The sequence below is a fragment of the Drosophila willistoni genome, assembly GCF_018902025.1.
Source record: "Drosophila willistoni isolate 14030-0811.24 chromosome 2R unlocalized genomic scaffold, UCI_dwil_1.1 Seg167, whole genome shotgun sequence".
NCBI classification, from domain to species: domain Eukaryota; kingdom Metazoa; phylum Arthropoda; class Insecta; order Diptera; family Drosophilidae; genus Drosophila; species Drosophila willistoni.
This window is the reverse complement of record NW_025814050.1, coordinates 8,215,893-8,322,791: the sequence shown is the minus strand read 5'-3', so window position 1 is coordinate 8,322,791 and position 106,899 is coordinate 8,215,893. Positions and strand designations below refer to the sequence as shown.

Here is a 106,899-nt window from a genome sequence, read left to right as displayed (position 1 = left end):
CTCCAACGGTCTAGGAGGAGTTTGCGTTGATCCAGACGGACGGACGGACGGACATGGCTATTTGAACTCGTCTCGTCGTGCTGATCAAGAATATAGATACTTTATATGGTCGGAAATGCTTCCTTCTATGCGTTGCACACTTCTGACCAAAATTAATATACCCTTTTTGCAAGGGTATAAAAATAGACTAAATAATAAAGGCAAAATGATTCTTCACATTTTGGCTTTGTCTGAATGTTATTTAGTATATCCCAAGCCTTTAATTTCATAAATTATTTTATGACTAATATTTCAATAAAAAATCAATCATTTGCTTAGGTAAATATACATTTATTTCATTTAATGATTTTCTTGCTTTTCAACAATGTAAATATTCATCTAACGTTCTCCCTTTTGTTTTATTGCATTTTATGGGTTTTAAATTTATAATTAGTTTACAATTGCATTCAATAATAGTTCGTGTTGTGGTTTTTTTTTTTTTTGCTCTTGTTTTGGGGGTGTACTACAAATATAGTAAATAGTTTTAGTACGACTAAATTGGATTACAACAATTAAATTATTCACTTTATTTCGTTATTTTGTTTTGTTGTTCAGTTAAAAAAGTAAAAAATTCAACTTAAAAAGAAGAAACACATTTCTGTCAATACTTGAATTAATGGAACTATCTTATGTTTATCATCTTGTTTATTTCCTTTTGCAAATAAGTATATATCTTATGTTTAGGTATATAGATATATATCCTTCATGAGTGTAGAATCACAGCCTTTTCATCGAACTAACATTAAAGTTCTGTTGTGTTTTAGAATTGTCAAGTATTATGGTGATATATATATATATAAATATATATTTATTACTAAATTTAAATAATTATTCATTAAACACTTTATACAATTAATATTGTATTTATCAGTTTTCAGTTATCTGATTTTCTTTGTTTTGTTAACAATAGTTATATTTGCAATTAATTAGGTTAGGTGTTGGTGGTCTGGCTACATACACACATCTATCATATATTGTAGGTATATTAGATATATATGAACTCTTTCTACTTATATACAAATAAATATCAGTATAAATTATTATAAATTATGACATAATGGGGTTTTTGCTTTAATTTCTCATTTCAATTTTAAGGCGAAGAGAATTCTAAGACTAAAACTAATTGTGATTAGCTAAGCAATTTGCATAATTTTCTTCTCGTTTTTTTTTTCTTTTTCAATTTGTTACTAAGTACATTGTGAAAACTAGTTGGGGGTCAGGGGAGCGGTTGGTGCGAGCAAAAATCAAGTCAACTAAATGGCTATATATATTAACTAAAATAATTAAATATTAATCGGTGTCGAAAGGCCACATATGAAATTGAAAGCACATTATATGTATGCATATTGTGGATAAAGAAATTGCATTTTGGCGCTGGATCAGGTAATGGTCGTTATAATTTGATTCTTAGACCCATAATCGGCGATTCTGCAATATAGAATTTCAAATTTAATGCTTAGATATTAAATCTAGACTTATGACATTTCAAAAATTTAAAATTTAAATCAAAATCTAAATAAAAAGACACAAAATTATATAAAAACGAAAACAAAATTACGCTACATGCTAAAAAATGGATGCATCAAACAAAATTTCAACTTAAACACGTGCAGCAAAATGGAAATTCGCAAAATATTTTTAGATTTTGTGCCTTTTTACCTATATATTGATGAGGCTGAGGTTGAGCGCGACCAAGTAACTAACAAACCCTCACCTCTGCTGCGCTCACGTTTGCTATTCAGTAAAACCTTTGTGCTATCATCAGGATATATTGAAGTCCGTATGGTAGTAAGAGCAAGACTGTTAAATAAATGAATGAATATAAATTAGATTTGGTAGAAATGTTTTTAGAATGTTTATCAAAGATTCTTACCGTGGCAAAACAGCCACCACTGTGGACAACAGTATGACCAACCAGTGGACAGCTGACTTGAAGCACATAAATATCACCCAATATGTCGAGGGTACTCCAAAGCAATTGACGCACATGGAATTGTAGACAATTGAGAAGAGGTAGAAGGAACCTAAGCTAAACAATATGGATATAACATGCAGCACCGTCTGAAATTAAAAAGAAAAACGTTGACATTAATTAAAAATACATTAAATTTATTTGTTAAACTTACCCATGAACGTATTTCAATGGCACAGTGCACTAAATTGGCAAATAAACAGGATGCTGTTATTGTTGTACCAAATTCCCAAAGGCCAACGTCACTTTCCGCATAGGCGCACAGCGCCACAAAGAATATGACCAGACTTTGATAGAGGGCATCCAGTAAGGTTATCCAAAAATCATGCGGTCTATAGGCAACATTTAAACGTCCCTAAAAAAAAATCGAAAATTATTGAATTTCCAACAATATGGTATGATATAGTGAGGTCATTTTAACTTACATTCTTATAGAGATGCGGATTTTTTAATAACAATTCCTCTGGCACACGTTTATCGTAGACACCAATTGCCAAAGGCGGCAGCGAAGTGAATATTAAATTATAGAGCATCAAATACATTTGATCAATCATTACAGCACCCGAAAAGCCGCAATACAATTGAAACCAGAATATCAGAAATACAAAGGCCTAGCAAAATAAATTTAAAAGGTTAATAAAAAAAGAACAACCCGATAAATAATTATAATCATCTTACAGCATTCTTGTAGAAGAAATACAAAATCATGCGAGCCAAACGATCATAGCACCAATAGCCATGTGAGAGTAATAAACGTTCCAAAAAACGAAACCGAGGAAGCGTGAAATCAGCTGCCATTACCGCCTGCATGCCCTCTTGACCTGAGATGCCCACACCGACATCGGCCATTTGTATCATGGAGACATCGTTGGCTCCATCGCCTATGGCAAGAGTGCGTAGATTTAGTTCTTCCTTTACAACTTTAACCAGGTAGGCCTTCTGTAGCGGAGTGGAGCGACAGCAAAGCACTGAAGCGCAACGTTTGGCCAATCGCAAGAATGGCAAAATTAATTTGGATCTGCAATGCAATAACAAATTAAAAGATATATAACGAATAAAGATTTGCAAGAATATTCCATACTCACTTGGGATCTAAAATAAAAGTCAACGTCTTGCCATCAACAACTAAAGCCCTCTGTTTCCGACGTGGCATCAAGCTATAACCTCCTGTTGTGGACGTTGTCTTGGCATTTTCAATATCAGTCAAATAGAAATTAATTGCCGTTTCAGCAGCATCTCGAGAACGAGCAGTCAACCTTAATTAATTAGAGAATTTTAATTAGTAACTTTCATAACTTATTTCTGCTAGTTGTTGTGCATACTTGATCAGCTCCATTTGCTGTGTAAACAATTTGGCCGAATAGGCAATATTAATGGCTGTTTCGGGCTTGTCACCCGTTAGCACCCACACTGAAACACCTGCAGAGATCAATGATGCTATAGTCTCTGGCACACCATCTTGTAGACGATCCTCAATTCCTGTAGCTCCCAATAGGGTTAGATTACTCTCCAATCTGGCAAATGAGTCGCGTAATCTGCGTTCACGATTCTCCAGTGACATTTCAATCTCCTGATGCCTTGCCCACCAATCGGTATAATCGGAGGCGTTTAGTGTACGCTTTGCCATTACCAGAATACGTAAGCCTTCACGTGCATAACGATCGAGTTGTTGTTGGGTCTGTTCACGCAAAATACCTGAAATGGATATAATTAGATTTATTATTAAAAACTTTATATATCTATCAAAAGCAAACAAACAATTCGAGACTGTTTTTTAGAATAAACTAAAGCTCTTATTAGGATTTATTCTCTATTTTCGTCTTTCTGTCATTTGTTGATTCTTTATTGACCGCTTTGGTTCTTAAGTAATTCCAACTTACCCTCAGGACTATTGCTGGCACATGGAGCCAATACGGGCATTATGGAACTATCCGCTCCCTTGGTATACAAAATAATCTCTTGGGTGCCCACACGTCGTACCACAATTGACATGCATTTGCGACTCGAATCGAAGGGCAATATTTTGAGTATCTCATATTCCACTGTTGCTCTAGCTGTTGGCATGCTGACCAGTATGTGATTGGGACTGCGATTTAAGAGGCAGCAATCATAGCCATAGGCAGCATTTACCAAGGCCAATTCATCGGGGCTTTCAGCCTCATACAAAGGCCGACCATCAGCAGTGCGATAAATGGTCTCCGTTTTGGTGTTACTGCAAATGACAAGAAGATTAACAGGATTAAATGAAATGCTTATTAAATTTTGTGAAAATTGTTAAACTTACTTCATTTTCAAACGTTTTCCCTGAGTCCTGGCATTCAAAAATGTTGCAATGCTTGTGATTTTTGAATTAATCACTGCCTTGGCTCGTCCTGTAGGGGAAATGCTATTGGACAAGGATTTGCTCTTCATCGGCGGAGATGGTGATTCCGATTCGGAATTGGGCGAAGATTCAGCTGAACTGCTTATGGGCGACAGTGTGGGCTGATGGTTTTGTGTGGGCATGGCAAATAGGAGATTAGGTGGGGGCGAAGGAGTCACCGAACGAGACTCGGCAAGTCGAGTATAGCGATCGGCTGGAATCGATGCAGGCTGAGGTGTTCCATTCAAAATTGTGGTCGTTGTTGTTGTGGTTGTTGTGGTGGCCAACAAATGATTGGGACCTCGTTTAATATGCTTTAAATTGCCAGGACTTGAGCCAGTCTGTTGGACTTCAATAATGCCACTGGCATTCATTAAATCTCTGTGCGGAGCAGCACTCACAATCACCGTATTGCATATGGCCAACACAACCAGAAACTCTTGAATTCTCTGGGCATTCGGCGTTAGATATGCACCCGTTAGCTGTGTCATGTCATCAATTAGATTCTCGTTGGGCACAATGGGTGGCGCTGGTGCCCCCGGCTTGGTATACATTTTCTCCAATTCCGATTCCGGGTGATTATAATCTGCTCCATTGACCACACATCGACGAAATATCATTTTATTCTCTGTCAGTGTTCCTGTCTTATCTGAGAAAATGTGCTGTATCTGACCCAATTCTTCGGTTATATTCATGGCACGACATTCGGTTTGCTTATTCGTATCCGGATCGTATAGTTCAATGTTGTTGTGAATGTGATACACCTGAAGTATCTTGCAGAGTTCAATTGTCACATAGAGTGAGAGCGGTATCATCACTTGCAGAATGACTATATTTGTCCAGAAAATCCACATCCCCTCAAGATGGGGTCTCACATCGGCTATCGTTATATAGGGTACGGGAATATTAACATAAGAGCTTAGCCACATGGTGCACCCGATGGCGCCAACAATGCAAAGTATCAACAATATTATCACACACCTGGGAAAAAGAAAATCAGAAAATTTATGAGGTTACTTAAGATTGAGATAAGTGAAAGAGTGGAATAACACTATGAGTAACTATTATCAAGATTGTTCAGGAAACGAAACTATTACAAACTGTAATAAAGCAACAGCCTTAGATTTCTATAAATTTCAAAACTGTTCCAAACAGCATTTGATTTTGCAACATTCTATTTTTGAACATAGTACACTCCGAATAATTGGGTGTGATGGTTAGTTGATTAAGGTGAAGCTCGTTACACTAAAAGCAGTGGCAAGCTTTCTTATTCTTTTTTCGCTTTATTTATTTTGAATTCCCAACTACTTTTAGGGTTAAAGATATGGTATGGCCAATATAAGTCTTGATTCAGCTGATGATAGAACTTGGCTGTGAACCTGCTCACCTTTTGAGCTGCCTGTGATTAAAAATCGTGAAAATTAATACGGTTTATTGTCCTCAGGTCGGCTAGAACCCAGTTTTGATTGTGAGAATATTGTCTACACATTTTTGTTGTATATATATTTTTAAGTTTTTAACAAAAGCCAAATTCTATTCGCTAAAAACATAACAAACTAATCTACTTTATGGATTCTTTTCAAATTTCTAATACAATTTCAGCCTTACAAAACCAAGCAGTAATCTAAGTTTTTAGCCCTGCCAATATTTTCCAAAAACTCTGTAAAGTTACATTGAAAAAAAATATCACCTCCTATATTCATTTCTCATTTATGATATTCACCGCAAACCATAATTTATAGGGTATATTCATGAATATTATTGAATGTAAAATAATGTGAAGTGAAAACGAATACGGAATTAATCGACATTTATTTATTCACTCAAATTGTGATTTTGGACTTGTTCATTAGTTTTTACTTCATTCATTACTTTTCTCTCTTTTTGTTTAAGGTCATCCATATAAATATACCTAATGGTAGGTGCAGGGTATCCTTTAGATATCTTATATTCCTATACACTTACCATATCACATCAATATTCATTTGCTGTTCCACCTGGGAGCGCTTATATCTTGGACCACTATTGTTTAGCATTGATTTCGTTTCATGTCCCGCATAGACGACAATTCCCTCAATATAATCCGTATTCTAAAAAACCAAAGCAACAATTATGATTAAAATGACATGTGTATATATTTGTAGTACTCACCTTCAGTCTGCTCTCTCTTAGCAAAAGGCACTCGGTCGATATGGGTACACGCTCACCAGTTGGATGTATTAAGGCCCCATGAAATCTATATAATTTTGTTGTTGGCGCATCCGCTTCAACTCGACTCACAAATTTGCTAGGTAAAAATATGCTCTGTAATTCCTCAAAGCCACGTACAACCTGTATGTGTGTGTGTGTGTGTGTGTGAGTGTGCGTGTGTTTATAAAACCAAGAACGAAAACAAGAGAAATGCCATTTTAAATAGTTCCATCATATCGCACTCACGTACAAACAAATAGGGTATAGGAGGAGGAGGAGGAGGGGTTTCACATACCTCGCGGCGTTTTAGATTCGTTTCACCATCCAAATCGCAGGTGTCTATGTAGCAGACCCCATGGGGGTCACTGGTTCGCAATAAAAGTATATCTGCTGGTACTGTCTCATTGTTTGACAAATGGACAATGTCACCAACACGCAAATCTTGCCATTTCGTTTTCTTATAACGCTCCGTCTCACTGCAAGAAAAAATGAAACGGAAATTGATATTAAACTTTAATGCTTTGCATTATCATGATTAATTATAAGTGGGCGATATATAAAAAAAATTGAATGTTTTTCAAGAATTTGTCAAATGGTACTCATTTAGTAGTACCATTGTACTAGTTAGAAATAGGCTAAGAAGATTTCTAACAAGCAATCTTGAAGCCAAAAATTTAAAAAAATTGATTGCATATATGGTATAAGACAGTTGATTATAAAGTATAATCATATGTATGTATGTATGTAAGTACTTCTAAAATTATATATTCTATAAAATTGAGTGTGTAGCTTTCTGTTCTAAAAGTAAGATTAAAGAGGAATAATAAATAATTCTTTCATAGAACTCGTTTTAAAAATATAATAAAATACCATGTCAGTATTGGCTTTACCCTCTAAGACTAAAGAGTGCACAAAATTCCCAAGTTTTCCAAAAACTATTAGCTTTCATTATTTGTTAAATTACATATATTTATAACAATTAATTAAAAACTCTCCAGGCTAAGAGGGGACATCAAAACTCAAACCCAAATACCAGCGATATATACGAAATTATTTATTTATGATTAACATGGCCTATTCGTTTTTAAAATTACAATATTTAATTTCAATATTTAAATATTCTTTTGATACAAATATTTAAAAAATTTTATAAAAACTTTCTAAAGTTAGTCAACGGTTTCGCCATCTTTTATTATTGAAAGAAATGAACTTATAATTGATTAAGGGGGGTTTCTACCTTGTGTTATAAAAAATTTCGATTTTTTTTATTGCCTTTTTGGATAGGTAAATGTTTCAAGAATACTGTGTAAAAATTTCAAGTTGAAATCTGTAAAATTACGAAAGTTGTCGGCCGTTAAGTTGAGTAGTGTCAAGCGCTCTGTGCCGGAGCGCAAATTTTCAAACGTATTTTTCTCAAAACTACATTTTTGGATCTCATGGAAGTCCTACAGGGCGCAAAAATTAACCAATCGCTATGAAATTTTTTACACATGTTCTTTAAAATATTGTTCAGCGCTGGTAGTAGAATTGGCCAAAAATATTGGAAATTGTTAATTTAAAAAATTAATTAGTAACGTAAAAAAGCTCATAACTTTTTCATTTTTGATACTTTTTTCAGACTTACTTTTTAGGGTTCAGACTTTATTTGCGAACGGTAGGACTTCCATAAGGACGAAATATGGAAAATTCCCCCCACCTCCCCCTTTTCACGGATCGCCGAAAAAAAATTTAATACATAGAATAAAGTTTTCTCAACAACTGTGGAAAATTTCATCCTTGATCTATTATACTTATCTCAAAAAAAAATTCTTACTTAACATCGCCTTTTCGACCCAACAAGGTAGAAACCCCCCTTAAGTTTAACTAAGGCTAGGTAATACAGCTTTTAATACAAACATTTATCTTTATTCAGAAAAAAATTTGTAATATGCATATGTTAGATTCAGTTCATTATATGAATAGACGTCTAAAAAACTACCACAAATGAACTTGCTCTTAAAAATATCAACCTGCACATCTATCTATGACTTTCTATAAGAATATGTACATATATAAGAAAAAGATATTTCTGTTATCCTCTAACTATCTATTGATGGTTTTATAAAAATGTTAGTTTCATTAAAACCAAGCCTAAATCAAAAGACATTTTTCTTTCTTCCTCCTTCATTTGTTTTGAGGTTTGAAGTTTTGAAAAGAAAATTAAATAAAATTCGATTACTTTGAGTCATTTAGATTCCTAAATGAAAGCAATCCAAATTATTATTTACTTTATTACTTTAATCAAATTTTCTTAAGTGTTTTCATTCGATTTCCTTTAGGTTTAATAAGAAAATATATTATTTATACCAAATAACCTACACAATATAAGCTTATCAAATTGAACATTATTATTGATTTCACATATTTAATAAGATAACTTATGTATGTGTGTATTGGTAGATGTCGGCCCACTTTCTTGAACCATTCACCTGCGAATTGCCATAAATCTTAAATAAATGTTGGCATAGTATATCAACATCAATGTCTTTATGTCGTCACAAGCAGGAATAAACCACTTATCAATATCTTATCTGGCAATTCCCTTTTTGATGATAATAAACTGAAACGTTGGATTACTTGGAAAAAAAAAATGAAAACATTAATTTGTTAAAACAATGAGGAAAGCGATTCAATTACAAATGCCAACGCATAACAGGAAGGGGAAAAAGACAACATCAATATCAGTTAGGAAATTGCATTCTATTCTACTACTTATTCTAGTGGCTCTTAACTCGGTCGACCAAATGACAAACCGACAGACCTACCGACCAACTAAACAAACAGGAATATAATTATATTGCATGTCATCGATGTTTGTTGTCTGTTCTCTGTGCTCTGTGTTATCGTTGTTGTGCACTGGTAAATTGTGTTACGTAGAGGAGAAATGTGCAATCTTGCTAATGACCCAATTAAAATTATGGCTAAAGGAAAGCTGCTTTTCCAACCCGGACCTGGTTGCGACCCGATTCTTTGCATTTAGTATTCATTCATTCATTCTGATAGTTTTTTCTAGTTCTTTTTTTTTTTGCCTTTTTTGTTCGTGCCTGTCATATGTCTGACGTTGACATAAAAGTCACGAGCATGTCACAACAACCATCAAGGAATCAAAGCAATGCAAGGACATGACACTGACAGATGGGTCGGGTCCACCACCACCAAACAAGGCAGACACGGCGGGAATGCCAGTAGGAGGAACTACACCCTAAGGAACACGCGAAGGGGCAGCAAAAATAAAAATTACATTTTCCAACCATAATAATTTGCAATGAACTTGAATTAAATGGAACCACTGACTGAATGACCAACCGACCCCCACCCCCGGTCGCAAGTCTGGAAACTCTTTCATAAATATCTAAGCAGACCCCCAGAATGACGCCATTACATGTGAATCCTGTGGACAAAACATGAAACCAAAAAAAAAATAAACACGCATACATTTTTACCTTGACGTTAACTCCCCATCTCATTCAAATACACCTCCTCCTCCTCATCTGCCGAACAAGGTCGAGGTCAAAAGATGCCATATTATTTTGCAATTTTCTTGTTACTTGTTAAATACAATAACAATAATATTATAATAATGACGATGATAATAACCGACCCACCCACATGCTAACTGTCCATCACATTTCAACGTGGGTGGATGAATGATGATGGAAAAACCAATTCAAACCAATCCAATCCACTTCAGTACTCAGTCCAATTTACTTAAATCGCATGTGAATTGTCTTTCATAGCTCAGGTCATCAAATATCCACACATTTCACAATAATTGACAGGCAAACTTGATGAATTCCTAAAGGGCAAGAGTCTCAACCATCAGGTAAATTTCATAATCCATTCTCATATGACCTAAAGATAAACCCAAAGGTCGATTGGAAACAGAATATTAACTAAAAGTAAATATTAATTTCCAAAACGCCAACTATTTTAACAGGCGAGAAAAATTAGTGGATCGAAAAGGAAACAAAAATTAATTTAATAATTTAATTCCATTAAAAATTTGCGTAAAGTTAATTTGATAAATAGTTTAAAAGCATTATCCAGTAAGTATATTACTTAAATGATATTTAACTGGAAAAAAATATTATGTTTAAACGCTTCACTTTAACAGCATTCATTAAAAATAATAATATTAATTGAAAATTGTTTATTTTGTTAAGTGCTAATAATTAATGTTATTTTGTGTAAAAAAAAATACATCTAAAATCGTAAAATAAAAACTTGACGTATTGAAATACAAACATTTTGGATGAAATCATATAACATACAAATATGACAAAATCCAAGCTGAATTGAATAACCTTTTAAGGCATATTATTTAGTAAAAAATGAGGCTGACCATCAGATCTGGATTAATAATTTATTAAAAGGTTTATTTTTTCTTAAGAATTGCAAAAGCTTTATTTATAAAATGAAGCTTGGCACATACATATATGTTGCTAATCTTTTCGATTAGAAATAAGAAACAATTTACTAAATTATTTTTGTTTAAGCTTTTCAGATAAAAACCACTCGCTAAAATTCAAAATACTACAGAAATTATAAAGAAACATATTTGACATTTTTAACAAACTGAATTAGTCATAAGTTAATTGAATTTCTTTGAATAAATGATATTCCCGCATATCAAACTCCCGCTTTTTTAATAAACTTGGGATTACAGAGAGCGAAGTATTTCTGAAAAGTCGTTTGTCAATTTTTTTTAAAATTTAATTCTTATTTTAATAAAACTACAAAAAAGATGTTAAATTAAGAGTATTCTCAAACATTTTTTATAAATATCTGCATTTTATGCGTTCCGGAAAATTTTATAACCATTTGAGATATTTCACGTAATTTTCAATATTTCATTGAAAGCTTTTTATAAGCTTGGAAGTAAATCAGTTAAAACTAATGTTGGCTTAAATTTATAATTTTAGCTCGATTAGAATAATAAAGAAATCGAATATTATAAAAATGAGCAGTTTATTCTAAAAGACTAAAACCTTTTGATTTCTATTAAGCCAAGTAGCTATTACTTAGCTAATATTAGGGATAAGTTAAAACCTTATCTACATTAGTTTTTTTTATCAACTTACTCGCTAGAATGATGAAATTGTATAAAAATATCATAAATATACAATATCCTAAATTTACAATAATCAGGTGATCTAATCTAATTGGTCGATATGGACGACAGTTATACAAAACAAAAAGTCAACACTTATCGTTTTATAGCCATTATATATAAGGCATAGTCCAGAAGAACTCGTCATGGTGAACAGGAGAATATATATTAATTGGTAAATTCGTTTTAAGTGCTCAAATTTGAACCAATAAAAAACAAAGTATTGGGGTGTGTCTTAATTCTGTATTTTGTAATTAAAAAATTGCTTTATTTTGCAGTTTTCGCCTTTCACTTTAAAACAGAAAAAATTCTTTGCCAATGAGTTGAGTTGGTTTTAAGTCTTCATTTGCATATGAGCGCATTTCACTTTCACTACAGATTTAGGTCAGCCATCTACATATATAGGAGGAGGTATACATATATACTTATAGTATATATATTTGTTGGCCATATATGACTTAGCCTCACGTTCATAAATCATATTTCCCTAAAACAAAAAAAAAAAAAAAGAAAAGAAAAAACACCTTGAATGAAGGTGACAGTTGGTGATTGTTGTTTTTATTGTTGCCATTCTCATTATCGTCTTCATCATGAACATTTTCATCATCTGGTGGCTCATGACTAACTGTTTACAACTGTCAAGTCCATTAACAAGGTAGCGTCGGATCCGGATCCATCCATCCAACCATCGCCTCACTCATCCGTACAACTATCTCTACCCATCCACCGGATACGTATACAGAGGCAACAACGACACCCAGAAAACTTGGTTCATTTTTATTGCATGTCACCTAATTGGACCCAGGAGCAGCAACCGGTGGCGCTCAATCCGAATTGCGGGGTTGTTCTCTGGCCTCCCCTTCAAAGGTAAATGTTAATATTTACTTCACAAGGCGTCGACCAAAATTGTTGAATCATTAATGATTCGCGGAGGGCGGCAATGGGAGAAGGGTTCGAAGGGGGTTGGGGGGGTTTGGGCCAATTACCCAGAGAGGGTTACGGGACGCGATTTATTAGGCGTTTTCGCAAAATGCAAAATTAATGCGAGTTTAACATAGTGTGTTGGGTGATGAGCTCGAGCAAAGGCATCAGAGCGCCAAGTTGATTGCTAAATTATTAACCCCTCCAATAGCAACAATAATAACAACAACAACAACAACAAATAAAAGTGAAACTCACGCAAACTCTGATTTTTCGTTTTTTGTTTGAGAAGGTGGGCTGACTGTTTGGTTGAATACCTGGGTTTTTCCTCCTCTTTATACTAAAAGTAGTTGTTTTGCATGGAGTTTTGTTTTGTGGAATGAAGTGGAACAAAAGCGTGTCAGTGGGCTTGCCCCAATCTATATATATATATATTTACCAACTGACTACGATGACTGTGATAATGAGTGATGCCCTCTAAAGTCGAGATGACTGGCAATGCGCCACTTCACTTTGCATTCCTTCTGAACAAAATTTGTTATTCATCAAAGGGAAAGCAATTATACATGGCACTAGGCTTGATTGATATTGGTAACGCTTTGACTAAACAGATCAGCTGAATCATGGCATGAACTATCAATTATATGTAGTTGTAATTAAAGTTATTCTAACAGACATACAGTAACATCATAACCAGGAGCTAGAAATATTTAAATTTTACTAAAATAAAAACTAAAGCTCAAGTCAATTATATTACTGACGTGTTGCATTCAATGATTTAACTTTAAACCAATTTATGCCAGGTTAAAATGATTGTTCATGCATTATATAAACACGATTTCTCCATTTCTTTGCATTATGTCACCTTTAATTTAGTCATGCTCAACTTAAAAGCAATTCTGACCTAATATACGGATCATCATCAGTCGACTTGATATTCTGATAAATTTCTTAGTTTTACCCTGTTAAAACCAATGAAATATAAGCGCTTGACATACCAATGAAAATCACATCACAAATGATTAGGTTTCAAAGATTTCGTAAATAAGTAATATTTACATCTAATTATTGTTAGTCATGTGCATAATTCAAATGTTGAATTTAATAGGATATGACAACTAAAGTGCACTGCTTGAAAATTCTACAAATTTTCAAATTCTTTCATTTTATTTTCTAGCAAATTATTTTTAACTGATTGTAATTTGTCATTGTAACTTTTTGTTACATTTTTTAAACCTTTTTTTGTGTATTTTCATTGCAGTTTTAGTGTTAAATTTATGGATTATTTGCAGTTTCATATTTCAACTCGTTAAAGGTTCTGAAATTTGTATATTAGATTTATATTTTGGGCTTTATTCTAGGTGACTTTTAATAAAGTAGACGAATCTCAATCGAAATCATATTACAAGTAATTTTGGAGCATAGATATTATATTTCGTTTACGACAACTTTATACACAATTGTGCTCAGTGTATTTAACGTTGCAGGGGCCATTCGATTATTTACGGCCTGACATTACTTCACTACACACTCCACGCCCCCCCTTGCCCATGCATGCCACATACGAACAACTTCGCTGCCGCCTCCTCCTCCTCCTCCGCATCGCTTTTGCATAGAAATTTATGTTGGTTAAAGTGGGTCATGCATGTTATAGAGGTTGTTATTACTCTGTACGCGGTGGCATCGAATAGAGGAAGGAGGTATGGGTAATTTACTTAAAGTTCATTAGACATGGCCAGAGTAAAAGCAGAGAGTAGAGTAAGAAGAAACATGCGCATACATATATGTATGTATGTTTCTCCCCCTCCCTTGAGCTAGAAGTCAATAAAATGCCCCAAAAGTATAGAATGGATACGCCCATTCCCTACAGCAACGGCTGGCAAGGTTATTATTTAAAAGGCATTTTACTCCTCCCCCCTCTGCCAACCAAATGATATTAAAGTCCCCAAGCAAACACAAAACATGCGTGCTGGGACCTAGTGGCTCGATTAGACCTAGGGTAATGCTACATTGGCTAGACAGCGGCAATCGACAACCGACAACAAATTAGGCGGGCTTAAGGCCAGGTTATGTAAACATTCTCCAGCCAACACCACCAACGCACCTAACTCCAGACCGAAACAGTTCTTTAACAGGACCCCCCAGATAGGTGTATACTATATAGGATAGGTCTAGAGGGTAGGCGCACAATAAATATTTTAGCATTTATTAAGTCTCCAGCTGAGGACCAACTAATTGTTAGTAGATGAAACGACTAGATAATGTTGGTAAACTAAAAGCCAACTCAGATATTATTCCCAGATTGTTGTTGTGTGTACTTCTATATGTATGTGTATATGGTACATGAACTTTCTATTTCGTGTTCTATTTTTTTTGGGGGAGAATAAATTAGCACATATTTAGTTGATATACGCAGTTTGCTAATTGAATTGATCGATTGATATATTTATGTATAATAAGTACATTTGAATGGCAATTTTTAGGAAATGCTTACAAAGTGAGAACCCATATCTAATGGAAAAATGTATTGTAAACTTGAAAACATCTGCCAAAGTACTCATGCAATGTGATCTTTGAATTTTAAATTTTCTGAATTACACTACAAAAAAACAAAAATCCCCTAAACTAATTTTATATTTTGCCGTTTTTATCACATAACAATTTAACGAAACTGTTCTTAATCTTTTATAGTGCAGTTATAAAAAACTTAACAGGTTTGAAAAAAATGAATAAAGTATCACTTTGACAACTATCTAATTATTTATTTAAAAACGTGTGTCTATTTAAAATAGTTGTGCTTAAATAATTAAAAAAGTCAACAGATATCGAATAGAGAAATTAATGTAAAAGGTTACTTTGAGTTATGAAGAATAGTCATAAAAAACTTAATCGAATAGACAAGAGAACGTAATCTTAATAGTTCTGAAATTTAGGTTAAATTTTATTTTTTAATAGTGTAATTATTTACTTCTAATACTTTACTTCGCTTCTAACTTGTGCAATAGTTTCATTGTGCAATGGAGCTATGTATCTAATAACGAATTGATAACGAATTAAGCCCAGATAGATTACTTATATTATTAAATAAAGTGGATAACTTGAAGAACAAAGAGCTTAAATTTTAAACACTGGATCTAAATAACAAATATGCATTTCTAACCGAGACTATGTATATTAAAATGTAATTTTAAAGAGTTTATTTTTGGACTTAATGCTTTTCGACAGCTTCTTGTGTTTAATTGTCAAACTTATTCAGTTTAATCTTTAATTTTCTCATGAATTGACTAAAAAACGAACTATATTTGCAGATTTTATTCATAAAATATATAACTTTCTATTATATGATAAGTTTTGTTGACCTTCTGTGAGAGCTACTTGGAACCACTTTCTATGAATATGTTGGAAAAAATATGCCAAAATTGAACCCAGCATTTAAAATATTTTCTTCAAAAGGTATATGAAATGTTCTATCGTCTTAAAAAAAGTTTTAAGTTTAAGTTTATTTTTTAAAAATCAAATGAAAATTTGAAAAAATACTCCAAAAAACATTTGATATACATATAATAAATACATCCGGTTTGATTACGACCCATTTGAAATTTAAGTCAAACCTCTCATTTAAGCCGATTCGAGGTCAACCTTCAAAAAGAAGATTATTTCAAAGGAAACATATAATAAATGTAAACGTTAGACAACCAATATTAACTAAAATGTAAGTTGCAGGTGCACTTTTTCAATGTAGTTTAAGCTATCAACCAGAAATCTTTAGTATATCCTGTTTAAGCATGAGAAAATAAAATGCCTTTTCAAGGTTATACTTTGATTAAATTTCAGGGCGTTCCTTTCATTGTTAATGCATGGAGATGGAAAGCCAACACACACCCAAATGGTAGAAAGGAAAATGACAAGCAATTTCCCTTTTTTTTTTAAGCACTCCCTCTATCTCTCTCTCTCTCTCTTAGCCATTTTACTCCAAACACATTAAAAATGTGTAACAACCCTGCAACAAGCAAGCAAACAAGCACGCAAAAGTGACTGCCTTTTGTTAATCAATTTTTTAAAATTCACCCACTCACCTAGAACCATCAGGTGAGTGCTTCAACTACCCACACACAGACACACACACACATACACACATGCACATGCACACACATATACGTGTACACACAAAGAGCTTACCTTCTTTGTTTGTGTCTTTCATTAACTTGGGTAAAAGCCAACGCGTATGAATCAATCATGTAAAAATTATCAAAACCTTCCTTCTTGTTACTTCTTTTTGGGGCGGCGTTGGTGGTTTTTTTTCTTTTTAGATAGGTGGGGATTTTGGTGCGGTTCGTTAGAGCACAAAACTGCCGTTAGTTGAAATGAAAAGACAGTTTTTGGTTTTGTGGCGGTCGCTCATGTAATTAGCTCGTTGCACGCAAACTTTTTGTGTGCAGTTGCGTCTCCCACTATTATCATCATCATCATCGTCATCATCATCGTCATGATGGTTAAAACAATAGGTTTTGTGTCTATTCAGTCGATTGCCTCGTCAAAATTAATAATTAATAATGAATTTTCCCAACGGTTGAATTCGAATGTTTTGGAATTTGGACAATAAGAAAGAACACAACAAACTGTGTATATGTACATATGTGCGTGTATGACAATTATTCGAGACTAAGTATGTAAGGTCAATTATTGGTAAAAGGCCAACAAAAAGACAGTTGAGCTATGCGTTGTCCATCTGTTCAATGAATGAACGAACGAATAAATAAATAGGCCATCAGAATTTTTTCTTATACTTCTTGTGTGTGTATAGGTCTCTGGAGCTGCCTTTGACCCCTGTGAGTGTGTGTGTATCTATGACGTATGTATTTAAGTGGGCGGAATTTTCTTTTAAAATAAATATTTTATAATTTATTTTGTGTGTAGATAGTTACCTACATATATCATCTTGAAGGTGCAGAGATTTCAATCTTGACATCAATTTGCACTTTGAAATTATTTGACAGTGGGTAGGTAGACGTAGGTTGGAAATGGAAATGCCTTTAGGCAAATTCCATTTGTTAGTAAGGCCCAAAAAACCCAATTGATTCTTAACCACTTTGGGAAATAAATATTTATAAAACAATATAAATTTGCTCTTCAACACAATTCTTAGTTAAACATAAAAAATATCGTATTTCACTTGAATACAATGAGCAGGCACTGTTCGAATCAACAATTATTCTCATTGAAATATGATCAGAGATCACAGACCAAGAAATGCCTTTGACCGACTGAATGGTCATAAGATAGAAGGTTAACCAAATATGTGTCCTAAGGGGCAAAAAGTATTTATTTATATACCTACATATGTAGATATACATATACTTGTGCACATTTTGCAAATATTATTACAAGTGTTTCTGATTATAGTTAGTACAATCAATTTATCTCAGAACCTCAAGTTGGCTTAACAAACTGAAAGCATAACGGCAAACAGAAAAAATTACTTATAAATAAACATTTATTATTTCGTTAGACATTCATATGTCTTATATATTTTGCTAATACATGTCTCTACATATAAAATGCCATAGTAAATAATTTAATATCGCAAGATATTGTTAAGCTTATTTGATATATATAACAAATGACGTATATGTCGGACGTCAAATATTTTTAATTAATTCAAATATGAAGACTAATCCTGGTGATAAATTAAGATGAAATTCTAATAATCGTTTTTATAGAACTAGTCTGGGAATATTGCTTAATTCTACGTTTAACATAATATAATAGCCCAAATTTAAAAAAATTTTTGCTAACCGGTAAAATTAGGTCTCCGTTTTGACCTGATTCAAAGAAAGAGACAGAACTGAGACTGATAAATTAAATTATATGTATGAATGAGATATCAAATTTAGAATATAAGCTTTAAACTCAAGAATATCACTAGAATCGAAACCTATAATGCCCTTAGATTAAAAAGAAGACTTAACAATTAATTTTTTTGTCTAAAAGATTGTTAATAAACAAATAATAAAATAAGCTACTAGATAAATTTGAAATAAGAAACAAATATACAACAAATCTTTTTTATTTAAACGAAATTGGTTCACTTTTAATTTAAGCATTTGAAGCCTTGAAGCTGAAAATTCGAAATAAGTTTGAACTTTTGAGGTTTAAAGCAAATACCTATTAATTATGATAATTTGTAACTAATTTGAAATCTGTTTACATACACGTCTCAATACATAATTTAATTGTATGTATAGTCAATTCAATTGCTTTAGATTGAAGTTAAATTATTGTCTGATGTTATAAATAAGAAATTACAAACATATATCAAATTAATCAAACCAATACTGTAGTATCTGTTCTTCAGTATTCTGTATATCTATTAGTTTTTGTGTCAATTTCTACTTTGTTTCGCAACATCTGCCTCAATGCAATGTAATTCTTTCTCAAGCTTGTTTCTCGTCTCTTGTGTTTAACTTGTCCCTGGGTTTTGGTTTAACTTGAACCCAAAGCCAAGCCAAGTAAGTCAGTGACTCTGCAAGATTTAAACAGAAAATAAGTGTACATACAACATCATCATTATAAAGAAAAACTTGGTCAACATCAGTAGCAGCAGCAGCAGCAACAGCAACGAAGAGCTTACAACTGCAGCAACTTGGTGTTAATGATCTCTTGGGTTTTATATTTCTGTTAACATGGCCATTAGAAGCTGCTTGGGGGGGATCAGTTTGAAGATCAGTCTTAGCCAACTACAGCCTGAGAGATCTGGCTAGAAGACAATGTTGTCACTGTGTCTCAGTCTCAGTCTCCGTCTCCGTCTCAGTCGCCGTCTGATTGTTAGTTTGTCTGACATGAGGCAAAAGCAGTTAGCGATGATTGCCAACCGGTTTTTCTGCTTCTACAATGAGAAAATAAAACCCGTTTACTCTGGTTGCCGCCGCTGCTGCTGTATTTTAGCATTTTCAATGTCATGAGTTCTGGGGGGCTTTTGTTTGAAAACCTTTCCGTCCCTTCTAGCATTAACCCAAAACCAAAAACTCCAAATTGTGGCAAAGAGAAGCGCTAAAGATAAAGCTAAAAACGTATACAATCAACAGTTTGTCATATTTACGAGCTTGATATACATATGTATCTATCTGCCACTAAACACCCTTTGCTAGAATGTAGTTTTGTGGGCATTTAAGTTTATTCAGTTTCAAGGTTAGACCTAACATTTTCTTCGTTAAAGTTTCATTCTCACAACCTTCGAAATGTCTAAGGTTAGGAAGATGTGACGGCTGTTGTGTCAATGTTTTAGAATATTAATGCACTTTCGGGGGAAAACGCACACTTGTCTGGGACAGAGAACAGCTGTCTGTCTCGCAGGCCTTAGGGTGGATTTTTTTTTTAACATTGTTAATTAAATATTTAAGCCAGATCAAAGTCAAGTTTAAAAGATTTTTGTAAAATGTTAACACACTCGGTCTCAGCCCAGACATTGGATGTGAAAAGTTAAGATGTCAAAGTTGAATTAAGTTTACAAATATGTAATGATATATGTCTCAAATGCGTCAGAAAGTAATATGAATTTTTCATGTGACAAAATCAGGCTAGAATTCTGAAATGATATTGACCTTCTATATAAAAGTTATAAAAACAATTTAATTTAGTTTCAACTTAATAAAATACAGCTTACATTTATATTAAATTGTTTAATTTCTGAAACACACGAAAAGTGTTTACTTAGTTTTCACATTATCGAATAAAATTAAAGTCAATTTAAGAACTTTACATTACCTACTTATATATGTATTAGTCAAAAGTTTTAAAAATCAAAAAAGCAATAAAAAAAAGAAATATTAAATATATTAAGAACAGAAGCCAAATTGTTTCTATGACAAATCAAGCTGATTGGTCGAAAATAAATACTTTCTGGCCATTTTATTTTCAAATTCAAACATTGAAAAGCAATTTTTGCGTTTTGTTAGAATAATATTCTTGGAAAAATGTTTGATTAAATTATTTGTTTAACAAATTTATTTGTTCAATGTACATACATATACCACATTACGTTGAGTGTGATTATTTCGCACAAAATCTGTATACCATTCATATTGCATTTGAGTATAAACCGAAGAGAATCAATTGTTAGGGCAGGGTGAGTGGCGATAAATGGATGAAATCGTTTGTTTACAAAATTTCCGCAATTTCCTTAATTCTGGCACGATTCAGAACATTACATAAAAGGCAATGAAAATGATTGTGTAAGAAATGCAATTCTTTGTTCCCATTCTCCTTCTTTTGTTGCTTCTTCTTCTTGATGATTGCGACACTCACTTCCATTTACACCATTCGACGGGTCCAGAACTCGTGTGACCTCGTTGCGCCCCTTTTAGTGGGTATTTTTCAGTAAAATCGGGATTTTCCTTATTCAAACATCTGTGTGTGTGTTGTGTGTAGAAAAAAGCAACCTCGAAGGGCGCGCCAATGCTAAAATGTTGATTATTTTTTTTATTGCTTTTTTTTCAATTTTGCTTTTCATTTTTCATAATTTGCACCAGGCAAACGATACCGAGCCGTCGATTCATGGTGCAACAATCAAAGCAGATTCAATGCATAGACACATGGGCACATGGGCACATGGACACATGGGCATGCAATTTGCACTCAACTTGAACTCTGCTTGTTGTTCAACTCAGTCGACCGGACGGACGGATGGACCGTCAGACGGTCGGATAGTTTATCAATAAATGCAAAACAAATATTTGCATTGTTGGCAAATTATTCCGATGAACTCAATTTGCATTTATGAAAAATGGATAACAAATTATAGGACCCAATAGAGTGAGTAATTGGAAGTTGCAAAGCCACAACAAGCAAAATAGTTTCTAACAGAAATTTAGTATAATACAAAGTCGATGAAATGTATCAGATAAACAATGCACTAAAGATAATAACAATTGAATAAAATGGCCAATCATTGTCAACTTTAAAAGCAAAATAATCATTTTTAGACTTACTAATCTTATTGTTGGAGATAGCTAAAAAACATTTTCAATTTAACGATTTTTCAGCTTATTGATTTTATGACCTTAAAAATTTGTTATTTGGAAAGTTTAAATAGACCAAATATAACTTAAGAAATATGTCTATAAGTATTAAACAATTTTAGTTTTCAATAATAAAACTTTCGCTCCAAATTGTGGGCGAGAAATTAGGAAATTTACTACAACTTTTGGACCAAATACGTGGCTTGTGTTTGCCAATAAACTGAGGTTCAAAATCGTGTTTGACTGTTTTTTTTCTGGCTTCCTGGTCTTGTGGATGACTAATTTGTATTTGATATATATATATTTTCACATTGGTTGTCGTTATTATATTTAACAGCAAATTCTCAGACAATTTCACATTAATTTGCATTGCCATTTGGATTTAAACGTTCAATTAGCACATCATATTAATTGAAATTAATACAAATTTCCTAAAGACAATTTGGAATTATTTTTCACAAAAATCATTCAATCTCAATACGTCACAGAGTTGAATTATTTACATACATACGAAAGCAAAAATATTAAAAATTTTAACCACAAGGAATTCAGAGCACTATACATACATATATGTATAATCGGTGTGTACATATGTATTCATGAATCATACATTTCGAAACATTGCAAATGGTCATGAGTTTCGAATTGTGAGTGTAAAAAAAAGTTGAATGAGCGTGAGATGGTCAGGGCCGTAAAACTGGAACTGGAATCGGCCGTCTCTCGAATAGCCACAAGGAGGGAGCGCGGTTATGGAGTTACGAAGTAAGAAAAGAGGTAGTAGGCCTCAGTTTTAAAAACTACGAAAAATACGTGGTAGCTGGACTCAATCTGCGTGTGTGTGAGTCAGTCAGTCAGTCAGCCAGTCGGTTCTCTTGGTTAGTTCGACTAACCATATTTGGTAGTCAGCCAGCCATATGCGCGCCATGCCATTTGCATGTTGCCTCTAAGTGAGTGGCACAAAATGGCACAGTGGTTCGAAAATTGATTTTCCATGACATAATAGTTGCAGTGAGAGGAATGGGAAAGGGATGGAAATTTCCCCCCACAAAAAAATAAAACACTTTTTATTTTCTAAACTATGAAATAGATGAACAATTTCCCCCTCTAAATTGACCATATCTAGATTCGCCCCTGCTTGAAAATATATATTTCTTTTTAAAATATGTTTTGTTTAGCCTCTGACAACAGTTTTAACTTTATTGCCTAAATGTATCCATCAAGTTTTTAAAAATATATATAAGCTATATGGAAAATGTTTAATTTAGACTTTTTTTTTATATTTTTACGTCGACTAATAAAGCAAAACAAGTTATAAACATAAGTGTCAGCATATGAAACATCAGAATGAGGTAAACTTTCAACTTTTGGGTAAAAAATTTATAATAAAATTTGTATTCCACTGTGCTGGCACTGTGGACATAAGAGACAAAACAGAAATCACTATGGTTTACGACAATTGTGCAAAGACCATAAAACAGAATAGGGAAATGCAAATATAATTAGCAACAACAGCAACAGCAACAATGGCTAAGTTCATTGGTCACGAGAAGACAACGAACATTTTGATACTCTTGAAAATCTAGTTTGGTTTGGGTATATTAGAATCATCCTAATGCAGAAAGTAAATAACTCAAAGAACTCTTAAGTTGAGTTGTTTTATTCATTTCAAGATTGAAGTTAAAGGAGTTAGAGAGAGTTTATTTCTCTTGGGATTAAAAATTTGTTTTGGTTTTCGCTAAAACTGAAAGCTAAATCTGCCCCACTTGTTACAAGGTAACAAAAAGTCGTTGACAATGCATAATAGAGTACGTAATTTCCTCTTTTGTTTTTTTTTTGGTCAAAACGGGAAGCCAGCAGCAGTTTAACAACAATTGAATAAGGTTGATCAAGGGGATGGATGGCATCGAGAACAGAGGAGGGGTTACGGGGAGACGAGGGGCAAACACGTGCATTGCAAGTAAATTTGTCACTTGGTTGGAAAGTCAGACAAGTCAGAGACACATAGACGACGACGACGACAAAAACGACAAACAAACGATACGGAATTGTTGAAGAAAACCAAGCTCAAATGTAGGACAAACCAACCACAAAGAGAGGGACTGAAAAAGAGAGATAGATAGAGAAAAACGAGAGGGAGAGAGAGACAGGTAAAGAAGGTAAATAAATATATATACATATGGAGAGCTAAGCTAACTGTGAGGGAAAGTTTACCCAGACGGTTTTTGGCTGCTTTATCGATTTCTAGATCACGTTTGTTTTATTTTTTTCTTCTTTTTTGTATTTTTTCAGTTTAAAATTTGTATACCCACAAATAATCTAAAGGGATTCACACAAATCACAGAGTCAGTGAGGTGATTTGTATGAGAGCAACCGGTGGCCGACCCTGAGGCAGAAACCGAAAACAAAACACAAACTCTTCCCAGCTGATTGAAGTATCGTTTGATGTATTTATTATTGTGGTTTATTCAGCTGAAGCGATTTGTTAATTTGGCAAACATTTCGTGAGACCAGCAAATCAATAGAAATGTCTCACACAAAACAAACTAAAGTGTCGAGCTAACTTCCTTCTATCGATGTATTATTTGATGTGGTCGCTTCCCATGCTACTTAAATTTTGTTTACATCACATTTAGAAGCGCAGAAAATCTATATATAAAAGCACAAAAAAACTATTGATAGGCATCAAATCAGCAATAAGAGACCTTGCCATTGAGCAATGTCATTTGAATATATTCATAGGACTTATAAATCACAACAAATACATGTAGTGTGGAGGCCATTTTTGAGCCTAAGGAGACATTTTGTCTGCTTTTGTCATAAATAAGTGTTTGGAGAGAGAAATGAACTTTAAGTTTAAGATCGTAACCATTTATATAAGAATAATTTAAAGGAACTGATGACTAAAATGTGAATGATATACCATATCAGATATAGTGCTTAAATAGAACTGGCAAAACTTGTTTTTAAAGGAAATCTGTCATCAAATTAAAAAAAGCTTTAAATTTTTAGCCATATTTGAAAGAATGGTCAAAAAACAAGAAAAAGGATAACTTTCTTGCATACTAAATATTTGTTCCTGAATATATTTTCTGTAAATGTTTAATATAAATGTGTGATATTAAGAAAATATCATAAGCAATACATATTCAAGATTTTTATTCTTTGGCTGTGCTAAAATCTTGTCTGTGAAAAAATTTTTTAGCTTAAATTAATCCTTGGAGTATTGAGAATCTCGTCTTGAAAAGGTTTCTTGAAATTCCAGATACTTCAGTTCATATGACTTTTTTTGTGAAACTACGTTTCTTAGACGTGCAATTTTCAAATTTCATATACCAAGTTCTGAATGCCGTCAGAAGGAGAAGTACATCTAAGCTTAATCTAAAGGCGGCTTATACTTTAATTTCAGAAGATCCTAGTTATCCTCAAGTCAGGTTATCCTGTCCTTCGCAATGCTACAATGTATAAACATCCTTTTTACGAAGGGGAACAAGGGTATCACCTTTTGATGTATAACGTTTTTAAAGAGTAATACCTTTCATCTCAAAAACATGCAGATCTAGAATTGTTCGTTGTATAAAAAAGTTCCAAATTGTCAGATTCCGTTGGCTGAATCTTTGAAACTAGTAAAGAGTACAGAAATATATTCGATCCTCCTAAATTAGAGGCTGTCTGCGTCTATGCCTATATCCATGTATTTTCTCTAATTTGATCTAATTGGTCTCAGTATAATTCTTTACATAATTTTGTTTTGAAAGCTTGAAATGTGTTGCACTTCAAGCAAATATTGATGACGTTTGTTCATAAAAAGAATTGTACATATGTACATACAGATATGTATACATATAGTAGTTTGTTATTGTTTACATATTGCTAAATCATTTAGAAATAGAAAAAATCTGCAATCACTAACTCTTTTGTTTATACTTCTAAACCATTTGCACTAAGATAATGATACGTAAATTTAATGGGATGTTCCATATGAATATATTAAGGAAATAAGAAATTTTTGACTTACCCATCGTATACTCTGCATGTTGTGTTATTAATCCGTTTATCTGATGCTCTTCGTCGTCGATCTTCAAACAAATCTTTGACCGCTGTCACACCCAGCACAAATATGACTGGAATCATAGCAATTTCCTTGCCAAAGGCATTAATCTCTGGCACAAAATTAAGCAGCACAATGAATATGAAGTATAGATTAGCCACACGATGGAATTGCTCTAGTAGATTTTTCGGTATAAACGAGAGTAGAGTATATTTGGTTGTCCGTATCTTATTGCCCACAAATTGTCCATTCGGATGCTCATTTTTGGGAGTTTTTGGTGGTACTGTATGATTGGGAACAACCATGCGATAGCTACGCTCCTCAAATTTATCATTTGCATTGTAATTGCAGAGTGTGAAACGTTTCCACCATGGTGGGGCCTCGGTGCGACGCAGTGTATAGATCGATTCCGAGCGGGATGCCTGCCGCGAGTGGCCACGACCTGCGCCGGTGGCGGATGTTTGTGCCGAGGGACCGAATTCCCGTTCCCTGGCCGGTTCATCCTTATGGCCGGGGGGTAGAATGAAATCGGTTTTCGAACCAACTCGACTATGTCCACGTCCGCTGGGTGCAGAACTTCCTGGCGGCGAATCGGTGATCTGACCCTGCGAGAAGGCACGCTGATGACCCTTCATGGCGGACTTGATGGGTCTACCACCAGCTCCGACAATGGCGCCACCACCATGACTAACAGATCGCGCATGACCACGCTGACCTGCAGACAATGAGGGATTTGGTAGAATGGCCACACCAGGAATACCATTTCCACCGGGTGCGCTACCTATAACAGGATTCACACTTCCCGGAAATATATAGGTGCGTTCCGGTTCGTTGCTTCCTGGCGATCCCGCTGCTGCTGCCGCTGATCCCCCCGCGCCGCTGGTTGTCATCATCATCGTCGTGTTGGTGGAATCGCTGGCCAAATTGGGTGGTGCCGAGCGTTGTTGTTGGACAACTAGAAACTTTCGCCTCAAATCTTCGGTGTTCGCTGAAGGCATTTTCACAAACCACAAACATTAGGAGTGAATTTCGGATATGTGTTATGTGTTGTACGTATTGTGATAGAGTTCTCTAGCTTTAAAAAGTTAGATAAAGTTCTCTTTCTTTTAGGGTAATTGTTTCTCTTTTTTGTTATATGTATTTTCTTTTTGCTTGTTTCACTCAAAAATCCGGCCAAGTGTGCGTCACTATTGACGCCTCGACTTTAGTCGCCATATCCAATCTGCAAAAGAGAGAGAGAAAGAGCAGAACAAATTGTAAGTTTTCAATCAGATAATATATTTCAATGCAGTCAAAAATAGGTTTGACGAACCCTCGACACCACAACAACAACAACAACAAAAAGCCCAACCAGACACAGACGTGTGTGTGCTTCAAAATGGTGCGCCCTTGATTTCAAGCTTCCGATAAACTAAAACATCACGAACCAACAAAATTTCAACGCAGACCCCGCGACACAAGGTCAAGCGTAACGCTCTTAAGTGTCGAGGCCCCATCCCTCTCTCCCTCACGCCTCCACCACATAAAAATAATAATAATATCAAAGTGGAAAATACTGAAATATGTAGGTGCCCTAAAGAGAAAGAGAGTGCGAGGAGATTAGTGTGGGTATATGTTTTGAGTACTCTACTACTCCAATTCCATGTGGGTTGCCTACTTTTACTCTTGAATATTTTGTTTTAATTTTATATTTCTTTTTTGGAGTCAATCGATTGACAACTAAGTTCAAGGGTACTTCTCTCACTCTCTGTCTGACTATCTATCTCTTTCTTTCAGCGTGTGTGTGAACTTTGATTTTTGAGCTGTCAAAAAAACAAAATAACTGTCAGGCGAGGTGCTTTGTTTATATATAATAATAATAATAATAATAATAATAATAATAGAATATTGATTACGTCCACCACAACTTCCTATTTGACTGCGATTATAAGTTAAACGGAAATAGTAAATTTGGTTATATAATGTTTAAGAATTTAGAAAGGAAACTTTATAGTTTCTTTTTTTATTTAGTTTTCGTTTCGTTATCTCAAGGTTAGCTCGGTTTTGTATGGTTTCTAAAACTTCTTTAAAACGATCTATGATACTGTGAGTTGCTTCAAATTAAAGATTTTTTTAGTAATTTTATTAGAGATTCGTAAGTTTTGCTTTGTGATATAACAAATATTACTAAGATTAATGAGCTCATCTCTCGTTCACAAGCACATAAAGTTTACAAATAAAAAAATCAACTAGCTAGAGATATGAGTTGACAAGTTCTTATCTTAGCTTAGTCTTAACACTCATCCAAAGGGGTTTCCCTTACCATCGAAACATTAAACTAAATTAATTAATCGAAAATATTATTCAGCGACCTCGAATCAGCTAACAAAAAGGTTTGTTATCAATCAAAAAGGTGGCCAAAAACAACCAAGTTGTCCAAAGTAAATAGCAATGCTATATACCTAATATGTATAACTAATATGTTCAAGCTCTACATATAAATGCTAAACTTTGACATAATAATTAAATTATATAATTATATGATTTGATAATAAAAAAATAGAGAACAGTTTAAACATTGATTGATACACATCTTGGGTGGATAATAATAATGGTTGATACATTCAGATAAATGGTGTATATCTTTACACCAAAACTTTCATATTTCAACTACTACAGGTTTGACCATATATTACGACTGTAATTATATGTCATTAATAATAACTAAAGTACAATTTGGGGATAGTGTTTAAAAACACATAACATTATTAAATACGATTACTTCAAATGTTTACAAAGAAATAGTGGTGGAATAATTTTATTTTAAGCTTTCTGAAATATTTTATTGAAGGTAGTGAATATTATTATACGTTTAAGGTCTAGTAGCTATAGCTAGTAAGAAGATTGGCTGTAATTAACAATCACATTATAAATAAATAATATTGGTTTTGTTTTCTCCTTTGAAATACTACCTACCAAAACCTGCAATACATCTATTTATCTATCCGATTTTTATGAACAATATCTCATTCGACTCAATAATTCACTATATTTCCTAGGTTAAGTGTAGTAATACTTTATAACTAATGAGTGCGTTAAAATGACGCCAAGCAGGGAGACCATAAAAATACATACAATTTCCAGTTGGCTCCAAATTGGATCCTAGGGCCAAATTGAAAATTTATAGTATACAGTTTAGCTTATTTTTAATAGATTTAAAACCTTTTCTTAGGGTCCGAAGATGTACAATAAATTTTAAAATGTGTTTTTTTTTTGTCGGGTTCAAATTTTGGGGCTTTTTATCGAAATTCATTTTAAAAAAAAGCTTAATATACGCCCACAAAATTTAAGATATATCATCTCAATAGAATGACCAGCTCAACGCTATAAATTAACACATCAAAACTTTTTAGTAACATTTTAGAAAAATCGCTAATAATCAGAATTTAAGGTCAAAAAATGTATGTCTCAAATTTTTTGCAGCCACTGTAATTCAATGGATAAACAAATTGTTGATATTTTTTGGTTTTTATATTTTACTATGTTGTATGTAGTTCCTGTGTACAGTTTTCTATGATTCTAAAGAAATAAATGGCATTTTCTGATATGCCATGAAATTAGATACAGCATTGAACTAGGATGAAAAGTAATACAAAATGTAAAAGTATGTGGGTAGTTCTAGATTATGTTCTTTCCAATCACTCTCTTTAGACAAAATATTAAGAACATAAAATTCACCCATATATAGAAATTTAATTGGCTTTATAAATTTTTATAAGCTTTTCTGTGGGGCTTCTGTTAATTATCTTTTAAACGTTCGTTTAAAAATTAAAATCTCTTATTACTAATGACATATGACTATATGAAACTGTTATATCAAATCGTTATACATTTATTCAAGAGAATAAAAAATGAGGATAGTTTTGTATAAGCGATATCGAACTGAATAAATCTCATAAATATTCATAGTAATTAGAATAATTATTCGACTATGAAAATAATATATTTCTAATTACTTTGTGTAGGTTTGTTTTTTGTGTTTGAAACATTTTGCGCTATGGCCATAAATAGCTACTTGTATATTTTATTTATTTTGTTTTTTTAATTCAAGGTTGGAGATTGCATTGAACTCAAACAAGCGAAGCATTCAAATTCAAAAACACAAATTACTAAAATTACTTACTGAACCGATTTATTGTTTAAACTTGAGCGAGTTTTTCCACCTCGAAATGAGATTGATCGAAATGTATAACTTTTCGATACTTTCATCATAATGTTGCGAATGATTTGACCATCTGCTGTTTATTGTAAATGCAATGAACTTTACCCAAAAAAAAAAAATATATATATGTATATATGTATATACACACACGCCCAATAAAAACTCAACCAAAAACCAACAACAAAAATATACAATTTTTATTTTTATAACTTTTCTCATCTTGTGTTTTTGTTGTTGTTGTTGTTGCTTTTGGGCTTGGCCCTGTTATTTGGGCTTATTGTGTTTATCTCTTAACTTCATTTCGCATGTGCGTGGCTAAAAATAATTTCAATTTCGCTTCGAATTTGCCGCAATAGCCACAAGAACATATTTTTTTGCGTTTAGAATTAAGCTGAGAGACGACTTTTAGATACCCTGTAGAGTTGGAATTATCTCTGCTACATTTTTTGGCAACTTTGAAATCATATTATTATTATTATTATTATTTATTATTAATTATTATACAAAATAATATATAATAACTAACGGGTTAAGACTGCTAGCTGCTAAGGCCATCGACTCGCTTTTTTTAATCATAAAATTCTTTGTTAACTCTGTTTGAATATCTATTACTTTGGGTAGATTCCACTTTTGTTTGTATCTAATATACCCTTGCTTTCTATGTGATATACTGGGTAAAAAACCACACGAATACGAATTGACTTTGAAGTGCTATTTCACTAATTACTCGGGCAGACGCCCTTAAGTTATCAGAAGAACAAAAAACACAACTTCAGCACTTGAAAGTTTTTATTCTTTTCTTTTTACTTTTTCTAGTTTTTTTTTTTCTTGGTTTTTTGTCCATTTAAGAAAATCAAAAGTCGCTGACAGAATGCTTTTTATGGACTTCCTTATATTGTATTTAACTGCGCTTTTTTTATTCTCTTTCTTTCGATTTGTTGTTTCCACTCGTTTTGCTTTGCTTTTCTTTTCTTAGGTTTTTTTATTTGATGTCATGTCTAGCCAAAAGTTTTTAAGTCTCTTCTTATGGCTGTTGGTCATGACAATGCCAAATTGCGATGGAAAACTATAAAAGTTTAGATTGTTTGCTTATTGTATTAACGAGCATAACCTTCGCCTTCCTCCCCTTCTGGCCAGAATTGCTAATAGATTGACAAGGAGGGTTAAGTTCAAATGATATTGAACTTACTTCGAGAGGTTTGATGACCAAAGTGAAAAAAAGAAATGAACTTTCATATACTTTATAAGCGCCCTTTGCAAATTTCATTCATAGAAGAATGAACTCAGTTGGTTCTTATTGAAGCTTTAAATTTTAAGCTATATAAATATATATTGTCCCATTTTGATTAATATTTAATGGATATACACATAATTACTACTTGAAGTCATGGACATTCAAGAAATCAAAATAAATAGAACCCTCTAGTGTTGGGTTACTCATGAGTGAGTGAACAAAAAAGAGTCGTTCATTAAACTGAGCATATTGGAATTTGGAAGCGTTCAAGTGTCCTTTTTGGCTCAGGTTTTTTTTATTCAGTTGATCTCTTTTGCTCACTAACTAAAAATTACAAAATTATTGTGAGTAATATAAAATAAATTAATGTAATCAACAATTTTAGAATACTTATGCTGAGCAACTGAACAAGTGAGTACTGAAGTGAGGAATTGAACAACTGAGCACAGTGAACAAAATAGAGTTGATTCACTTTGAAAGAACAAGTGAACATGTTCAGCACAATAAGCAATTTACCATTCAATGTTTTGTTTATATTTCTCTCTATATTATGATGCACTCCAATACAGAATACATGAATCACTTGAAGTCATGTGGAAGAGTGAGAAGGTCTCCCGACCGACAAAGGCTCACCTAAGGCTTCTCAATAGACAGAATTATCTACATGACCCCAGCACTTTCTCTCTCTCCCCCTGGTAAACACTTTGAACGAAAAACTAATGTTTCGATTATTTTGAAGAGGATTTAAAGGGAATTCGTTGTAGGCAATAACGCACGTCCGAACTTACCGCAGATGTCGCCTCGCCTCAACTTAAACTTACTCTTTTGGGTCCCCTAAAAAGTTTGAACTATTCTTCACTCCCTCTTTCCGCAAAATCTACTTCTACGACTATCCTGTTTGATCTTATTAAGTAAGTTTAATGTAAAACTCACTGAGGAAGTGGGTCCTAATGATACCAGCATTTCGCAATCTTCTTCTTCTGTTAGTTAGAAATATATATATGTACATATATTCGAATCTTTAGTGCATAAAAAATAGATGATTCAAAGCTATTGGCAAATATGGAAAACCCCTTTCAAAATGTAGAATAAATTTTTGGAATAGAAAGTTTCATTATAAAAATTTATGTTTCCAACAATACGATAAAAACAAATATATAAATCTATGCCAGAATGAAAAAACCAAAAAAAAAATAATAAAAAATAATAATAAAAAGTGGAAATTAACAAGGGGAAAAAACCACAGACGTGTGCCAAATTTATATTATTATGGCCATCAAGTTAAGTTGTGAACAAAATTAGTTCATCATTTAATGAAATTAAATTTTCAATTTGCCATATAAACGAAATTAACAAACATACATACATATGTATTTCGATACAGATATATGTATACATATGTATGTATGTATGTATATAATCTATATGAGTATATGAAATGAACAAATTATTTAATAAATTGCCAAAAACAAGACCAAAAAAACCAAACAGAGCTAAAGAAATGAAACATTTTTTATTTCATTGGCTGCGAATATTTTGTTTTTGTTTTTGTTTTTTTTTTTTTGTTCTTGTCATGTCTGATTGGTTGTGTAATTGAGGGGCGAAACAAAGAAAGTGTACAACATACAAAACAAAAACACACAAATGCAATAAATTAGAATGTCTAGATCGTTTTGTTATATACATATATTTGAAACGCGTGCCTTTTGTTTTATATGTCCGAAATAGATAAATTAACATATAAATCAAGACCATCTTTTGTCACCTAATTAAATTTGATATAAATCAATTCTCTTTATGTGGCTTCTTTCTTCTTTTGCTTGGTCAAAGAGTTTGTTAAACTCATCATTCAATTGATAAGCAATATCTCAATTATACTATATATAACATCTAAATACTCTTGACTTGTCATATCCCAAAGGTGGAGTCGAAAACACGTAAAGTCGCCATTACTCGTCAAGCAGCGCTAGTTAGCCAGACCAAATAGAAGCCATTTAAGCCAGCGACTAAGCTTAATAAGGATTCGGCTAAAAGTATGAAATTTGTTAAGCAATATTTCAATTGGCCAATTGAAAAGTGGAGGAACATTTTGTCAACAGACGAAAAGAAGATTGTCTTATATAAAGAGACAAATTTTCGTACTTTTGTTAGGAGACCATCAAATAAAGAGTACAGACCGATGTACACAAAAAATAACCATCAAGTTTTATAATATGAGCGTACTTTTCGTACTATGGAGTGGGTCCTCGTCATCGTAGATATCCTACAAAATGTAATGCTCCCACATGCAGAGGACGAAATGCTGTTTGTTTGCGTCTTCCAGCAGAACAAAAACACCATAAACTGGGACTGGGAGTGGATTCGCTTTACTAGATGCCAGGATTTAGCGGATAAAGGATTCTAAACAAAATATTTATACACTACAGTGGATACTCGGTTAACAAACATAATTCGTTCCAGCATCTTGTCGGTTTTTTTTTTATAATAAGTGAAATGGTCACACTAGACATCTCTATAAGGTATATTAGAGATTTAAGTAAGTTATCCGAGGCGTTCGTTAACCGAGGGTCCATATATATGAAATCAAAGTAGTTTTGCTTTACATTTTTAAGTAAACATGTACATTCTTTGTTTTTGTCATTTTGATTGGAATAAAGCTATTTTTGTTCCCACGTTTTTTGGATTTAACTAATACGATAAGTGAATATACATATTTTAATACTTATAAAAAATCATTTCTTTTTTCCAAGTATAGATTTATTAGATAAATAAAAGTATTTTATGTTCAAAAAATGTTGTAATTTTCTAACTTTGAATTTCGCAACAATCAATGGTGCTATTATTTTCACCGCAACTGTAGGTGTTTCTCCTAAAAAAGAACAATTTTTGATTTGCATAAAATTATTTCATTATTTTGGTATTTGTGCCACATTTTGTGTATATTTGTTTTTTTTTCGTAATTTATAAACAAAATATCAAAAACATCAAAACAAAAAATAAAGCAATGTTTTTTCCTCAATTTCAGTTTGTTTTTTATGCATTGCGCTCATTTCAGTTATCAGTTTAGAAACGAACAATTCCAATTAACATTTTTTAATAAACAAAAAATCTATAAAATTATTGTGGTTTCTTAGAATGTCTAAGAATTTTAATAGAACTTAGGGTGGTTCCCCACCCCTTAGGGGAACCCTGATAAGTAAAAAGTTATGGATGAACTAATCATATGAGGCGGAAGGTTTTAGTTTTCTAATCTTAGGCACATGTTATTAAAGCACTTTAGTTGTTGCTAAGTGTAACTTGTATTTTAAATTTTCAAGTGCAATTCATTTTCAGCTAAGAACTATTAAAACATTCCAAATAGGCCAATTTTAAAGAGTTTTAAAGGCAACCAATCAAACTTCAAATCATCTTAGAATAATACAATTAACGGCTTTAAGTTTAGTATTTAATCAATACTTAAGAAGAGAAATCGGTTCAATGGCGAGTTTTATTGAAATGAAAACTTTTGTAGTTACCACAAATATGTCAACTTTTGACTAATTGAAAACAAACCAAAAAAAAAATCTTGATGCTGGCAAATAATTTATTTTGTTTTGTTTCTAATTAACAATGGAAATGATTTTACCAAGATGGGCGTATGCATTTGACATGGGAAAACTTCCAAAGACGTGGACAAAAAAAAAAAAAAAAAAAACTTGCAAAACATGAGAAAACGTTCAAATTGTTGAATCAACTTTGTAGCTACCCTGTAACAAGTTAAGATGGAAAACGAATAATTAAAACCTTAATGAAAAAAATCAATTTTTAGTTTGATTTTTGAATTCTGTAGGTAAAACCCAAAATCTATAGCAAATTAGTTAAATATTTTTCAAGACATAGACAATTTTGTAAAGTTCAAGAGAACTTAAAATTTTGTTCTTGCGTAAAAAAGGTTGTAAAATTTGGATAAAATGTCCCTTATTGATAGGCAATAAAAACTATCTAATTGTTATCCAATTTTAATGAAAAATATGTATGTCATTCGACACGAAATTCAATTCACGTTCTTTCCTAGTTCAAGAAGGAAAAGTACTTTAGTAAATTAGTGTCGCCAAATTGAACTCGTCCAAAACACCAAAAAATTCCATACAAAATTCAGAATTTCAATTGGCTCCAAATCGAAAGTTGGGGCTAAATTAAATGAAATTTCCGGTATGCAATTTATCTTACAATTAGTTTTGCTAGATCTACAACTTCTTTAAAGAGTTCATACTTCTATCTGTAATATTAATGATTTTGCCAAAAAATTCTTAAAAATTTGCCCAAAAAAAAAAGAGTTTTCAGTGTTCAAATGCACAGCTGAGGCAAAAACGGATATACATATGTAAGTAAGAAGACAATATTTATTGAATACAATAACCAACAAATTACAGAAAAAATCTTTCATTAAGTTAAGTAGCCGAGAAAATCAGAACTAAAGTAAAAAAAAACGTCATAAATTTGTTATATCACTTATTTTGTTCTGGTTGAATGGATCTTTCTACAATATCTTTTATAATTTTTGGAATTTAAAATATACTCATGGAAATTTGTGCTCGTTAAAGTAAAGACAACCTGCTCACATTTGTTGTGCTGCCTTTGAAATAATCTTCTTTTAAATGCAAAGTTTGCCGTGATATAATATTATGTATTTATTTTTACATATAAGATAATGTAAATAAAGCATAAATTGTTTGTTTTTGGCTCTCTAAACTAAGTGGATATTTCCTGTTTTAATCGTCGTTAAAGACTGAAAAGTTCTCACTTTGGTATTGAGGAATATAACATTTCGGCCACCTTCTCTTTCCCCATTCCAAAAATTCATCCACTTGGGATAATCGTATTCGATTATACCCTATTGCCATTCGTTATTTCTTCAGTAGGTATCAGAGGTATGAAAAGAAACAATATGTAGATATTAACAATGTAGCAGAAAAAGTTTTACAACTAATTAGAAACTGTTGACGGGGGCGACAACTATGTGACGCGACCCAACACCATAAGTTTTGTAGTATCTATTCAATTATATCGGGGCGTTAGAAGTTGTGGGTTTTGACACAATGCCCAAAGATGATGCCGTGACACGAATTCCAAATAAAAAATCGTCAAATTGACCAAGCAAAGATTTGCTTAGGAAAATAAACAAATACGTGACACTCATCTCTAGGAGAATTGAACCAAGCTTGACCCTTTAGCAAGCTGAGCACCAACAATTTACATATTAATTAATTAAATTCTTTAACAAAAACAACAACAACAATTTACATACATTTCCAGTTCGTTTCAAGTGCTTATGAAATTGCTCAAAGAAACAAATGACCGATAAACACATACAAGGCAAATACAAGAAAAGGAAACTAAGACTAAAACGAAAATAATTATTCATATTGAAGCAAAACAAACTGTGATTGCCTAAAATTTTGCTCTGAAATTCGCCTTAATTTTGTTTAGATTAAAATGTAATACAAACATATAATATATTCATACAAATACACGATAAGACTCAAAAATATGAATCAAATGAAAAGACCATATTTTAAGTGAATTATGGTTACTTGGTTATAAAGTAAATCTAACTAAATTCGGAAGGGTTTGTAATCTGGGTTTTTGAAATTTCGAAAAAGAAGAAGCTAGTGCTGCAAAGTTTCTGACTGGAGTTTAGTTAAAACATCGTGAAATAAATGTTTTATGCATAAATTTTTGCTTAAGAATTATGTAGTTAAAAAATAAAGACTAATATTTCTGCAAGAAATAGTGATTTATTTGCAAAAGCAAACAATCTAACCAAAAGTCAATTAATTACACTTCAATATCAATCGGTCGGTCTGCAGATAGATGATAGCAATTATTTTACGGGGCACCACAATAAACTTTAACTAACTTACCGAATTAAATACAGAACAGCACAATATGCCAATAATAGTGTTGGGCCAGGGATTCCATAAAGGTTTTTGGGGGGAATATATATCTCTATTTCTCCCTCACGCTTATGAATTTTGATAGCAAATAGGAAAATATTATACTATAAAGTATTATTGCATTCATAATATAACGTGGCATACATTCCATATAATAGATGTATATTGTGTATTTTGTTGTTGGTATTCTGGCGTTGGCATTCTGAGAATCGAAACTGATAAGACTAGGCCAACTGTGACTGACAGCCACGTACGCTGAGATACAAGAAGCATTTTTTCCTCTGCTTGCTTATCAATCGGATGATTGACGACAAAATGCCACAACCTATTTCCCATTGAAATGAAAAGAGAGGCAATCGCATTGGAGAGATGACCAAGATATACCCTATACTAAGCATTTGCTCTGGAAATTTTTCAAGTCGTCTAAAGGGTCTTTAAGCAAGGTCCATTCTTCTCCCTATAGATCCAAGTATCTTAGGCTCTTTGTTGACTATATTAAATAAAAGTTAATATGTTTATACAAACGATTGTTTATTTAAAATTTAAGTCAAAGATTCAGTCTAAGGTTTATTGGCTTGTTTAGAGTAGAAATATACACATATACACCTAATATGTTCAAGGGGTTAATAGATCATGGAAGGAAATAGTTTTTTTTTTTGGGATTTCTGTTATCACAATTCCATTTTGCATATACCCTAAACTTTTACAGGGTAGATAAATTTGATGGAAATCGTAACACACCAAGCAACAGTAGCTAACAGATTGTAATTTGGGCGATAAGCCATAGGCAAATTGTGTTTAGTATGCCATAACGATTTGGACCATAAAGAAAAAAAAACACACACACACTCAATTATAATTGCAAGTGTTAAACTGTAAAAAACAAAAACAAACCAGAACTAGCTAAAGTAAACATAGACAAAGATAAATTTTGCGTCAATTTTGTCTGAGAGGCTCTTCTCTGCTTCCGTTTTTTTCTATTGAAGTCAATTGCTTACTAGACTAACTAACTTAACGGTACCTGGAGCAGCTGTCAAGACAGAACGAAAGCAAGAGAGAGACAAGAACGATTCGTCTAATAAATTACACGACGCATAAAAAAACAGTTAACAATCTGTTCTCCTTCTCGCTTACTCTTTCTTTTAACTTGTATGCAATTAGTGATGAACTCAATTGAGCCCAGACTTAAATACAGTGGGCCATAAATAGACAAACAAATGAATCTCTCAGATAAGAATTATTCTTAACTATTCATTTGGCATTCTATTATAACTAACAATATAGAAACTGTATTAATTCTAGTTTCTTTTAAAATCTATCTATAAATTCTAATTAAATATTTAGATTGAAGTAAATGAAATGAAATTACATTAAATATCATTTAAAGTCTTCTGGTTGGTCTTCTTATATTAAGGTTTATATAAATAGTCTGAGTCTGCAATAGTTATAAATAATACATTTTTGGTAAAATAAAAAAGTAGTAATAAACTACACAAGCTGTAAAAAAAAACAAACGCACACCCCTAAATAAGTTATTTATATTCAAAAAAAAAAAAAAAAAAGGAAAGGGAAAAGCGAGCAATAAACTCAAGGTGTGCGTTTTCTGCTCTATTTAATCATCAGGTAAATAAAATACATACATATAGGTATACAGGTACATAAAAACTACAAACAGCTGTCAAGTTTAAGGGTTGACATTTTCTTGAGTGAAAGGTAAAATTATTTTTTAATTAATTAATACTTTCTTAGTTTTGAAAGTGTTTTCTACTGAATAAAGAATGCTAGCTTCTATGGAAAATATTAAGTTTATAATGCAAATACATATATAATTCTCTTCAACTTTATGGTTAAGCAGTGGCAGATTTATTTTGATAAGTTATAGAAATATTTGAATTTTCGTTGAATTACACTGAATATTATTATTTAATTAAAAAATTTGTGACAAATAATACATTTATTCTGATATCTTGTAATTCTTTTTAATTGCTTTGTCTTTAAAAAAAATTGGTTTTAACAATTATTTTTCTAAACATTTTCTTTTCCAGAATTTGGCATTAAATTCAGCCCACTGTAGAGCAAAGAAGCAACAACTGCAGCAGCCATAGAAAAGAAGTTAAATATATACATATGTATTGCGGATTGTTAAAATGTTTGCCGGTAAGGGGAAAAACTCGCACAAACACACACACACATATAGAAAAACACAGACAGAGAGAGAGAGAGAGACATAAACAAACACGCATACAGAAGAGAGCGAAATGATCTCTCAGGTAAGAAGCTGCAACGCGGTGGCCCAGGTAAGAAAAAGAAAGAAAAAAACTAAAGAAAAAAACAACAACAAAAACTCGTTGCTTGTTAGGGGGAGTCGCGGTGGGGGTTGATTTTGGGTCTGCAACGCTTAACTGGTTCTTGCCAAGAAACTGGCAACTAACTTGTTTCATTTCGGTTGGTTTTTGTTTTTTTTTTGCGGTTGCAATAAAAGCAAAGCAATTTTTTATGGAAACTTGTTTTCAAATCAGCGAAAAAAACAAAAAAATAATAAATAAATCTAAACCAACTAAAGAATTAATTGAACGCTCTGATTTGATATTTTTGTGAATTTCAATATTTTTTTCTTCTTTTCAGCTATTTTTAAACAATTTTGAGAGGATGCTGCAGCATCTTAAAATCATAGACGCCGAGGTCAAAGAATAAGATAGATAGACAAACACAGATAGAAACAAGAACATAGACCATATGAAAATTGTGTGCAATTTTCCGTCACAAGAAAAAAAAATGTTGATTAACTCAAACAAATAGAAATAACAACAAAAGGAAATGCCGCTCACTTTTTTTTTGTTTGTTTGCTTCTTCCTCCTCTTAAGCGCCTCGTGGCTCACTTTTTTTGTGCTCTGTATTCTTATTTTCTTTTCTTTTACTTTTCTTTTTTGTTAAATACAAATTGCTTAATATTGCATATTTTCACTTTTCCACAAACGCAATCATACATACATACACACACAAACACAATTAACAACACAGAATTACATATATTAACCAAAACAATAAACAATAATTACATTATTATATGGTTTTCCTCTCTTTCACATTTCCTTTTCATTTATCAAATTTCTTTCACACCAAACAAAGAAGGAAAAGGAAAACAACAAACGACGTTCCAAGCAAAAAACGTAACAACCGAAAATATTAATTTTGCACTCGCGCGGACGCACTTTTCACCACCCGCACACGACTTTTCAGCTTGAAAACAAAAACAACAATAAAAAAAAACGGGAAAAAAAAACAACAACAACGCGAGTTCGCTATGAACCACCATCGAACTCCTTGCAACCACGTCTAGATCGAGCAATTGAGCAATTGATGCCAACGTCATACGAATGAGGCGAACTGCAACCGATGAGCCCAACTCCAACATGTTTTGCTCGCTTACGTTACTATTCGCCGTAACTTTTTTGGATAGATCAAAAAGATCACTAGGGCCAGCATGCAATCGAAATATCACTAACTTGCCGATACCGACTATTTATCGGCCAACAGTGTTTTTTAAACCCTTGCAGAGAGTATTATAAAATTGGTCAGATGTTTGTAACGCACAGAAGGAGACGTTTCCGACCTAAAGTATATCAGTTGATATGGCCATGTCCGTCGGTGCGTATGCCTTTTATTTAGCCATCTTCAGAGCTATCGGGATGACATTTTTTTTTGTGCTTTTAATTACCCGAGTAAGCTAAAGTTTGAAAATTATCAGGATCGGACTACTATATGGTAAATATTTACTTAAGCTACTCGAGATTTCAGTCTTGAAAAGTGAATGGGCTAAAGCTAGATTTCAGTATTCGCAAATGCTATTTTTCAATGATGACATCAGCAAAGAAGAAGCCATTTCCAGAACGAGCAAGATTCAGGTGTTGCTAATTGATTCCGAATTTATTATTGTTTTCACCACTTCTAACTTAATTTACATTATTTATTAATTATACATTTTTCAAACTGAATTTATGGATTTTGGGTTGAATTGAAATGGTTACAATTCTTGTGCCGAACATTGTGAGCATTCATGGTGTTATTCCAATAGTTTTTCTTTTTCCGGACATACTGAGAATTCATAACCTCATCTATCCACTGGCGATGGTATGGCACAAATTCATACACGGTTGGAAAATGTTCTAGGCCACAACCGTAGTTCATAAAAAAAACCCCCATAACTACTTGATTCACAACCAATCCGCCACCGGAATCTCCATCGCATGGATCGTCTCGTCCATCGTCTTCTCCTGCGCAAATCATGCCGTGTTTCGTTATGCTCATAAAATGGTCATCATTGCAAAGTTCTGGACCCCATATATGAATGTATACATATTTCAGACAATCTTGCCTAGTTTTAATTGGATCGATATCACCATATCCCATGGTAATTGCAAGTGTATCTTTTACATAGATGGCATCGCTAGGGGCCATAGGAATTATTTGCACATTGTCATTTAATATAGCTGGTTTGGTTAAGCGAATCAGTCCAATATCGTAATCAAACGTCTCAGGATCATGCTTCGGGTGACGGATGAATTCTTTAGGAAGCAATGTTTGAAAACCGGTGTCTTTTAAATCGATAGTGCCCGCACGAATCGTATAAATGTTTAAGTCGTGGATAATGCAGTGCGCACAGGTAAGGACAAAGGTTGCTGATACCAAGGAACCTCCAGCTATATAAGTGTTATATGCGTGCAAAGAGACATGATGCGGAAACATTCCTAAACGAGCATATCGCCCGCCAATGATGCCAATGACCTCGACAGCAGAACAGATAATGAGTAGGAGGCAAAGAGAAGGAACCACACTGTTAGACGACCACATGGTGAAAGTTGACTGTAAAAACCACACCCAAGACAATTCCTCTTATATAGGAGCGAAAATTTAAAGTTACCTAACTGTGTTAAATTACATTTAATTGGCAAATCTAAACCTCTTACAACCAGGAAACAAGAACTTTGTAATAATAATCGTTATTCTCATTAAGAATAGTTTTTTTTTTTATATAATTGGAGCCTTAAATATATATATATTATATATATATTATATTAAAATTTGTAAAGCCCAAAAAGAATATTTTTGGCCAAGCTGTGTGACAAATGAGTTAGAGCCAATACATTTGCCAGATAGATGATATGTTATGTACTCATATCAAATTTGTTACAATTTTTAGTTATGTAATCCGCATCAAAACTGTATTTCCCCTTTACTAATCGAATAAGTCACACGAAACATTTGTGTGCATAAAAATTGCACCAAAAATGGTTTTTTTCCCCCTTGCTCCTTAAAGAGATCGAGATACGTTGCTTACATATTAATGTGATCCTTTAGTCGTTTCAAATACTGATATTTATTTATTTAAGATTAAGAGTTGAAAATTATGAGTTGGTGTTCCTCGATGAAATAATAACAACATTGAATTTAATAAGTTGAATTTAGCTGTTTTTATTTTAGCTACTTTTTTTTAACAAACTTTAGTTAGAAATTTTAAAGTTTTACTTTTAGACCTAGGACCTTTAGAATCCGGATCATCATCTCAATATGTATGTATAATTGCATTTTATTAGTAGCTGACATGTCAATTTGAAGAGACGAGCAGCAATCGTAGCTTAGATAAACTATTTTAATAAATATAAATGTTAATTAAAGTTTGTATCCTGGATCAGGTCCTTAGATTTTAATTGTTTTTTGTTGTTCCATGGTAATTGGTTTAGAAACTGCTTTGACCCCGTAAATTCTATGATAAATAATGTACAATTATATTAATCTCATTTTTATCATTATGCTAAATTACTTTGACTAAGTAAGAGTATTATATGAAATATATCTTGAAATTCATAATCAAAAAACAGTTCTGTTTGTATAGCAAGTATAAGACAAAATATTCATTTTGCTATTTTTTCTATATTAATAGTATAATTTTCTGTTCTTGTTGCCTTATTTAAGAAACTTTTACGGTGGTGGCACTTTTATTGGAAGACAGCTCTTTTGTTTGTTTACAAAATTAGGATTTTTTTATCTATCTAGTTTGTTTTTATATTCGTTTTAAATGCTTTCAAATACTGAAAACCATTATTATTAATAGTGTTTTATCGAGCGGGTCATTTCAATGCAAATCATTTACTTTTGAATTAGTGGCAACAAACGAAAAGGACATCTTTCAGAGTAAGAGTGAGTTGAATCAGTTCAATAATAAAGCGGACCAATAAAAATGGTTTATTTTAATAAAGCTAAACAAATTGTGCAATTCTGATGATATCGATGATTTTGTTCACATCTCTAATACAAGCAGTGGCGGATCATTTGAAAACTAGTTCCATATTTTTCAGACTTTTAGCCGGTATGATTATTTTTTGTTTTTAACTTTTGTTCTTTTAATAAGCTGAGCTGAGCTGAGCTATTCGAACAGCTCCTGGAACAACAAAACCATTTCCTCTCATAGGTTCCACAAGTACCTGCCGCGTCAATGGATTATGCATTTAGAGATACCATTCTGCATGAAATGCCTGCACCAGCCATCAGCAATATTCAAGATCACTGTTTTACATCAAAATTATGAGAAACATGGAAAGTGTATAAACGATGATTTACACTTGAAACAAGAGAACATCAAAGACTAAAGCGATATCTATTTTTTCCATTCAATTGAAATAGTAATAGGTGTTTAACACATCGCTTACCACTAAATGTTCTAAACGAAGCAACAAGTTGTGATTTTGCGACAAATCTTTAGAGTCCCATTACTCCAACTTTAGGCTTATTTTATATAATTATCTTAGAAATAATACTAGTCAAAAGCCATCTGTCTCCATCGTCCCTCTCTTCCAGTGGGCAATCAAATTTCAACCTTTAACAAATAGTAATTTGCAATTTGAAAATCCAAGTAGTTTTTGATTTTGAACTGTATTAGTTTTTGGCCCTGTTTTAGTTTAGTTAAACTCTTTCATTTATGTGTGTGTTTTTTGTATTTGTCTAAAATCGGTCAAAATTTGTTGTAATTGTGAAATGTTGAAATTCCGCGCCACTTAGAGTTTCCACCCCCATTCAAGTCGACTCGCTGCTCCTCAACACTGCAACACAAACGAAACTTTGCACCAAAGATAACGAGCGAAGGCGTAGCAAAGAGGAAAGAGCAAGAACTGAAACGAGTAGAGAAAATTTATTGAACGCAATTCTAACAGCAGCCGCAACGTCGTCGCCAAGTGAAAAAATTTTTCGATTGTGCTTGTAATTTAATTTAATAATAAAAAAGAGGAAAACTTGCTGCCGTAGCCAAAATGAATGAGGAATACGACGCAATTGTGCTGGGCACTGGCCTGAAGGAGTGCATACTCAGTGGCATGCTGTCCGTTTCCGGCAAGAAAGTCTTGCATATTGATCGTAATAAATACTATGGCGGCGAATCAGCCTCGATAACGCCGCTGGAGGAGCTCTTCCAGCGCTATGGCTTGGAGGCGCCCGGTGAACGATTCGGGCGTGGCCGGGATTGGAATGTCGATTTGATACCCAAATTCCTGATGGCCAATGGACAATTGGTGAAACTGTTAATACACACGGGCGTGACCCGCTATCTGGAGTTCAAGTCGATTGAGGGCAGTTACGTTTACAAGGGTGGAAAAATTGCCAAAGTGCCGGTTGATCAAAAGGAGGCTCTGGCATCTGATCTCATGGGTAAATCTATTTCCTAAAAAATTCCATAGTGTTGAAAAAAAACTTCTTTTTTTCTTTTGCTGCATTTGTATGTATGTATTTGGTTACTTATCTCCTTACTTAGCCCACTCCGCTTTTTGCCCCCACAGACACACAAACACACACACACACATCCATACATTTTGCGTTTTCTCCATATTTCTTTGTCTCTCTGTCTAACTCGTTACACTCGCTGCTTGTTGTTGTTGTTGCTGTGACACGTATTTGCGTTTCGCCCCCTGCTGATTGGATGTATATATATATGTACCCATATATTTGCATTTAAATTATTTACATCAATTTTAAATTTATTTAATTGAATTTATTCCTAGTCATTTATTTTGTAGCGGTAAAGAGCTTTAGCCTAGCTTAGTAATAATTCCCCTCAGGTGGCAACTCTGACAGCTTTTAAGTAATTAACCCGCACCGGTGAATCATTTTTTGCCCAAATTGCTCCTCTTGTCTATAGCAGACATGAAAATGATTTTTTAATCATTTTTTCTCATTTTGTTGCAATTAGTTGTTGCTGCTGTACGCTCTATTTGAAATTGGGTTTGGGGTTTTCGCTTTTTTTTTTTTTGTTATTCGCAATGCAATTTTCTTTGCTAATAAATTATATTTTTTGTGTGTTTGCTGGCACATTGAACCCTTTCACTTATACAGTAGAACTCCCCTAATGTAGCCTTTTTGTAATTGTATTCTTTAAAGTGGTTACCATTACTTAAAATAGCTTTTTTTTTAAAGCTGGGTCAACGATTTTAACTATTCTTTTTTACACCTATCTTAGACACTATTTTTGCAAATTCTGTATAAAACTTACATTTATGAGCTTCATTTTAGAGGCCATTATATAGGCCAGATCTACTAAAACCTATTAAAAACTTTGATATTTTTAAAAATCATTACAAAACTGAGTGTTAAGTTTGTACAAATTATAAATTTCACGAACAAAAAAACTTATATATACAATATAAAAATTCAATTCTTGAAATTTAAAGCCCTCAAAAATTTTTACCCATACAATTCGTAAAAATAAATACTACTGTAATTTTCGAAAAGAAAATTTTTTAACTATGACATAAAAATTTATATTTTTATATTCATCTAATATATGGTTTATAATAATATATAGACAGAATTTTTATGATATATTTATATATTAAGTAAAAACATATGCATACGCTATTGTGGGTAATGACTGTAATAACTTTCAAAGTTAACCATTTTTTTTAGCATGCATTGCACATACAAATTTTATGTACATGTAGCTTATGTGGTCAAAATGACGTCATAGGTTAGCCAAATGGTGGTAGTGACAGGGCACAATGCCACACTAAATTAACGGTTTCAGTTTATGCGGCTCGGCCCTGTAGTTAGATACAAACTTACATTCATATATGGAAATTTGAAACCCAAACGCACCCTTATGTTTTTTCAATTTGCTGACTAATCAAATTTCTTTTTACTTCCTTTCCACACTTGCCAGGTATGTTCGAGAAGCGTCGCTTCCGCAACTTCCTCATCTATGTGCAGGACTTCAGGGAAGATGATCCAAAGACCTGGAAGGATTTCGATCCAACTAAAGCCAATATGCAGGGATTGTATGATAAGTTTGGATTGGATAAGAATACGCAGGATTTCACTGGCCATGCCCTGGCCTTGTTCCGTGATGATGAGTATTTGAATGAGCCGGCTGTTAATACCATAAGACGCATTAAGTTATATTCCGATTCATTGGCGAGATATGGCAAATCGCCATATCTGTATCCAATGTACGGTCTGGGTGAATTGCCTCAGGGATTCGCTCGTCTCTCGGCTATCTATGGCGGCACCTATATGCTGGACAAGCCCATCGATGAAATTGTTTTGGGTGAAGGCGGCAAGGTGGTGGGTGTGCGTTCTGGCGATGAAATTGCCAAATGCAAGCAGGTCTATTGCGATCCCAGTTATGTGCCCGATAAGGTAAGAAATGGTTTCTCGTTAATTTATGGTTTGATACTAGAAACAGGAAGGTTTCGATTATATATAAATAGAAAAGACTTTCCTTTGTTTAGACTATAAACTTTTGTATTCAATTGATTGATTGAATATCTCCAACTCGTTTAGTTTCTTTAAAAACTTTCAGCCAATTCGAATTTCAAAACAATATAGGTATTCTTAAATCTTTAAATTACAATTGCCTTTATCAGGAAATCACATTGAGTAAAAATTGTACAATAATCTGTAATTAAATATGTACATATCAGTCTGTCGGAATTTTGTTTATAGTTATCTCCAGACTAGAAATTTAATCGTCTTACTATTACTATGTGTTTTAACTCATAAAAACCAATCATTTCGTCAAAGGAAACGATTATAAATTTTTTGTAAGAAGTTTTTTGTAAAAAACAATAATGAAATATTTTACAACAATTTCAGAAACGAAAACAAAACCTGTTTTTTGGTCCATTAAGTTGGTTAAATTTAAAGAAGTTAATCAGGGACTATATGTTTATGGATTATTACTTTTTACTTGAATTCTTTTTCCAAATCGTATTTTGTAATATCTTGATCTCCTTATTTATTTTCAGGTTCGCAAGCGTGGCAAGGTTATACGTTGTATTTGCATCTTGGATCATCCGGTGGCCAGCACCAAGGATGGTCTTTCCACTCAAATTATCATTCCACAGAAGCAAGTTGGTCGCAAATCGGACATTTATGTATCATTGGTTAGCTCCACCCATCAGGTGGCTGCCAAGGGTTGGTTTGTCGGCATGGTATCCACAACTGTGGAAACTGATACTCCCGAGGTGGAGATTAAGCCTGGCCTCGATTTGCTCGAACCGATAGCACAAAAGTTCGTTACAATTTCCGATTATTTGGAGCCAATCGATGATGGTACCGATTCGCAAATATTCATCTCGGAATCCTATGATGCTACCACGCATTTTGAGACCACTTGTTTGGATGTTTTGAACATTTTCAAGCGCGGCACTGGAGAGATTTTCGATTTTTCGAAAATCAAGCATGAATTGGGCGATGAGGAGCAGTAAAGGATCGATTCAACAACATTTTTGGGATGAAGGCGGCGTGTTTTCAAAGGACGAGCAGATGCGTCCGGATTATCATGGTGCATTTTCTAAGCTCAACAACCGAACTATAAAAACTGAAACAACATTTCGCAAAACAAAAATAACCACCGCATTAACATCATTTTAGCGACGTGGCCAAAAAAAAATATATACACATATATAGACAAAAAACCGATTTGAAATAAATACAAAAAAACAAAACCCAAAAAAGTAAAAACAAATTGAAAACCAAATTTAAAAAATTGTATTACAACAGTTGCTTCTCCATCAAAAGAACTAAAGAAGATGTTTAGATGTATGTATAACAAATTGCTTGCTTCGCGCAATATTGGATATGCCTAGAAAATGAATATATATATAGTGTATGTATTGATAAAATCTATAAATTATACATGTGTGTGTGTATGTATATGTTAGGCAAACATAAAATGAAAACAAATTCAAATCGAATCCATTTTGAAATAACGAATTCAGCTTGTTGTGAAAACGTATATAACATAAGATGAGAATAAAAGGTAATCAAGAGAATTCTGTATCTGAAGTTTAGAACATTTTCTGAAAGAAATGAAAGTCTCCATCTGTGTGCAAAATACTTGATGTATGTATGTACCCAACTCCTTCTATATACAGCTCAGTTCACATTATTCCCATCTCAAGTCATTTAATCCCATCCCGTGAAATGGCTTCTTCATAGCTATGCTTTAAATTTTGTTTAGTTATCTGCATATCCACATATATGTATGTATACATATACATATATATACAATTGCCCATCCGCCTCCCAAATAGCTGCGCTTGATTCTGGTTTATATATATTTATCTTTAGTTGTGATCGACAAATTACATACCTATATATACATAAATATATGGATATATATTAAACATGATACACTCATAATACCATTGCATAATGCAACATAATAAATGTAATCCCAATGAATGATAATGATGAAAATGTGAGACAAGTCAACAACAAAAAATTTATTTGTGCATCCCAATATTACAAAATGAATGATAATAGTTAAAAACAAAAAAAAAATAATAAAAAAAAACAAAGAAAAAAAAAACAACTATGGTATTCCGCATTTTCAAAATTTACATTTTTAATAAAAATTACAAAACAAAATAAAACCATTTTTCTGTTTGGTTTTTAAAAGGTGGCAGACCAAAATTTTGTTCTTAAAGAAGTTTCCAAATCTGTCTTAAACTTATATTGAATTCATGCAATACCATTTAGTCCGAAGTCAATGGATTGTAGATTATGAATTAAGGTGAAATTATGATTACGTTTTGACTTAAACTTAAACCTCGAACTTGTGGTTAACCAAACTGAATCTCTGTCTGATCAAGCTACAAATTCCTCAATGCAATATGTTACAATATACCATATAAACGGATCTAAACATTATTTTAAGGCCGAAGCTGATCAAAAAACCAAAATTAATCAGTATGGTAAATATATTTTAAAAACCATTTTATCAGTATGATTATCAGGATGCTTTGAAGACTTACTAGTAAAAAAAGGCAAGAAGTTGGAAACGAGCGATGAACAACAATCCTGGTTTTAAGGCTCAAACACTTGACGAATATCAATAATTTTCAATAATACGTCATTGAACTCTATACATGCATGTATGAATGTATATTGAGAATTTTTGACACTGGAACACTGGAAAAATGGATGAAAATCAAGGAATTTTTGTGCATTTTCGGATGTGCGAAGCTCTAGGTCAAGGATGAGCGCGTAGAGTCTAGGTTTAAGTTCAGGCCCGCACGAAATTAGTTCATTCTCTATTTTTAAGCATGGGCCATGGTTTTTGGCTCAAACTATTATGGCCATCATAGTGCTTACTATAACATCAAAGACTATAAGATTTTTGACCCCATTTTCACTTAACTATGTAAATTACTATCATCTATGAATATCCAACTGAATACTACAGAGAATCTTTTCAAGACTTTTGAAATATCCTCATTGTTTAATATATCGTAATTGGAGTAAAATCAATTAGCTAAATTCAGGTTTTGATAACCTAAGAAACAACTTTTATTTCAAGAAATTTCTGAAGAAATTACAAAGTCTTATGAATTTTGATATAAATGAATTAGCACAAATTTAAATTCTCTCTTCTGATCCTGTTTATTTCTTTTACTTCCTTCTCTAATGAACAACACAAAAAAACAAGTGCAATCAGATTAACTCCAACCTTGTTGCTCGAGATCCCACTTCCAAACGATGCAAATTACTGAGACGTTGCAGAATAGATGGCCTCACTCGATGCCACATGAGATACCAATGATCAACCATGGGGAAGAGACGGTTGTCCGCAAATAATTTAAGTAGAGCCGATTTTAGGTCTTGACTATAGCCCAATTTCCAGGCGTATTTATCCGCCGAGTACTCAAAGTGACGTATAAAATAGAATATAATCCAATTGGTGATGGTCAGATATGGAGGCATTACATACTTGTAAACTAACCAATAGCCCACAATACGGGGATAGAATTCATATGAGAATCCAGCTGCTTCATACAATGTTTGCTGCCGATAGCAAGTGCCGAACAACAATAAATAGATAAGTAAACTAATGTGTACCATGGTGAAGGATTTAAACAAGTGATATCTACGCCAATGGGACAATAGATGGGCCAGAAACGCGGCCAATTGTTCGTCCTTAAGCCCCAATCCAACCTCATCCTCATGAAGTTCTTCGATTGGTTTGCCACGATTATAGATCAAATTGTCCAATATAATCAGACGCTTACAACAGCAACAGCCCCAGACATAAGCCGTAGCATTGCTAATGTGAAATGTTTGAACCACATAGACTCGATTAGATGGAAATTTAAAATCACTAAAAACTTTGGTTAGCTCCTTGCGGAGATTACCCTCGGGTAGTTTGGTACTCTTACCCAGGCAAGGAGCTCCAAACAGACTGAAGAACAACAGGCACACAATCGAAAGAACAAATAGGAAACCCCAAATCCATAGCACAAAATACCAACCTCCATTACCTTCGATGAACAGAAAAATGACAGTGATTGGTATCAGGGCAACCTGCACCAGGACAATAAGGAAGGCCGAGGCACATAAGAGACCCACCAGGGTGCGCACCTTTTCTGGATCGGCACCGTAATATGGTTCCAGTACTAGCTTATCATACAAAACCGATGGTATTGTCCGCATTACCATGTAGGTGGAAAATATTACCATAAAGACCAAATTCTGCCACACATCATCTCCGATTCGACGATACCACAACATAGTGAGTTTCCAAAGATATGGAAATACTCCACAATGCAATTCCAAGCAGCTTAGTATCGCATCAAAGATATAGCGAATAAGTTGAAGCTCCACTGTACGCATTTCCCTATCCTTTGATGAATCGAAAGTGGCTTGCGACATTATACCCAGCATTTGAGGTGGAGGTTCTTGAGATCTTTTGCATAAACGGAATTGGCGCCAACACAGATAGACATGAAAGCAATTTCGTATCACGATACTAAGACACAAAGTATATCTGAGCATTATCGGATCGGTCAAACTTATGCTCTTTGGTATCGGATCCAATGATTTAGGAGTAGGCAATTGAGCAAATGGTTCTCCCTGCAAGGGATCTTGATACAGTACATCTGACATAATAACCAAATAGTTTCTTGAAAATTTTTAGTCAATAAATGTGTAAAGTTGGATTTAATTACACATTTCTATATCATTGACAAGTAAATCCATACATATCAGTCTTTAGTCTTAGCCCGCATTCTATATTTTTATATTTTCATTTTTCCAATCAAATTTCTTCAAAGCTTGTTAGATTTAGTTTGGTTACAAGATTTTGTCATTACTTTTGTTCAATCGAATTTCTCAAAAAAAAATTTAGATAATTATATTGTAAATTTTCACACAAAACTGCTATGAATTGTTGTCTAATCTAATTAAATCTTAATTATTAATAAGCAAAATATAATCTGTTTTGATATTTCTAAATTCTTTGGTATTCTTATTTTATATTATTGATTTCCAACTGTTAATATCAATAATAATTTATGATGAAACTTATGTTTGTTATTCTTTATTTAAGTTTAATCCTTTTTAGCAGAATTAATAAATAATAATAATAATAATGGTGTAATTACATTAATACTAAGTGTGAAAATAACATAAAATTCAATATAATTTACAATAGGTAAAACAAATGGCAAGAAAATACATGAAATTTCCAGTGCATAAAGTTGAAGTAATTAAATAAATAAGTTAAACGCTTTTTTAAATTTATTAATTTTAAAATAATTCCAACTTTTAATTTTCCTGTCAGTAGTGTAAAAAAGTTTCGCGAGGGAGCGACACCAGGAATGGTCGAAATGGTTAGCAAAGGACGAAATCGTCCTCAAATTTTCGAGGCGCCATCTATTGCTCAATTTCTTCTGCCCACACTTTGAAAATTTAACTTTGGCGCCGTAAAGAACCTTTGAGGGTATTTAAAAGTATTCAACAAAAGACTTTTTGTAAAATTTGTGCATATTTACGGTTTGCAATCGTATTTGAAACACTTTTGTTCGAAAACATGATTATTCCAACTATCAATATTGTGAGAAAGATTAAAGTTACAATAATAATTGCCATTATTAAACAGATTGTACTTCCTTTACTCATCGTATCCTTTTTATGTATAGCAACTTTTTGATGACAATAATAATAGAAGCAAATCAGTCAAAAATCGTACAAATATCAAAAAACTAGTTTTATTTTTTGAACATTTTTTGCCTAACTCATTTCTTTCTAAACTAGCTATGATTTAAAATGTATTGGTTATTCGATCGACTTGAAAAACTGGTAAAATGTCAGACCTAGCTCATCTTTTTTTGAGGAGTACTAAAAATTTATTAAGAAAAAAACAACACTTCATTACACGGCACATTTTGCCAGATTGCGCCAGAAATGTAAATTGTATTGAGATTTTCGCGTAGTTGCCTGAAAATTCATACATTCATAAATTCATTGTGGCATCGAATCAAAAATTTTAGAAATGTTAAAGTGTGGGTCAACAAAAATTGAAATGACAAAGCAATTCTATACTGGTTTGTTGCTAAAATGCATGGAATTAAACTGAATTAAACCAACATTTGAGCTAGAATCTAAAAGAAAATATGAAATTTAGCCTAAAATTATGCAATAAGGCGAAATTTTTATGTTTTGAAGATATCCCATTGCAAAATTATAGAAACAAAAGTTATATTTTAGTCATACCTGATATTCTTTCAAAATTTCAGACCTCTAGCAAGGTCAGTTCTGTAATGTGATGATTTTTATACTAAAACATTTATTGGTGTCATTTTCAAATGAGTATATATACTAAATTATATGTGTTATAAAAATGTTCTATCTATTTATAGCTAGTTAAAAGTACTCAAGGCTTCTAGTAGTTGTTTTATTGAACATATATATGCTTTAACTCATTATAACTCAAGGGATATTACAATGTCAATCGGCAAAAACGATATCATCTTTTTCAAATTTTAAACTGTAATAAAGAAATCATTCATTTACTTTGGTCGTCATATTAAAGATTTATACTAACCGGATACAATTCGTGGATCTTCAGTCTTTGTCCGAACAAGTTGTTGTAGTAGGGACTTCATAATCCATGTAAAAACTAGTCTGTAGGGCAACGACTAGTATTAAAACGAAAGTAACGAATAGTAATAGCGAGCAATAAATAATGCAAACTACGTACATTTTCTCCATTTTAATATTTTTTTGTTTAATTGTTTTTTTGAAAAATGATACAAAAATCAAAAGCATATTAGTTAAGCATATTTTTAAAAAGTCGTCACAAACTTGACAAACCATTTCGTTTGAGTATTTACGTGGGATTCAACTGACTTATTGTTAGTTGTATACGAACCATAAACAAAATTGAAAGTGTTTATTCGCTGTTATTGGGATCTGTAGGCTTTCGCCCTAATCAACATCAAATTTGCTTTGTAAACACTCTAGTTGTTGAGGCTTATCAAGAAGTACTTCTGTATCACGTATCAGAGAAATGCATTTTAAAAACAACTTTCATACACTTGCTGATCGCCTGATACAAAAAGTTGCATTTAAAAAAAATAAAGAAAACAAAGTAAATGAGTAAACACAGTGAGCTAACAATTTTCGTCTTAAGGGGATATACTTATAAATCTGAAAGCCCTAAGAAATATGATTTTTGAAAGGATTTACAACGAGAACCGTTGAATATTGATCATTTATCTGAATATAGTTTATTTAAAGATTTGAAAATTTTCTGTATGATAAACAAAAAACAATTGTATAGGATAATGTTAGATCCTTGAGACTTCTTAAAGACAACCCTTTCATATTCAAAAAACAAGTCCTGTGACAAAAACTGCGTGTCGGTTAAGTAATTTTCGAGAAATTATGAGCACCGATTTGAAAAACATAACACACTTCGACATAACCCTACAAATTTATCCTTGAATTCCAAAAAGAATCAATATTGTTTTGAAGAATGGGCGTTCCAAATACTTTTCAGATAAATATTAATATTGCTCATAATGATAATGAAAAAAACCAAATGTAAGCGATTAACCTCTTTATTTAAATACATACCAACTTAAAAAAAAATGCTTTTTCTGACAAAATGCTGAGAAAATTTATAAAAAAAGGGGCAAAAAATTATATTTATCATGGTTGGGTTATTTTTGGTAAAAAGTGGTCAATTGATAAAGAAAATCATGTCCCTATTCAATTACTTGGAATTGTATATCCCATTAAAGAGGTGCTCCTAAAATTTTGTAAAGATTATCTTCCTGTTTCTTGATAAGTGTGACGGCTTTAACCAATATTTTCTGTTTTTTTTTTTAAATAATTCAAATTGTATAATCTGCAGTGTCGGCCTTGAGAACTCCATACTTGATTTGAATTCTTAAAATTGTATTCTTAAAAAAAAGTACAAATTTCTAGTGGGTATATTTCTAACCACACCTGGCTAAGCCCTTGAATCAGAAAGTTATAAAAATGGTTAAAATCTGTGTATATAGTATAGATGTATTATTATGGATTCTAAAATTAAAAAACTGATCGTATTGAATGAGCTGTAGACATTGCAAAGTGCTACAAAAAAGACTCAATCAAATTATATTCTTATTCTATTGCCCAGCCAAAGATTCTGTTTATTCTAAATCTATAAAATTTGAAATAAACTTGATCACTCTACATACTACACGAGTCTACATACCAAATTTGGTGGCTCTAGCTCTTACAGTCTCCGAGATCTAGGTGTTCATACGGCTAGAGCGACTTGGTTGTTGAACCTGATCAAGAATATATATACTTTGTGGGGTCGGAGATGCTTCCTTCTGCCTGTTACATACATTTTGGCGACTTTAATCTACCATTTCACCCTATATGGGTGTATGGTATAAAAACATAACACACTCCGGCATAACATTACAAGGTAAATATTCATCCTTGAATTTTAATAAGAATCAGTACAAATGTACTTAAGTAACTGTAATTATGATATTGTTCGAAGAATGGGCGTTCCAAATACTTTTCAAACAAATATTAATATTGCACATTAATGATAATAGCAAACCCAAATTTAAGCCATTAAACTATTTAAATACATACTAACTTAAAGATGCAGCAAACAAACAAAAATTTACTTCTATTTTTGACTTTCGAAACAAAAAAAAAAAGTGAACCTAAAATTATGTAAAGATTATCTTCCTGTTGAATTATGTGGCTCTGACCAGTATTTCGGTTTTTGTAAATAATTCAAATAGTATAATGATTATACTATAATCTGTAGTTGCCTTCGGAATTCCATTACTTTTAAAAGTATTTTGGATTCGAATTCTTAAAAAAAAAATTGTATTCTTAAAAAAAGGAAAAATTTCTAGGTGTATATTTCTAACCATACCTGGCTAAGCCCTTGAATATTGACCATAAAGTTATAAAGTTGGTTAACATCTGTGTATATATACATAGATATAATATTTCTAAAATTTAAAAAACTGATATTTTTACGAATGAGCTGGACACATTGCGAAGTGCTACATAAAGACCGAACTAAATTATAAATTCTTATTCTATTGTCATCCTTAAAAATCGGAAAGAGGAAAAATACAATCTTTTTATTGTATTTGATTTGAATTGTTAAAGAAGGCCAAGCCCTTTAATATTGTCCACTTATATAGATGTAAGAATGAATGAGCTGTAGACATTTGCAAAGTGCCAAATTATATATTCTTATTCTATTGTCAGCCTTAAAATTACATTACTTCGTGCCCAGCCAAAGTCCCTAGAAAAGCGGTTTATTCTAAACCTGTATACCAATTAAATTAAAACCAATGTATTTATGTTTTCAGAGAATTTATGTTTATTCCAAAGAGAAAAAAAAAATAAAGAAATGCAAGTCCAAATTTTGTATAACTAAAAATTTTGATAAAGGCCAAGAATTGAAAATCGAAATAGGAATTTAGCAATAGTTGAAGAATAGGCGTAAGCTAGTGATTCGCCAATGTTTCCAATATTTCTTGGGGATCACCAGGTGGTGAATGGCGATGCTACTACTATACACTTTCAGAATTCAACTTGCTTCAAATTTAGATCCCACCAAAAACAAATACTTTGTCAACACGTCCATTTTTCCCATTGGTTTCACTGCTTCCGATGTGTTTAACGATAGATGTGGCACTGATGGATCTCAGTTTCTCCTCTACCATATATTGGATAGACTGCTATGTATCGGCCACTCCTTAATTAGAAACCACCTAGAAGGACGAGGAATGGTAAGCATATGAATAAACCAGCTATAACACCTACTTACATGGGGACAAGGGAATAGAATTTAGAATTTAGGGTTAAAGAAAGAATGATTTGTGTTTTTACACTATTTTCCTCTTAAAAATTAACTTTCTATGTGAATTGGGTGGGAGTTCTTTAGCAACAGCATTTCGGTGGCGTATTATAGCAATGAGCTTTGCAAGGTGCACACCAAACACATGGCATGTTTTCCTCCTTTTTGCTCAGGAAATGACTAGGACCTTTGTTGGTTAAGTACAAAAAAAGTTATAGAAACAACTTGAACTAAGATAATGCTGTGGCTAACTCAGTCGTAGACATACGGTGCCCCATGATACACCCAAGGGAAGTAGGATCAGAAGGAATCGTGTGGTTGGTTGGGTCACTTACATGGATACGTGGGTGGCGTATTACAAAAGTTCCATACACGTGGATCGGGTATACCGCCCTCTGGTAATGGCGGAGCGCACATACCAGGAACGGGTGAGCACGGTATCGGTGCCGGGGCACCGCATGGCGGACTGTGAGGGCCACAGCAAGGTGTGTCATTACATGGAGCACAGCATCCTCCACCGTTTCCGCTTCCACCGCCGCAGGCACGTCCTCCATTGCTGCCGCCTCCACCAGACGAAGCCCCTGATGCTGCGCAACGCATGCGCTTATTGTTGGCTCCCATTGTCATGTTGGCATAACGCAATGGGAATGCAGCCGGTCCGCAAGTTGGCACCGGGAAGCACATGCATGCGGGTCGTCCTTGGCACGCCGATCGTGGGCATTTATCCTGCAGTCCATTACGCTTGATACAATCACAAGTGGTGTACATAATACCACAACGCAATTCACGACTACGGCATCCACGGGGCTGCAAAATAAAGTAGAATGCAATTAGCGGCGCTTTAAGGATTGCCATCCTGCAGCAGGATATGTGTCTTGATACGTGTGACGGGAAGGAAAGGAAATTGGACTGGCACAAGTGAATATCAAGGCGAGCCAACAATACGTTTGCGTCGCCTTGATAAACGCCGATTGAACGTATCAAGACAATAGCAAAGCATGTTGTGCTCACCTTGATAGACAGTGTCGACAATTGTCTCCCAGGCTCCTATCTCGAGTTGATTTCGGTGTACAAAAAGGACTACATTTAGATGTGTTATGAAGAGGACCACAATAAAAACACAAGGTTAACAAAACGCTCCACAGGGTCCACAAGAAAGATCAAACGGTCCACACGAGTTACAAGGTGCAGACGAAGGTCCACAAGGACTACAAGGATCTTTAGGGCCACACGGTCTACAGGGTCCGCAACCTCCTTCAGCGATCGGATATTGATTTGTTCCGAAACATGGCAAGGGGCAACAAGGCGCTTTTGAAGCACACGAACCCATCGGGCATGGCGGGCAGGCTGCACTCGGCTTAAAGTTTATCGGTCCAGCTGGATAGCAACAATATTCCCGTGGTGGTGGTATATCGATAGTCTGAGGTTTCGGTTGACACAATAACGATTGGCAAACTTCGCGTGGCTCGCACACACGTTTGGGGAAACACACCACATAGGGATCTGGTATCATGGACGGATAATAAATGACTCTAGGCTCGCGTACCATCTGCGAGACCCAGATAAGTTTCGGTACTTTGATCACCCTCGTGGTATCGACCACTTTGGGTACGGTTATCTGTCGACAACGATTGACAACCATGGGCTCGGGTACGATTTTCTCCGTGAAAACCACACGCTTTTTGCATATTATGCGCGGTGGCTGTTGCACTGTTATGCATTTGGGGAATGGTGGCGGAGCCCTTGGACCACATTGTGGCAATGCCTCCAATTGTGCTGCATTTAAACATTTGGGAGAGCACTACGAACGAGTGTTAGGAATATATAATGTCTGCTATGTGTGTGTGTGTGTATTTAGTGTCCCGACTGGAACTTGTGTTGCAATTGTTTCGTGTGATTAACTTACCTCAAAAGGTCCGCAGCAGGGGTCACACATCTTGAGTTTTTATTTGCTGCATTGGAAAGAAATGCATTATAACCACAATCACTCACTCACCTATCCTTTTGTAAAAGGATTTTACTAGTTTTTCTTTTTCACTTACTTTTTTGGGGGTGTTAATTTTTAAGAAAAAAAGTTAATTTTGAATTTTGTACTAAAAATTTGGAAGCCAGTCGAAACGATGTGTTCGAAAGTCTGAAAACGAATGATTAGAAGCCTGTCGAGAAGCACCTACATCGATTTTTATTTGACATTTTCAAATTTCAACCAAAGTCAGAGCCAACTATGAGAGTATTTCAAGGACTACTAGATGGCATAGTTAGCTTGAATTTTTTTTTTTATATTGACTGGATTGCAGATTGATATAAAACCATTCTCGCAGTGGCTAAGTAAAGAAGAAAAAGCCATATTTGCTTCTTTATTAACTGAACATTTTTTTTAAATATATAAAAGTAAAATTGTAAATTGTGAAACGTTAAACGTTAAAACAATTAGAAACAATTATTGTTAAATTAGGCTAAAAGACGGCCCTAAAAAAAATATACACGAAATGGTCGTCTCAATTTAGATGTAAATCGAAGAACTTTAACCAAAATAGCTTCAATGCCAAGCTCCATCCCGATTCTGAGAGAAAAACTATGTACTGACTCAAACGGACGGATAGAGAAACTTTGACGTATCAAAAGTGATTTTTATGCTTATCATAAGTCTTTATGTGAGTGAGCGCAAGTGAGTTATAGAAGCACAATTGTTTTAAATTCTTCATATTTTAAAATCGACAAAAATTGTTTAAATTTCACAGAATTTTTTGCTAATACAATTCAACTGATGCTTTTAATTGCACAATTTCATCGGGACTGATCTTCTCGAAAATTGGAAAAAAGTTTTATTTCATTACGACAAACGAACTTAAAATCTGGTCGCATTTGTCGCCAGATAAGGACCCATCTTATCGTATTTGAGACATTTGAGGAATGGAAAGCAATTACAAATTATCTAGACAATGAAAACTTTCTACGGTACTGGACATCCGGCACCGAATTGATAAAGGAGGACAACCACATCTGGTTTTCTACATCCCATCCCCCAACTTTAAATATTTGGAGCCAAATAATTATAAATGAAATCACCTGGAGCATTGCGATGAATTGAGGTATTATAGATACCAAAGTGTGGGGTTAAATGATTTTTATTGTGATTCAGAAAAGTCTTTTATCTGTGAATTGCCTTTACAATTTTGTTACTATACAGACATTTTAAGTTGATTGTTCTTTTAGTATTATAAACAGAAATTAAAATATCTTGTTAGGGAATTATCGCTTTTAATTAATTTTTTTTTTTTAAATAAGAAATTGCATTGAATTGTTTAGAAAAGAGGCGAAGAACTATCGACAGTCGGCACCATCGATAGTGAACGATAGTGCCATCGATAGTTCTCCACCTCTAGTTTAAAATTTAAGCAAGCTACAAATTGTTTAGAAGCTATTTCCATATTTTGTCTCTAACATTTTTGAATAAAAAACAAAGCTTTCTTAAAATAACAATTTTCGTAAAAATCGCGCATTTAATATTTTTATTAGTTGGTGAATTAAAAATGTATCAACTTAAAAATGTAATTATTGCGTTTTTTTGGAATTTTAAAGGTACAAATGTAATTCGCATATATAAAACCTTTGCAGTTCACATTCATGATCATTTAAGTCCGTTTCTATTTCCTCCCCTATTTTTTGGCTCTCCAGGATACCAAACATTTAAAGTTATAGGATCTGCTGTAGGGAACCAGATGTGCTTGCCTTGCTTTATCAAATCAGTGCCCGATGTCCAGTAACCATTTTTGATATTTAATTTGTCTAGGTAGTTCATAATAGCTGTCGATTTATTTTTATTACTGTTTATAATACTAAAGGAACAATCAATTTTAATATTTATAGTAACAAAAATTCTTAAGGCAATTCGCATATAAAAAGGTTTTCTGAATCACAATAATAATCATTTAATCCCACACTTTGGGATCTATAATACCTTAATTCATCACAATGCTCCAGGCCCTTATGATTATTTGGCTCTCCAGGATACCAAATACTTAAAGTTATGGGATCGGATGTAGGGAACCAGATGTGGTTGTCCTCCTTTATCAAATCGGTGCCGGCTGTCCAGTACCGTAGAGTGTTTCCATTGTATAGATAATTTGTAATTGCTCTCCATTCCTCATCTGTCTTAAAGGCGATAAGATACGCCCCCATCTGGCGACATGTGGCATATGCATCAAACCAATTTTTTCTCTCCTTTGTCTCAATAAAATAATGTTTGTTTCCAATTTTAGAGAATATAAGTCCGGGTTCAACAGGTTCATCGGATGCAGATTCTATTGTTAAATCTAAACAATTCAATAGATTAAAAATTTTAAGCTTTTATCACAGTTGATCTTTTACTTACTTGCATTGATATCGGTTTGATACAACGCCGATGTCATGGCCAGAAGGCAAAGGACCAAAATAAGCTGACAATATTTCTCGCACATTTTCTTAGTAATGCAATAGAACTGGATGAACGGGTGCCAATTTATAGTCGAATATACTATATTTATAATAAGATATAGAATTTCTTTCAAGCCCTTGAAAAGTATTTAATTAAATTTTAAGTTTCGCTTATTATTGTTCCAAGATATTGCTGCAAGTCGATTTCTTTCTCAAGTTGATTACGAAATAGTTAAAATTATTAATTTAAAAATTTTAGTTATGAGTGCGTATCACTTTGTTTTGGAGTACCACTCAAGAATAATAATTTGGGTTACTGTACCTAGTGAAGTAGGAAGCATTTTTCTTCGCGTTTTCTCTTATTTTGGTAGGCGGAAATAAATTATAACACTGGCTAATATTTTTAAGGTCATGAAAAAGTTTTTAAGTTCAATAGGTCTCTTATAGTTATTTGGGGGCTGATCACGACCCTGTAACTAGCAATTATTCATTGCAATATTTTATGGTATAATATAAACAAATTATTAGACTAAAAACATTATTATTTTAACCTATTAATATATTAGTCATGATTTAAAAGCAATTAACAAAATATCAAAAAGCCGTTTCTTTGTTATAAACATAATATCTTACACTTTGGATATGGTTCTAAAATGAGTAAAATTTAAACCAAAAAGTATGCTATAGGAATTCTAAGAATTTGCATCTTTTCATTTTTAAAAAATTATTGGAATCTTATGCATCTAACAAATTGTTTATTGGTAATGTTTGCAAACAAAAGCTGTTTTTCTTTACGAGGAAATTCTAAAATCTGGCAAGAATGCGGAAAAATAATTTTAAACTTTCTATAGTATACTTTTGGGTGTCTATTTTCCAATCCTAAATCCCCTGATATCACAAGATCTTAATGTGATGGGCAAAAACCGAGTATGCAGTCGAAATCAGCGTATTAGTTTAAAACACCTCTCAAGTTAAGTAAAAATATGTAAATACTTCATGGCTGTTCGGAGACTTAATGGGTGCCTGGTACAACAACTTTGTAGATGCAAGAGATTCAAAAAATCGTAGCATACTTGTGGGAGCAAATTTTACACATTTTTTAACCTTAGGTAACCTGACGTAATGGACAAAAGCTATGCACACTATCTGCACCGCTTATTAAACTTTAAATACTTTGTTTTAATGCTTCTTTTGTATTTAATATTTATGTTGGCAACAATTGACTATATTCGAAAAGCGGTTGTAAAGATAAAAAAAAAAGTTGAAAACGTCCCTGTAATAATATAACATTTGATTTTCCGAATTAACAATATTATAGGAAAACAATTTATATATTGCGATGTTTGATGTTCCTCGTGATATCCTTAAGGGGTTACGCCACCCCTGAGGTCCAAAAAACAGGTGAAAAAATGAATTATTGCTGTGCGGCCAGTATACAATTTAGGAAAAAACTTTTATTATACACAGATTGAGGGTACTTTAAAGAATATTTATTTAAGGAAAAAGCAATTTTTTTAAAACAAAATGGCGGAGATATGGGCCGGCAAGTGCCACCATGATTTGTAAATCCTCGCAGGTGGGTTGTCAAATTTCTCGGCTAAACATCACCCGAAAAAACCGAAAAAAAAATCTTGTTATTCAGGAAGGCTATGGCTATCCGCCCACGTAGGATTTTTTTTTTTGGCAAAATGGCGGCTGTTTGAACAAAAAACGCTCATCAACATTTTTGGCTAAAAAAATTCATAACTTCCAAACAGGACCTTAAATCAAAAAAATCCTACGTGGAATTTCCTACGGAAATCCTACGGATACCCAACACTGTTAAGAATATGTGGTAAAAATTTAAGCCAAATCGGTCCAGTAGATTCGGAGATATTTGACACCCCGGTTCAAAAAAAGTAGTTTCGAGAAAAACGCAAAAGAAAAAAATGTACCGCGTCGGGGCCGACTCGGCCGCGCTCACTTCTAAACGCTGTAACTTCGGAACTAATTCGAATACCGATATGATGTAAAGTGTAAAAGATTCTTAAAACTATAGAGGATTTTTAGAGCCAAAAAAAAAAAATGTTTTTTTTTTTCAGGGGTGGCGTAACCCCTTAAGCTTATAATCTCTTGCACAATAACTTAAAAGCAAAGCAATGACCATTTCTACATTTTTCTTCATAGAATTTATCTACTCTTGATGGATTAAATTCTTAAAAAAGCAGCACAAGAAATCTTTTGTTATCAGTTTATTGAATTTTTCTATAATACAGCTAGAGACATCAAGTTTAACATGTAGATTTTAACGGATTTTAACAGATTTTGCGTTGCCAATTGCATCTCCGGTATTTGAAAGAAGCGGATTGCCTTCCAACATTTTTTTTATTATTGGAATCAAATTTAACACACTTTTTGCCGTTATCTAGACCTAATGACATACCAAATTTAAATCTGACCAGAAACGTTGTTCATAAGGTGGGTCAAAGGGACGGAGTTGGCTGTTTACTAAGTGGTGACGCTAAAGTGCACGTGTGCTTGTAAGAGTGACCGAGATTGAATGTCCTTGTCTTATAAATTGAAAATAGTTGATTCAATTGGTGCGTTGTATACCTAAGACAGCATTACTTCATATTTCGCATAAACTTGTCTAGAAAACTGCGCAGTTTTTATTTCAGTTTAAGTGGTTTAATAATTTAATAATAATGATCAGTTCAATTTTCGACATTTTTTTAGACACTTCATTAGATGATTCGGTAAAAATTAACAACAATGAATTTAAAATGAAAACTTATACTCTGAACATAGTGAATTTAATCTTTACTCAGCCCTTTATAAAAATATATGTATTTTTTATTCTCTCTTCCACAAAGCTTTTCTAATCAACTCATTGAATTTGTTGTGAGTTTGCATGGCAGTTTATATTTGATAAGAGGCCAGAGATAGGTCGGAACCAGCTGTTAGGTTAGTATGTGATTTTAATTCGTACGCTACAGTCATGCCGAATATAGCGATTATTGGAGCGGGTGTCAATGGTGTATCAAGTGCCATTAAAATTCTGGAGCATTATCGAAACAATGAGCCAAACACTCCAATACAGGTAACCATTGTGTCGGATGAGTTTACACCTAATACGACTGGAGATGGATCGGCTGGTCTCTGGGGACCATATCTGCTGGGCGGCACCGACGAGGCTAAAGTCTAGTAATTCCACGAAAAGAAAAATGCAAAAAAACGATATTTTTAATTTAATTTTTTGTCTTTAGCAAATGGTCAAAAAGTATGCACGATTTTCTGGAGCAGATTTGGCTGAGTGATGATGCCGGCGAGGCTGGTGTATGCCTTTTACCGTGTGTTCGTCTCAGCACTACCGAGTCAAGTGTGGGCGACTTCTGGCGTGATATTGTCTACGGATCAAACGATTTGACATCTAAGCAATTGCAGCGTTACAATGAAGGAAGGACTGTGAAGTTTACGTAAGATTTAAAATCAGATTTACATATATCATCTTTGATATAATTTTTTTTTTACAGATCGGGACTATCTTTTGTCACTTACACTTCAGAGCCGGCCAAGTTGTTGCCCTTCCTAATGAAGCGTTTTCTACGAAATGGTGGAAAAATCGTTAGACAAAAAGTCACAGATTTGGACAACTTTATTCTCTCATCGCCGTATGATGTGGTGGTAAACTGCACGGGTTTGGGTTCTCGAGAATTACTAGATGATCAGCAGATGTATGCAGTAAGAGGACAAGTATCCCGCATCAAAGCCAATTGGATATATACGGCCATATTGGATGAGAGTGACGATGGCAATTACATTATCCCCAAGTGAGTCGCAAGGCGTGTTTATTCTATCCTACATGTACTCAAGTGATTTAAATCAACAGCTGTGATACCGTAGTCCTCGGTGGCACTCATCAAGTTAAGGACTATAACGTGAACGTCTCACCTTCGGATAAATCATTCATTTTACAAGGTTGTCGTAGGTTTGTTCCCGGCATTGAATATGCTCAGCATCTAAAAGATTGGGTTGGCCTACGACCAGGACGTGGAGAGCTTCGTCTGGAGGCGGAAAAGCGGGGCGGAAAGGTGGTCATTCACAACTATGGTCATGGTGGCAGTGGAGTCACTCTCTGCTGGGGCTGTGCCGATGATGTTTTGCAACTTCTGCTACAATCCAAAAGCGTATCAAAACTGTAATTATCGCTATTAGTAATTGCGTTTAGTCAGTGCAATCGAGAAAAAAAATATCTGTGAATATGTGAGAATAAATGTTTATAAATTTGCCTTATCACCTTGCTTTATCTCTCTCTTTATTGGTTAGCAACGAAGCATTTGGCTTAAACGTTTTAGGCAATACAAACATGGGAGTGAAAGAAACATGTAGATTTCAAATGGATAAAAATATTAATGTCTAAAGGATAAGATTAAAAATACGTTTTTTAAAGCAAACAATTGTTTGCTTTATTAGAATTGTAATTAGAGAGAGCTTTCTGAGTCGTTAAAATGAGAGAGCTTTCCTATCTCTTTGAATTTAATATATCAGCACTCAATTTCGCTTGTTTAATTAAAATTACTTGAAGTGATTTGTTTTTTATTGGGGTTTTTTCCGATAACAGAATTAGTCTAATCTACACTGGGACAGATTTATTTTTTTTTTTTCATAAACTACATTTTTAATGCTAGAGGTGTGAAATTTCCCAACTACATCAGTATGACTTAAAAAGAATTTTGATTTTAAAATTTTTGCAATAGGAACAGGATTTTATACCGATTTTTTAAAAACTATAAAATTGTGCATTTTTGCATACTTTTAGGCTAAATTTAATATTTTCTTTAAGATTTTAGCTTAAATGTTAGTTTTATTCAGTTTAATTCAATGCATTTTACCAACAATCCAGACAAAAATGCCTTTCTTATTTACAATTTAATTGACCCACACATTTAGGGTTTTCTTACCTAAAATTTGAATTAAATTACGTAATGAAAAGAGAATGGGCCAAATTTGGAAAAAAGTGTTAATAACAGACTTTAAAGTGCAGTCTAGGGTAAACATTTAGGTAGAAAATTACATTTTGATCCAAGTTGGTGAAAGGGACTTTGATTAGTAAGATAAGTAATAATATTTCACAGAGACAGTCTACTACAGAAGTCTACTACAGTAGTCTACTACAGTAGTCCCTACAGTAACTACAAAATCGATGGATTGATTCAGAATACTTTTCTATCAATATAATAATCAATAAAGACTTAGAGCCCTGGTAGGTACAACTAAAGTGCGAAGTTGAGTAATAATAATAGATATTTAGACTTTGGTATTCAATTCAATTTAATTCAATTTTTTTTTGCCATACCGAAAGGGTCTGCTAAAAGTGAAGTTCATACTTATTCATTAAAAAACTATTAGCAAATTATTATATTTAACCGTGAATTGTACATTTTTGTTTAAGAAAAACAAGATAACAAGTTGATCCTTATTCCAAAAATAAAATAAAAATTCTAAAATTATGAGAACAAAGTCAGTCCCAAAAAAGTCAGTAAATTAATTTAAATAAATAGAAATCCAGGCAAACCATTCCCAAGTGTCTGATTTGATAGTTTTTTGTTGTTTAGTCGTGTAAGCTTGAGATAGCTTAAGGCTTAATAGCTTTATGTTGTGTTAGTTTAAGTTGTAATTGCATACTTTTAGGCTTTTTTTGTAATTCTTCAAAATATGGTGAATCAAATGTTCTGGAATCTGAAATGTATGCCTTGTAAATTTATTAAAATAGATTTTAGTACTTTCAAATATATTCAATTTCTTCTTTAATATCATGATCCTTAGCATCTTTGGTTTCCTTTGCTCTGAGAGCTTCGTGGAATGACTCAAATCCTGGCATATACTCGTAATATGGTAATGTCGCCACAGGCAATTCAAAGAGCAGTGCATACATCTCATCGAGTTCACGCAAAACATCAAATGGACGTACATTGCCAACCTTATAGATTGAATATATAGTTCGACCGATCTCATCATATTCAGCTAAACCTGCCGCTTCCTGCTCCAAGGAGCTAAGGGCAATGAAGCAAACACGTGGCATATGCATATGCTGGGCCACTGTGCCAAAGACATCGAACAGGCAGATCAGGAAATCCTCATCGAAATAGTGTTCATCGGGAAAGGCCACCTCATGGACATGGAGAGCATCATAGGAGCTGATGCCAAGTTTCCTTTTGGTAGAGTCGATTAAATCTTTTTTCATAATAATCAATTGCTGAAACAGACATTTGGGTATAGACGACGGTAGAAATACCCATGAATGCCACTCGTCTGTCATCCATTCGAGAAGAGCCACAGCTATAATTTCGGTTTCATCTTCACTGAGCATCATTACGGAACATTCATTGCGTAAAATGTGTCGCACATAATTTGAGTAGATCTCTTTCATGTCCTCCTGTTCATAAAGGCCCAAACCCTCATAGACTAGGCTCTTCATAAAGCAATTATCCCACATAAACTCAATGACCATGTCGAAATTTCTACAGAAAATACAAGGTTTGACTTTTAATTTGACTTTTAATCGTATCTAGAATTATACTTACTTATCAATTATATCAGTTATGGGCTGTCCCTCATAGATATCCCATTTAATTGTATACTTTAATGTTTTAAATTCCATCACTTTAAATTTAGCAACTACTTAAAATTTTGATTTGAATTTTACCAATTAAATTATATCAATTATTGTGAGTGTTTTTTTCGTGAATTTTTGTGTACATTTGATACCCAGCATGCTTTTTGGATATATGTTTATATAGTATATATTTTGAAATGACTTCATCTCTCTCCTGACACCAATACCAATAAATGTTTATTTGCCTTACAAAATGCAAATGATATAATTTCCTATTCACATAATATTCTAATTAAATGCATATACAAGCGATAACAATCAAGTGAAATAGGTGTAAATTTCATTTGTCTAATGTCTCAATTTGAATAAAATGCAACAACGGGTCGAGGGGTATGTAAATAATATTCGCAGCCACCACCCATGTGGGGGCCGTTGAAGGGAAGAATCCACCCCAAGGATTACGCATAAAAATTCGAAAATTGAAACACGTTTCTACGCACACACACAGACGCACACACCCGCAGGATTCACACACCTTAGTTGGTGTGTCCTGGCCAACATAATGGTGGGCAGATTTTAAAATTCAAAGCACTTCGAGTGTCATTTACAAGAAAAAGAAGCAACAACCAATTGCTTTCTGACATTTTTCGATAACTGAATTTGGCCTAAAGTAATTTGGTATGTATGTCCATAAAGTCAAGGGGCTCTTCCTACTCCCACCCACCCTTGAAGCACATTTTTAAATGTTTCACATGATATTTAAATACAAGCGACAGTTCTAATGGTTTATTTTTGGGAGGAAAGAGGGCCAAAGTGGGTCCTTGTCTTGCGGACAGAAGGAAAATCTATTCGAGACACGTATTCCATGGTGTTGTTAACGGTGTCGGTATTGATTCAATTCAATATTGTTAAGGAAATACTCGTAATTCAATTTTTTGACATCTCCTTTTGGTTTAGTCGAAAAAAAGGCAGGGTGTTTCAAAGGCATTTCGTCAAAATGCCAAGGGATTCTTAAAAAATTCAAGAAAACTTAAACACCAAAAGAAGTAAAGCATATCTAAGGGTGAAGCAAATAGGAATAAAATTACTTATAAATTAAAATTATAAATAAATCGTATTCAGTAGTAGTAAGTCGGTTGAGTTACTAAGGATATGCTATTAATCAACTTTTATATGAATAGGCCTGTTTAACGATTTCCTCATAACGAAAATCATTATAAAATAAAATGTTTTGTCATTATTTCAATATATATTTCAATATACAATAAGGCAATTTATTTAAAATCTGTTTCAAATAGTGAAGATGAACTATTCTACAAACATTTTTATTTTTAATTTATAAAGAAATGAAATCAACTTAGAAAGAATTTTAAGGCAATTTAAATATATACTAATTAGATGACAATTTATGAAAATTATATTGGCCCTTGCCTTCGTAGGCTGCTGACAGCGCTGTGTTATAATTTATGTCCTATTTATCCGATCTTATTGAAGTGTTGGGATTTGATATTTTACATGCAACCAAAATATCTCATTAGTAAATTTTGTAAAAAAAAAAAACGCCAACTCATTCACCGATATTTCATATAGCTCTTAATGATATAGTGGTGCGATTCGCATAGTTTTCATACTTAATCTCACCCAGTTTTAATCTAATAGTTTTTAAATTGGCGGAGTAATATCGACACAGCTTCCCATGCTAAACAAAAATATATATACATACTTTATTGTCGGAAACGTCTCCTGCGTTACAAACATCTGAGCAATTTTCTAATACCCTCTGAAAGGGTATAAAATGGGATTGACTAAAGAATTCCTGATTTACAAACAAAAACTCAACCTTCTAGAATTTTGTTAATTTGAAGCTCTTCTTACGTGCATAACTGGGCCTCAAACTGCTGGACAACAGCATATAGAATAGACGTCTGAAAAAAAGTTACCCACTTGGCCTGCCATTTAGACCAGAAACATACTGGTTGTTCCACCCCTTTGATTATTGTCCATTTAGGATAGATTGCAAATAAAAATAAGCATGAAAAAATATATATATTTAACAAAAAACTTGTTTTAACCTAAATTTCTATTAGGTAACGCAGGTTAACTTGTGGTCACTCATTCCAAATAAAGACTCGGTCAATCCAGGACTCTAGTTTCTGAAACATTCAAGAAAATCTATTTTCGAGGTACTCCAATTCACATCGAAATATCTATTTTTCTTCAATCAAGATTTATCAAAAATATTAAATATTTACAGATCCAAGATTAGCATTTATTAAATCATAACTTCTAGGTAGATAGAATATATTTAGCTTCTATTCAAATCTGTTAGGAAGACATGTAGTTTCTATAGATTTGTAAAAAAGAGAGGAGAAAAGAAAACTTTATTGAATTGTTTTATTTACCTCATTCCGTAGAGTAAAAATGTTTGAGTTTTTCTGTTTTATGCTTTTTATTAGCTAAAATGAAAAATGTTGAAAATCGACAAAATTTTCAAAATTTACAAATTATGGTGTATATATGGGATTAGCATGAACATAAACTCTTTGGACTTTATGACATTGCATAAACTGTGACCGAAGCATAAAAACGTCTCATTTGGGACTCATTTAATCCGCCAAATTGTTTACATGCCCAGGCTCACGCACATTTACACCCACTAGCACACACACACACACAGAAACATTTATCCAAACACAGAGTGAAATATCCTTACGCCGATTCCATTGCCAGTTAAACCACTCCACAACCAACAACAAAAAAAAAGGGCAACAATCGCGAATTTCAATTCATTTGAAAATCGTTTAACGGTCGTTGGCTGTTTTTCAGCGACACCTGCGCATTCCCTGAGAAGATTGAGGTTGATGGGGTTGGAATTGGAGCTTTTGCTGTAACTGTAGCTGGTCCTGGTCTCGGTCCTCGTGACTTGCATACGGGCGACATTTAGCTCTAAGGGGTTTTTATTTAAAATCGAAAATGCGCAAATACAAAACAAAATGAAATGCAAAAACGCGCAATGTTTCTTGATTGTAATGGCCATTGAGAATGGTTGTAAAAAAGGAAAGGAGTAAGTGATGGAGAGGATGCACTTGCCTGCCCCCTAGCAGTTAGGTGTATGATTGCACAACATCGTCATCAACTGTGTGTGTGTGTGTGTGTCGCATGGCAAACCAAATAAACAAAGGGTTCAACAAAGTAATTCAAAACAACTGAGTTGTTGAAAGGCTTTTGGTAATCTCTCTTTTACTCGTTTATGCAATGTCCTTGTTATATCCTTTTGAGATGAATGCGATGCCGAAAATGTAGTTGAATGAAATTGTTTGTTTATTTGCGTTTAAATGGCGGTTAATCCGCGCTGAAAGTTGTGTAAGTTTTTAACTAGATAGACAGCTGTCAAAACATATTGCAGATGATTAACTCAAGGGTCATATCCAATATAACGTCGGGGTCACCATTTAAAACTGATTAAGTACAGAAATTCTGCAAAGGTAAAAAACCGAACCCTTGTTACATCTTATAGGAGTTTCAATGAAGTGAGAGAGATAGAGAATGTTTAGGGTTGGCTTTTTTAGACACTTTCTGCTTTCTTTTTGGATTCCCACAACACTGTTCCCCGAATACCGAATACATTTCAAATGTCATAATTGTACTTGTAAAAAACAAAATTAAACTTCAATTTGCTGCCGTTGGTTGCCGTCAAGAGGAAGTTGGGTGTGAAGCGCCTACCATTTTCTTTTCCATTTTCCTTTTTCCCACCCGAAACTCGTAAGGAGTCCTTGGTTAAATAAACTTCCGCTTCAGTTTAAACTCACTTAGCTCTTGTTGCGACTTATGCAAAAGTTTTCAATTGCCTTTTATTATTGTTGTGTTTTATTTTTTATTTCCCTCTCCCCCCCATTTCAACATTGTTTCTCAAGTGAAATGCAAATTTATTCAAAATGGTGGAAAGTTTCTATAGTCGTGAAATGTCTAGCATAAGGGCTATGGCCATAATTAAATATCATTTTTTTCGCATTTATATTTGCATTTTGTTGAATAATTGCGTTTATGTCTTCTTTAATTTGTTTAAGTGCTAAAGGATTATGGCCAGCAGTTTTAATACACAAGTCCACTCAAAATTTAAGTTAAGGCAAAGCGAAAAGAATCAATAGTTATAGGTAAAACTCTTTTTCTTATAAATAGACAAACAAAACAACAACAAAAAAACTTGACTCATTAGTTGCACGCGATTTTGAAATAAAAATCTAATGGCAAATCAAATGCGAAAAAAAAATAGAAACTGAAACGAGTTAGTGGAAATCAGTTACAACAACTATGGACGGTTATCTCAGCGGGTCATCTTCACGAAAGGACAATTATGAGTGGACATGCTAATTTGTGCGTGAAGCCAAGCACATGGACATGGACACGCGCGTAAAGCAGAATACCTCAATATTTGTTGACGGAACGTGATTTGGCGCATTTGCCATGGGCCCAGACCCTGGTCAGGCACTCCGGCACTCTCTCGCTGAAGCTGGTTGCTGTTAGGCGACATGCGACCACGCCCCAGAAGCGGCATGTCAAGACATTGAATGCCACACCCTGGAAAAGGATTCATTTTCATATTCATGTCCCGCGGTGCGTTACCTAAAAGTATGCAAAATGTTTTGTCCACACTGCACACCGTCAATGTAGAGAATCACAAAGCGTAACCGTTGAACACGCAACGGTAAAGGGTTTAGGTTAATTAATTTAATGCGATTCCCATGCATTCGAAATACTAACTAGAATATTAACATGTAATCATTGATACTAACTGTTTAGAACGGTTCTGCAGATGTCACAAGCTAATCAAGTTGGAAATTTCCTTTTTTGAAGCATGAAGTTAGCGCTCCTCAAAACTTGTCACAACAAAAAATCGTTGGCTTTTTAAGCTGAGTTTATATATTAGTCGTTGTCTTTTTAAGCTGAGCATATATACTAGTAACTGCGTTGTTTTTAGAATATGAATATATCAAGTTTAAGGTCATCCAATGAACTTTCAAGTTCTCTCATCAGTATTCTGATGAGACGTGTTTTACTTTAACTTCATGCTCTCTATTTGAAAGCTCCTGTAATTAAACTTGGTATCTAACCCTTTTTACCTAATTAAGATCACGTTTGTCAATTTCTCGTATTGGAAGACAATACCATAGTGTAGGTGTCATAAAACCGAGTAATATGACTTTATGAGATATATATGTCAGTAAAAGTACAGAAAAGTTTCTTTAAAATAGGTTTCGTAAGAAATTTCTAGTAAATTAAAATCAATGAACTTCAACACAACCAAAAAAAGCTTCTTTCCCGTTTGAAGTTAAAACTAGTTGAGAATCATAACTAACTGAAGCGAAGGAACTTTAAAAGTCACTTTATTTTGAAAACAAAACATTTCCTTCTTTTGATACGACATAATAGTATAGTTTGAACTTGATCTGGAACAAACATAATGCATGGACTATTATTGTTAACATTATTCTAAGCATTATTTATATTATTCTAGGATCTGGAAAGTAACGGAGTTTTAGTATATCTCCCTAATAGGATAACTGCATTCTACAAGTTCTTTGGTATTTCCAGTACACATTATATCATAAAAATTTTTTAGTGTTAAATATTTCTTATCTAGAAGATCTATTTAAAATTTTCTATAAACGTGCCAACTATACTCAGTTGAAACACAGCTCTTAAAAATCTAAAGTTGACTTTAAACTACTTTTGAAATACCTACAAATTGGATAAGAATTTCGTATTAAATGCTATTTGAACCTTTCTTGCTCTTTTCTTTTGGCAGTTAAATGTTTAAACTCCGCCTACAAAGACGCTACAATAACCCACTCAACCATTTGAAGGCAGAGCTGGGCTGGGCAGAAAGCACTTTGATGTAAACTCCGCCAAGACGCCAACTCCTTGGCTATGAAAGTGCCCAAAGCTATCGTTTTGTAATTTTCTTTCACAGAAATTCAACTTTCAAAAGTTGAGATACATACATAGAGTTTTCTCCTTTTTTCTGCTTCAATAGCTTCAATGGCTCCCAATGGCGTCTTCTAGTTATTTTTAAATGGAAATTTTCTCCAGAGAGGAGAGGAGTTGAGGTTCATGGGTGCCCAGCCTTTTTTTTTGTTTTTTGTATCTAGAATTGTTTCTAAGGGTGAAAAGAAAGGTTACATGAATTAAGAGTACTTAGCTGCTAATTAGAAACTCATTTTCAATTAATCAAATCGTCGGGAACAAAAAAAATTCTACCATAACATTATACTTATGCTTATCGTGTGCCTAACGACTATGCGTGCCAGGACAAACCAGGACGATGTCAACGCCAATTGATTGCCATCCTGGTGTTCCTTCATTAATAATTTATCAAGATCGAGTTGACTAGCATCGAAGGCGATGCCATTGCCGTTGCGCGCATCTCATTTCTTTTGGCTCCGTGTACTAAATTATTCCAGAAGTCGATTGAAATTGTTTTGGGACAGAGTGCCATCAACAGCCTATCCACTTGCCATTAACTGCGCTTAACCTGACAACATATTCAATAGCAATTCGGGCTCCCGTATCCACATCCATATCCGCAGCATAGCATCAGCATCCACCTATAAACATTAAGTTGTCAATAAAGGTAATTCATTATGTCGCTCTGGAATACCCATGGGGGCAACTCTGGCCAAAAGAAATTGTCTACCTGCCTGCCTGCCTGAGCTACCTGTTATTTTGTATCATGCTTTGGTATCAATTTTTGTTTTTTTTTTTTGTGCAACAGCATCAGCATCAGCAGGAGAAGATGGCTCACATTTGACATTCACACTCAACTGCGGCTTTGGCGCTTCTTTTGGTAAACAATAAAATATTCCATCAGATGGGTAATAAAATGCTTATTGCTTAACGCTAAACCGCAAACAAACGCGATGTGGTTGCTGGTTTGTCATGAAACTTGAGAAAACTTTGCGTGCGCCATACAACATTTTCTAGACTGGATTTTGGGAACAGAAAATTATTAAATTAAGCAGAAAATATTTAATAGTGAAAACCCATTTTTTTAAACTTTAAAAACTGTTTACAAAAAGATCGTTTTGTTCCAACTTGGAAGAAGTTTCGTGCTTTCCTAAACTATATTTTTTCTAGAGTCCTTAATTTATATAAAGTATATATACTATTTATATCGATACTCTTGACAAATAGATTCTTAGAATATTTCTGAATGTAGAGATACGTTTTGTTTTCAGGAGCAAATACAATATATGATGAGTGTTTTTTATGTTTCAATCTAACAATAAGTCGAAATCTATGACCTTTGAGGAAGTATTTGAGTCTGGTCTTTCTTACTAATTAGCTATTGATGTTTTTTCCTAATTTTCTTATTTATTTTTACCAAAGTCATTAATCTTTATATATTTAAATTACCTTATTTGACTAGGAGACTTTCAAAACGGCCAACATTGAATCATAGTTCGCAATGATATTTATCTTGTTGATTAAGAATATATCGCATTAATTGTAGTAGTCGCACATATCTTACTTTATTAATTCGATAATTAAATTATAACTAAATGAGCCGATACTCGACATTACTTATATTCGAAAATTTGAGAATTTTGGCTGTTTATACTCTTACTTTTTAAACATTAGATATTAGGCTTGATTGATTAATTATTTAAATAATCAAACTCGTAGCTGTTCTCTGATATGTATTAAACATCCAAGGACATATTTCTATATTGAGTATTATTTCTTTAAGTAAATGTATAACAGAATTATTTTCATAAACTTCACATAATGTTTTTGGGTTTGACTTTAAAATTTCATTGAAATTAGAACAATTGAACTGTTTTCTTATTCATTTGAATTTGTTTTGAAAGTGGAGCTGTTTATAAAAGTATGACTGGAATGGAAATATATATTTTGCTAAATTTAAGAGTTGGATCTTAGGAAATACAGCTTTTATAATAATATAGAACTCCATTACTCTCAGGATAAAGAAATATCATTTTTGAGTTTATAATAAAAGTGTTATGTTTTGTATACAATATTGTTTCAGGAACGAAATTTTCTTAGTTGTCTGAATATATTTGAACCACTTAATCTTTTTTAAATATTTTAAAACATATTTTCATATTAAAGTTAAAACCATAAGGCAAAAAAAAATGATTTAGAGGGCTGCGATTCATACAAATATTGTCGCCAACTTAAATGAAAATTCTGTGTTCTAAAAATATTTAAAAATCATGTTAAATATTTATAGATTTGCTTATAACAAATGCATTTCTGTTTCACATATTTCATGTTTATTTATTAATACGAAATAGCTGAGCATTTACATGTGTACTTTAACCATGGTCCTTGTCCTGTACGTTTCTACGTGCTCCTCCTTCCTGGCACAGTTGGTGATGGTGGGAGGGGGACTGGGGACAGTCTCGCGTGACACGTCAGATCAATTTTTCGAAATATATTTTCTTCGAAATTTATTTGCCTGTCATTAGAGTTTTTCGCAAAACGTGCTTTGGTCGCATTTTCCAAGTGCTCCTCGGGGGGCGACTATACATTGGCATCGAACAAGCCAACAAGCAAGTCAGTTTGGAGCCGGATGAAGCCCAACCGATATCAATACAAATAGTCACACGGTGTTGACTTTTAGCAGAGGACGACGATGATGATGATGACGATGATGACGATGCTGGGCGAGTAGGTAAGCTAGAACAGGAGGCGGATGAACAGGAGTTGGAGGTTGTTAAGGGGGGGACAAATACATTTTTGTAAGGACACACGTGTGTGCTTTATGAAAATTGCATTTCAATTGACAAAGACTGAACCGACTGGAGCATAAAATATGGCAATTTGCCGACGCGGCATACCTTCAACCCGTTCGTTGCTTTATGTTGATGAAATTGTTTCCATTTCGACAATTTTTGTTGCTCTTGTCGTTGCGGGGGAGAGTCGTCAGTCAGGCAGTCAGTCGGTAAGGCAAACAGGATATTTATTATTTTATTAGCGGCGTGTGTTGTGCTCTGAATCCTGGGAGTGGCGCAATTTTTAGTATACCAATGTATCTACAACACTCTCTGTCTCTCTCAACCCTTTTTCTATTTCCCTATTTGGCCAAAAAGCCCTTGGCTACGTTGTTATCATAATTAAGTAATGGTTTCACACACACGTACACACACACACACGTGGACATCATGCATAGGATGTCCTTAAGTGCTGACCACTCGACCGTCACAGTATATGCAAACAGGATTCCATGGACTTTGTTTATTTGTTTGTTTGTCTTGGTTTTTCGAATTGAGTTAGCAGAGTTTGTTTTCGTGTTACTTTTGATATTGTGGCCCATGAATAATTACCTTCAAAATCGTAAAGTTAGACTAGGTTGGCATTATCTGTGATACCTTATGCACACGAGTTGCTAGCATGTCAAAAGAAAAGGTGCAGGTATTGTTATTAAGGAAAATGGGAAGTAGATATATACAAATGCTATAGTAGTGACGAAATCTATTTAAATTCTCGACACATTTGTATTTCGTCTTGCCGTGAAAGATTACTTTAGTGCAGAAATATTGATTTTTAAATATCGATAAGTTAATACTTATTTAATTACACTAGATTACAAAAAGAAATGAACTTCCACAATGAAAACGTGTCTACAACAACTTGAAGTCGAGGAACTCAATTTATTTTCCTTAAGCACTGTTTTCGATATATTCACGAAAAGCCAGTCTTAAAGCACATGATTCAAATATTTTCGATGGTAATATATATAACCATCGAGTATCTCGACTTCAGATAATTTAGATAATTTAGTCCTTAAATCAGAGGTTTTCCGTTTCCTAAAACATAAATAACATAAAGTAAACCAATAACTTTTCCTAGGACATTAAAAAATTTGAATAAATCGAAAACTTTTAAGTATACAAAGCATTTTAATTTATAGATTCCTTTTTAGTCCATTTATTATTTTTATTCCACCAGCCTTATTTATTTATTTATTTGCTTTAGAAACATCATGGGATTTTTACATTTTTAACTAGTTAATATAATCAAAATGATAATATTTTAACTATATTAATTGCAGGAATTGCAGGGAAATAAATTGTTAGCCATTTTTCTCAATGAAAAAGTTTACAGCAAAAGTAAACCTTCAAATTGAAAACATCTGAAGTTGAGTAACTGAATAAAAAAATTCATTTATTTTTAGATTATTATCTACTAAATGTAATAATATATGTAATTCTATTCTATAAATTATCTTCTATATGTAATAATACCTACTACACAAGATTAGAAAAGCTTAAATAATGAGTTATTAATCTGTCCACATTGCTACTTTTGTATGTACAATAAATCCGTGATTATAATAGTGGATTGATAGAGAAGAGTCTTAAAAGACATTAAGAATATAGTAGTTAGGTCCTTCTGATTTACTTTTAAATTCAATTAATGATACGTTTTGCGTTCCAGTATTTTAATTTTGATCCAATCGGTTGCCCAATAATGTTTTCCCTCACTGTTCGTTATGGAATAGAGAAGTAGAACAACAGTTGTCTAGATGAGGGATATATTTTATTAAAATGAATATTTAATGTCCTAACTAGGAACTTCCCAGGGTAAGATTAATGTGGACTAAGCATAATTGGACTTATTTATCGTGTAGATCTAAAATTATATTTTAAATGTCTGTTAATCATGTTACGACTTGATAAGGGAAGAGATTTTCAGTCTTTTCGTTATGGCGTGGTAGATATTCTTGGATCTAAATCCGTGGCTGATAAGGGATATACTTTATAGAACTTAATATTTAATTTTTTTTTTTTTTTCTATATTTCTTTGCAATCTATCCTAGGAGGACAATAAGCAAATTAAGTAAGGGGGGTTAACAATAACTGGAGGTGTAGTAGTATATATGTGGGAGGAAAGAGATAGAAAAATAAAAAAAAAAGAGAGGAGATATTGGGTGGTTATGGCATGTTACAAAGATTCAAAATTTCAAAAATTTCATGTCCAGCTAAGCCGCCTTGTTCGGGTGCTGTTATCTAGCAGGGCGAGTGCCAGAATATTGTCATGCGTCTCCAACCTGGAGCAGTGTGGAGTGCCGTATCTTTTAATTTCGCTGCTTACTGATGGGACGTTCAGGTCTCTGTGGATGACCGAGTTGCGAACGAATATTAAATGACTATTTTTTTATCAGACTCTGTATAATACTTTTTTGGGTTCTAAAATATTTCATAAATTGATATCATTTAATTCAAAATTTCGTGGTTGAGGAATCAAAAAATAATTTACGTTGATCGGCATAACCAATAGTAAAGTAAAAGTTTCGGGATTCTACACAGTTTTTCAATTCATTTTCAAAAGAGTATTTCAAAAAATATTAAACCTTGTAGAAGTTTTGATTGGTTTGCTTGTAGCAAATGTTTTTATATTTTAAAAAAAATCTATTCGAGACCTTCTATGTATGTAGTATAGATTGGAATTCAAGCTAAATGATCGATAGAAGACCATCAAGTGATTTTTATGTACACTTTTGTACGAATCTTCTGTAAAAGGCGTTGGCATTGGGTGCGCCTACATTGTCTGCGTCCAAATGTTCATTTGATTTGTTTCAATTGAAACTGTTTGAAAATCTGCCTTTTCGAACATGCAACAAGCAGGCAAGTTTTAGTTGAATTTTTATGTTGGTTGCGTGACTGGTGGCCATATGGCTAAAGATCTTTATGATGATGTTGATGGCGATGATGATGATGATGGTGATGAGGATGATGTCGATGACGTTGCAATACCACGGCGAGACCGCTTGGTTCCCGCTTGGTTAGGGATCCGGAGCCGATATAAGTCAATGCTGACCAATTAATTGTCATTAAGCGTATTTGAAGATTTTTAATTAAAACAAAATCTTCGGCTTAATTTAAATTGATCGCCAAGTGAAACCAAAAAAAACAAGAAATTATTTTTTCAATGACATTGCGGGTGTGGGTGAAGGAAAAGAATGGCAAGAGGACGAGGGTAGGAGTAAAAATTCTATAAATATTGTACATCACATATATTTGGATATTAATCAAAGAGTAAATGAAACAAATTAAGAAAAACATTTCTAGTTTATAAAAATATAAAATATATTGATGATTCTTTAAATATTTAAAACGTAAAATATTTCTTCATATTTAAAATGCCAAAACGTAATGAATTTTTGAACAATTTCTGAAAACCCCAACCAGTTAATCATAATTCCCAATGAGTTGAATTAAATTGTTTCGCTTCTTTTGTGTTGGGGCTTCACTGCCCCCCCGTCCCACCATTTAAAAAGTGGAAATCAGCAGACGCGGTTTTGACACAAGAGGCGGTGCCAAGAACGAATCTCCAGAGACAACAAGTTGGGAATGTCCCCCACCCTCCCATTCGAATTGATAAATAAATACATTCATATACATATGAATGGGTTCTCATTTCTTTTCGGCAATTTAGTGAGTAAGTTTTGATGTGCGCCCATTTTTGATTGGCGGCACCATTCATGTGCCTCTTTACGATCCGTCAGTCCGTTTCGCCTTCCATATTTTCAATTTAGTGCGCAATTAGGAAGCACTAAGGTCTTTTGTGTGCTTTCCGACGAGTGATGAACTTTGGCCCTTGTGTTCCGCCATCAAATGAGTGAGTTAGTTGCTTCATTCAGATATTGACGATAAAAAATAAAATACCCAAAAAACAACAACAAAAACCATGCCAAAGTGTTAGGAAGCTTACGATAGGCGATTAAGCTATAGTGATAACACAACGATTAGAATCGAAACAGTTATTTATTTCGATTTGATTATGTACAGAGTCCATAACAATTCATACATATATGGTCTGGAACTATATCACCTGACTTCCAACATTCAGTGTTTACGCAATGTACCTAAAATGTTCCAACTACCTTCAATTGGTTTTGCTTTTTATCGGACCTCAAGTAAAGTATGTAGGTTTTTTTTTTTTATTTTATCGGCAAATTGCCAGTGGTACCTGTTAAGTGGCATGTGGACATAAATCCATAAATGAAATCTTTTAACAAATCGTTTGGCAAGCAAAACAATACAAAAAAGTAACATTTTATTAGTACTCGAAAGGAAATGGAATATACAATTGCATTCGAGATAGGGCATACACTGAAAAAAATCAATTTAAATATGATTAATGTTAAGGGATGTTATCTCAAAGGAGAAGGAGTTATTTTCAACACAATTTTTCTTCATATTTCATTTGTTTTTATATTAACTGTTACTCGAATGGTAATTTCTCTAAGAGAATTTAGGGGTCATAGAAAATCCGTAATTTACTAAGAAATATTATGAAACTAGGCAATCTGAAAAGCTTTCCAACGTATTACTTGTTTCCTTGTTGGTATTAAGAGACGAGGTCCTTTTAAAGACTTAATTTGAACGGTCAAGTAGTCCAAATCTGATAAGCTTTTCTTTGAGTGTTTTTCCTTAAAAGGCTTCTCAAGTTAATGCTGCTAAGTAGTAACTTAGCTTAGTAACTACTGACAGTAGTCAACTGTCTTCAAAATGTTGTAATTCATAGAACTTTATAAAGAATTTCGGCTTACATCACATTAATTTATTAATCATAAATTCAGGAATAATTTAAATTATTGATAACTTAGAAAAAAAAGGGCTGGCATCTAAGGCCTTCGACTTTGTATATTTACATGGAATTGTATTATTTTGAATGTATTTTCTAGAGTGGGAAAATTTCGAAAATTCAAAAATATCAAGTTTGGAAATTTTTGATCGTTAGACCAAGATACAAGTGGGTTATCCTTTTCCTTTGCTTTTATAACTACTACAGGCACCGACAAATATCTATATAGTAAAATCCAAGCTAGATTATACTTCATATAATCTATATAGTAAAATCCAAGTTAGATTATACTTCATAGACCATTATAGTAAATAGTAAAATGTTTTCACTGTTGCCAGCATGTTAACTGCGAAGGAAGCTTTTTAAAATTCCAAAATGATTTAGATCAACAATATACACTTAACGACTTAATAAATTTATAAATAAAAACATTTGATTAATTTAAAATTAGAACGGGTACTGTATTTGATTAAAAAAAATATTAATATTACTGATATGCCTGTTATCGATTTTCATTCTATATACAATAAGAACTAAAATGTGTAGCAATTGGAAAAGTAATAAAATTTCTACAAAATGGTGAACTATTTCTTTATGTTAAAACTTAAAATGAAGCAAAATAAAACATATTTGGAAATGTGATACCAATAGTTTAAATGTGGCTAGATTTAATTAACTTCAGACTAAGTATAATCACTAACCATAGAATATTCTATGGTTAGTGGTATAATGATTAAGTAACTCATTTGACCTCTTTATTTGTCAATTTAAAAGTTTTAGAACTGATTCCACATAAATAGACGTAGATGAAATCAAGAAAAGTTCCAGGAAAGGATTTCACCTAACTTAGACCAAGCATTTGTTTTGTATTGGTAAAATGACAAAATACTACTTTATTGCGGTATTTTAGGGTGCATTAGCTAACCTTATGACGATAACTCAATAACAAATTGAAAATATCCTTGCCCTTGTAACTCAGTCCTTGCCAATTGTGTAATTGCAGGACTTCAATTTCAATGTAAAACTTCCTCTTCCGGCTTAACTCCCAAACAAACTGATAGATTTCGAAACAAAAATCTGATAATCTGAAAATTACCCACAACACACACACATAGAAAGCATTAAAGGGTTGAAACGCTTAAACGATTTTCTTTCGCAAATCATGAATAAATTTTGCGGTTAAATTGTTGCATAAATATTGTATCAACAGAAGGAGAACAGAAGGCACACACGTGCCACAAAAGCCAGGCTACAACATACGGTAGCCCTATAATTATGAGATAATGTTTGAATTCGATCTCTGAACAACCGAAACGGCATGGAGAGGGGGGAACTCTAGGATCAAAGGGTAAGTCTCGATTTCCATTTTGCCAAATGTAACAAAAGGAACAATCAGCGCCGCAAGGCGTCATATGGAAAACAGAAGTTTGCCTTGTCCTTGCCCTTATCCTGTTTCCCCTGTTCACCCTTCTGTGAAATCGCTTTGCTTACGCCTCGCTTCACATGTGACAAAATAATAATAACGCGACGAGTTGGACAAAATAAAAAAAAAGGGAAGACAATGCCAGCTAATGGAAGCAAATGCAAAAAATTGAGCTCAAAACTGAAACTGGGTTAATCGGAAGGGGTAATTATTTTAATTACACCTACAAAAAAAAAAAAAAAAAAATGACGCCTCGTTTAGCTGGTAGAGAAATTACGCCAAAAAAAGGAAGCGAAGGTGAAAAGAAATGTCCGCACCTAGGACTAGAACTTTACACAGGAACATCGCTAAAGTAATTAAGTAAATTACTAAGCACAGGACAAACGAGCTGCAGGACATTGAAATAACCACACTCCTTCCAATCCACACTCCCACACACACACACATACACTCTCAGCTATAGTGTCAGCTTGAAATTCCCCAAAGAAATCAAGCTAAAAACTATTCACAGGTCACATAGAGTAGAGTTAAGAGTCGGAGACAAAGTCGGTTCCGAGTTTCTTGTAGTTCCATTTGCATATTATGTCATCAGTCGTCCATCACTTGTGTTAACCTTTGGGGAATGCCAGTTGGTCAACACACACACACACACAGAGAGGACACCTAGCCCTTTGGTTGAGTGTTAAGTTCACAGATTAGTTTCTGGGCCACAAAATGCATAAACCAACCATTAGAGCCCATTTTGTGTGGCATAATTAAAGTGGAAGTGGACACACGCCCCATGGGCAGTTCCAATATAAGGTCATCAAGTTAATCACACATTGTGGTTAATAACGAGGTTAGTAATGCTCTTCAGTTAATAGAGGTTACCAATGCTCTTAATATTTGTAATTAATTATATATTCTATATTTTTCAACAACTAATGACTCCATTTCCATGAATTGCAATTACTTTTGATGCTCTCATTGACTGCGCCTTTCTCTCTTTAGACAAGAAAACCAGTTAAAAACAATTAAGTTTTTGAAATCATGCAAAAGTTCGAAAATGTCAAACTCTGTAGCGTGAGAAACAGTTTTTATGCCAGACATTGGTCAGTTTGCTTTGATGGTGAATCAAAATTCGCAAAGGAGTGAGATATTTTTTTTCACAATTAAACTTTGTGGGAAGATATTTGCTCAGTAAAAAGGCGAAATACACTGGAGAAAAATGTTGAGACCTTAGAATTAAAGAACTCCATCAATAAATGCAAAGAATTCTAAGAAGTTTATTTTAAAATTAGCTTATATTTCGTTTAGCTGGCTTTTTATTGGGGGTAAATCTTTGGCAATCTTTTGTTAACAGTGTAAACCTTAAATCGTTTACAGACATGCGATTGGGGGCTTCTTTTTTCTGTCTCTGCCTCACATTTCTCTCTCTTTTCATTGACATTTCCCAAGCCAGTCCAATCCGGTCAAGCATTTGGGGGGCGTCCGTATCCGTTGGCTTGTTGCTCGTTTGCCATATTTCTACAACATTTGCTCACATAGTATCGTCATGTCACCCTTTTCATTACGTTCCATTAACAGTGTTGGGGGATTAATTGAATTTAATTGATTTGCCAAAGCAGACTAAATTGGCCACACTGTCTAGATTCCGGAGGCGAGCAACAGATACAGATACAGATATAATGATGAGACTGATACTCAGCCAGCCAGTCGACAATTATCCATGAGATACATTACAAAGAGATGCAGATATGTATGTCTGACTTTGGAAGCCAAGTGTCTTTGTATTGGTTAAAGCAACATATACAAACACACACACATGTGTGTGGGGGGATAAATTAATGATGAGTAGTACATGGAATGGATTCGACTTTGGGTGCTAAAAAACACAAACGAACACACACACACATTCACACCCACAACAACAACAACAACCAATTCTGAATCATTTGATCATCTAACAGTGGTTGCAAATAGTCAATGGACATATGACATCATCATCGTCATCCACATGAGGTTTGTCTGCGGGTTGTCAGTGTTTTTTGTTGCTTAATTGCACAATGAGCAGCTCACAGCTTGAGCTTCAAATACTATTTATACTCGAGAGTATCTCCTTTCGAGGCCCTTGTTGTGGTTCTCTATTCCAATTCCCTTCTCTATATGTATGTAGGCGTGTGAGCTGAAAATGCTTTTCAAGTTAACCGCACTGACACTTTTCACCATGACACTTTCTTAATTATCTAGATTGTTCTTGGTGCTGCAATTGTTAGGAATGTTTCAGTCTAAATTTAGAAAAGAATAATCAAATGGGAGTTTTGTTATTATTTATGATGACATCTCTTTATCTAATTAACTCCATTACAATAGTGAATTCTTTGTTAAAAAAAAGGTCTTACTTATAGCTGTTAAAATTATGCAATGATCTTGAAGATATCAGTCCATTTTACCTTAAAAGCAGGATAGATAAAAATTAATCAGCCTTTTGGCAATTTCATTGCTAGAAAAAGATTTCTATACTGAATGTCACTTTTTGCAGGATACGCTGAAGAAATTGCAAGGATTCTTACCGCATTAATTGTTTTTTCTTTCAATAATATGTATGCATATTTCTCATAAGTTGTTAGTTGTTAATTTAAGTCAGTATCTTTGACTACTATTTACTTATGAGTTGATAACATTTGTTAATATTAGTTGATATCATTTGAAAAATATTCTTTAAAAATTTAATTTTATATCATTATGAAATTATACTAATTTTCAAAAAATTAATTTAATTCAACTTAAAATTGAATTGATTGCATCAGTTTGTTATATATATAGGTACGTATATATATGTGTATGATTCTAAAATGCAATTTCATTCCAGTTTTTGTTTTCGAACCATTTTCAACAATTTTGAATTTGATAATTACTTGATATTAAAATAAATTATGGAAAATAAATAGAAAAATGTTTAAATAAATGCTTAAATAAATCGAATACAAAATTTTACAATAAACGGTCTAAACTAATTCGGCGGAAACCGTTTAAATCAATATTCTTGAAACCTTAAAAAATTAGGTATCTAATTTTATAGTCAGATGTTTTGTTGGTTTTGGAGAAATTGGCTGGAAAAAGGAAATCCCTTTTTTGTTCATAAATATGTTATTTATAAGAGTTAATTGTTTGTCCAATAACAAACAACATTTAATCGAATGGATTCTTAAGGCCATTTGGGACAATATTTTTAACTCAGTCAGAATCCGTGTATAAATTTTAGCGATAAAATTCTTATCCGGCTTTATTACTCCGTACCATTTACTTAAAGGTAACGTAAATGCTTCAACTCAACTCTATAATTACGTATACGCAGTGTGCTCTTATATGGCTGGTCGCAAAGCATGCCAAAAATAGTTTCGTGTTTTTCCATATTCTTAACCATTTGTTTTAGTCATACATAAATATAAGTATAACACATTTCAAATCGATAACACACATATTATACTTTATGAAAAAATTTGGGATTGGGCAATTGTATAATCCAGAAATTTTCTTAATAAATATCAACTCATTTCAGTCAATTACGGGCAGACTTTTGATCTTCAGTATATGTTTACGACAGTAAAGCTACAATAAAAAGAAAGATTTAAGGAAAAGTACTTTCTTGTACATATTTGTTTTCATATGCATTTCTCCTTACATGTAAAAGAAATTCATTTTGAAAGGATTTGTCCTCTTGCTTCTTTAACTATCTTGAACCCTATAAGCAGATCTCAATACTAAAGCTCGAAAAATAACTTCCATAAAACCAATATTAAAACTCTTTCTAAGTTTGTATTAAATTTAAAGCTCTAAACTATACACTTTAATATAAAATACTCATAATCCATAATCTTAGCTATGTAAACACCGTTTAGATACATTTTATATGAGCAGCACTTTCAAAGGGCTTCCTTTGCATATTGTATTTTACGTTTCGAATTATTACAAGGTACATAGAAATCCATTAAAAAATGTTTTTTTACACTTATACAAAAATTTAAATTTAACTTTCTTTTATGAAGATATTTTGATCACTTTTAAATGATGTCTAAAGTATAGACACAATATTTACATTTTGGCTATAACCTTTTGGGAATGAAAGTAATAACTTAAAAAGCTTTAGACTTATATATTTGATACCTATTTGAATTCTTAAAATATTAATTTGAAACATACATTTTAATTATAAATTCATTGCGATGTGACTGTAAGTCTTTTTATTGAAAATCCTTTACACAAGATCGTGAAGTTTTTAACTTTTCACTGTAAATTTCCACAAGTAAATGAAAAAATGTCAAAGTAAATGAATAAATACTTTTTGGGCATTTTATTTTGAGAACTAAAATATTAAATATTTCCATTTCCGTTTATGTCTAATGTTTTATTTACGTTTCGTTGCTTAACATGCCTTTTTATTTAGAATATAAAAATAGAGCTCCATGTGTACATGAAAATCTCTTCTGAATTATTTAAACAGAGCACCAGAACGTTTATTTTTACATTTAGTATATAACCCTTTTATCCACAACTCTATAAAGAAACTGTTCAAATATATACACTTTTATGTATGTATATATTTAACTTGTTTCCCTTTGACATGGACAAAAACTAATATTTTTGTTCGATTTGTATTTGTTTTACCTTGATTTAAACAATGCCCCAACCTGATATTGGCTCCGCCCCCAACATGGCACTGCCACTGGAATAATTCTTAACATTTATTTTTGTATTTTGTTTTTTTCAGAGGGATATGGCTGGCACACACATACGCACATACCTACCCACCAGATAGAGAGGTGCCCCTCCCTACCTAGTCGGTACTTCCCCCCCATTTTAGTATCCAACACATAAAATTTGTTCGCATTGAACCCACCAATACCATTGGCATTGTGGGCAGCTCCTCCCACTCGTTGGTGGAGCAACCCAATCACAGTAGACTTACCACTGCGCATGGTGGCTACTATCAAGAGGGCGATAGGTCGGCAGGGTGGGCAGGGGGGGGGGACTTGGTCTGCGATTGCGCCTCTGTTTTCAGTGATAACAAATCTTTATCGACGCCATGGCTGCTTATCTGGACACGAATGGGAAAATCAATCGAGTTTCGTTTGTTTGGTAATTAGCTTTTGGACAATGTTGTTATTTCTCCTACACGTTTTTTGTTGTTTTTTTTATTTTGCTTAAATTTACCCATTCTGTCACGGAATGGATTCAATGTGGCGGCGGCGGATTTCGGTTAGAATAAACAAAACAAAATCCATTATAAACACATACCGAGAATCACAGAATCAGGTCAATATGTAACGTTTTTATTTCACAATTGATTTGTTCGATAAAATGATTGAATGGTGGGACAAATTCACTAAAATAAAAAAACAAATTGCAATATTTACATAATAAAATGTTCAATTTAAGAATTTTTTTATGGAGAAAATCATATTCATCATTCTAAAAATCTTATTGTTAATAATTTACGTTTTTTAATGCTCTTCTTATAGCATATTGGCCTCTAAACGTTAGGATTTTAAATCGGGCAACTATTCTCAAGAAGTTGAGGTCTTTAGCTTAAAGCTTGGTTTTAAAAATTGTTCTTTAACTTAACTTAGGTGGTCTGGTATCTAATCGAAAAGAGGACCAACTTTTTAAACAATACTAAAAAATGCCTTTTCTTAAATCAGTTTTTAAGTTTGTAGCTTCTTTTTAATAATTTGCTTCCTATTAACTTTCTGTATCTCGAATTTGATCGAAAAGAGGAACTTTTTAAACAATACCAAGAGCCGCATTTTGTTATATAGATTCTTCTGAATTACTTACTTATCTTAGATATAAGTGAACTCAAGAATAGGTTAAAAAAAGAAACATTTATAACTCTTCATAAAGGGTAAAGACAGTTTTAAGGAATTATGTAACACATTTTAAATTGCTTTAGAAATGTTTACAAAATATTAAGAGTAGTTTGCTAATATTTCAAAAACTTTACAGTCTTTTAAATACTTCTCTTTAATAAGGACTAAGTGATAAAATGATTTCATTCCTTCAGTACCCCTATGTATGTATGTATGTATAAGTATCCAACTTTAGTTAAAAGTTCCTAATATTAGGTCCATAAAAAATCCTCTAATAAAAAATTAAAGTTGACTTACATTACAGAGCAAATAATACCCTGAAGAATAGACTATATACTACAGCGCCATATTTAACACGGGGAAGGTGTAAGTACTTCGCATGGGATCCCAAATTTAAATACCAAAAAAATATATATATAAATGTTTAATGTTGTTTTTTCGTTAACTATTTTGACCGTGGGCAATCTCAAGTATCTTGACCCGGGTCTTTCATTTTCACTAATCAACTCAAACTATTTAATATATTCACCAATAGCTAAGCTCTTTTATAGGGGCAAAACTGCTCTCGCCTTCCTTGTAGTTATGACTTTGCCCTGGCAAGCCACTTTTAGATTAAGGCATTATCAATCCTCAGCGTGTGCCACTATAGTGGCTTTGAGACTGAATATGTAAAATTAAATGTTTTATTGACACAGTGGCATTTGGTAGAGATTATGATAAGTTTTGTATTGAAGTCTAGCCAAAGGCGAAGGCAAAGATTCTTAACCGCCTTAGCACCAAGGCATTGATATAATCATGATCAATTCTTATCAATAATAGTAGACTAACAGCGTATCAATATCAATTATTAATAGAGCCAATTGTGACTTTAAAAAAACTTTGTTTCTTAAAGAAGTACTTCAATGGGTTTTTGGTTTGTTAGTATGTGGAGTATTATCTTGTATTAAAGGTAGTCCCGGTAAATAAAGTCCAGATGTCATAAAACTAATTAACAACTTATCAATAAACATTGATATCTTTACACTGTTCATACCTATACACATGTGTGTATACATATGGAGTAGGAGGGAGTGAATGAGGTGGGTTAAAGGAGGAGGAGGCGAGGAGAAGGAGAAGGAAAAGGCAGCAATGAACTCAGTAGACACTTTGTCGCCAGACTGGGAATAATATTTACACAGATAGAGGTAAATGTCGCATTTACTCGTCAATAAATTCTACAAATATCGATCAACAAAGCTGCATAATATTTACCTCATATCTCTCATATAAGATCTATCCTAAAGAAATTAATATGGATAAGAATGAGTCTGGCAAAATTTAGAATTATTCCGGTTCCGTATTTTAAGTTAGAATTTGTTTTACTTTTTATCCAACATATAAGTAGATCAATAGATTGTCAATAATTACAATACAAATTGCTGTTTGTGTAAATCGTGTCATAAATATTTACGTACCGTACTCACATTTGTTCTTCTTTTCCGATCTGAATCGAGGAAGGAGCGCGGAGGTGGGCGTAGGATTTACACCGATACCCAGACCCAGTCGCAGACTATATGTGTGGTTTGTGGTGGTTATAAAACCGAAGCAAAAGTTTTTTTTTTCTTTTTTTTTTTATTGTTATTTTTATTTCAATCTGCCGCCTCTAGGTTAAATATATGAGCGCAATGCGAAGCTATCGATCTGTGACCCAACCATCATATACCCTCAGTACATACATTGATTAGATAAGCCAGACCAGAGGCTCGACCACCCCCATTAGTCGTCTCATTTTGGAGTCAGTCTAGAGTAGTTCCAGAGGGCATACATCGGATGTATATCCATAAGAGGGTCTATATCACATCATTTAGTTAAACGTCCCGTTTATGCGTTGCATCGTTCACTCAGTCAGTCAATCGTTGACTACTCTGGCCATCTATCGATCTATAAAGAGGCACTAAATCAACAACAAAACACCATAGAATGGAGTAAGAGCTATAAATAAATTATTTATTGCTTCGGTTGGTTGGTTGGTTGCTTGCCACCACACAGAGGTAATCGAGCCGGGTATCGGGTACTACCTCCGGTTTTTGTCCCAGGTTCCCGGGTGTAATGCAGCAGAGGAGTGAAGACTTGAGCATTGCCTTGCCGTTTATAGGTTTGGTTGGTTTTTGTAAGTATGTATATGTATTTTACTTCGATCCGAAACCGAAAATTACTTTTGATAACCGATTGTGTGTGCTGATAACTGATAGCCATGTTATTATTAAAGGCTATTAAAATTCTGATTGAAAATTCATGTCAAAAAATATATTTTATTAGCGTTAGTAAAATTTCATTTAGGTCTTTATTACATGAGAGCTAAAGTCATATACTATACCACATAGTTGAATCGAATTCATAGTTCTAAAGTTTGTAGTCGATCATTTGATTATAAAATCTACTAAAAATATGTTTTGAGTAAGTCAATAGATAGCGGAACAAGAAGGTAAACTGGAATATCTTTATAGGCGACGCGTGAGGGATATCTGTGGAAAAAAAATGGAAAACATTGAGAATATGAAATTGCCTCAAAAAATGGATTTTATATATCGTGTAAAGGAAAGAATTGAATTAACCACTGTAGAAACCGTAAATGGAATTTACAATTAGGAAACAAATCATTACTTTTTAAAGAATTAAGAGTCCTATGTTCTTCTATGTTGAAGAAGTAACTCTGTTCGTGTTCCAAATTTCAAACACTTTGTTCTATAAACTCTTAAAAACGAGTAAAAAGAGTAGTCAGAACTTTTCAAAACCGAATCCCTCGTTTTACTTTAAACTGCAATGCTTCACTAGGATCATCAGACATCAGACTAACTTACCAAAAAATATTAAAAAGTTTAAGATAAAAAGAATATTCTGAATTTTACAAAATATTGCAAAATGCCTCGAAGAATTGGAAGTCCCATTTTATGAAAAGATCTACGTTGCTACAATAGTTTTCAATTGTTAGGACCTCAATGTAAACTAGGCAACAAATTAATTAACTTTACTATTTAGTAATAGAAATAGGCAAAACAAATCCTATAGTCTCAATTGCATAATGAGGCTACTTTAATGCTTAATAATAATAGCAACAGAGTTATGACAGCGGTACAATACAAAGAGGAGCTAAAAAGCTACTTTAAGAGTACATCTCTAGGTTAAAGATTGTGCAGAAAGGATAGAGCAGATGGAGGATAGGACAGCATAGGTACTCAGTGGATAACTCACTTATATAAAAATAAGTGATTTTTTGAGTGCCCTATGCTCATTGGATTCTGGGGATATACCAACTCGCTCTGCTGCTGGATATCAGTACAGTGGCATTGGATTGATTGCTAAAATACATAAGTCCTATTGTGGAGAATGCAGCATGAAGAAGCATGTCAACCTACCGGATCAAGTGGCCAGCTCTGGAATGCGTCAGCACAAAAATCTTTCTATCTATCGATGATTAATCACAAACTTTTGTTATATACTAAATTTTATATTCTAAATTCGATAAAACGTTTAAAATAAAAGCGAATACATTTAAGAAAACCTTAAATGTAAAAAGTTTTATCTGGTAAAAATTTAGACAGTTTACAAAATCAAATAGTCAATATGACAAAGAAGTCCATTTAACTTTATACTTTATTATTATGATTTATTAAGTAACATCCCCGATTATACAAATAATATAATATAGTTTGACTAAATATATAACAATTTGAAATTTTAGCCAGCCTGGGGTTATTACACTACATTTAAGTTATTCTTACTAGAAAGGTTAGGGTTGCTTCTTTTAGTTATGATTCTCAAATACTTTTAGCATTGACATGACAATTGCAGTTCTAAAGTCTTTACTAAAGTCTGCTGCATCCAAAAACTAGAAAAATCTGGTCAAAGATGTTTGCTGCTGGCATACACTTAATACACTTCGATTTGTCCAAAACTAATTTGCCTCCAAAAACCCATATATGTACCAAATTTTATAATGAGAAATTTTCCCAAGTCACAGATTTTCACATGACCGTCAAGAAAATATGCTGCACTATTTTCTTTCAAGACCTCTAGGCAATTGTTTAAGCTTATGTCATTAGTGGAGCAAAGCTTTTTGTCACCCATAAATTATACATTTTTGACAGCCATCTAATTTTTTAAGAACTCATGCATTTAATTGCGACATTAAAAGCACAAGAACACAAATATAAAAGACAAAAATGTTCCCCCTGTAAAAATATGGAGAACTCTGTGTGTTCGGTGGTGGAGTCTGTTGCATATGTTTTGTTGCCTACAACAGAACAAGTAAAAAACAAAAGAAAAATTATGACAAATATTTACAAACACAGAGAGCTAATGTCCCCATTTCAGCATGCCCATAAATAAGTCTTATAGAGGAGCTCCCGCTTCCGATCCCGCAAGATTTCGTCACAGATTTTTTAGCATTTTTCTTGTCGCTTCGGCCCAGATCCCAGCTTCAAATAATTTGTGTCCCCACCAAAGAGCGCCATGTGCACAGACATATGACAACGATTTAAAGAAATTACACACTAAATTTAGTATGGGGCCGGAGAGTGTGGGTCTCTGTATGGGGTGAGGAAGGGATTGTGAACAAGGGAAGTCAACTCTGCTGAAGACTCAATTAGACAACACCAAATCTGGTTGACATTCGTGAGACGGACGTGCAGTTATTAAGGGGAACTGCCAGCAATCGGAGAACTGACTGGACATGGAGTACATGTGGCAAGGGAATTGTTGACACCATTTTAAGAGAGGAAGACACTTAAGGAACGCCACTCCTTACTTACAGATATATATGTTTGTTGATTTGCAGAATTAATTTTAAAAGTAAACTTGAAATGAAGAACACAAGAACACAACATTTTTAAATGTTTCAAGAATTTAAAATGTATATAGAAAGTTATAGAAATTCACCAATGGCATAAAACAAAAAAAGACTTATCGTTTAGTAGGTTTTAATACCTCATAAGGATGCTATATTTTGGGTACTTAACTTTTGTCAATATACATATATGTAACTTAACTCAACATATTGTCACATGTCTGTTTTAATGGACAACTTACATATATCAAAATTTATCGTTTTCACACGTCTTAGATTTGGACAAATCGAGGCGTATTTAGTGTTCACATGTATGTAATGATTATCCTTGGACGCCTTGGAATGTAGGGTCTTCATTCATGATATAATTACTAAAGGAGTTATCAGTAGTTTTTAGTTCATTTCGGTTATAAAAGTGTTTCTTAATGAAGTTGTGTTTAAGAAGAAATTGTTATAAATTTCCCATGTTTTAAATCTTAGAAACTTCTCTTTAATCTCAATACCGTAAACACTGAAAAGGTATTGAAAAATCTAGAAGATATAGATAAATATTCTTCATGTAATCAAACAAAAAATACTTTATTGTACTTGAACATGCAATATTTTAGTGATTACTTCTAGAAATACTTATAGAAATACTTAGTACGGGATTGTTGACTTTTTGGATTTTCATAAATGCTTTTTAATTTTCTTTGATATCCATATCTGTTTGAAAAGCGATCAAAGAACGGCAAAGCTTGCAACTGCAGATGCCACCTTTTTTGTGTTTTTGTATTCGCTTCATGTAGTTTGAATTCCCAACTACTTTTAGCGTTGAAGATATGGCCATTACAACTGTGGACCCTTTAGCGAAGTCTGCTGATGATAGAACTGGGTGGTTCTTGAAATAGCTATACAGACAACCTGCTCACCTTTTGTGCTGCCTATGATTTTAAATTTTATAAATTATTAAGATTTATTGACCTGAAGCCCCGCTAAGACCCAGTTTTGATCTCATCGTTTAGTTACTATTTCAATTTCTTAGCTTTTTGATTATTTAGTTTTTCACAAACTTGCAAATAATGGTAAAACCAACAACGTTAAGCTTATATTTGCTACGCAATTAGGAAATATAATACAAACACTATATTGATATAAAAACGATTAGTAACTTTGATTACTTTTTGAGTTTTACTTGTTTTACCAGTCATTTCCGCAGATAAAGCAGCCAAAACAAAAAGAAATCATTAATCGATTGTGAAGAGAATGGAATTGTTAGATAAATACAAGTATAGCCAAGTAATACTTTATTTATAATTCCCATTTTGGAGTCAATGCTTAAAAGCTCTTCACTATGAACACAGATGACATTCAAATATTTTCATATAATCATAATGGCCATTCATAAAAATTTGTTAACTGATCAATTAAATGGCTAAATCCTTACCTATGAATATCAATTTACCACCTAGAGCGATCAGAGATTAGCAGAAACCCCATTCAATTGCATAAGCCTTATCCAACTAGGGTTTACCGGCAATTTAGCTCTTGACAAAGCAAAATATTGCCATAAAAACCATTAAAAGTTCTGCCAAATGGCAATTGCAAATGCCAAGTCAAAGTCAAAAGCCAGCCAATAGATGGCCGGGGGGTGTTCTTTGAGGGGATGTATACTATATATGTATGTGTGTACAGTGAAGTGTAATAAGGCGGCGAAACACTAAGAAGTTGAAGGTGCTAACCGAAAAGAAGGAGAAGAAGAAAGAAAACCAAAAACCACTTGAAATTAAAAAGGGGGAAAGACAACGGCGATTACGTAGGCCAACACACGATGGCGACCCAAAACGAGATTGGATGGAATGGAAGCCAAAGCAAACCAAACCAAAGGCCAACACCAAACACGCGCCCAGCACACGCACATGCACACCCACATCTACACACACACACACACACACATTCACCATTACCACCACCAGCACCCACTCCTTGGCTTGGACGCATTGATTTGAACGAATCAAAGCGGTATGCGCACTAAAAATACCAACAACAAGAGGCAACCATGGGCCAGATTAACCGTGACAAGCTGGAAGTGTGGGCGTGGCCTAAAAAAATCAACAGGCTGACTGCTAAAATGAGAGAGAATGAGGGTGCTAAATGATAAGCAAGAAAGAGAAACTAAAAACAGGCAGACTACACGTATGTGAGAGAGACAGAGAGAGAAAGAGAGCTATAGCGGGATATGCCTGACCAAGGTGGTGGTGGTGGTGTGTTTTCCATTCGTTGCTTCCAATTGGAATTGATAAATGCGTTGTGGGTTCTCGCTCTCACCCATTGAGGGTGGGTGGCGGCAGCGCGGTCCGTCGTAACATTCCGGCTGCGGGTCTTCAGTCTCAGTCGCTGTTCGTAGCGTGCGGGCAGACGTTCGTTAGTTTGTCGCTGCAAAATAACGGAAATCAGAAATCGCAACCGCAAAAAGACACAAAAAAAAAAAAACAGAAGGAAAACCAAAAATCCAACGAGAGTTCTCGCACATTCTCTCTCCCTTGCGTTCTTTCTCTCTCTCTGTCGCTCGCTCTCTCACTCTATCTGGCTTTTCCATTTACAGCTTCTCGCTGGCTTTTGATTTCTTTCCAATCCACTAACATATTGGAAGAGTCTGAGCAGCGCAAGAGTTCTTGTTGTTGTTTTTTTTTTCGCTTTTCCTGGTCGCTTCGAGTCAAGTGGCAGGGCAGAGGCAGCAGTCCAGATTCACACTCTCAGCCAGGCGCCGGCGTCTCCGTGATTAAGTTTTACTACGACTACGGGGTTTTGTCAGTCCGTTCGATGACGCCGTAGCCAACAGTTCAAGTCGTATCAAAGCCAAAAAAAGAAGAAAAAAATTAAAAATAAAAAATCAGTGACGTGTTCTGTGAAGTGAATCTTATTTCCGTATCCGGATGCCGTCGCGTATAGCCCAATCAAATCACAACTAAAACCCAAGACCCATTCCAATCAAAATTCAATAACTAAACGCAATATATATATCCACATATAATGGACGTGGCCAAATTGCAAGCTAATCCCGGCCAGCATTTATTGCATCCAGCCACCTCAGCAGCACCGCCCGCCCATCAGCATCATTTGCCATTGGACTACAGTTTGGGTAACTTTAAGCCCGCCATTGCCAGTGATTTTCCAGGACCATTTGTGACTAGTCCCCAGCAACAGCATTCTTCCACATCCTCGTCATCCGCATCGTCTGCATCATCCTCCTCAATGTCCTCATCGCTGCAGGTGCGTGATCTCAGTGCATTGACCAGCATGGCAACGATACCATCGCCTACACAGCTGCTGCATCAGCGTATGCAGCAGGCTCAGATCACAGTGGCAGATCAGCAACATCCACCCAGTTCACATCCTCAGATGCCGCCGGCTTCGACATCGCCACATGAATATGCACCCATGTCTGCCTTTAAGGCGGTGCTGCCAAAGAAACGGAATGCCGACGGTAAGCTAACACAATAAAAAACCTCTGCGTGTATTTGTGTGTGTGTGTTTATGTGGTGTTTATGTGTGAACAAATATATTCAGCAAATTGTTTAATCCAAGCAATTCTCTAAAATTTATCATAGCATACTTTTTGGGTCAATATTTACCAAAATTGCGTATTAAATTTGTGAATGTGGTATAAATAGTAGATTGATTTATATCTAATCTAGACAAAAATTTGTCAAAAATCCTAAAAATTTAATCAATAGACTAATCTAGTGGGATATCATTTTTAGAATTTGATTTCTTAACAAAATTGTATTTAAAAATACTTGCACATTACTTGAATGAATCATCAAGACCTAATGAAGGAAATAGCCAAGCCTAAGTTAGTTCTGTAAATCAGATAGTTATAGATAAAAGGAATGAAGCAGTTGAATATCATTTTAAATGTCCAACTCAAATATCAATGCCAATGTATATCGATATTTCTCAAGTATTTGCTTCCAAAAAGTTTATAACTTTATGATTTAAGTATTAATATTTACATTTTGAATTCAAAATATTAAAGTATAAACGTGATTGTGTTTAGATGTTAAGATATATACTAACTTCTATAAAGATGCCAAAAGGAATGAAAATACAGAGATAAATTTTACACAATTACTACCTAATAGAAATAGTTTTTCTTTAGATTCACATCACAAATTACAGAGTATCTAGTTGATATAGACAAGTTAAATTTGAAAATCGATGACCCAATAGAAACATTATTTGGTGTATTTTCTGTTGCACATTTAAATTTTCTACCTTTATTTTCAAAATTTAATTACCTCAAAAAGTTTTTAAATACAATTTGCCCGTGAATGCAAATATAAAGCAAAATTTCAATTTCAATTTGTTGAGTGCATGGGCATTAATGTTTCCCTTGTCATGTTGCCACATCATCCTATATTCCCCAAGTTAATTAAAAAGCAAACAAACAAAGCAAAAAAACAGAGAAACGTCCACCGAACAAGTGAACAAATTTTCGTGGAAAAAAATTTGTTAAAAATTATTTGAGTAATGTGTGATTTTAAAATATTGCAACTGGTCAGTTGGGTATGCTAGAGTCTATTTGAACAGACATCACGGTGTCAGTTTAATTGGAAAAAATCCGAATTTCAAAAATTGGGGCGCGGCCAGGACATTAAATTTCAGGGGTAAGGGAAGCTGACAGAGAGAGCGAGAAAGAGAAGTGAGAATGCAGCAAACAGGAAAATATTCATTATTCCGTTTGTGTGAGTGTATGAGTGTGTGTGTGAGTGTGTATGGCGCTTAATGTGCAAATCTTCTGTGCGGACATGGAACGGACAAATGGATATCGGGGATTGAAAAATCCATAGCGAACCACAGAGATACTGATACGAGCTACAATAGATGAGGGGCAATTGGGGCAGAGGGTTAAAACAAAGGCAGAGATGGGCATATGGATGGATGGTTGGATGGATGAATGGATGGACGGTCTGTGTCGTCGCCATAGCAGTTGAATTTCAAATATGAGCATTGAATGAATGAATGAATGTGTGTATGTGTGCCAGTCTGTGTATCTATGTATGTGTGTATTCCACCAATACTCACTGACTAGCTCACAACCAGCGACAAGCGGATTTCATTTACCGGCATTACATGTATCCAACGGATATGTTTTCAGTCCCAGTCAGGCCAGCACAGACATGGATATGTGGGGAGAAAAAACATATACACACACATAGACACACACACATGCTCAAGCACATGCTCACTGAATTTTCAATTCCGTTTGCCGCGACACGCTTTTCCTCTTCCTTTTTTCCCCACCTTATGTTTTTGCCTTTTTCTCGTTTTCAAGCGAAAATGAATTTCGCTTTGTTTGTTGAAATATTTTTCCCTCCTTTTTGTGTGTGTGTTATTTTTTTTTTTTTGTTTGCTTTTTTGTTAAAATATTGGTGATGTGGTGGCTTCACTTGCTTTACTGGTCTTCTGGTGACTACTGACTGCTGACTGATTGGCCATTTCTGTTGAGTTGTCGCCACTTCCTTTGTCCCTGCAGCAGCAAATCTTTGTTAGGACTTATGAAAATTTAATTACTTTAACACAAACGTGATTACTTTTAAAGTAACAAATACTTGCCTTGTATTTTAGGCTTTAAAACTATTTGCATTTGATAGAAAACCATAAAAATTAATTATGAAGACATTGTCATATTGAAATTTTATGTAATATCTATAAATCAATAGTTGAATATAGCAATTCTCTTTCTCTCTTATCATATTCGGTAAAAGTTTATGATATAGTCAAACGATTCATACGATTCAAGCATTTTTGAAAGTTTATTTTTGTTTAGCTCTTTAATATGATCATTAATATACCTCAGTCAAATATTCTATTTAAACGTTTTAGTTTGATATTTGGTTAGATTTATCTCTTAGGAACCTAAAGTTCAAATATCTTCTGATTTACCTAGATATATGTATATAGAAATAAAGCTATATATATATATAGCTATATATAGATATAAAGCTATATATAGTTATAACTAATACATTAAAGCTATAGCTTTAATTAGGAAAATCAGAAGATATTGTTCTTAAATATCCAAAATGGGCCAGTTTTTAATTTATAAAATGTGCAAGTTTCTTTCTTTTTTTATTTATTGTTAGGATTTCCCAGAAACCTCTGGATATCAGGCATTGCCTTTATATACTTATATCATTTTAAAGATAAGAAAAATTGCTCCAAAATGTATGCTATAAATATTTCCAATATGCAAATTCAACTAACATTGTTTCAGTTAATAAACCAATTACCTTAAGGACAACAAATGCATATAAACTTTTGATTTCAAAACTAAGCAAACTTTTTATTCAACTTATTTTAACCTTTACCTTTTAACCTTACCTTAAGTTATTATACCCTTGCAGAGGGTATTATAAAATTGGTCAGATGTTTGGAACGCACAGAAGGAGACATTTCCGACCCCATAAAGTATATATATTCTTGATCAGCATGAGAAGCTGAGTCGATATAGCCATGTCCGTCTGTCCGTTTGTCCGTCCGTCTGTGCGTATGCGTTTTACTCAGCCGTCTTAAGAGCTATCGGTCTGAAATTTTGTTTCGGGGTTTTTTATTACCCGAGAAAAATAAAGTATGAAAACCATAAGGATCGGACCACTATATCATATAGCTCTATAAGAACTAGAAGAAACATTTTCATAAAAATCGGAGTATGCTATGAAATTTACATATGTGATAATATTGGATATAAAACCCCAGATCCCAAACATGAACTGTATGTGTATGCGTGCGTTGCTTTGCTTTGGGAATAAGGGAAGAAGAAGAACAAATTGTAAAATAGAGCGTAAAATTGTTTTGTTTGTATATTGATGAATTGAGTTGCAGAAAACAAATTTTGAACATGTAAAATTATTAATACCAGAACTTCAAGGGTATATAAACTTCGGCATAGCCGATGTTAGCTTCTTTGATATTTTTATTTTTTTTATTAAGAAAAGAATCTAAAATTATGTATGTACACACGATTATCTAGGTTTTAGATCAAATTAATTGAACGAGTCAAGATACCTTTGAGCTCACTTTGAGCCACCCAAGCAGAAACAAAAATGTACAATTAATACATCCCCAGACTTAATTATTGGCTCAACCTTGCCAAAGCAAAAGGTCACACAATAACTGTCTCAATTTTCAATAAAAAGAAACAAAAAAACCAAATGCCTCCGCCTTCATCTAGTGCACGTTTTTTTCCGTATGATTCAATTATGTATTAATGACGATAATAGTTTTGGCGTCTGGAAAACTTTGACACCGGACACCAGCAAGCAGTATGAGTCAGTGACAAATTAAAATAAATTAAACAAAAAGCAAAAACAACAAAAAATTGCTACCGACTAAATGCTGACTAAAAGTCATCGTTGCGGCGTTTGGTCAAAGGGGTTAAATGGCACCAAGACAACAAATTACTTTATCTATCGTGGGCATTGATTCATGCCAAAAAGATAGAGATACTCATGCATATATATATATATGTTTTTATAAACGTGGTATTGCTCTGAAATGATATCACTTGGAATCAGAACAATAACGATTGTTCGTAATAAATAATTTTCATAATTTATAGTTGCATTTACTATCTGAGTCCGATCGATATAAATTCAATAATAAATTTGTTAAGTCATTTTCAATCACACCAAACGATTGAACAGCGATTCAAATCAATTAAAAGCAATCGAAATATCCTATCGAATAAATAAAGCATTTGGCAACCGATTCTACCTACAATACCAATACCATATAGTCAAATCCCCCTCACCATTGCCCCCCCGCACTGTTCAGAAAAGTTCTTATCAGGGCTAAAGCTGTTACCTAGACGGAGAGTATTCGGAAAATTTACACAGTTGTTTGGACTCCTCCAGCCCAAAAACGAAATGACTTGAACGAGGGGCAGTATATTATTTTGGTGTCAAATAAAATACAATAATTTAATATTTAAACATAACATTAACTGATATAGCATGAATATATAGCTACACTTTAAATGAGTCTCAAGAAAATGTTCTTTGATTTGTAAATTGAATTTTAGGGTATACAAAAATAATTTAAGTTATTTCACACGCTTAACTTTCTCTGAATTTCTTTTGCTATTGCCTAATAAAATAGAGCATTCACAGGTCGATCACAGACTAGATTTATTTATATAAATATTGCCACAAGTATTGTACATATTATTGATCAATAACAAATTGTCGCAACGAAAATCAGAGCAATATTTATGAAATATTTACGACACACGTCGTAATCATTGGCAACTCATCGCCTGTCATATATATTTTAACTTCTCACAAGTAGACGAAAATTGGGCATTGTAAATCTATAAAGATACCAAAAAAAAATAAAGGAAAAAAGAAAAAATTGAAGCCAGCCAGTCGTTCAAATAAATACAAAAAAAAGAAGAAATCTATATAAAACACTGGCATAGATACGAATATGAGCCTTTTCCTGTATCTGCAAGATACATACACACACTGAGATACAAACAAGACTTACTCATGCATACATATGCATGTGTGTGTATGTGTGTGTATGTAGGTAGGTTAGAGTACACCGCACACGCGTTATGATTTACGATCAAAGGTAAATACATAACGACATCTAAACATGTCAATATCCTCGCCTCGTTGTAAAATCGAAAGAGTAAAAGTATCATAAAAATAAGCGAGCGACCGATAAGTAAACAAAAGTTAACTAAACCACAAGATACACATTCTAGGAGACAGTGAGAGGAAGAGAGAGAGAGATAGAGAGGGAGGATGGGAAAGGGTAAAGTATAAACCTTAAATTACACGAAAAAAAAGAAAACATTGAGTTATTTATTACTACTCTAAGAAAAATCAATTTTTTTTTTGTGGTGTGAAAATAAAAATCATTTTCTTGTCACGTTTTCATATTTATATATGCTTATTAAATGACATTATCATTTATCTCACAACATGCAGGAAATCTTTTGATTTGTATAGATCAATGTCATAGTTTTTAATTAAACGAAATAAATACTACTACTAGTAGTAGATATCAGACTAGCCATAAAAACTCACAGACGGCCTACGACAGTTGCTAAAATTGAACCCTGAGCAATACTGAATGGCAGCCATATAGTCTAGATATAGATTGATTAATCACAATGCTGAATCAAAGTGGACTTTGCCTCTCAATATAACAAAAAAAAAAAACAAAAAAAATATAGAATACTTTGGTTAGTGCAAGAAGAGTTTATATTTAGATATGGTCTTGGCCACCGAACAGTGAATTACACATTGTAGGTAACGTAATCAGAAAACTATATTGAGAATGCTATTAGAGGTTCCAATAGATCACTGAATCTCTTAGTCTCTGAAGACTTATAAAGAAAATTTGCATATTTATGTACAATATATTAGGTGGTATATCGAATTCAAGGGATAACTACTATTTGTATGAATGTTTTTGTCAAACCTTTTGGGGAATTTCTTACAAATCGCCTGTTTTAAACGACATGGAGTTGCGAGTTTTCATTTTTTTAACATTCAGTTGATAAGTTCTAATTATACGAGTTCTATTAATCTGAATTTTCGATTATGTTGCTATATAATGTAGGTTTAAATGATAAATCCACTTACAAATATCTTCAATATGAACAACCAAAATAAAATGTATATTATTCGTTATTAATACTTTAGTCGATATAGCCATGTCCGTTTGTTCAAATAGATTTCTACGTAGATTTCGAAAGACTTGGAGCTTCTAAATTTGGTTTGAAAACTTGTATAAATCGTATATATGTATATATGTATACGCAGAGTTTGATTCAAATTTGAAATTGAAATTTTCTATTTTAAATGTTTGAAGAATCAAAAATATCAAAAGCACTCTAATATCTTTTACATCTATTCTTTGGTCAACTAAATTTAAAAAGAAACTGAATGATGAATAGACAAGTTATACGTATAAGCACAAGCTAGTAGGAGTGAGCAAGATAACATATATTCTTCATACTGCTCATGCAGAAAATGTAAATACTTCTATAATACTTGGCTCTATACTTGGCTCATATGACCCTGATTAATGTTTCATATTATAATAGATCTACCAAAACGTGAATATCCAAATTTCTACAACTCAAATTTGACAGAAATATTAAACCAGCATTAAAAATTCTTAGTTTATTTTGATTACTGACTTCTGAATATTTGAAATCACTTTAGGCCACATTGATTCGAACAATTAGAACTCTTTTCGCCAGGTAACGAATGACATAGAAAAGTATCTGAACGATATTATGATTTAGATCTTTCACTTTTTGGATGATTGTCTTTACCAAGAAACAAATCTGAAATTGGTTTAAATTTATAAGTATGAAAGTCATTCAACGAATGAATAAGACTAATTGATTAAACAACTAACAAATAATTTGTCAAGCTCTGCAATGCCGTCGGCAAGAGTTGACTAAGTTTTAATTGGGCACACGAGTTTTATATGTATATGTATATGAACCTTAGTCGTGTTGATTTTCCTTCCAAGTTATTTAATATTCAATCTATGCATAATTTATAACACCATTTGGATTAGAATCCTAGTATTTGAAAACTTATCGATTAGGGAAAACGAAAGAGTCACAGTAGTTAGGGGGCGATCGGTCATAATATTATAAAGTAGTGCCTCTTTCGGCAAATATGAAAGTAGAAAAGTTAAGCACACACTCACACACACACACACACAACCATCAAAATAGCACAATATAAATAATATAGAGGCCAGTACCCAAAAGCGATATGACCATTGAAGAGGACCATAAAATGTGTGCCTCGGGTAGGATAGATTAGGCCATGATTTTGGTCACTAGCCCCCCACACATACAAGTGGTTGGATGCATGATTTACGAATTCGTTGAGATTTCGATTTCGAAGCCATATCAGTGAGAGGTTTTATGCCATATATGTACGTATGTATGTATGTGTATACATATATAATTCTTCTTTTTTTTTTTTGGACGGATAAGCTGCCACTCATTGAGTGGCATTAGAAGGGGATTGCGTATCCAAACACAGCACTCGTCGACAATCCCAATCGCAATCGCTTCCAACAGTTGTTTGTAGGTAGTCGTCAACGTTGTCGTAGTCGTTCCCTATCAGTAGTTGAGTTTTTTTTTTTTGCTGTTTTCTTTTTTTTTGCTATTTGTCGGTAGATTGCCTTTGATGCAAGTCCGGTTGGAGCTATCTCGCTTAGCTATTGCAATTACATTATTTATTTTTACACTGCAAATCAATCAAATGCTGCCCCAAGTCCCAGGCTCTTCACAAATGCCAATGCCAATGCAAACGCCCGAAGAAGAGAAGAGGGAAATTACTCACCCTACCCTAACACATTCCACTCTTTCTCTCTTTCCCCCCTCCATACATCCGATCACCCCTTTCACTGGCTTATCGCTCACTGTGGGTAATAAATCAGAAGGCTATCTAAACTTTAGACTTTTTTTTGTATTCTCTCTTTCTTTCTTACTGATAAATGACATTTAATTGGTGGTCCCGGCCAGCCGCTGGACAGTCAAGTTTTCACTTTTCAAATTCGATCAATTAAATGAGAAAACAAAAATGAGATCGTAAAACCAATTCGAAATAATAAACAGTCCAATAATAGGCATAGTACAACAATTCCCAAAATTGTTCTTAATATTAGATCTTTTACCCATTAGGGTGGGTCCAAAAGCATTGACATATTAAGTATACGCAGAGTTAGCCCAACTATCTAGTAAAATTGAAGAGTATATTGAATGGTTACATCATTTAGTAAGGCGACCACAAAAAACAGAAAGAAATTAAAAATTGAAATAAGTCCAAATTTTAATGCTTAACCCTCAAAGGCTCGTGAGTTTTTAATCGATTGTCATAAAATATATAACAAATGAAAACTAATACTGTTTTGAAAATTTATTTAAGTTAGGAATAAACAAATTAAACTTTTTAACATTAAATTAACTAGTTGATTTCATTAATTATCGATATGTGCCTTGAGACACTTTTAAGTCTTAGAGGGTTAAGGATTTATCATTAACCAATTTAAAATATAATTCCCCCAAATGCATATATTCTTGACTTTCCCAAAGGAAGGGGAACCGACTATAGAAGAGAACTTTTGTTGTTTGACTCACCCTAATATATGTAGATATAAATGTACTTATATATTTTTATACTCTTCCTGTCATAGAATTTTATTTCTATTTTTTTATATCAAACATATTTCTGTGTGTTTGTTTTTGCATTTTATGATGGCTTCTTTATTTGCTTAAATAATATTTTTTTGATTTTTGTTTTCTTTCTTTTTTTTGCGTGGAATTCAACTGATAAGAGAAGAGGTAAAGGGAAATATATATATTTTTGCATACAAATAATAATCAATAATATACAATCAGTGGAATTCTTTTTGTATGTGTCTCTGTATACATTAAACACATACATACAAACGAATGTACGCGTGTGTTTATAAGTGTGAGATTCAAGATATCAAAATTAATGTCAATTTTATAGATATTTAAAGGTTAAGGTTCATTTAGACATCCATTTGAGGTATCTGAGTATTGAGGTATATAAGTATTTGTTTGGAAAACACTCTTAGTTAAAGGATAAAAATAAGCTTAAATTGTTTAATAGGATGTTTTCTGATTAGTATATCTCTGCAGTTAAACAACTTATTAGTGGAGTCCATTCAAAATTCGATTTTTTTTCACCCCTGCAGATTAGATAAATGGAATTTTGTAAACCAACTTTACAAAAAACACGAACATTTTTAGTATTCAGGCAAAAAATCACAAATGGAGTAATACGAAACTGAATTTTGAATTTATTTGAAAGAAAAATTGCCTTCTTTTCTTTTGATTCTATGAAAATCCTTTATAAAATAAATCTTTAATAACATCCACTAAAAACTTACCAAAAAAGCATTTTAAATTATATTTAATTGCACTTAAGTTTCCGATGTTAAATTGTTCACATTCTTTGGATAGAACATTTTTTTTTATTTTTAGAAAATTCATATCAAATTATGAATGAAATTACAAAAGGCATGGAAATAATTAACACCGACAATATCTCCATTTACACCCAAATTCTAACGATAATAGCCGAAAATCGCCCCAAAACAATAATAATCCCTGGCATAAGCACTGCATTGAGCCCACCAATTGAATGGGAGTGGTTGGAGGCGAGGTCGGAGAACAGGATAACAATGATTTCAATTACCATGCAGTGTCGAATAATTATTTTACCTTTTTTGTTGTTGTTGTCGTTGTCCCCGGTTTGAATGTGAACAAGTGCGTGGAGTGCGTGAATATTGCTCCCGGGCGGATAAGTATAAAAACAGATGAACATCGCACCGCATCGCAGAGGGTGGCACACACACACACACAGAGAGAGAGGGAAAGAGATACAAGAGGGTCTAGG

General features: G+C 33.4%; 9 protein-coding genes and 2 long non-coding RNA genes across 15 annotated transcripts in view; 3 read left to right on the top strand and 8 right to left on the bottom strand.

Annotated features, from left to right (window-relative positions):
• Nucleotides 1-1,293: 1,293 nt before the first annotated feature.
• LOC6644167 (phospholipid-transporting ATPase VA) lies at nt 1,294-40,331 on the bottom strand. Of its 3 annotated transcripts, none has more exons than XM_047010872.1 (15): nt 40,129-40,331; nt 25,666-26,920; nt 6,859-7,039; nt 6,525-6,704; nt 6,339-6,463; nt 4,296-5,354; nt 3,892-4,223; nt 3,334-3,706; nt 3,097-3,267; nt 2,690-3,029; nt 2,437-2,622; nt 2,166-2,366; nt 1,913-2,100; nt 1,699-1,839; nt 1,294-1,467 (listed from the first exon to the last, which is right to left on the bottom strand). In XM_047010872.1, exons 2-15 carry the CDS (start codon nt 26,694-26,696, stop codon nt 1,419-1,421), a joined length of 4,557 nt encoding a protein of 1,518 aa, XP_046866828.1. In that variant the 5' UTR covers nt 26,697-26,920; nt 40,129-40,331; the 3' UTR covers nt 1,294-1,418. The 3 variants fall into 3 exon arrangements, with proteins under 3 accessions (XP_046866828.1, XP_046866829.1, XP_002067036.2); XM_047010873.1 differs by having other exon boundaries at nt 1,754-1,839; XM_002067000.4 differs by lacking the exon at nt 40,129-40,331 and adding an exon at nt 39,898-39,993.
• Nucleotides 11,963-13,147, bottom strand: LOC124460326. Its single transcript, XR_006954260.1, has 3 exons — nt 13,073-13,147; nt 12,892-12,973; nt 11,963-12,199 (listed from the first exon to the last, which is right to left on the bottom strand). It is a non-coding gene; the product is annotated as an uncharacterized LOC124460326 (long non-coding RNA).
• A 3,726-nt stretch (nt 40,332-44,057) lies between the features above and the next one.
• LOC6644166 (rab GDP dissociation inhibitor alpha) lies at nt 44,058-48,008 on the top strand. Its single transcript, XM_002066999.4, has 3 exons — nt 44,058-44,767; nt 46,272-46,747; nt 47,356-48,008. Exons 1-3 carry the CDS (start codon nt 44,374-44,376, stop codon nt 47,815-47,817), a joined length of 1,332 nt encoding a protein of 443 aa, XP_002067035.1. The 5' UTR covers nt 44,058-44,373; the 3' UTR covers nt 47,818-48,008.
• Nucleotides 48,009-49,954: 1,946 nt separating this feature from the next.
• Nucleotides 49,955-51,623, bottom strand: LOC6644165 (CAAX prenyl protease 1 homolog). The gene has a single exon (XM_002066998.3). The coding sequence runs from the start codon at nt 51,494-51,496 to the stop codon at nt 50,048-50,050; it is 1,449 nt and encodes a 482-aa protein (XP_002067034.1). The 5' UTR covers nt 51,497-51,623; the 3' UTR covers nt 49,955-50,047.
• Nucleotides 51,624-53,269: 1,646 nt separating this feature from the next.
• On the bottom strand, nt 53,270-53,633 carry LOC124460322. Of its 2 annotated transcripts, XR_006954258.1 has the most exons (3): nt 53,592-53,617; nt 53,436-53,529; nt 53,270-53,378 (listed from the first exon to the last, which is right to left on the bottom strand). It is a non-coding gene; the product is annotated as an uncharacterized LOC124460322 (long non-coding RNA). The 2 variants fall into 2 exon arrangements; XR_006954257.1 differs by having other exon boundaries at nt 53,436-53,633.
• Nucleotides 53,634-56,254: 2,621 nt separating this feature from the next.
• LOC6644164 (keratin-associated protein 5-3) lies at nt 56,255-58,784 on the bottom strand. 2 transcript variants are annotated; one of them, XR_002724087.2, is made up of 5 exons: nt 58,766-58,784; nt 58,630-58,675; nt 57,221-57,530; nt 56,694-56,910; nt 56,255-56,637 (listed from the first exon to the last, which is right to left on the bottom strand). XR_002724087.2 is itself a non-coding variant. In XM_002066997.4 (4 exons), exons 2-4 carry the CDS (start codon nt 58,657-58,659, stop codon nt 56,627-56,629), a joined length of 513 nt encoding a protein of 170 aa, XP_002067033.2. In that variant the 5' UTR covers nt 58,660-58,675; nt 58,766-58,784; the 3' UTR covers nt 56,255-56,626. The 2 variants fall into 2 exon arrangements, 1 of the variants encoding a protein (XP_002067033.2); XM_002066997.4 differs by lacking the exon at nt 56,694-56,910 and having other exon boundaries at nt 57,059-57,530.
• Nucleotides 57,463-58,675, bottom strand: LOC26530257 (DBF4-type zinc finger-containing protein 2 homolog). Its single transcript, XM_015178129.3, has 3 exons — nt 58,630-58,675; nt 57,735-58,524; nt 57,463-57,530 (listed from the first exon to the last, which is right to left on the bottom strand). Exons 1-2 carry the CDS (start codon nt 58,657-58,659, stop codon nt 57,850-57,852), a joined length of 705 nt encoding a protein of 234 aa, XP_015033615.1. The 5' UTR covers nt 58,660-58,675; the 3' UTR covers nt 57,463-57,530; nt 57,735-57,849.
• A 1,736-nt stretch (nt 58,785-60,520) lies between the features above and the next one.
• Nucleotides 60,521-61,177, bottom strand: LOC26528944 (C-type lectin 37Da). The gene is made up of 2 exons (XM_015178065.3): nt 61,099-61,177; nt 60,521-61,039 (listed from the first exon to the last, which is right to left on the bottom strand). Exons 1-2 carry the CDS (start codon nt 61,133-61,135, stop codon nt 60,606-60,608), a joined length of 471 nt encoding a protein of 156 aa, XP_015033551.2. The 5' UTR covers nt 61,136-61,177; the 3' UTR covers nt 60,521-60,605.
• Nucleotides 61,178-64,101: 2,924 nt separating this feature from the next.
• Nucleotides 64,102-65,405, top strand: LOC6644163 (D-amino-acid oxidase). Its single transcript, XM_002066996.4, has 4 exons — nt 64,102-64,322; nt 64,385-64,594; nt 64,652-64,948; nt 65,008-65,405. Exons 1-4 carry the CDS (start codon nt 64,117-64,119, stop codon nt 65,318-65,320), a joined length of 1,026 nt encoding a protein of 341 aa, XP_002067032.1. The 5' UTR covers nt 64,102-64,116; the 3' UTR covers nt 65,321-65,405.
• A 1,443-nt stretch (nt 65,406-66,848) lies between these two features.
• On the bottom strand, nt 66,849-67,910 carry LOC6644162. The gene is made up of 2 exons (XM_002066995.3): nt 67,703-67,910; nt 66,849-67,639 (listed from the first exon to the last, which is right to left on the bottom strand). Exons 1-2 carry the CDS (start codon nt 67,777-67,779, stop codon nt 66,904-66,906), a joined length of 813 nt encoding a protein of 270 aa, XP_002067031.1. The 5' UTR covers nt 67,780-67,910; the 3' UTR covers nt 66,849-66,903.
• Nucleotides 67,911-95,871: 27,961 nt separating this feature from the next.
• Nucleotides 95,872-106,899, top strand: part of LOC6644161 (zinc finger protein sens) — a 24,977-nt gene continuing 13,949 nt past the window's right edge. Inside the window, exon 1 of the mRNA XM_002066994.4 lies at nt 95,872-96,911. Coding sequence (XP_002067030.1) covers nt 96,458-96,911 — 454 coding nt within the window. The 5' untranslated portion in view covers nt 95,872-96,457. The remainder of the gene's footprint in view (nt 96,912-106,899) is intronic.

What these genes read in the sequence shown, in the direction of transcription:
- LOC6644167 (XM_047010872.1), bottom strand. Translation starts at nt 26,696, where the DNA reads ATGCCTTCAGCGAACACCGAAGATTTGAGGCGAAAGTTTCTAGTTGTC. An exon ending in ATTTCTTCTACAAGAATGCT is followed by an intron (nt 2,623 to 2,689) that starts GTAAGATGATTA and finishes TTATTTTGCTAG; the next exon opens with GCCTTTGTATTTCTGATATT. An exon ending in GTGGTGGCTGTTTTGCCACG is followed by an intron (nt 1,840 to 1,912) that starts GTAAGAATCTTT and finishes TTTATTTAACAG; the next exon opens with TCTTGCTCTTACTACCATAC.
- LOC6644166 (XM_002066999.4), top strand. Translation starts at nt 44,374, where the DNA reads ATGAATGAGGAATACGACGCAATTGTGCTGGGCACTGGCCTGAAGGAG. An exon ending in TCTGGCATCTGATCTCATGG is followed by an intron (nt 44,768 to 46,271) that starts GTAAATCTATTT and finishes CACACTTGCCAG; the next exon opens with GTATGTTCGAGAAGCGTCGC. An exon ending in CCAGTTATGTGCCCGATAAG is followed by an intron (nt 46,748 to 47,355) that starts GTAAGAAATGGT and finishes ATTTATTTTCAG; the next exon opens with GTTCGCAAGCGTGGCAAGGT.
- LOC6644165 (XM_002066998.3), bottom strand. Translation starts at nt 51,496, where the DNA reads ATGTCAGATGTACTGTATCAAGATCCCTTGCAGGGAGAACCATTTGCT.
- LOC26530257 (XM_015178129.3), bottom strand. Translation starts at nt 58,659, where the DNA reads ATGTGTGACCCCTGCTGCGGACCTTTTGAG. An exon ending in CCTGCTGCGGACCTTTTGAG is followed by an intron (nt 58,525 to 58,629) that starts GTAAGTTAATCA and finishes ACTCGTTCGTAG; the next exon opens with TGCTCTCCCAAATGTTTAAA.
- LOC6644164 (XM_002066997.4), bottom strand. Translation starts at nt 58,659, where the DNA reads ATGTGTGACCCCTGCTGCGGACCTTTTGAG. An exon ending in CCTGCTGCGGACCTTTTGAG is followed by an intron (nt 57,531 to 58,629) that starts GTAAGTTAATCA and finishes TTTATTTTGCAG; the next exon opens with CCCCGTGGATGCCGTAGTCG.
- LOC26528944 (XM_015178065.3), bottom strand. Translation starts at nt 61,135, where the DNA reads ATGACATCGGCGTTGTATCAAACCGATATCAATGCAA. An exon ending in TCAAACCGATATCAATGCAA is followed by an intron (nt 61,040 to 61,098) that starts GTAAGTAAAAGA and finishes TGAATTGTTTAG; the next exon opens with ATTTAACAATAGAATCTGCA.
- LOC6644163 (XM_002066996.4), top strand. Translation starts at nt 64,117, where the DNA reads ATGCCGAATATAGCGATTATTGGAGCGGGTGTCAATGGTGTATCAAGT. An exon ending in ACCGACGAGGCTAAAGTCTA is followed by an intron (nt 64,323 to 64,384) that starts GTAATTCCACGA and finishes TTTTGTCTTTAG; the next exon opens with CAAATGGTCAAAAAGTATGC. An exon ending in GGCAATTACATTATCCCCAA is followed by an intron (nt 64,949 to 65,007) that starts GTGAGTCGCAAG and finishes TTAAATCAACAG; the next exon opens with CTGTGATACCGTAGTCCTCG.
- LOC6644162 (XM_002066995.3), bottom strand. Translation starts at nt 67,779, where the DNA reads ATGGAATTTAAAACATTAAAGTATACAATTAAATGGGATATCTATGAG. An exon ending in ATAACTGATATAATTGATAA is followed by an intron (nt 67,640 to 67,702) that starts GTAAGTATAATT and finishes TATTTTCTGTAG; the next exon opens with AAATTTCGACATGGTCATTG.